Source organism: Pongo pygmaeus, chromosome 5 (assembly GCF_028885625.2).
Source record: "Pongo pygmaeus isolate AG05252 chromosome 5, NHGRI_mPonPyg2-v2.0_pri, whole genome shotgun sequence".
In the NCBI taxonomy this organism is placed as follows: domain Eukaryota; kingdom Metazoa; phylum Chordata; class Mammalia; order Primates; family Hominidae; genus Pongo; species Pongo pygmaeus.
This window is the reverse complement of record NC_072378.2, coordinates 90,038,684-90,182,862: the sequence shown is the minus strand read 5'-3', so window position 1 is coordinate 90,182,862 and position 144,179 is coordinate 90,038,684. Positions and strand designations below refer to the sequence as shown.

General features: G+C 36.5%; 1 protein-coding gene across 4 annotated transcripts; it reads left to right on the top strand.

Moving 5' to 3' along the window:
* The first annotated feature begins 63,415 nt into the window (after positions 1–63,415).
* MAP3K7 (mitogen-activated protein kinase kinase kinase 7) lies at positions 63,416–134,470 on the top strand. 4 transcript variants are annotated; one of them, XM_054491643.2, is made up of 17 exons: positions 63,507–63,973; positions 78,572–78,682; positions 81,761–81,826; positions 88,791–88,836; positions 90,243–90,381; positions 93,831–93,955; positions 96,855–96,983; positions 98,262–98,392; positions 99,891–99,972; positions 102,264–102,394; positions 103,055–103,184; positions 105,835–105,915; positions 114,055–114,119; positions 126,399–126,504; positions 130,852–130,913; positions 131,613–131,728; positions 133,485–134,470. In XM_054491643.2, the coding sequence occupies exons 1-17, from the start codon at positions 63,854–63,856 to the stop codon at positions 133,663–133,665; spliced, it is 1,821 nt and encodes a 606-aa protein (XP_054347618.1). In that variant the 5' UTR covers positions 63,507–63,853; the 3' UTR covers positions 133,666–134,470. The 4 variants fall into 4 exon arrangements, with proteins under 4 accessions (XP_054347619.1, XP_054347618.1, XP_063522505.1 ...); XM_054491644.2 differs by lacking the exon at positions 105,835–105,915 and having other exon boundaries at positions 63,416–63,973; XM_063666435.1 differs by lacking the exons at positions 114,055–114,119; positions 126,399–126,504; positions 130,852–130,913; positions 131,613–131,728; positions 133,485–134,470 and adding exons at positions 107,934–108,003; positions 108,151–108,213; positions 110,911–112,817 and having other exon boundaries at positions 63,552–63,973.
* Positions 134,471–144,179: the final 9,709 nt, after the last annotated feature.

Below are 144,179 nucleotides of genomic sequence, written 5' to 3'. Positions count from 1 at the left end.
TTGTTACAGTTACCAGGCAAACCCCTAGAATAAAAAGCAAAAGGAGTCAGTATGCTCTCCCAGAATCATTGACATAACCTTAGCTGTAATGGTCCAAGTATATGGTTTCTATTCACAATTACTGACTCTCAGAGACATCCATGTACTCCACATCTATGTTTCTGGAAGAAAAAACCTCTTCTTAAATTGATTTGCCCTTTGTCACTGTCACAGATATGTTTTTCCTGTTTTGACAGGTAGTTGTAATTCTATTAGCAGCCCATCGACTTCCCTGTGAAATCGATCTGTGTTGGGCTGGCTGGGTCTTCCTAAACTGGCTGATTTATTGCTTCTGCATGATTTTAGAAAGAGAGGGCACGTGCATACTCCCAAGTGAGCTAAAGAGTCAAGGGGTGGGAGAGGATGAGGGAGAGGAAATCAGACACTCTTCTGTCACCAAACAGTATGAAGTATCTAAACAATGTTTTAAAACAAATTATTTGTAGCCTCACTGTTAGCTGTCTCCATGGCAGGTGAGCTGCGACCTTTCGTCAGCAGCCTAGCTGAGATGGCTGCTGATGCCTGCAGGTATAAGTGACTGTCAATTTTCCTTATTCATTTATCTTGCTGTCTCATGTTTAAACTAGAAGAAGTTGTTCATCCCAAGTGTCCTCAATGTCAATCTATCATGTTTGCCTAATTTTGCTCTTGTACATCACATCTCACAGTCACCAGAACATGAGTAGCTGTCTCCAGCTGCCTCTGTCTCTGTTATCTTGCCCACTGAAGGGAGAGCACTTAAGCCAATTTGCAGGAGACCACAGTTTGCCAGAGGTCAGAGACAGAAATCACCACTGCATTTTGTTTAAAGAATCACATCAGAAAAGAAAATAAAGGACAGGGAGGGAAGAGAAGAGAAACCTAATAAACACGCCGGTCCTAAAGTTTGATTCCAAGATTTATGACAGAATCAGGCAAAACTAAATTAAAATAATATATGTGAAAACTGGACACCCTGAAAATAAGTTGATTTTTCCAGAGACCAAAGAACAAATCATTGCACAAACACATACCTTTTCAAACTGAAAATGATTCCAGAGTTAACTTCATGGACCTAAATATGAATATTAACATCTCACAAATACTATTTGTAATTTTATCCTTGAGCAGTACAGTGGAGAGGTGACTTCTAAGCAAAATTATTAGTAGGAAGTAAGGTTAAGTGGGCATATTCCACTTTTACATCCTTTCTTCTCCATTTATTTACTCCCTATATGTTTAGTGGCTTCCACCATTCTTATCCTCTGAAGTAACACTAGAGCTTTTGCCATTTTCTCTACCCAAAGCTTCTCAGATGTTGGACCAGCAAGGCGATCGAGTTTGTTTTTTGTTTGTTTGTTTGTTTGTTTGTTTGAGACTGGGTCTCACTCTGTCACCCAGGTTGGAGTAGAGTGGTGCAAGCTCAGCTCACCAAAGCCTCCACCACCCAGATTCAAACTATCCTCCTGTCTCAGTCTCCTGAGTAGGCCTCCTCAGCTGGGATTACAGGTGTGTGCCACCACGCCGGCTAATTTTTGTATTTTTAGTAGAGATGGGGTTTCACCATGTTGGCCAAGCTGGTCTCAAACTCCTGACCTCAGGTGATCCACCTGCCTCGGCCTCCCAAAGTGCTGGGAATACAGGCATGAGCCATCATGCCTGGGTGGTGATCAAGTATTTTAATATATCATGAAGTAATAAGTTTCATGTATTAACTCTCTCAGTAAGATTTTTCATTTTTACTGGGAATTTTTATGAGCATAATACCCTAACCCAAAATAGAGACCCATGGTGAGAACTGTGGGCACCAGTGAAGACAGTTCAGAAGATATTTTTTAGCAAGTGTACCACAGGGCAGAGGATATTTGTTAGCAGGCATACCTTTCAATGGCCCTCAAATGATAGCCCTAGAATGATGCAGGTTCTACACCACAAGCATCATCTCCTCTGTCTACAGAACCCTGTAGAAACTGATAGTCTTGTGCTAGGCTGTGCTGTACTACATCAACTTGGTTAAGCTGAGAACCCTGAAGCTTCCAGGTTAAAGTTGGCCAAAAGAGGAACTTGTGTGAGATTTGGAAGACAGAGGTAAAGCAACAGGCTTGACTCCTGGAAAGTAGTCACACACTTCTTCCTGGTCCTACTGAGGCAGCTGCATGTGCTTGCCTTCTCAGATTAGGCAACATAGATTTCCCTGCCAGCTCGCCCTTATCCATCATGGCCCGTACTTCAGACATATTGGCTAGTGACTCCTTCTCTGATCCTCCAACTCCTCCTCTGGACATTACTTCCCCAGTTCCTCCCACATTTGTGTCATATCTAATTCCTATAAGAAATCTCCTATTTCCGTGATACTCATAGGGCCTTTGCTTGCTGGCTGAACCCTGACTGATACAGTCCCCTGCAGAGAGCTTCAGAGAGGGCATATCTTAGAAGGCTGTGCACAGGTGCATGAATCATAGCCAAAAGTTATCTCGTGTTACAAGTACTAGAATCAAACTTAAACCTACATTATTTGTCTGAGCCTCTGATTTGTGTTGTGCATGTGAAATGTAATTTACAATTTATATTTTCAAATTGTTTATTTTAGCATTTTTAAAGCTGAACTTGATTTTCAATATGTGCTCTCTATATACCAGCTAAATTAATGAGGTTACAGACTCAAGTTTCAAAAAACCAATCACTAATAGAGTAATCATCAACAATCACCTTGAAACCCCAAGCTAGATAGATCATGTTATATCATATATCCTCTTAAGTAAGGATACTAGGTCACGAATATTTACAGTTTCTGATCAAAATCAATATTATTCCTAAGTCAGAGATTGAAATGCTCTGCATCTCAGGACAGAGTGGTCAGGACAAACGCAGACCCCAAAGTGTGTCCTACATGAGATTTTGAACCAGTAGTTTTTTTCTAAGACGGAGTCTCGCCCTGTCACCCAGGCTGGAGTCCAGTGGTGCCATCTCAGCTCACTGCAAGCTCTGCCTCCCGGGTTCACGCCATTCTCCTGCCTCAGCCTCCCGAGTAGCTGGGACTACAGGTGCCTGCCACCATGCCCAGCTAATTTTTTTGTATTTTTAGTAGAGACGGGATTTCACCGTGTTAGCCAGGATGGTCTCAATCTCCTGACCTCGTGATCCACCCGCCTCGGCCTCCCAAAGTGCTGGGATTACAGGCGTGAGCCACTGCGCCCAGCCTTGAACAAGTATTTTTAACTTAATTACCTAGCATATATGAACAATGAGCCAAAGGTCTAATCACATTCCTACTAAAATCAGTGTTTAACTTACAGCCCCCAGGTGTCATGATAACAGGATTGAATCAATTATGTATCAACAATGATGCTGATCAGAATTAAGTACATCGTTTTGAGTTGTTCAAGTCTAATTCCACTAAAATCATGTTTTGAAACTCAAGCCTTATCTAAGTGTATTAGTCTGCTAAGACTGCCATACAAATACCACAGACTAGTGGCTTAAATAAATAAAATTTATTTTATCACAGATCTGGAAGATGAAAGTCCAATATGCCAGCAGGGTAGGTTTCTGGCGAGTCCTCTCTTCCTGGCTTACAGATGATGTCCTCCCACTGTGTCCTCACATAGACTTTTCTCTGTGCATGCGTGCTCCTGATGTCTCTTCTTCTTATGACACCAGTCCTTTTAGATTAGGGCCCCACCCTTATTACCTCATTTAACCTTCATTACCTCCTTGAAGTCACCATCCCAAATATAGTTACATTGGGAGTTAGCGCTTCCTCATATGAATTTGGAGAGGATACAATTCAATCCATAACTGCAGGAGATACTGACAAAAAGAAAATTGATTTGAATACATGCTTTATATGTCCATGACTCAAGGTTGAGTGATATCTAATGCTCATGTGCCAAGCAGAGATGCTATCCACTCACAACTGCTGTTAAACTTTGAAATGACATGCACAGATACCAATTTCTACTTTTTTTTTTAATTTGGAAATGCGTGTCATGGGTGAAAGGAGGGGCTGAGAAAAGGGGGAAAGAGTGCACAATGCCATAGGAAGCAAATTTGCAAAGAAAAGTAGAAAGTCAGGCACTGGCTAGTAAGTGGATGGCATAGGGTTACAAATAGATAATAATGAGGACCTGGAGATGTAGAAAAAGTAATCGTGTACATGTACATATGTGCACGCATGCTGCTTATAAAATATTAGGGTAGAGGAATTGAGAGGTAAACATCAAAAGATATAGACTGATCTGCCTATAGATGCTGCCTTTTGGCCAGATGCTCACAACAAGTCCATTCAGATTTGGTTGGGGGCAGGGTCACAAGTTACAATGGCAAGGTAACCACTCATAAGAAAGGTGTGAAGACTACAATTGCTCTTAAGGGGATACCTGTTTCTGGTATTTACCATGGCATGATAACAAACTGGAACTTCAGGAGGGAAGAAAAAAAAAACTGTTTCCATGAATTTTACCCCATTTACTGTTAAGACTGAAAAAAAACAATATTGGCTGGGTGTGGTGGCTCACGCCTGTGATCTCAGCACTTTGGGAGGCCGAGTGGGGGTGGATCACCTGAGGTCAGAAGTTCAAGACCAGCCTGACTAACAAGATGAAACCCCATCTCTACTAAAAAATACAAAAATTAGCTGGTCGTGGTGGCAGATGCCTGTAGTCCTAGCTACCAGGGAGGCTGAGACAGGAGAATTGCTTGAACCTGGGAGGCGGAGGTTGCAGTGAGCCCAGTTTGTACCACAGCACTCCAGCCTGGGCAACAAGTGAGACACTGTATCAAAAAAAAAAAAAAAAAAATCAAAGAAATGCATCAGTGTGTACCACAATGAGAGAATTCCAGCTGCAATTTTTTCTTCAGAGTAAACTGATTTTTTTAAATCCTACCTTTAAACTCTTTGAAGCTAGAAAAATAACTGTAATATTCAGAGCATTTCTTGTTTGCTGTTAATATCAAGTGGTGATAGAGTGCTCAAAATTGCACATGCCATACAAAGAACAATTTCCACCTTCGTAAAGCAAAAACATTTTTAAGAACATAATTCAATAGCACAAATAAAGGAAGCAAACTTATCTCAAGTTGCTCAGGAGTCAGATTACATCTACAAAATCAAAATTATATTACAATTTCCTTGTCTGATTTTTAATTTGCTCTAAGCCAAATAAACATGAATAATGAGAAAGAAATCTCAGCCTAGGAGCTGATGACATCGTAAACCATACAAAGGACACTTGGTTGGTTTCTGTCATAAAATTCCATCATAAAATCACACCTGCATGAAAAAAGTTTTCTTGCCAGTTTCTGTCTTTTCCCCTCAAAATAGCCATTCCTGCTAAGAGACATTCAGTTCAGTGCCTAGGACTATCTGTTGTTAGGGCTTGTCAGCAGTCAGAAATCATTCAAATATATTTCCTGTACCTTTCCAAAGCTATAAATAAAAATTTTACACTAGCTTCTACTGAACAAAAGGATTTGGGCTCAAATGACAGCAGTCAGGATTCGGGTTAGATAGAAATGAGTATTTGGTGATAAAGGAACATAAGACCAGAAAGGGTTATATTGAGAGAAACTAGAGCCCCCTCTCTGAAACTATTTGGAAACAATATATATTTTTCTCCAGGGTCTCCTAAATCAAGAGCTCAGGTAAGTGTAGGGCTTTAAATATTAAAAAATCATACCTACCCATTGGTTTATTAATTATCAAATCCTACAATTCTATGATTAAATCAGAAAAGGACCACAGGGGGATTCTCAGTCTTCATTCCTATTCTTCCATGAATGGGAGTCCTTTCACATCTTTATTGCTATTTTTCCATTAATCAAAGTCACCCATAAATGTCATCATTAGCAAGTTGGTAATAGAACTTAAAGAATAATAGAAAGATTTTAGGTTTCAGTTCCAACATAATTCTATAAGCTCTGTGATCTTGGACACAATAAATCAAGTACTCTGAGCTTAAAATTATTTGTGAGTAACATAATGTCTTTCCTACCTACATCATAGGCTTACCATAAGGGTCACATGCAATAACATCTGTAAAAGTGCTTTGCCAACTGTAAAACATTAATCAATGATGGTGTTATTATCATATATGACAAGTGGGCTGTAGAATCACATTCAAATCACAGAAAAGAAGATTTCTCTCAGTTAATAGGAATATAGAATGCAGATGCAGAGAATGGTATACAAACATTTGTTTGTATACCAAATGTTTACTCAAGTTTTTCTTGAACAGATGGAAACCACAAGGTCTCTGCCATACTTCATCTTCTCTGGGTCTCCTGTGTTTTAGGAGACAGCTTTTTCCCCCTCAGTTTTTCAGTCCTTGAGGCGGCTTTCTACCACTTTTGCTACACTGAGAATCACTGTGTTAAAGCCTGCTGACATCCAGCTCTCAGGAGTCTAGACACTTGTTCCACCTTAGAGAACATAGAATATGAATCATGATTCTCTTTAGTATCCTGTCTTAGGCCCATGCGAGTTTAAATTTAAATTCTGAATGTAGGCTGGCCTGTCTTTGCTCTGTGGTGCATTGTTAACGTAGAAGACTTTAAACTTTTTGAAGGCAGTGACATGCCCTAAACTTTCTTTTAAGTAGGCGATAACGACAAACTCAAAGATATCAAAGAAAGTCATATAGAAATTCATATAGAATCATAGACTATTTATGCTACATGTTTGTCATAACAATTAAAATTACTTCAAGGTGGCTGACAAAATACAAAAACCCTAAATAATAATTGCAAAAACAGATAAGTGTTTGATGACAGATATGGAGAAAAGATAAAGTGTAGTGAATAAGTTCTCTTTTCTTTTGAATCCTAATGTAACAGAAATAAACTGTGAAGTCCAAAGAGGCATTCACATTTCAAAACTCAGCCAAATTTTACCCAGGGACCTAACCAAGTATGTTATGGTTTACTTTGTGGCTGCCTTCTTCACAAATTCATGGAATCTATTTTTATACTTTGACCTGTAAAACAATATAAAGTTTGAAATTGCACTTAATTTCTCCAGTAACTAAAAGTGGCATTCTTAAAACTGATCTGATATTGCAGTAGCATAAATGATTCAGTTCTTAGATGTACAATTTGTAATGAGGATATTTGAACCCCGAGTGCTCAATTTGTCAATTGCATGTAAATAAACCAAAAAGAATTCAAGAGTTAATTTTATATTTGAGAGACAAATTCAGCTCTTCAATTTCCCATGTCTGTTCTAGTATATAATTTTTTTTATCATCTTACAAGTCATCCCTCCAACAGAGGTCTGGCTTTGTTATTTCGTTTTGGTTTTTCAAACATTGAGGTTATGGCCTGTCCCTTATTGTAACATGTGTGTTCCTGAAAGCCAGTAAACCAACCTGTACTTATGGTGTGTTGGGCTTCACATTCTGGTAGGCTGTGGCAGACACAGAAGATGGTACCCACAGAGAAATCAGTCAAAACCAAGCCTATAGATAAATTTAAGTGGTAAATCACGCCACAGAATACAAATGCTCTTGGAAACAGAGGCAAGAACACTGATGTTTGGAGTGGTTCAGGGTAATCCCCCTGGAAGACAGGACTTGAGTTGGTATTTGAAACATGACTTAGGATTCAGAGGGAAGGGTATTAGATTTTCAAGGGGGGTAAAGATCATGATTAAATTCTGAGGATAAATCAGTCAGAAGTCTACTGACTACATATCATGGATGATGTTAAAAAGTAATGATGGATTCATTTGGCTAGGTAGAAATCATTTTGTAGAATCTTGGTAACCTGACAAACAAGTCAGACTTGATAGGCAAAAGGAAGCCATTAGGTTAGTTCTTGAAAGATGTGCATTTAAGGAAGCTTCAGGTGGTAATTATAAGCATAAGATTGAGTGGGAATGACACCAAAAGCCAGGACATCCATTTGGAGACACACGAATCACAAAGAATCCCTTCAGAATAATGAAGGAACATATATGACTCAATATCTGGAAGGGAATCTGCTAATTCAAAGTCCTTCTTTTTTTCAGAGGTAGAAGCTAGAACTTAGAATTTCTGGACACCTAGAAATTTTCATTGGAGAAATTTTGAAGAAAGACATTACAGAACGTGATAATAGGCAAGTTTACCAATAACAATAAAGAGGAAAAGTCTAAGCTTACCTCTACTGCTTAGAGACTAGAGGTGGGTGTCTTAGTGCCACAATTAATTATGAGAGAGTTAAGAAAATTATCTTGGGTGAAAAACTGATGAGTTAGAATTAGATTAAGTTGGATTTCAGGTGATGGTAGAATATCTAGGTAGACATATCCTACAACAACTGGAAATAAGGACATGCTCAAGGCTGAGAGCACAGTTCTATAATTTCTGCCCAGAACTCTCTCCGGAATTCCAGTATCTGCATATATCAAACCACTCATCTGACGCTGGCACCTCCGATTTAGATTGGCCAAAACTAAATTCATTATCTTTATTTTCTATCTTGGTTAGAATCATGATCCATGCCATTCATCTTCACTGAACAAATATTTGTTATCACTGAAGTCAGAAACCTGGAACTCATCTTTACCTCTTTTTTTACTTCATTGACTGCAGCCAATCAGTGACCAAATCCTAGTTGATTTTTCCTCCTTAATATTTATGACAATAGTCTCTTATCTGGCTCCACTGTCTCTGGCCTGGATCCCATTTTAGCTTTCTTTCATATAACTGTTATAATGATCTTCTGAAATGCAAATCACATTATCATGTTATACCTGTACTTGTAATTCTTTAATTACTATTTTCATAGTCTATATAGAGCTTAAGCCCCTCTCCCCCATAATCGTACCCTTATTTCCTTCTCAAGAGTTCCAACCAAGAAGAATATATGGAATTCTCTGAATAGTTTATCTTGTTTGCATCTCAGTATCTTTGACTGGGTAACTCTCTCTACTTGAAATCCCCTCTCTCCACCTCTCCCCTATTATACACTACATTCCTTCTAGCTAGTGAACAACTGTCTATATTTCAATACTGAAACCAAATATGACCATCTCATATTTGACTTAACCTTTCCTGATCATCCCTCACTCAGTAGAATTAACCAACCTCTTCTTTGTGTCTTCCTTGTACAAAACCCATATCATTGTATTGCAAGAGTACTTGAATGTCTATAATGTCTTGAATGCCTCTTCTAGACTGGATAGTCTGTGAGGACAGAAACCATACTCAATTCACCACTGTATCTCCTGAAAGAGATCCTGATCCACAGTATGTATTTCATAAGGGCCTGCATTTATGCATTGTGAGAATTATCTGAATAAAAGCAACACTTGAATGAGACCAGAAATGTAACATTTCCAAGTGGGTTGATTCAGAGACCTGGATGACAGTTAAGGTCCAAGGACAGCTAAAGAAACCATAAAAAAGGACAATAAATGATAAATTTTGGCTGGGTGTGGTGGTTCCTGCCTATAATCCTAGCACTTTGGGAGGCCAAGGCAAGAAGATAGCTTGAGGCCAGATATGAAGAACAGCCTGAGCAACATATCGAGACCCCCATCTCTACAAAAATAAAAATAAAAGAATTAGCCTAGCATAATGGCACATGCCTGTAGTCCCAGCTACTTAGAAGGCTGAGGCAGAAGGATCCCTTGAGCCCAAGTATTCAAGGTTACAGTGGCTATGATTGCAGAAGAAAAAAGTTTTTAAGAAGGAATGGGAGAAAATCAAGGAAACTTCTTTTAATTATCAAAAGACATTTGTATTACTGTTACTACACCATTGAAAAACTGAAGACAATATAAGCCTCCAAAATAAGGCACAGTAACACATTGTTTTGAGAGAATATTATGATGCCAATAAGTAGTTTAAATGAAATATAGGCAGATAAATGCTTATATAAAACAATGCTAAATGAAAAAGTGGAAAGCAATGTTATACAACTCATTGATCACAACTATATAAAGATATATGAGCCCAAATTAAAAAGCAGAAGATGGAATAAGCACAGTTGCTGTATTAAAACAAAAGAATTCAACAGATTTTTCTGAAATACTTATATGTTTCATTTAAATGCTTAATATTTAAAATAATGAGTGTTAGTATTGAATTCAATTAAAAAATTCCAACAGTTATTTGTAAGTAAAATTATACCTTAGATGGGCTTGGTAATTACTACTCAAAAGTTCATAGCACTAGTTCCTTTTATAAAAAGAACTGAAACATGTGTAACAAAAATTATCAAGCTATAACATCTTTGCTTCATATGTTCAAATTTTTATGTTTTGTGCTTTGTTGTTTTTAATATGATGTACCTGCACTGACTAACATAGTGTTATTTTATGCTTGTAATGGTCCTGTCTTTAAAACACAGATCACTGGGACTTGACTTTCTAGTTCCTTTTCTGGACTAAAATTTCCTAATGTCCTTTATAAGTCACATGCATGCTAAGTCAGCCAATCAACATATATGGAAGCTCTAACTATTAGGAGTAAATGTGTTCAGTACACCAAGTCCATTTATTTCTAATCAGACACCTACCCAGAGTCATCATTACTTCCTTAGGATATCAAGGATAATAGAGTGAGGTTTGGGTATAGATAACAGGTTTAAATGAGGGCCCAAATTATAACGCTCCAGGCAGGAAATGTAAATTGATGAATCAAATTAAGCTTGAGAGCACATGCCTATCAATAAGAGAGCAGTAGTTACTTAATTTTGTGACAAGCTGCTTTGAAGAAATACCAACCTAATATTGCTGGAGCTTCATATTAAGCAAGAGAGTTTAAAATCTAGATTTGTTTGTGAAATCTCCTCATTTTAAATGACTGCTGAGTGAACTATGAGACTAGAGAGTGATTGAGGCCCATAGCCCTAGCTAAGCCTAATTACAGTAGTGGTCAAACATTGAAGGTCACAGTTTGAAGACAGATTTTATTTCACGTATGCAGTGTTTTTAATAATGTTGAGCTTCTGCTCCCTTTCAGGCACTGAGTGAGGCAAAAGATTAGTGTCGGTTATTAAGAATGCAGTGATCATATAGAATGTCCCTCTGGTCACTCCCCTAAAGAAAGTTCACAGAGAAAAACCAGGAAGGCCCAGTCAGAAAACTGTAAGGACTGGTTTGTGCAATGTCATAGAAGCCAGAGACCACAGAATTCTAGTGATAGAATTGAACACTGTTGTTAGAATTGGATCTTGGAAGTTATGGGTGACATTAAAGGGAGGCATTTTGATGAGTCCTAGGGCACAGGTAGAAGAACGTAGAGGAGAGAAATAAATGGGAGAAGAGGAATTAAATGCAGCAAATATGGACTACTCTTGTGAGAATTTTAAATAAGAAGGCGAACAGATAGATTAGATGATAGCTATAGGGTAACATACGGGAAGAATTTATTTTAAAGATTTTTAAGGATGATAAAAATTTAAGCAGGTTTGTAGGGCAAGAAGAAACCATTAAAGGGCAAGTGGTTGATATAGAATGAATGTTGAAGATTCAGGAGACAGAATGGAAGAAACTGGCAGATGCAGGAGCAGCTATCTCAGGGCCCAGATGGAAACAATTGGTCTTGAACAGGATGAAACAATCATTATCTTATGAGAACAGAGAAAATTGTATAAAAGTTGAATAGATATGGGAGGCAAGTGTCTACATGGGGTGGGGGCAAGAAAATGGTGTCAATTTTTTCTCAATACTTTTCTCTATAGAGTTGTGATGGACCATATATGAACCTCAAAAACTTATCTTTCCGTCCAACTAAAGTCCATGCATTCAGGTTCACACTAGCTTTCTCTTAAGCCCACACCCTGAGATTGACACCATAGATCTTACCATTTCTATGGAAAGAGAAGAAAGCAAAATGCATAAATTTTCATTTTCTCTGACACTAAAGTAGAATTGACATAAAACACCTAGCCTGGGTTTTCTTTTCTAATTGGCCATCCAAGAGTACCAGTGTTGGTACAAGTCACTCCCAAACCTCATCTGCTGAGCATGATAAAGAAAAGAGAGCACTTTCAGAAGAAAGTTTTCAAAGAGATCCAAGAGAAGAAGAAATATTGTCCAGTTCCAGAACTTTCAACATCCTCTATACTGCTTCTACTAAATAAAGCTCAAGCTTTTAGTGGGAGAATCTTCGTGGGATTTTAGTTTTCCCATAATTAATAAGAAAACCTTTTCCCTGGAAAGGAACAAGGAGCATAACATATTGAACTACTTGACATATTCACTCTTTGAAATAGTTAATTTAAAAGTATCTTTTCAGATGAAGATTTCCAGGTCTGGAAATAATGACATTCACCTGAATCCAAATCTCTCCACAAATGCTCTTTTAAACAAAATAAGTAAAATTAACAAGGAATATAAACAAAACTGCACATGGCCCATCTACATTGCTCAGAGAAAGAGAATGCCATGAACTTAAAATTGCCATAAATAAAGAAATAAACACCACATTTCAACAAAGCATTGCAAGCTTATGAATTTGAAGAGTGAACAAGGGGAAGCATAAGAGACTCAGTGAAAAAGAGGAGGGGAGAAGAGAGGACTGAAACTAAGCACAGACAAAATTAGAAAGAGAAAGTCCAAAACCAAGTCATAAAATACTGAAAAACAAGACTTGGTAATTCATAGCACCAGCTGCAGGGAAGGGGCTTAGAGGTAAGTAGGATAGAGCATGAAAATATCCAAGAAGCATGCTTCTATGGGAGAATCACATAAATAGAGAAAAGATGGTGCCTCTGAGAGGCATGGCCCCTTATTTCTTGAAGAAAAATAAAGAAGGAAGAAGAAAATATTAAAAATTCTGCAGAAAAGAAGAGAAAAAGTAAACACCAGTACTTCCACTGCCAACATCATTGATTAAAGAGATGGCACATTACTATACCTCAGGAAAGGGCACTTTTGAATTTGGAACCCTATCCAAAATATGCCTCAGAATAGAAAAGTTAAGGCTAACTCCATACAAAGCTACTGTACAAGGAAAAGAGAAAATGCATTTCAGCTGATGAAAATTCCTCCCCTCCTCTCAAAAAGAAAAGCCATGAGATAGAAGAGTATAATACAATACTCCCAGCTGAATTAAATAGCATTAAATGAGTATTTTGAAATTTTTTTAGAAACTAAATGTAAAAATTCAGAAACTAGAAACCTTTTTTAATAAAATGAAACTTGCAGGGAAAATACGCATAGGAGGTGAATAACAGTGATTAAACACAGAAAGAAGTTGAAGTAAAAGGCAAACCATCTCAGAAAAGAAGAATAAATTACATGATGCCCAAAGAGAATGCATTTACATAAATATTTAATTAGAGATGTCAAAAGGGAAGAATGACAACCAAGAGAATGAAAATAAGATTTTTTAAAAAAGGAGTAAAAGAGAAAAATGCTTAAAAGAGAAAATAGAGAGGAAGGGGGTCCAACATACATGTAATAGGAGTGCCTGAAGAAGAAACACAAAACAATAAAACAGAACCAAAATTTGTAAATATAATCAAGAAAAACTTTCTAGAAATAAGAGATAACTTAAATGTCACAGTTAGGAATAGTGACCCCTACTTGTAAACCCAACACTTCAGGAGGCCAAGGACAAAGGGTCACTTGAGGCTAGCGGTTTGAGACCTGGGCAACATAGCAAGGCGACTCTATCTCTAAAAAATTTTTTTTTTTTTTTTTTATTCTATTTTATTTATTTATTTATTTATTTTTTTTTCTTTTATTGTAATTATTATTATTATTATTATTATTATTATACTTTAGGTTTTATGGTACATGTGCCCAATGTGCAGTAAGTTACATATGTATACATGTGCCATGCTGGTGCACTGCACCCACCAACTCGTCATCTAGCATTAGGTATATCTCCCATTGTTATCCCTCCCCCCTCCCCCCAACCCACAACAGTCCCTGAAGTGTGATGTTCCCCTTCCTGTGTCCATGTGTTCTCATTGTTCAATTCCCACCTATGAGTGAGAATATGCGGTGTTTGGTTTTTTGTTCTTGCGATAGTTTACTGAGAATGATGATTTCCAATTTCATCCATGTTTTTTAAATATTAGCTGGGTGTGGTTGTGCATGCCTGTAGTCCCAGCTACTTGGGAGGCTGAACCACGAGGATCACTTGAACCCAGGAGTTTGAGGCTGCAGTGATTTATGGTCATGCCACAGCACTCTACCCTAGGCAACAGAGCAAGACCCTATTTCAAGCCCCTCCAATGCCCCCGAAAAAGAATATCCCACTGTATACATGGAAAAACTGAATAAAATAGTCCTTCTAAAACGACTGGGCTTTATAAATAAAGAAAAAGTAAACATGCAAGAACACTTGGAAAGTATTGAAAGAAAAAAGCTATGAGAGGGTACGAGCCCTACTAGATGTTATAAATATACTATGGAACAGTGTAGTACTGGTGACTGAATAGATAGGCAGACCAATGGACTAGAATAAAAAGTCAAGGAACAAACTCAATTATATATAAATATTTTTCTTTGTTAAAGAAATGTGATAAAGTATTTGATAAAATATTTTATAAAGGTGGTTTCTCAAATTACTGGGGTAAAGATAAATTGAATGTTTTAATAAATTGCTTTGGAAAAATTAATAGCCATTGAAAAAAGATAAAATTTAATTCATTCTTCACACATACAACAAAACAAAATGAAACAACATAAATACTAGAAGAAAACACATTAACTTCTATAACCTGGCTGTAGGGAAAGACTTAATAGCCATGACTCAAAATCTGGACGCAATTCAAAAAAATTGACATATTTAACTACATAAAAATAAAGATATTTTCTTGACATAAAACACCACAAGCAAAATCAAAAGACAAATGACAAATTGGGAGAAAATTCTGTGAGATATAGTGCAGAGAAAGAATTAGTATTTCTGATATAAAAAGAAATAATGAACAAAAATCCTATAGAAAGGTGAACAAAAGTCATGAACAGTCAACTCACCAAAAAAGAAAGACTTAACAATGACTCTAACCATATGAAAAAAATGTTCAACTTTACTCATAGTAGATGATAAAAAACAAAATTATACTGAGATACCATGTTTCACCCTTCCAATTGGCAAAAATTTAGAAGCTTGACAATATACTCTGTTGATGAGGTTTGGGAAGAAAATCACTCTCATACAACACCAACAGGAATGCAAAATGATATAACCCTTATAGAGAGGACTTTGACAATATCTAACAAAACTGCATACATATTTGCCTTTTAATCCAACAATCTCATTTCTAGGATTTTACCCAGAAGTTACACCTCTAACAATATGAGGTTATTTATTGCCACATTATTTGCAACTAAAAAATATTGGAAAGTACCTAAAAGCCCTAATGTAAGAGATTGAATGAATTAACTATGGCATAAACACACAGTGAAATATGACATAACAGTGAAAAGAATGAAAAGAATACGTATGAACTGATACGGAGTAATTTTTATGTCCGTACAAAAATGTATATATAATATGCTACCTTTGTATAAAAAGGAGGGAAAGCAGGAAACATATAAGAATATGCTTGGCGAGGCTTGGTGGCCCACGCCTGTACTCCCAGCACTTAGGGAGGCCAAGGCGGGTGGATCACCTGAGATCAGGAGTTCAAGACCACCCTAGCCAACATGATGAAACCCCATCTCTACTAAAAATACAAAAATTAGCCCAGAGTGGTGACGCATGCCTGTAATCCCAGCTGCTCGGGAGGCTGAGGCAGGAGAATCGCTTGAACCCAGGAGACGGAGGTTGCAGTGAGCCAAGATCATGCCATTGCACTCCAGCCTGGGCAATAGAGTGAGACTCCATCTCAAAAAAAGAAAAAAAAAAAAAAAAAGAACTACGTATTGCACATACTCCTTCAAACATATTCCTTAACTTTTCCTCACAAAAAATAAAATATTGTCCCCCAATCCCCTAGAAGGCCAAAATGGAAGAGAAAGTAGACGGAACAGAGGGAGCCAAACTATGAGGGTTAACGAGAGAGGAGTCAAATTCCCTCTGTTGTGGCATAAACCATTCGGTTGCAATAGTGAAGGGCACCAGAAGAGAAAATCATGATCCTCTTCCGCAGAGAAATTAATTACTTTCTTAGATTTGAAACCTTTCCAGTGAAAATTTTCCTGTTGCCCAGAAAAACCTTTCTAATTAATGATCTTTAGTTTCTCAGGTAAGCTCATGCTACACAAATCCCCTCTCAGCTCTTTAAGAGGAAGAGGCATTTAAGGCACGAACTGCAAGCTAATAGGAGAGCTCCATGGAGGAAATGAACTGGCAGTTGGAGTTCATGCATGCTACTCTCATGCATGGAGCCTTAGGATGAGGAGCCACAAGAATCTTTGCCCCCTGGCTTGGTGGACAGGAGTATGTGCTGACTCAAGGCTCCAGTGCATTCTTGAAAAATCACTGCACAGTTAACTTCTACATTAGTGAAAACAATTGTAAAGATCAATAGAAAACACCAAGCTCTAAAGACATTTCCTACAGCATGATTTGAAGAAGTAGAATACATGAAGCAGTGAGCCACAGAAAATCAGGTCTTAGCACTAATTAGAAAATTTTCTAAGCTTTTTCTCTCAAGAAAATCAGTTCATTGGTTAAGGGGCCAATCTGAAACATGGTTGGTTTACAGATTTTCATCGGACTGAAAAAAATTACAGCCAGATATTTAAACCAATATTCTAAATAAAATTGTGAAACTGATTAATTACTTACTGTTAATAAAATTGTAATGAAAAATTGATTATTCACTAGTAGTTAAAAGCTGTTTTCCACATGTCAGAATGAAGATAACCTATAAAGCAGAAAAAAATAAAACACCCACTAGAGTTTCCTGTTTAATCAGAAAAGGGAGAAAGAAGCTTAATACTGTGTCCCCAGAAACATAACTTCCTCCCTTAAGCCCTCATTTTATAACATTTACTTTCAACAATGTACTAAACGTTTACCTCATGCTTAACTATGAATACTAACTAGCAAGGCAATCTTCTTCTCTTATAGCTTAATCCCATCTGACCCAGAATAGAGATGCCCCGAAGAGCTATTCGATGTTTATCTATATGCGTGTATGGCTTTTTTCAAGTAAGTAGTTTAGGAGTCATTTTTGCTCCCCCTATCAATGGAAAATCCTGCTGAACTTCATCCAAATTCACCCATCTCATTTGATTTTTGTATGTTTGGTTCAACTGTTCACACTGATGTGATGTCTCAGGCATCACATCAGTGTGAACAGTTGAACCAAACATACAAAATGCCTTGAGAATCCATTTGCCAAAAACTATTCTTTTAAATAGAAATAAGAAAATAATCTCTCCTTGAGCAGATCAGTTGGGCCAATATTTCTCCTCACTAAAAGGAATACACCTTGTAGAAATAGACCACTGGGGTGTTAGCTGACTCACCATCTTTCTCAAAGGATTGTCACTAACTATTGTGACAGTCACTCCCAATAGTTCTATCTTCCTCCTGCCCATGTACAGATTCAAAAGGTGGTCTAATGTGGACTTCTTTCATCTCAGCCTTCTTCTATGCCCAGGTCACATCCTATACATATTATCTTAAATTTTCACTTCTATATTTGCAAAGCTAAAATTCAACTTTATTTTTCAATTGTCTTTTTTTTTTTTACTGTTTCCGAATTCATTGCATCCTCTCATTTGTTTAAGACAAAGTAGGTATTATCTGCGTTTTATTTTGCCGAATTTTTAATAAATGTTACAAGAAAATATATAAATATAAAAACAGAGAACACATAAATAAATAGGAGTTTAAATATATGTTAGGACTAACTAAATATCAGCAATATCACTAAATATTCTAAAGTCATATGAAAAATTTCCTGCTACATGTTGGGCAGACTGGATACTAATACATTCTTTCTATTATATAATTGAGTGTATTTGTTACAGAAAAATTAGAAAGATACATATAAGCCTAAAGAAAATGAACACCTCCCTAATCCCACTGCTTAAGATGACCACTGTTAACATTTGGGATATGTCCTTTCTGATTTTTCACATTCTTATACATGTCATATTTTTCTTACAACAGTGGGATTCACTGTATCATCTTTTTTGCATTGTGCTTTCTATGTCAACAAACATACATTTGAAACATTATTCTTTATGGCTGCATTTTATGAATTTTATGAATGCCATAATTTTGTTATCCAAATCTTCAAAGATTTTTAGATACTAAACCTGGATCCATTTGTTGCATGGAATTTTGACTTCATGATTGTTTTACAATAAATGCACACTGACCAGGTTCCACCTAAAGCCCAAGGATGTATCAGAATATCAGCAATGATGTTGAGTTCTTAGAAAAACCACACATAGTAATGTGAAATCCAGCTAAATGCATTTTGTATCGAACTACAGCATTTAGTTCCACGGGCTCATCTATCAATTAGGGTGATAAGCAGGCACTCAAAAGCTAGCTTTTCAATTATGTTTTCTACCTTCAACTGAAATGTTCCTGTCATTGCATATCGTGTAGTAATTTTGAAAAGGCTTCATCTTAGCAACCAAGTGATAACTTTAAAATCAAGAATCTGAACCAATTAATTCCTAACATTAATTACTTCTTTTAAAACAAAAGGCTCTTTAAAGTAAGTGACTGCAAATATACTTTTTATCCCACTAACGGTCCTTATCTCTTTTTCCCTCAGCTCACAATTCTGTTGACAACTCATGCTCAGTCTCAAATCATCATTCAAATCATAATTAAAGCATAATTCTGAGCTCTCTTTGTACATGCTAATTCCAAAACCACCAGATGTAAAAGCCACACAGAAATTCCTATAGAGTATTATTAGCTTGCAAGGAGCAGAATTAAGATGCATAAAAGTATCTTCTATAGCAAGTAAATATTTTGGTTTTAATTACATTATTACCTTGTTTTATGCTACTAATTACTAAAATTTATTGCATAATTGACTCTCAGAGAAAAATACTAACAGAGCAGTTCTGCAGTCTTAAACTGAAGATAGTATATACTAATGATTTTGCCTAACTACTCACCTCCCTTAAAAAAAATGCAAAGTATTTTTTGTAATAAGTTTGATAAATCTCTTTCCTAATTTTGCACTAACATATGAAGTTAGGTACTACAGTTATTTGCTGATTTATTTCTCTATAAATAACAGGGCAATAAAAAATTATGTTATTGAGCTGGGGACAATATATTATCTGTCTTTATTCCCTAGCACCCAGCTCAGAACTTGAAACTTAATAGGTGCTCAATAAATTTTACTAAATAAAGGAACGAGTTAATTATTTCAAGTGATCTTTTAACTTGACATCATAAAAGTAGTATTACTTAATACTAGCTAGTGTCTATTTTAGCCTTTACAGATTAAAAACCTGCAGCCTTTAGAGCAAAAGACTGATTAGAAATAATAACAGTTTGCTGTAGATTGAAAACAAATGAGCTCATTCTGAGACTGGACAGTCATTCATAAGCCACTTGAGCTGCCTGTCCTCTTGCAGTTTATGACCTCAGTCAAGCCTTTCCAGTGAAATAAAGCCTTGTGTTCACTCCAGGGCCATCTATTGTTCTCTCTGTAATTTGTACCAAATTTTAAAGGTTATAAATATCTGCAGTGAAGCCTAGTTGCTGAGCTGCGTTCATTCACACTTAGGTGCCTTTTATTATTATTATTAATTACAAGACCAGGGACTGGCATTTGCTTACTTCATACTTATTTCATAATAACTTGATCATACGTACCTTTGAACTCAGGATGTTCTTCAAATGCCATGATTTATTAGGTCCTCCTTGGTCATATAGCAGTCAACCTCGTCAAATGCAACTAGGCCAACCTCATTCTCCAAGGAGTAGTAGCTAGCAGTAAAAAGTGAAGAGTTATTTCTTATATGAAACTATATATATTTGAATTCTTTTTCAGATTGAAAAAAATTTCTGGATAAATTATACTGCAAATCACAATGAAATGAATGAAAATAAGCATAGTTAAATATATAAATTTTTCTGCACCCCACTTCAAAGCCTATTTTCATCTTATTGCTGTGCTTTTTCATTAATTTCCCTTGAACTAATGTGCCCTCTAATGGTTAAAATAAAAATATAATCAGAACCATAAAATAAGTGCCAACTTATTAATTGCAGGAAATATTCCTACTTAAAAGATACTTCTTTAACTCAAAACTATGCCTTCAAGATCAAAATGTATGTCTTTTAATAAATAACAAGAAGAATAAGCATTTTATTTGTTCTATGCAATAGACCATGCAAACGAGATATAGCAAACTAACTTTCATCAATAAATTCAAATGCTAGTTCCTATAAACAAGGATCAAGTATTAAGGCTTGCGTATACTGATAATGAAATATAGATTGGAGCTATGCCTATTTTACTATCCTAATTTAAGCATTTAAGAAATGTTACTCCAAAAATATATTTTTTTGGTTCTTTCTTCATTTTTATTTCTCTAACCTGAAATGAACGTTTGTCCTCACAACCTTCAAAAAAGTAAACGTGTACACACAAAAATGTTAAATAGCTGTGCATTTTTGTTCACAATTTACCCTCAGTGTTCATGCTCTCTCATTTTTTGTCGCATTGTAATATCACAAAATAATGCATATTAAGTAATTACTTAATATGAGCAACATCAATTGTCAATCCAGATAAGACAGGGTTTTAGGAAGAAATTACTTAAATGGTTTACCTTGGCTGATTAAGTTCAGGAAAGGTATTGTAGTTTTATAACAGAATTTATTTCCAACAATAATTTGGTCAAGACAGAAAAATATAAGTAGAGAAAACATTTAATTCTGTCTGGAAGGGTAGAGTTGAAATCAAAGACAGAAACAAAATATCATGCTAATAGACCTTCTGCCTTGTTTAACCATTATTGTTAGTAGTTGAGATAATTTGCTTCTTATCAAAACGTTACAATATGTACTTAACATGGAATTTTCAAGTCCCTTCCAATTGGTAATAGTTAAAAAAAAATAACCCTGCCTTTTTTTTTCTGTCTCAAAGTAAAGACATTATTTTTTTCTGTTGTATATATGGGGTACATGTCATTGAGGTAAACTGAACTATCAAAGACTGCGCTGAGTTAGTGATGGAAGTCATATTCAAATTTAGAATTATTGATGTGATTTGCTGATTTTGCTGGTGCTTTGTGTGCATCACAAGAATGTTTTATTTTGTTAGAGAAAAAAAGTTACATTTACCTGAATTAAATTTCTGCCTTTATCTTCCGGCACTCATTGGTGGAAGATAAAGATGTACAGATGTACAAACTATATTGCATGCATGATATTAATATTTTAAGTTAATACAAAAACAAAGAAAGAGCTGCAGGCTGAGGAACAGGAAACCTGGATTTTAGTTCTGTTTGTGCTACCAAATGACCCTGAGCAAGTTATGAAAGATTCTAATCCTTGGTTGTTCACTGTCTGAAGAGGAAAATTGAATTAGATAAAGTGGGAACTCCCTTCTAATTTAAAACCTCCAGTTTTTAAAATAATACATATTGAAAATATATATACACATTTTGTATGTATAATCTAAAATTACAAGATGTTGTTTAGGTTTTTGTATTTTTTTATTATACTTTAAGTTCTGGGATACATGTGCAAAAAGTGTAGGTTTGTTACATAGTTATACAAGTACCATGGTGGTTTGCTGTGCCCATCAACCCGTCATCTACATTACGTATTTCTCCCAATGCTATCCCTCCCCTAGCCCGCATCCCCTAAGAAACCCTGGTGGGTGATGTTCCCCTCCCTGTGTCCATGTGTTCTCATTGTTCAAGATGCAGTGTTTGGTTTTATGTTCCTGTGTTAGTTTGCTGAGAATTATGGTTTCCAGTTTTATCCATGTCCCTGCAAAGAACACGAACTCATTCTTTTTTATGACTGCATAGTATTCCATGGTGTATATGTGCCATATTTTCTTTATCCAGTCTATCATTGATGGGCATTTGGGTTGGTTCCAAGTCTTTGCTATTGTGAATAATATTGTGAATACTGCAATAAACATATGTGTGCATGTGTCTTTATAGTAGAATGATTTATAATCCTTTGGGTATACACTCAGTAATAGGATTGCTGGGTCAAATGGTATTTCTGCTTCAAGATCTTTGAGGAATCACCACACTGTCTTCCACGATGGTTGAACTAATTTACACTCCCACCAACAGTGTAAAAGTGTTCCTATTTCTCCACACTACCTACTTCCAGCATAGGTTGTTTCTGACTTTTTAATGATCGCCATTCTAACTGGCGTGAGATGGTATCTTATTGTGGTTTTGATTTGCATTTCTCTAATGACGAGTGATGATGAGCTTTTTTTCATATGTATGTTGGCCGCATAAATGCCTTCTTTTGAGAAGTGTCTGTTCATATCCTTTGCCCACTTTTTGATGGGGTTGTTTGTTTTTTCCTTGTAAATTTATTTAAGTTCCTTGTAGATTCTGGATATTAACCCTTTGTCAGATGGATAGGGTAAAAAAATTTTCTCCCATTCTGTAGGTTGCCTGTTCACTCTGAAGATAGTTTCTTTTGCTGTGGAGAAGTTCTTTAGTTTAATTAGATCCCATTTGTCAATTTTGGCTTTTGTTGCCATTGCTTTTGGTGTTTTAGTCTTGAAGTCTTTGCCCATGCCTATGTCCTAAACAGTATTGCCTAGGTTTTCTTCTAGGGTTTTTATGGTTTTAGGTCTTACATTTAAGTCTTTAATCCATCTTGAGTTAATTTTTCTATAAAGTGTAAGGAAGGGGTCCAGTTTCAGTTTTCTGCACGTGGCAGGCTAGTTTTCCCAAAACCATTTATTAAATAGGGAATCCTTTCCCTATTGCTTCTTTTTGTCAGGTTTGTCAAGGATCTGATGGTTGTAGATGTGTGGCGTTATTTCTGAGACCTCTGTTCTGTTCCATTGGTCTATATATCTGTTTTGGTACCAGTACCATGTTGTTTTGGTTACTGTAGACTTCTAGTATAGTTCAAAGTCAGGTAGTGTGATGCCTCCAGCTTTGTTCTTTTTGTCTAGGATTGTCTTGGCTATACGGTCTCTTTTTTGGTTCCATATGAAATTTAAAGTAGTTTTTTCTAGTTCTGTGAAGAAATCCAATGGTAGCTTGACAGGTATAGCATTTAATCTATAAATTACTTTGGGTAATATGGCTATTTTCACAATATTGATTCTTTCTATCCATGAGCATGGAATGTTTTTCCATTTGTTTATTTCCTCTCTTATTTCCTTGAGCAGTGGTTTGTAGTTGTCCTTGAAGAGGTCCTTGACATTCTCTGTAAGTTGTATTCCTAGGTATTTTATACTCTTTGTAGCAATTGTGAATGGGAGTTCACTCATGATTTGGCTCTCTGTTTGTCTATTATTGGTGTATAGTAATGCTTGTGATTTTGCACATTGATTTCGTATCCTGAGATGTGCTGAAGTTGCATATCAGCTTAAGGAAATTGTGGGCTGAGATGATGGAGATTTCTAAATATACAATTATGTCATCTACAAATAGAGACAATTTGACTTCCTCTCTTCCTATTTGAATACCGTTTATTTCTTTCTCTTTCCTGATTGCCCTGGCCAGAACTTCCAACACTATGTTGAATAGGAGTGGTTAGAGAGGGCATCCTTGTCTTGTTCCTGTTTTCAAAGGGAATGCTTCCAGTTTTTGCCCATTCAGTATGATATTGGCTGTGGGTTTGTCATAAATAGCTCTTATTATTTTGAGATACATTCCATCAATATCTAGTTTATTGAGAGTTTTTAAAATGAAGGGATGTTGAATTTTATTGAAGGCCTTTTCTGCATCTATTGAGATAATCATGTGGTTTTTGTCATTGGTTCTGTTTATGTGATGGATTACATTTATTGATTTACATATGTTGAAACAGCCTTGCATGCCAGGGATGAAGCTGACTTGATCGTGGTGGATAAGCTTTTTGATGTGCTGCTGGATTCGGCTTGCCAGTATTTTATTGAGGAGTTTTGTATCGATATTCATCAGGGATATTGGCCTGAAATTTTCTTTTTTTGTTGTGTCTCTGCCAGGTTTTAGTGTCAGGATGATGCTGGCCTCATAAAATGAGTTAGGGAGGAGTCCCTCTTTTTCTTTTGTTTGGAATAGTTTCAGAAGGAATGGTACCATCTCCTCTTTGTACCTCTGGTAGAATTCAGCTGTGAATCTGTCTGGTCCTGGGCTTTTTTTGGTTGATAGGCTATTAATTACTGCCTCAATTTCAGAACTTCTTATTGGTCTATTCAGGGATTCGGCTTCTTCCTGGTTTAGTCTTGGGGAGTGTATGTGTCCAGGAATTTATCCATTACTTCTGGATTTTCTAGTTTATTTTCATAGAGGTATTTATAGTATTCTCTGACGGTAGCGTGCATTTCTGTGGGATCAGTGGTGATATCCCCTTTATCATTTTTTATTGTGTCTATTTGATTCTTTTCTCTTTTCTTCTTTATTAGTCTAGCTAGCAGTCTATCTATTTTGTTAATCTTTTCAAAAAAACAGCTCCTGGATTCATTGATTTTTTAAGGATTTTTTGTGTCTCTCTCTCCTTCAGTTCTGCTCTGATCTTAGTTATTTCTTGTCTTGTACTAGCTTTTGAATTTGTCTGCTGTCATTTCTCTAGTTCTTATCATTGTGATGTTAGGGGATCAATTTTAGATCTTTCCTGATTTCTCCTGAGGGCACTTCGTGCTATAAATTTCCCTTTAAACACTGCTTTAGCTGTTTCCCAAAGATTCTGGTACACTGTGTCTTTGTTCTCACTGGTTTCAAATAACTTATTTATTTCTGCCATAAATTCATTGTTTACCCAGTAGTCATTCAGGAGCAGGTTGTTCAGTTTCCATGTAGTTTTGCAGTTTTGAGTGAGCTTCTTAATCCTGAGTTCTAATTTGATTGCACTGTGATCTGAGAGACTGTTATTATTTACATTATTTTGCATTTGCTAATAAGTGTTTTACTTCTAATTATGTGGTCAACTTTAGAATAAGTGCAATGTGGTACTGAGAAGAATATATATTCTGTTGATTTCGGGTGGAGAGTTCTGTAGATGTCTATTAGGTATGCTTGGTCCAGAGCTGAGTTCAAGTCCTGAATATCATTGTTAATCTTCTGTCTCATTGATCTGTCTAATATTGATGGTGGGGTGTTAAAGTCTCCCACTATTATTGTGTGGGAGTCTAAGTCTCTTTGTAGGTCTCTAAGAACCTGCTTTATGAATCTAGGTGCTCCTTTATTGGATGCATACATATTTAGGATAGTTAGCTCTTCTTGTTGCATTGATCCCTTTACCATTATGTAATGGCCTTCTTTGTCTCTTTTGATTTTTGTTGGTTTAAAGTCTGTTTTATCAGAGACTAGGATTGCAACTCCTGCTTTTTTTGCTTTCCCTTTGCTTGGTAAATATTCCTCCATCCCTTTATTTTGAGCCTATTAGTGTCTTTGCAGGTGAGATGAGTCTCCTCAATGCAGCACACCAATGGGTCTTAACTCTGTCCAATTTGCCAGTCTGTATGTTTTAATTGGGGCATTTAGCCCATTTACATTTAAGATGAATAATGTTATGTGTGAATTTGAGCCTGTCATTATGATGCTAGCTGGTTATTTTGCCTGTTAGTTGAGTTTCTTCATAATGTCGATGGTCTTTACAATTTGGTATGTTTTTGCAGTAGCTGGTACTGGTTTTTTCCTTTCCATACTTATTGCTTCCTTCAGGAGCTCTTGTAGGGCTGGCCTGGTGGTGACAAAAATCTCTCAGCATTTGCTTGTGTGTAAAGGATTTTATTTCTCCTTCGCTTCTGAAGCTTAGTTTTGCGCGATATGAAATTCTGGGTTGAAAATTCTTTTCTTTAAGAATGTTGAATATTGGCCCCCACTCTCTTCTAGCTTGTAGGGTTTCTGCAGAGAGATCCGCTGTTAGTCTGATGGGCTTCCTTTGTGGGTAACCAGACCTTTCTCTCTGGCTGCCCTTAACATTATTTCCTTCATTTCAACTTTGGTGAATCTGACAATTATGTATCTTGGGGTTGCTCTTCTTGAGGAGTACCTTTGTGGTATTCTCTGTATTTCCTGAACTTGAATGTTGTCCTTTCTTGCTAGGTTGGGTAAGTTCTATTGGATATTATCCTGAAGAGTGTTTTCCAACTTAGTTCCCTTCTCCCCGTCACTTTCAGGTACATCAATCAAACGTAGGTTTGGTCTTTTCATATAGCTCCATATTTCTTGGAGGCTTTATTCATTCTTTTTCATTCTTTTTTCTCTAATCTTGTCTTCATGCTTTATTTCATTAAGTTGATCTTCAATCTCTGATATCCTTCATTCCATTTGATCAGTTTGGTTATTGATACTTGCATATGCTTCACAAAGTTCTCTCACAAAGCTGTGTTTTTCAGCTCCATTAGGTCATTTGTGTTCTCTAAACTGGTTATTCTAGTTAGCAATTCATCTAACCTTTTTTCAAGGTTCTTATCTTCCTTGAATTGGGTTAGAACATACTCTTTTAGCTCGGAGGAGTTTGTTATTACCCACCTTCTGAAGCCTACTTCTGTCCTTTTGTCAAATTCATTCTCCATCTAGTTTTGTTCCCTTGCTGGCAAGGAGTTGTGATCCTTTGGAGGAGAAGAGGCATTCTGGTTTTTGGAATTTTCAGCCTTTTTGCACTGGTTTTTCCTCATCTTCATGGATTTATCTACCTTTGGTCTTTGATGTTGGTGACCTTCACATGGAGTTTTTGTGTGGAGGTCCTTGTTGTTGATATTGATGCTATTCCTTTCTGTTTGTTAGTTTTCCTTTTAACAGTCAGACCCCTTTGCTGCAGGTCTGCTGGAGTTTGTTGGAGGTCCATTCCAGACCCTGTTTGCCTGGGTATCACCAGCGAAGGCTGCAGAACAGCAAAGATTGCTGCCTGTTCCGTCCTCTGGAAGCTTCGTCCCAGAGGGGCACCCACCAGATGCAGCTGGAGCTCTCCTGTATGAGGTGTCTGTTGACCCCTGCTGGGAGATGTCTCCTAGTCAGGAGGCCAGGCAGTCAGGGACCTACTTCAGAAGGCAGTCTGTCCTTTAGCAGAGCTCGAGTGCTGTGCTGGGAGATCCACTGCTCTCTTCAGAGCTGGCAAGCAGAAATGTTTAAGTCGCTGAAGCTGCACCCACAGCCATCCCTTCACCGAGATGCTCTTTCCCAGGGAGATGGGAGTTTTATCTATAAGCCCCTCACTGGGACTGTTGCCTTTCTTTCAGAAATGCTCTACCCAGAGAGGAGGAATCTAGAGAGGCAGTCTGGCTACAGTGGCTTTGCCAAGCTGTGGTGGGCTCCACCCAGTCTGAATGCCTGGCAGCTTTGTTTATACTGTGAGGAGAAAACCGCCTACTCAAGCCTCAGTAATGGCGGATGTGCCTCCCACAACCAAGCTCAAGCATCCCAGGTCGACTTCAGACTGCTGTGCTGGCAGCAAGAATTTCAAGCCAGTGGATCTTAGCTTGCTGGGCTCCATGGGGGTGGGATCCAATGAGCTACACCACTTGGCTCCCTGGCTTCAGCTCCCTTTCCAGGGAAGTGAACAGTTCTGTATCACTGGCATGCCAGGTGCCACTGGGGTATGAAAAAAACTCCTGCAGCTAGCTCAGTGTCTGCCCAAACAGCTGCCCAGTTTTGTGCTTGAAACCCAGGGCCCTGGTGGTATAGGCACCTGAGGGAATCTCCTGGTCTGCAGGTTGCAAAGACAATGGGAAAAGTGTAGTATCTGGGCCGGAATGCACTGTTCCTCACTGCACAGTCCCTCATGGCTTCCCTCAGCTAGGGGAGGGAGTTCCCATCCCCTTGTGCTTCCCAGATGAGGTGACATCCCACCCTGCTATGGCTCGCCCTCCATGGGCTGCACCCACTGTCTAACCAGTCCCAATGAGATGAGCTGGGTACGTCAGTTGCAAATGCAAAAATCACCCACCTTTTGCATTGATTTCACTGGGAGCTGCAGACTGGAGCTGTTCCTATTCAGCCATCTTGTCAGATCTTAGCTTTTTTAAATACTATAATTTTTATTTTTAATTTCATCATTGTATTTAATCATTTTGCAAACAATTCATAATATTCAAATTGTGATAAGATAAAATATCTTGTGAAAGTACTTTTCAACTATAATCACTGAGAATTAATGTAAGTAATCCCACTATCATTTGCCCTTGTTTACATTGATTTTGATTAAGTTGTTTAGCTTTTGTTTTGTTTTGTTTTCTGGTATATGTTCCTACCTCTATACTTTGGAGACAGGAATTATTTTCTTTATATCAGCTCCCCATGGTACCACTATTCAATAAATGGGTCCTCAATAACATTGACCAACATAATCATGATTGACTATGCCAGTTTAATGAATAGAATACAACTGGGATCAGGTGAGTGAGTTATCAGTAAAAGAGGTGAATGAGTATGTTCTCATATTCTTTACGGAGAACTTAGGCACAATATATCAATGAGTTTAAAAGTATATGTAGTAAATGTATGTTTGCACCAAAATCTATATCATGGTAAATGATTGGAGATAGAGATGTTTTGGTGATAAAGGTGAAAATACCTAAAAAATCAACACAACTCACATTATGCAGACTTAGAACTGGCAACATATTGAATCTAGTTCTTGAATCTCATAATGTCTCACTATGAAGAGATTTGGGAATAAAGGAATAATCAGTCCAGTGGTTCCTCTGTGATTTCTCAGCACAGTATCAGCCAGGTGCAACCTCTGTTAAGATCACCAGCTGTTTGGAGGCAGCCAGGATTGGCGGGTAGGCCAAGAAACCTTGGTGCCTTCACTAGAAAACCTTCCCTTGTCCTTGTTCTCCCCAGCTGTCTTTCATACTTTTATTCCCTGGAAGCAAGAGGAAGTCTTTCCCTTCTATCAAGAAAAACTGAAGCCTAGGTTGTGTGTATAGTCCAGGTGTAGATCAAATTGATGGTCAGGAGCCTGCATTCCCTACCTTTACTGCTCACTCCAATCAGATGCTCCTTTTCTTTGCCTCTGCCTGCTCACCTGGCTCACTGCATGGTTATTACTTCTGCTTGCTTAACACCATATGTCACACCCACATGTGAGAAAGCACACTGAAGGTCATCCATAACTGTAGCCTAATTCTCTAATTTCTGATCTCAGATACCAGATGTTTTAGCCTGGTCTCTAATTATTTACTTCATGACCTCCTACCCTGGCCCCTAGAATTGCAAACCCCTGATGTCTGCTCTGCCCTTCAAACATTACTGCGACTGGAGACCTCCCTCTAGAATCATCAGTGCTAGAGGCATGACAGGCAGAATAAGGTGGCTGTTAAGACATGGACTCTGTGGCCAAAATACCTGGGTTTTAATCCCAGATCTTTTACTTACTAGCTTTGTGACCACAGGCAGTTCACTTAACCTCCCTAGGTATCAGTTTCCTCTTCTATAAAATAGGGACAACTATAGCAACTTCACAGAGTCATCATGAGGATTAATCTTGTTTCTAAAATAAAATGTACAGAATAATGTCTGGCATGTAATAAGTGGTCAAAAATGTTTGCTGTTATTAGAGTGGCCAATTTCACTTTTTATCTCAGTCATAATGGCAGAACACTAAAAAGGCAATTAAATTAATTTTAATGACAATCATCTGGCAATCTTAGTTTCTATTTTTTTATAATCAAGGTGCTCATAAATTCTAGTTTTCCAATTTATACCTGTTGTCCTGGGCTAATTATTAATAGCAACTTCTTTTATTCTCAGAAGTGTCCAGATTTGGACAATAACATGTGTAATCACCCTAATTATAATATAGAGTACTCAGTCGTTTTCCTGTACAATTAGAAGAATGAATTAGATGGCCTCTGAGATCATGTAAAACATGAGGGTTTTGTGAAAATATGTGTTATATATATGGTAAGAAATATTTGGGTGTTTTATAAATAAATTTTAAAATCCGATAAAGGGCCATTAGCTTCAGTGAAGATGACATAATTTGATGGCTTTTTAAATTTTTAAAATAAATAAAGAGTATGTGGAGTGTGGCTCCACATACATGTATGTGGAGTGCTGATTTTATTTTGCATGTTCAAAATGCATAAGAACGTCTCTGGAACTGTTCCCTCACTCTCCTTTAGTTCTTCCTCTCCTCTTCCCTACTTGCTTTTACTCTCTCTTCTCTTCATTAGATTTGAGGTGGAGTAGGGAGTAGGCAAGAAGAGAGAGAGCTTTTTCCCTCTCCTAAAACTCAACCTATACTCTGTTAAATCAGGGTTCCCAAAAAAGCTTCATTTAGTTCATTACTTAACATTTCAAAGCACTTAAAGCCAGAAATAGCTTCTGGAGGATGACACAATTTTTTAAGGTTAAATTAAATACACTACATGAGAATTGTTTTTGTTTCTTATCTCTTTTCCATCATACAGATTAAGTTTTCCCATTCAAATATTGTACTATTTATGTCCATCTTAAAATTACTTTTAATCACTCTGCTTTATGTCATTGATTAAGCTTGTAAAATTTAAGCTAAATAAATAACACTTATAGAGCATATATTGCAATTAATACTACTTACTTTAAAAGTTGATTGATATATAAATATAGTTCACAGTTATGAAAATAGAGATTTTATATACTTCAGTAGACATGCAAAATTTAATCTTAAATATGAATCACACTATAATTGTGTGATTGTTGCAATGAGCTGAAAGAAAAAAAAAAAAAAAAACAAGGATCCTGCAGAGAACAAGAAATTGTGAAAGCAATCATTGTGGGAAATAATTGTTACATTTATGATTCTTTCAATTATGGATTATGGAGACAATTGCAAGGCAACCTCTTCAGTTTCAAGACAGCATGGTGTTTTATATAATAAGCCTCTGAATAAAGCAACTGTTATCAATAGTGTTTGCAACTTAATTGGCTACCTTTGAAGCTAAGGAGCTCTTTTTGCCCTCCAGCTTTGATTCCCAGCTATATCTTAAAACATTGGTATTCTGTCCAGCTGTTTAACCTCCATCCATGTTCACAAATTCTCTGGAGGATAGTGCACATACATTTTACTAGAGCTGAGCAACATTTTCACAAGGGAGAAATAAACCTTACAATAAGCCCAGAATCTGTTAAGCATTCATAAGTGTATGTGTTTATACAACAACATGCCCACACTGCACCTCTGCCCTATTATAATTACATTTAACATAAAAGGAACATCACCTCAAACCACAAGTAGAATTGATTAAGTTCTTAAACAAAGCTAGCCTCTAACGCTTAGCCCATTTACCAGAAATAGTATTAACAAGGAATGCATTCCTGTTTCAAGGTTTGTCTAGAAGAAGCTTTGCCTCAAACAGGCTTTGGTCCCTCAAAGGCCAATGTTCTCAAAGGCATCTGCCCCAGCAGGAATGTCAGCCAGTGAGGATAGCAGCTTGAGAAGTGACAGTTTCATGGCCCTGGTTTGGTGTAACCAGGAAGAGAAGAGGGAGGCTTAGTAATACCAGAAAGTGGGGGGGAAAGAAAGTACAAATGTACAGCTTGTGATTAAAAAGGGGAGATCAAGAATTCTAATGACCCAAATATCTTGGAAGGTAAAATCTGGGGGAGGCAAACACTCATCTCAAGTTCATTTCAATGATCCATCCCATTTGCTTTTCCTATAGTGAGGTCTCAGCTATAATATAACAATATCCCCTTTAATTTATGTCATAGAAAAAAAAACGTTCATTTGATGTCTCTTGGCATTCAATCAGTAATACCAAAATAGAAAGTATGTAAGAGTGGATTATTAGAGACACCAATATTTTAAAAGCAATACACTGATTCGGAGTGAAGTTTCCCACAGTGATATTATCTCAAATAACTCAGCATTTGATTGGTTTTACCAAGACTATTTCTGGTTTTCCTGGATAATCAGTGCTTCTCTAAAACTATTTGGAATGAAGTAAATGCAGTTCTGGGCAGTGAGGTCCCAGTCATGGTTTTCACTCAATCAGCTCCTGCAGAGGAGTCCTTCTGTCCCTCGGACAGTTCCTTCTGTTGCTGCCCCTACACCCTGCTGTCCTTAAACAAAGATACGTAATCATTTCAGAGATGTTGAAAGACTCCCAAAATGCCTCCCCACGAAATTCAATACTGACAAATCCCTACTTTTATGGCTTTTCCTGTACCTCAAAGGATTTGTTCCAGACAGCCCTTATTAAAATACAGGTATGTTACTGGAAGTCCTAACACTTTGTCATCCACTATGATAGTAAAACCAAACTTGCGATTTCATAAGCTCTTTGTTAGGACATTAAAAAAATAGGATTCATTTTCATTCATCCAAACATATATTGTCAACCAACCACAGCTGGACTAATTGCTGAGAATCTCAAGATAAATTTTATAAAATGTCTCTACCCTCAAATGGTCTACTGTCTGTTAAGGAAGATAGAGTACTACATACAAATCATTTAATTGCATGTAATAGATGAGTCTTAAAAAGGAATTATCTGATTAAAAAAAATTCACTTTGGTCAGTTAAATAAAGGAGATCGTAGCATAAAGAGTTAAGGGTATCTAATAAGAAATTGCAGTCTCAAGAGGAACTCAAACAGGAATTGATAAGCCAACAGGAACCAAAACGGTATTCCACTCATTCTCCCCTTCTTAGACTCCCAAATATCTCTCATATATGCTTTTTCTTGCAATCTGCTTCATTTTCCTACTCTTTTCCACAGATCAGCTCTCTTGGCTTGCATGTGTGACTATGACACCTTTAAGACCATGAGACCTTATTCATCCAATACCCATAGCCAACGAATTTACTTGCTCTATATCTCCATATCAATTCCTTAGAAAGAGAATCTGACTTAAGGTACACCAGGCCTAAGGACACATTCTCTTAAAAGAAAGTGTGGTGATGAGAAGTAGACACTTGTCCTCTCCAGGACAGTAAGATAATTTCAAGGTGAGCCTTGAAGGAAAAGTAGGCGTCTTTCAGAGAAACAAAGGGGAAAAAGCAGTCTAAGACAGATGGAATGACATGTTAAAAGGTATGGATAGAGCAAAGCAGCCCATAAATAGCCCATAAAGACCCATGTATAAAGATGCATGGCCAAGAGGCAATTTATGAAGCTGGGAAGATAGCCAGGGACCAGATGAGGAAGCACTTTTTATGCTGTGCTAAGGAGTATGATTTTTACCCTACAGCTGATGAAGGCAGGGTGTCAAAATATTTACGCAGAGGAGAGACAAAAGCAGACCTGTGTTTTAGAAAGAAAACTCTAACAGCAGGGTGAAGGATGGACTGGACACACCACTCAAGAAGCTATTTCAGTAATTCAAACAAAAGGTGGTGCAGACTGAAAATAAGACCATGGCAAAGAGGAATAGAGAAGAGGAAGGTTTCAAAAATATTAAGAAAGTAGAACCTAAATGGAATGGGGTCAGTTCAGAAAAGCAAAGATTCATAAGCTTTGATATGGAGAAGAGAAGAAAGTTTAAACCTAACCCAAGGCAGGTGGTAAGGGGTGTACCAGACATGAGAAAAAAGAACACACTGAAAGAAATGATGGGCATATGAGAAACGTTGTACCTTCTTTCTAATCATTTTGTGGGCTAGTCTATTCCATGGTCTCTGAGTATGTTAACCCAAATAAATAAAGGAAGACCCCAACTTTCCAGGGTGTGAGCATAACAGGCTGAAAAATAATTGGTAATTAAGCCTTAAAATCAAAGGCATACTCCATTTATCCTGTTATTTTATTAAAATGTCTTTCAATTCAACCCACCACACAAAAGGACAAGAATTCACTTCTAGTGAAGTCTTAACTTGTGAACGCTGGGCCTTGTTTTATTATGTATTTAATTAGAAGTTTTCGTGGTGTTGTTTTCCTTTCAATTCCATGAAGAAAAAGTAAAAAATGAGGAATGTGAACTTCTCAGATGATCCTATGACTTTGAAGCCACGTATCTAAATATATGATCTCTTGCTTTTGCATTTAGAAGCCCTGGGGAGCTACATTATCTGACTGATTATGAATGCATATATTTTCATAAGAATATGCAATCTTAACCAGCTCAGCACAGGACACTGAAGTGACTAAGTATCAAATTAAAGATTATTCTTTTTTGTGTAGAATTCGCTCCCGCAAGAAATTGAACAAGGGGATTTGAAATCCAAAAACAGTGGGACCACCTCCCGAGACATTATTCATTATTAGTTGGTCCCAGTCTTCCAGTTTCTTATCTCCCTGTACACCCAATGCTCCCATTGCTTTAAATTATTATCATTATTTGCTAAATGCCTTTGGTATGCTCGGTACCCTGTCAAGCACAGAAAAAAGGTACCATACCTGCCCAGGGGCTTTCTACCTAAATTACACAGATATAATTTAAGTTTGAAAATGAGTTGTAGTTGTCAGTTACAGTCTTTTCAATGAGCTTAGAAGCAATATGACAAAACTAAAAGAATATAGATTCATATATTGAATCTTTCCCCCCTCCTTGGATCTTTCTATCCCACAGCCCAGTTCACTAACCCAGACAAGAGCATCACAGAAATATGCCACAGATCAATAGTGAGAGGACATTGATAGCTCAGAGAAAATAATTAGCACTTTGAAACAATCCTGTGTATGTGCCCCACTTCTTACCTGCCCCCCAGAGAGAGGGGAGCCTGTATTCGAAAGCAGCAGCAAGTGAGGAAAGCTGAGTGAAAGGTGAACAAGAGCCTCCCTCTTCCCTGAGCCTACGCCACCCAGTCCAAGGCTCTATATTGCTGCCAACACTCACATCCCTGTCCAGATCTTCCCCATCTTCAGAGGCCTTGTTCATCCCAGACCTCTCCTCCAACTCCTGTGACAAATGTCTAGAGAAGTAAGGACTGAAACTTCAGTACCTCTGATTTCAGTCCTTTACATACCCTGAGAAACACATCTCATCAATATATACTGTATTTATGTTTACATGCAAGTCCAAGCGTATAAAAGAAAGAGAAAATGGGGGTACTCTTTCACCTATATTTCTTCCCTTCACTCCCATTATTTCTAACAAAAACAATCCTTTTTAAAAATAAAAAAATGCTGTGTTTTCCTCAAGGTCAGATCGGTGATAAGGCAAAGGCAGTGAATCTGGGCTCTATTCCACAAGATGGAGAAAACCCCAGACAAAAACCATAGGAGGCAGATGTGGAAAAGGAAAGCAGGATGATCATCCCTTGAGCCAGTGAAGCAAAGAACAGTAGGGGGCTTGGTGCAAGGGATGGGATATAAGGAAATGGCCTGAGACTTCAGAGAATAGCTGCAGGTTTACTTATACTAGAAAGTTCTTCCACACCCCCAACCCTACTGTTATCGCAGCCACCACTAAACCGACCTCATCCCAAACCCTAGACCCTGCCAGTGGTTTGCCTGCCAGTGGTGTCTCCACCACCTATGGTTTGTCCTTAGGGCATTCCTTGTTTCCTCTGCCTAACAGGAAGGAGAAGAGGAATAATCAGTCCTTCCAGGATGCATAAAGGGGAACCATGCAGTACACTCAGGAGTTCAATCACTGAAAGTCATTTCCTGGCACAACATCATTCCACAGTGACACAAGTTGCACTGCCTTTGAGGGCTAAGCCAAGAACCTCTATGGGAGGATGTTTGAGTTACCTAAATTTGAACACGTTTCTCCTTTGAAATATAAGTTCCTTGAAGGCAAAGCTCATGTCTGACCATGAATATAGTGAACAGTGCATATGAATACTTTTCTAAAAAATAAGTACTTACATACCCACTGCATTACTGCCTGCTGGCTTTACCCTCTACCTTATTCACAGAGCCAGCTCCTCAGTCATTTCAATCCAGCCAAGTACCACCAGCTACACCCACTTCTACAATGCACAAGGCCAACTCTGCCACCTGCTCTGGCCATCTCTTTTGCTTCCTATCTGGATCATTCCACCATGCATTTCCTCCCTGATGCAAGCTTAACACACACATTCATTATTGATTTAAGGGTTATTTACTGAATGCCTATTATGTACAATACATTGTGCCAAGTACAGGGAATTGTTAAGTTCAGAGTTTTTTGAGTTTTAACATTCCATTCATGTCTGCTCTAACCTAATAATTTCTAAAATGTCAAACAGGTTTTAGTCCACTGACGCAATATGAATCTAACTTCTTATTCCTCATACTCCTGGCATTTGTCTGGAGGGTCTTGAATGTATGCATACTTCATTTCTCACTGATCCTTTATAGTCTTGTTGTTTGGACCACCAAAACCTTAGTCTATTTTCATTCAGGTAAATAAAATAGCGTTCAATAGATAGCACAATGAAACTGTTTTGCAGACTGTATAAAAGTAATTTCAAAAGTAGTTATGTTCTTATGGGGCTTAAGATATGCTACCCCAAAATATGGAACCTTGGCATATGTTGAGCTGAAGGAATAATTTAAGCTAAAATAATTTGAGAAAATGGCAAAAGCAGAAAAGTCTCCCTGACCTGTTCCCATCCTTCTCCCCTGGAGCAGATCATAAACCTAGGAAGGATTTTCTGACCTGCCCTCAAAGGAGGTCATAAGAGCCTCAAGTGAGAAGCATCCTCCTTATACTCGGAGAAAAGAACATCTTTATCTCTGTAGAAAGAGAGAAATCGGAATCAAAAGACCTTGCTAAATTTCCCTGAGTTTATCATATTTAGCTCATACCCTATTTGTCCTATCATATTTCTCCACAAATGTCCACTCTTCACCAAACCTACCAGAAAAAAACAGTCAGGTTTCATTGTTCTTCAGGTCTTCATTTCCTTATGAAATGACATTTTCCCATGTCACATAAAACTTATATTTAATAAATTTGCATGTTTATCTCTTGTTAATCTGTCTTTTGTTATATGGGCTTCAGCCATGAACCTAGGATGGGTAGAAGAAAATATATTTTTCCCCAAAATATGTACACCTATTCTGTATCAGCTAAAAAAAAAAGATAAAAAGAAAATCTTCCACCCCTACAGAGCAGAGATGATGCTCAGGAGACAAAGAAAGCAAAAGGAAAAATATATATATATAACAAATGTAAAACAAAATTGTAATTAAAATTGAAATAGCAAAAATCCTGCGAGTAAAAACTACTGCTACACCGTGTTTGCTTGAAAATACAGATTTTCAGGGCAAAACAATGAGGCAAAGGTGAGTTTTTGCTTGGCAAAAAGACTTACAGTATCACTTTGCAATATGAATAAAGCATGGTTCAATCATGCTTTAGAATATACATATACATACCTCTTTTCTGGTATGCATGAATATCGCAAATCTGTTGTATTTGTACAATAATTACTCAATACAAGCTTGTTCAATAATGGATCATCATTTATCAATTTTTAGCTCCCATTCTGTCTTCTAAACCTTGCCAAATATCTATAAAAATAAGAATAATCAGGTGGGAAGTATATTTTAAGAACAGGTCAAATGATTTAAGATTGGATCAGTCCTCTCCTTTCTCTTCACTGCCCAGACAAAGGCTAATATATGATTGTCACATCTGGAATCCATAAATGTCATAAGCACAAAGCTAGATAATCCACATCATTGGGGGGAGGGGTGCAGAGGTAAAAAAGAGGAGAGAAACAGACCACATTTAAAGAAAACATTTTATTATCATACTTTGTAAATGTTGGTTAAAGAAATGTTTTAATCTTATTGTAATATATTTTTCCTAGTTTCCTTGCTGCCTAAATTTTTCCTATCTAAATTACTACGTGGATTTGCCAGTAAATTTCTTTTTTCTTTACATTTTCTATAGATCTTTTAATCTTATCTGTCTCCAGGTTCTCTCATCCCTGCCTCTCCCCGAACCCTTCTTTCATTAGTCTATATAATATAATCTATTTTCCTCTCAATAATTTTATTTTTTTCTTTTTTAATCTTAAATCTGGTTTGTACACAATCAGGTATATAGATAACAGTAGTGACTAATACAGGATGCTAAAAAATAGGTATAAAAATGGCAACATCATTTTATTTTTAATTTTTTAATCAGGTTTTTTCTTTCCTCGGGGAGGAGTCTACCTTACTTTTTATTGTCATAAGCACCTTTATTCCGTTAAAGGCATAAATGTGAATCAACATTTCCAACAAGAGCTCAAATCCTAAACTAGAAGTCCAGAGAATTCACGATATGTAAAAACTTGTGGGTGCCTTGACTTTTTAATGGGAGTAGATTTGGGTCTGGATGAAGTCACCGATGTTTCTCAGAAGAAACAAATGTCAGCGCGACCTATTAAAGTCAACCCTGAGCTAGGTAGCAACAATGAGCTAGGGATTAGCATTGACAGCTCCCTTAATGTGATTCTTTTGGACAGGGATTAATTTAATGTGTTGCTGTCAAATGAAACAAAAAACGAGATGGATTTACTAATGACTCTATTCTATACCACACACTTTTCCACTCCTGATCTATGTCAGAATGAATCTGACAGCAAGAGAAAATAATTTTTTAAATGAAAAGGAAGAAGACATTGCCTTCTTGACAAACTCAAGAAAGGAGTTTTCACTGGGCTCCCAAGAGGAAGGATGAGCGTGGGGTGCACGCCCACGTGGAGGGAAGCACTGGGAACCGCTGCTCCAACGAACGCGCACAGCACCAGGCTCGGACCCAGTGTCAGGTCCCAGCTTTGGCACAAACTGGCAAGACAGCCTTAACTTCTGCAGGCCTCAGTTGCCTCCGATGTGAATGTTAACGGCTCTATTACGCGGCTTCTAAATTTCCCCTTAGCTCTAAATTGCTCACCTCTAGAAGAGGGAGCCCCCAAACCCACCAGGAGCTCTAGCCTTGTTTCAAAGACAACTCGGCTGTGAGGCTGTGACAGAGAGGGGGCGAACCACAGAGCGAAGGGTTGATCTTTAGCAAAACGGTTTGCCAAGTCAAATGCTAAAGCCTCCTTAAAATAATTTGGATTCTTCTTTGTTCTCCCTAACAAAGCAACTTTAATTCGCAGTTCTCTGCGAAGAAAGACAATGCAGACAAGCCATTTTCAGGTGAAAGGTGTCTCGTCAATTGATACTCATTGAATAATCACTGAGGACTGGCAGGAGCTATTCTTCGAATGGGGTGCTCATAATCTGCAACTGCATCGATTTACAATATAGACTGGGCATGATTCGTCCTTGTGATTGTTTTGATTTGCCCCCTGAGGTACAAACGTTGCTAGTCTTGTGTATTTGTGTATATTCCTGTAAGTTACCGTGAGGTTTGTAATAGCCCAGGCCCCCTCGTGTCTGTGAGTCTGGTCTCACCGACAGGGATGCCCCCTAGCAGCGTCTGAGCCCAGGCGGAGGACACTTTGTCCCCGCCCGGCGCCTGAGCCCGGGGACGTGTGGTTGACTGGGCTTCAACCTGCAGCCCCCGCCTGCAACCCTCGGGGCTCGCCCGTGCGGCTGGAGAGGAAAGAGGTCTGGGCCGGGACGGGGACGCCCCGCGATGGCGAGGCTGGGAGACCTGCCCGTGGCGCAGGAAGAGCTTGAGCGAGACGGAGAGCGGAGGGATGGGGGATGCTTCTCCCCTCGCCACAGCCTAGACGCCTCCCGGCCCTCGCTCCCCTGCCCAGACTGCGGCTGGGGAAGGGACGCCAAGAGAGGCTTCCCGGTCGCGCCCCTGAAAAGCGCAGTTGCTTAGGGAGGAAATGGCTCCCCGCTCGGCCGGCTCCTTCCCGGCACCCGGCCGCGCTCTGCCCGCCCCGCGCGTCCTCTCCCCCGGCGGCCAGCGCGGTCTGGCCGGAGCCCCGATCTGGGGTGAGGAGCGGTGAGAATCCTGGCTCTGGCACTTAGCTCGGTGGCCTTGAGCAGTCACCTAACCTCTCAAGGTCGCTCCTTTCCCACCCGTAAAGCGAGACTGAAGCCGCCGTCTCTGCGGGCTCCCGAGAGGATGAAAGGAAGGATGGAGACCCAGCCTCAAGCTCCCAGTGCCCGGCCCCGTCTCCGTCCGGCTCGTTTCTTCCTCTTCTCTATTTTCTGCCTACTCTTCTCTAGTGTTTGCTGTCGTTTTTGATCTTGTGTTTTTCCTCTTGGTTTTGTCTCCCCAGTCTCTCGCAGAATCCGTTTCCTTTCAATTCTCCTTTTTCTCCCGTGTTCGTTATTGTGACCAAATTCATCAAAGATTGGTTTCCACTCCCTAGACCCAGGCCTCCCCAAGAAACTGCTCCCCCCCCCATAATCTCCAGCGCCCCCTCGCCGGGCTATCCCAGATAAACAGACAGTCAAGAAAGAACTCGGCTTATTACACAAATACGGTCTTAAGACACACGTCCCCTTCGCACCATTTCCAACCATTAAATTTCTGCTACGTGGGACCTCTGAGACCACGGCTTCCCTGAGGGCAGGAGCCACCGTGGCTTCTTTGTCACCATGTCCCCAAAACCAGGCCCAGAAATCCATGCGAGGGCTGGAGGAACTCGGCCCACGACCGACGAGCCGAGTGGGGAGCTGAGACTGGAGCCTAGACTTCCAAATACTCCTCTTGGTCCTTGGTACAGAGAAAAACGAATTCCTATATGATGTTCCATAGTCAAATATGAACATATTATTTAAAAGCACAATGTTGACTTGTGTTTTTTTAAAAACCATGTTCCGTAACTTTTACCTGTAGAAACGAGGTTTGGATCAAGTTCTTAATTACGAAATTTGGTTAAGAGAGAAAATTAAAACACCACCAAGTTGAATTGCCTAAAGATGAGCTGCATTTATACTCATTTATTGAAACATTTTAAAGATGCTTAAAAATACACGTTATTTCTTTACAACCAAAAACCACACTGTATACACTATCATAGTATATATAATACAAAGATTATAAAATGTCATAAACTATAACCAAAGTATGTACAAGAACTTTTTTAAAAGAAGAAAAAAGCTAAGGAAAAAAAAAACTCTTGTAAAGAAGGCTAAGAAGATAATTTTTAGTTGCTTGCAAGTTACTTCAAACCTAAAAGTAACAGGTTTCCTTTGAAATTATTTCTCATTTTTATTGGAATCTAATTGAAGATCACCTGTAAAAGGTGGGGGAAGGAAGACAAGTGGGGAAAGAGCAGTTCTATGTAAAGATTTTTGAAAAGGTAAAAGAACCACAGTACCACCTTGTGGGGAAAAGAGATTTTTTTCTCCTTCAATATTATGGTTGTTTTATTTCCCTATACTACAGTCACACACACACACACGCACACAAATTAAAAATAAAAACAAAGTCATTTGGGGCTCAAAGCAAAAATTTAGTTGTGATAATATGCTTTCTCTAATATTTTTAACACACTGGCATATTTATATTAAAACTTTTAAGATTATACTAGAAAGTTAAACATAACAATATGTGATATTAAGAAATTTTACTCTTAATGCTGCAAATAATCCCATAAATCAAATGTCAAATGTTAGGCATGAAATAGTAAATATAAAACTGTGAGCACATTCTAACAGAATAATAATTCTTTTAAAATTGGCTTCGATTTCAGTATTAAATACAATTTATGCATTTTAAAAATATATTTCTTTTTTCAATTGCTTGGACTTGGAAAAAACATATTTTTAGATAAATACAAAGCAATTTTTATATATTAAAGTTGTTTGTCTCATTATATCTAAGAAGGGTGGAGCAGCCAGGCATTTATAGAACTCACAATTGTTACCTTACCAAAACTGTTCTAGCCACTTTCAGGATATAAAGAGGGCACAGATCATAAAGCTTGAATTTTAAAAAGTAAAATTGTAAGACTCCAGAGCCAAGAAATGCAAAACAAAAACTGTTCCTCATCTATTGTACATCTGGAAATATCTTAAATGACATGAATGTTTCCTGCTCTAAACGTGTTTTCTGTGAGGCAAGAGGGAATTCAGGGGTTACCTGTGGGCATTCTTTATTCTTTGTGCTTTAGAATCACAGGACTGGTATATCCCTCTGACCTTTAGGAAGGACTAAATCAAAAGCATCCCAGGAAGAGACCAGTGTATTTCCAACTGTGTTCAGCAGAGCCCTAGGGGCTGTCAAAAGATTATGAGGGGAGGGAAACACTGAGAGAGGCCCCTCACTCGCAGCTTCCACCAAGCAAGTCTGCTTTCATCGTTTTCACATATAGGAATTCTGCCTACAATTCAATGTAAACAACAGGCTCTGTGGCTTTAAAAATCCAACTAATTTTGTATAAGTCTAATAAATAAATGTCGTAAGAAATGTCCTGATGCTTCCTGCAAGTTTATTAACAAATGCACTTCAAGAGCAGCCCACCATGCTTCCACATACTACATTCTTTTCTTCTTTAAAAAGATTCATTCATTACAAAATGTACATAGGTTGGAAAAACTTTTCCAATTAAAATGGAAGTACATTAAACTAAAAATCTCCTTCTCATAACCCCAACCCATTCACTCCCCAGGAGTAACACAGTTAACGTTCTGATTTGTATCTTCCTAGACAGTTTCTCTGTGTGCACAGGCACACGCCTGTATGGGTGCATACACATGCCCATCCCCAACAGTGTTTGATTGTTTGTTTGTTGGTTTGTTTCAAGAAAACAGGATTATATACCTGTGTTTTTTCTTCTCAATAACATAATAACATCTTTCTGTGTCAGTAGCTACAGAACCACCTCATTCCTTGCAATGACTCCATGGTATTCAAGGTATGGATGTGTATAATTTATTTAATCTCATCCTTATTGTTGAATATTTGGATTTTTCCTCTATTTAAAAAAATATTTCCTACACTTTCACCCGGCCAACATCTATACATACAATTTTCGAGTTTTTTTAAATGTTTCTTCCTCAGAGTAAACCACACCATCAACGTATAAGAAGTAACAACTGCAAATTTTTAAAACATAATTTCTCAATACAATATACTTTTCCTGAAAGAGCATTTTAAATACAATAGAATAGGATTTTTGTAAGCATAGTTTCATATTAATTTCTTTACTGGGAAACAAATAAACCTTTATCTTTTTAAGATTTTTTTTCCAATACCACACAAATGAGATTTATGCTTTTTTGGAGAGCTATTTGGCTGCATCTATCAATATTTAAAATATTCATGTCTTTCAACCTAACGTCAAGGTAGCTTTTCTATAGGAATATTCACACAAGTTCATTAATTCATTGAACACATTTATTGAATCGATCCAAGTGCTAGTCATTTTGCTAATTTCTCATGGAAGAGTGTTTAAAAGAAAAAAAATACTCAGGGGGATTATGGTATAGTGAGAGAAATCTATACTGGATAATCACGTGGTACATATGCCATTATAAATTATGAAAAATAGTAATAGGAAAAGTAAATTATAATAAGTGATTTTAACAGTGGGTTTTCTTCCCAAAGAGCTACAAAATGTTACACCATCTTCTCTCTCATTATACTTCACCTTTTAAGCCCAATCTTTTACGATATATTTCTAAAGCATCCCACATATATTTTTCTTTTTTTTAAATATACCTCAACACACGGACAAACCACTTAAGTCTAATGAACCTTCAAGATTGACAAGTCACTGCTTTCAGCTCATTTTAGTCTTTGTCCCAAATTTATTATTAAGATATTATTAAGATACTTAGGCATTCGTATTTTACCAGCCCTTTCACTTGTCTATTGTGAATTCATTTTTCAAATAATGAGAAATAAGGAGAAAATATAATAGAATATTCAAATATATAAATAAATATAGTTGTTTGGATAAAGCCAAGAACATAAGTGCAGCTAACTTTTTGACTGGCAAGCAACACCAACCTACTACACTTTCAAAATCATTGCCGATAAGATGGTTTAGAAGAGTCCAAATTAACACACAGAAGGTAGTTCAGGCATGCCAATCTCAAAGTCTGTACAGACTTTAATACGTGAAAAGATATGTATGAAAGCTAAAAGCTAACATAAAGTGTTTTTTATTGTAGTGGAGGAATAAGAGCTAGAAAAAAGGTTTGGCAATGGTTTAGTTTTCAAGGATGTCAGTTGTGATAGTAGTAGGAGACACCAAGACTAAAATGAGCTGTGAACCCACAGAAAATTTCGACAAGTCTGAGCATATTTAGAGGACATGTTAGATTTGGCTACCAGGCAGGGCGCGGTGGCTCACGCCTGTAATCCCGGCACTTTGGGAAGGCGAGGTGGGCGGATCACGAGGTCAGGAGATGGAGACCATCCTGGCTAACACGGTGAAACCCCGTCTCTATTAAAAATACAAAAAAAATTAGCTGGGCATGGTGGTGGGCGCCTGTAGTCCCAGCTACTCGGGAGGCTGAGGCGGGAGAATGGCCTGAACCCGGGAGGCGGAGCTTGCAGTGAGCCGAGATTGCGCTGCTGCACTCCAGCCTGGACGACGAGCGAGACTGAGTCTCAAAAAATAAAAAAATAAAAAAGATTTGGCTACCAAAGGTCTATTTGTAAAAGGTGCTTCTGGAAAATAACTCATCTTTAGGTTAACAGAGATTTTAGACTACAGGTTTGACCCAACAAAGGATAATGAGCCAGTCTCATTAGAGGAATGATTTTGGCTGTGTTAGCAAGCTATGGAGACTTCCTGAAAGCACTGGTAAAAATTTAAGAGGCCAGAATAACTTCAGGGTAGATGGAGGATGGGGAGGTGATAATCAGAGAAGTACTGTTTTGTTTTTGTTAGTGTGAAACTGTGACCCTATGACCTGATTTTTATCCTGTATCTAGTGCAACCTAAGGAAATGTGAGTTAGATAACCTAACAGTAGGCCCAACTGGAGAAAGTCACTATGAAGCTGACACTGGCTTTGTTGTGCTAAGTTCTTTCTTTCAAGCTTTGGCTGAGTTTGAATTTTGGAAGCAGAGTTCTTTCTATCTGAATCATGAGAAGAACAGATCACTATCAAAGAAAGATTATTTGAGAACTCATTAATGACTCCAACTGGTATAAAACAATGTCTTGAAACTATAATAGAATAAACTCCCACTCTCCTCCCCCCTCCCCACTACCAAAAAAAAAAAAAAGACAGAACAGCCCTGGTCCCTAGCATTTAGGGCAGGGATTGACTGGGAAGGGGTGTGAGGGAACTTTCTGGGATGATGGATAATGTTTTATAATATAATAGGCTTTCATTTATACAGGTATATTCATTTGTTGAGACTCAGTGAATGTATACTAAAGATATGTGCCTTTATTATATGTAAAATTTTCCGCAGAAGAAAAATATGTTTAAAATACTGAATTCTTGTTAATGTTATCAGTGCTGAACTATTTAGGGGAAAAGGTACCAATGACTGCAATCTACTTTCATTAGTAAATACATCAAAAATTAAGATGTAGTAATGGGTGGATAAAGGCCAAAAAGATGGACGGAGATGCATAAAACAAGCAGAGTAAAATTTTAATGATAGACTCTAGGTGGCAGACATTTGGGTATTCACTGTAAACTTACTTCAAGTTTGATGTATGTTTGAAATGTTTAATAATAAAATATCGGGGGGAAAATTAATTCCTTGAATCCAAAAAGGTTTGAAGTCTAAAAGGGACAAAAGTAGACTAAGAACCTGTTTACACGCCATCTAAAACAACAAAGAACCAGAATAATGGGAATAGGCAAGATCAGAATGTCAGCTCTTCTAATTTTCCCTGCCTCTGACTCCCCTAGATCCCCACAATTGGTTATACTTGTTTCCCACCTTGAGGTCAGTTTTTTCCTGGTTATCCAGCCATTCTGAGTGTTAGGTAGTCAGTATGTAAGCAGATACAGCTGTTCACTACACAGCTACCCCTCACTTACACACAAACATCACACTCGAAACAAACAAGCTTAGAAGCAGACACTTGCCCATTTCTCAGTCTCATCACTGGCTTCCATGTTGATGCCTGAGCCTCTTCTACCCACAGTCAGGCCTGGGGTTCAGTGCCCCAGGGATGATAAGTAGAATTCTGGAATTATCCTGTCCCTTTCAATCCCAGCTCTGGGAAGCTCTAGTTGTAAGGGTGGAGTTTCTGTTTTGGTTCCTGTTATCTCATCATGTCTCTGTGGTCACTCTCCCACTTTGGAGCCTGAGACCCAGCCTATCACGTAAATAGATGATGACTGCTATACCAGAATGACCCCTAGGATAAAGAAGAGAGCTGGAAAGAGTCCTAGACTTGGAAGCATGAGAATCAAATAAGGGTTGAGAGAGTTGAGGCTACCACTAAAGAGCTTGAGGTCAAGCCACATAATTATTTAACAAATATATTTAAGTTTCTGCATTGTACTAGGCACTATGCCAGGCACTGACCAATTGGTGGCAAACAAAACAGATATAGCCTCTGACCTCACAGAGCTGACAATGGTGGCAGAGTTAGTAAACACCAAAATATATATACATATAAATAGATATATATGAATATATAACAATTTATTATAAATACTATGAAAAAAACAGAGTTCTCTGAGATTATATTAAGGCAACTCACTTTAGATGGATTAGGTAAAGAAGAGCTCTCCAAAGAAATGCCATTTAAGCTGGGACCATGTGAAGTGAAGTACAGGGTAGAGAGGGGAAGATAGTCAAGACTGGCTGAAGAAAATATGAAAGTGAAAAAAAAAAAAGAAAATATGGAAGTGTCTGAGACAGATTAATGTTAGAGGAAAGGGAAGAAATCTGGTGTGACTGGTGTAAACTGGTGTAAACCAGGGAAGGTATAAGTCCTTGGATAAGGTTTCGGACAAGTGAGCATGAACCAGATTTTATCACGCAGGCCTGAAAAGTATGTTAAGGCCTTTGGGTTTTTATTTAAGCACAATGGAAAATAATTTAAGAGTTTTGGACAGAGAAATGAAGTCTTCCTGAGTGCCACTTGACCCAGAAATAGCTCCAGTTCTAGGTACCAAGGCTTCTGAAATAATACAACAAGAATGTCAGCTTCAAGAAGTCAAGGGATTTTTATTTGTGTCACTCACTACTCTTTCCCTAATGTCTGAAATAGCAGGAGCTCAGTAAACAGTACATTTTGTTTACAATTATAGATTTAGGTCATACTCAGTTTAATGGCTCTGCATTTAACTATGAATTCAACACCATAGGGCACTTCTTTTGGCTCCACAGCAAAGAAAACCCTAACTCTGCCACACATAGGACAAGGGCCAATTTGATATTTTGATCACAAAACTCCTGTGGAGGGAAGGAGAACAATGGATACATATAGATTTACATAGTAAGTATTGGGAAAAAAGTGAGAGAAAAACACAATCTGCGAAAGGATGGTGGGAGAGCGTTGGTGGAGCAGTTGTAAATCAATGGTTCAAGTAAGAGTGGAGAGGTGGATCTCCAGGCACTACTGGATCCAGATGCTCAGGCTTTGTCAGTAGGTTTCCATTTCTCTGCTTATATCCTCCAATTCCTTTTACAGGCTTTGTTTTCAAAGCAAGCTCTTCCCAAATGGTCACAAAGATAGCGGCTATTAGCACCAGGCTTACAGACTATCAGCCTAGCAACCCTGGAAGAAAGAGAATGCCTCTTTCCTATAGTTGTAGCCAAAGTTTACTGGTTCTGATTGGTCTGACTTTGTTTACATACCTACCCCTGAACCAATCACCAAAGACATGTTGCAAGGGAGGTACTACTCTCATCATTCACAGATGGTGTTCCCACCACCGAAGAGAGGAGCAGTCAACCTCACCTAAAACCCAAGTACTAGGAGAGGTCATTCTCCAAGGGAAAACCGAGATGTTAACGCCAAAACAAACATCAACGACAGACTTAGAAAGCATCATTTCTATGTGCAAAGAATCTTAATGGCAAAGAATGACTAATAAACCATTGTTTTCTTCAAATAAAATGCATATATTAATCCAAAGCTTTAAATAATATACTGTATTGTACATAAGCTTTCTGCTATGTTTTCTTAAGGTCTGGCTAGTTGCAAATTTCAGGTGAACACTATAGTCAATGAATGCACAGGAATACAGTGACCATGAGAAAACCATAGTTCTTAGTTTATAAATGTTTACACTGACATATGACTGTAAAAAATAACCATTTTTAAGATTTTTATGTATTTCTAAGGAAGTATTAACTTAATATTTTTTAATAAGCTGAAAAAATTGCTGCAATGTATAAAGCTAAATATGGCACTTATTTCAAACTTCTGCATAGTATTAAGAATTATTTGTGCTTCAGACCACTTAATAAAAAAATGTATTCAGTTTTGAGCATTTTTATACTTAATCAAAAGCTTAAACATTTTTTAGCAAATATACCCTAAATAAACACAAAAACTTTGAGAAATGCTAATCTCAGTGAGACATTAGTGGAGTAATAAAATAAACCCTGAAACAAATAAAATTCGACAATAATGGAAACTCATTCTCAAAAGAATGACCAATATAAAGAGCAAAAAAAGAGAACTAGTTAGGTTGATGTACAAGATACACAAAATCAGTAGGCTGCAATCAATATAGAAGAGCATAGCATAGAAAAATGTATTTCCACTCTGAGTATTGCAATGCAAGTACTAGGGAAAATAATCAGACACATTGAGTAAAACCAATAAACTCTTATTAACAGCCATTAAGATTTGCAAGAGCAGCATATAAATATAGCTGTAAACAACAAAATAAGCTCAACTTTAATCTTCCATGAAAGCAGACAGTTAAGACTAAGCAATCATTAGTCTTAGTCATTGTTATGTATCTACTTAGTGTAGTACCTAGCACATAATAGATGCTCAGTGAGGTTTGTTCAATTAAAAAATTACATGCATAATCACTCCACCCAGTGATTTCTATTATTTAAAGCTATAATTTGGTAGGTCATTTGATGATCTCAAAGTGAAACCAGTTAATGCAAAATTTTTGTGTACATAAATTATGTGAACATGAATTTATATATACCAGCATTTATGTGACTGTTAATCTGCAGTCAAATATACCTAGTAAGATTCTGCCAGTCATATGTTAATGTATATGTTTTCAGGCCTGAAAAAGAAATAAAAAGTCTAACCACTATCTGTATTTAGTAGACCTGCACTGCTACAACCAAGGTTCCACCTGAATTGTTTGGACAATACCAAGTTTTTAGTTCAGTTTCCTCTAGAAGCAAAATCTGAGAAAGCAATTATTGAGTGTACATGGGACAGTGTACTCAACGGACTTACAGAAAAGTCCATGGAACAGTGATCCTTACAGAAAAAGGGGAAGATGATGGAGAAAAGGAAAAGCGGGCAGTAAAGGGTGTATTATTAAGCCAACTGCCCAAGTAGACACCACAAGGAAGCTCTGGAATTAGTCCATAAAAACAGGTGAAGAACCTGGGTATTTATACCTCTACACCACAGATCACTGGGTTAAGGGCCATCACCTGAAAGAAATTAATTTCCATCCCCTTCCAGCTGGCCCATGTATGTGGGCAAAGTGGGTTTTGGCAACTCAAAGGTAGCCACCCAAGAAAGACGTAGTTGCTGCCCGTGGGAAGTCAAGCTCACATGTATGGAAACAGTAAGAGAATTTGAGGGGATATGGGTGGGACACTCAGAATATCTGCTATACCTGGCAATTATTGGCAATTCTTACATAAGCAAAAGAGACCCTAGAGTAAAGAAGAGGATATGAAAACAAAACATAACTGTAACTTCTTTTTAACTCCAGGATAAACAGGCTTTACAGTATAGTGGCTACTACCGTCTACACTCAGTAAACCACTGTGCTTGATAAAGGAATCAGTGAATGATTTAGAAATAAACTATCCACATATAGATACACCACAATACAGCCATTCACACCCCACGTGTAATGAGCTCTGAGTTTTAATTTACTTTTAAAACTTCACTTTTATGTAAGAAGGGACAGCTTTGATGCAGGACTTTTTCTTCCCTAAGAGATGGTCGCATACTCCATTTTTGGCCATAAAGAACCAAGAATAAAAATAATAGATTTAACTCTAACAATTTCTCCTAATATAAACACAGTTATGTAGCCAATTAAAAACCTAAAGTAAAAGAGCATCTTGAATGTAAGAAGCAAATTCATCTTACTTTTTGTTCTCTACATATTCTGAATCTCTCACATTCTTTCTCAGGATCCAATGGCAACTCAAGGCTAAATTTGTAATGCAGATTTTACATCTTATCATAGTCCTTCAGCTAATTTTGTTGCTTTCAGAAATCATTTTTATGCTAGTTCAATATGCTTCAATCATATGTAAATTATCAATTCTGATAATACGTATTTTTCTAATAAATTAAGCTAGAGACAGGGTATAATGTATTCTTTGTTTTCCAATGGAGATCCATCCCAGGCTTATTAAAATTAATAATGAGTGAGGGGCTGGAGACTGGTTAGGCTGAAGAAAAAAGTAGAAATCAATTCTGAGCAGGGGAGTTAAGGTAAGCAATACATGAAATTAAAACCAAAGACAATTCCATTTTTGTTAGTTTAATAAATACCATATGTCAATTAGAATATGCTATTGTTTTTCTTTTAATGAAGATGGCTTATATTGATTAATAAACTTTTGAATTGTCTGAATGTGTGAGCAGGTATAGAACTTACTCTCATTTAGATTGATCAAGAATTGCTTAATTTGATCTCACAATGAAATTTCCCTTTCATTGAGTTTGGATCAAGATAATGACATAGTAACCTTAAACAATTGTCATTTATCAAGGAAACCAGAAGTATTTATTAGAAAAGTTTAAGAAATTTAGAGGTTTAAAACCCGAACATAAACTGAATGATAATATTTGCTATTTTTCATCCTCTCAAAGTTACCTATTTATATACTTAATGTCATGCAGTATAACACTACATTTGATGCACTCATTATAGTACAGACTGCATTCCTAAACATCCCGGAGGATTCATTTCTAGGGATTAATTGACCTTGCATTCTTTAAAACATTTTACTCTGCATAAATTTCAACTTTAATTTCTTCTCCCTAAAATCAAAGAATCTTTCTACCCTACTCAAGTTTTAAGAATAGTTGGCATCAGATAAGAAAAGAGAATACTATTAAGAAAACCATAGTGATGCAACACTAAAGTATAATTATCTCATCAAATAAGCTAACAGGAAAACTTCTTATTTTCCCAGGAAGGTCTATATTCAAAAAACATTCTGTAGACAAGGAAGATTATAATTAATCATTTGTCTTAAGGAACTCCGATATGCCCCCCAAAGGAATGTGATCATCTGATAGCTTCTGTAGAGGCCTAGAATTGGAAATCCAGCTCTAAGCTTTCAGACAAGTAGGCTTTGGTGACTTTACATACAAGGAACCTTTAGAGATAATTAAAATGAAATGTCTTCCTGTGGTTACAAAGCTAGCTGTTTTCTTTTCAATGATAACCTGACCAAGTTGGTAACACAATTTTCTAGGACATTAAGAAGCTCACCGACAACTACACCAATATCTTTTGTCAGTAGACTGCCCTTATCCAAGGGGAAAACGTTCCAAGACCTCTAGTGGATGCCTGAAACCATGCATAGTACCAAACTCTATATACTGTTTTTTCAACCTGATAACCAATATGGCTGCTAAGTGACTAATGGGTGGGTAGTTTCTACAGCATGGATACCCCAGACAAAGGGACAGGACAGAATGTGACAGCACAAGATTTCATCATGCTATTTAGAACAGTGCACAACTTTAAATGTATGAATTGTTTATTTCTGGCATTTTCATTGAATATTTGCAGACTGAATATGGTCACTGAAACTGCAGAAAGTGAAACCATGGATAAAGGAGAACTACTGTATATACCACTCTTTTCAAGTCTCCTTTTATTCATAAGCCTATTATAATTCTCTTCAGCTTAACCAGTCTCCAGCCCCTCACTCAGGACTAGTATACTATATTGGCTCTTTAGTTCATATGGTCACTAGTGGTTCTGGCAAGCAGGAATCAAAAGCCTAATCATCCTTTGAATGAACTGATAAAATGGAGTTATTAAACTTACAAAACCAAAGATTACAGCCACGATCAAGGTATCCCCACCAATGTGTAACTGCCCCATGAATCCTACTGGAAATAGTCTTCAACTTCAGTGAAAAGAAATGTATTATAAATCAAAACAGCTAACACCAACTTGATTGATTGATTGAAGCAAGCTGTCACTCTGTTACACAGGCAAGAGTGCAGTGGCATGATCACATTTCATTGCAGCCTCAACCTCCTGGGATCAAGCGATCCTCCTGCCTCAATTTTTTTACTTTTTTGTAGAGACAAGGTCTCACTGTGTTGCCCAGGCGGCAACTTTCTTCATTTAAACAATAGGAAAATGTGCTGAAGATTAAAATACAATCACTAATTTTTAGTTCTTCAAAATGAATAATTCAAATTATTTATTAAAATAAATGCTGCTGTCTATATGTGACCTCAAGGGCTCTCAACTCTGATTGGCCTGTGACATAGAAACTAATACTGCCATATCAGAGACTTACTGATCAGAATCTATAGAATGGTGACTAACTATTGTTGTTGCATCATGTTGTTTATTTCTGTTCCTCTATATAGTATTTCATTCATGTTAACATTTTTGAAAACCACATATTTTCTAGGCTCTGTACTACATACTTTCACATACTGTTTCATACACACTAAAATATTTAGAAATGGATTGACATTTTAATATTTAACAAAACTGATATGATTCAAATTCCTATTAACAACTAAAACAAAATATTTTAATATTGATAGGAGTATAGCGTAGCTCACTTAGCTCAATACTTAGAGTTAGCATGGTTAGTCAGGCTTCAAATATTAAAAGTTTATCAGATTATTTATTCATTTAACAATTCAAGCTAAAGCATGAGTTTAATAATCTGTGCTTAGATTGTCTTCTGCACTTCAGATAGAAAATTCCATTAAGAAATAGTTGTCATAATTCCACTTCCTGAATTTCTTCTAATACTTCTAATATTTCTTCGGATATCTAAGCACTAAATATTGATTTCCCAAACTTGTCAAGTGTAATAGAACAAGTGACTATTTTAGATTCAACTAAAACACCATTTGGGGACACTTTTCCCATTAGACGATTTCCCTTAACTTTCTGAATGCCTCTGGGCATAATTAAAAGACCCTGTTACTTTTCCTGTATCATGTGTTAAAGTTTAAGTGTGTTACATAATTGAATTGATTAACAATTTTTAGAAGATTAATTAGCATCCCAACAGAAATTTAACAGAACTTTTCATTAATACCTTAATCTTGATAGTACCGACTTCCCTCTCAGAGCACTTTGAATTCCCAGAGATGGCTTCTAAATATGGAGACTCTATTTACGTAATGGAGCTTTGCGCCACTGAGAGTAGCTCTGTGGGGTGCTGGGGAACTCGGAGGAAGATGTGAAATGGGTTGCTAACGAACAAGAATGCAAAGCAGACCCTCTCAGCCTCACAGGTTTAAAGCACTACAATATCCCTTACCCTGATTATAGCTTCAGCAGAGTGGAGTGGTTTGTTTGTTGAAATAATGAATAGTAGATGGCATCCATTTTAGTGGAAAGTTTTAATTTGTGATTCCCTGAGGCTGTGTGAAATGAAATACCCTTATTTATTCCCATAAATGAAACCAAATTTCTTCTGCAGTTTCTTCTGAGAAAGATCATCTAAGAACATTGATGTGACATATTAGTCTATGATATAAAACATTCAGTGAATGCACTTTTGTAGTGAAGAGCACTATTTCCATGAAGATTATTTTTTTCTGACTCATGTTCTTATCTGATTAAGTTTCTGCCATGAAAAACCGATGCTGAAGTATATCATGATGATAAAGCTTAGCTCAGAAGCTCAGAAAATAAAAATCTGTCTGTTCTATTTTTACATATTTTTTGGTTAAAATATTAGTTATTTCTGAAAGTAATCATTAGTGCCATAATAACACCTTATTAACTTTCAACAAGCAAACTATTCAAATGAATTAAATAGGTATTTGGAAAGAACTAAAGTTTACCCTTGGAAAATCCAGGGGAAAAAAGTATCCTAAAACTTAGTAACATCAAGATTGGAGAGATATTTAAACTGACAGGAGAATGAAGAATTTTCAAAACCCTCAAATACTCGAGAAATCTTCATTTCAAATAGTTGGTATGCCAATTGTATATCAATTTATTTATTAAATCTTCCCCCAGTTATAGAAAATATTTGGTTAACCCAATCCTTACACCTGAAATAAAGTAAACAGCATTTATTTAGAAATGTAGACACTCATTTACTTTCTAAAAAGTTATTAAGTGTCTGCTAAACACTTAAAATTCTCACCCCAGTTCAGCTAACATCCAATGGGCAGGGTCTGGTAAGGGGTAGGAGGACAGAAAATAAACAAGAGAGAAAATAATTAAATAAGATGATGTTGATAGGTAAAGGGCTAGAAATAAAACTTAGTAATAGATAGAAGAAGTGAAAGGACAGGGAGCCAAAGGGAGGACAATATCACTATCTCTGAGGTGCTGTTTGAGCTGAGACCTACGTGATAAGGTAGAGACATCTGTGGAAAATTTAGGAAATAGCAAATCCAAGCTGGGAACATCTTACCTATAAATCACGAGTAGTACAAAGGAACAGAAATCTAGCACTTACAAAAGCAGACATTCTCCTAACATCTGTGGGGCTCAGGGTAAGAGTACAAATGGAGGATCACATATTATATGCCTAAATATTTAAAAGCAGTAAATCAAGGTAAACTGGTAAATAAAATATATTCCATCCTCCTACCTTGACAATATTCCCTTTCACCAGAATGTAGTGGTATAAGCAAAGCTAGCCTCCAACTCCTGATTTATACCCCTGTCCTCCTACTCTGGGCTCAATCTACACTGCAAGGGGCCTTTACACACCCACATGTGAGCTCCCAAACCTGCCCATCTGAGCCCATTCACACACACATACGCATACACAGATACTCTTTGGCTAGCCCTCCGGAGGACAGACCCAGAGAAGCAACTTGTACACGTAGCTTTGGAGCTGTTTGGGGGCTATTTCAGGGTCCTGAGTACCTAGAGCTCTCATCTCATGAGAAACATGCTATAAAAGGACATTTTAAAGTGTGTGGCTCAGAGCAGAGACCCCTCTTACTGGGGCTAGTGGAAAGAGTATACATAAAAAAAATCACCAGCACACTTTTTTCCCCTCAACAAATCTCCCCAATCCAGCCTCTCTTTTCTTTCCAATTTTATACCAGTTAGCAACTAAGCTATGATGGGACAATAGTCTCCTAGTATCTGTGATGGAGAACTGTTTTGCCCATTATCACCACACCAAGAAGGAAAAAAGGAAAACTAACAATTACTAGTTTACCACCCCTCTCTAAAGCAAAAGCAAACTTGAAGCATTTTAAGATTACCAAAGAAATAGAATAGCTTTTGCATGAAGATACTCTAAAAACACTAAATTTAAATACAAGGATGTTCATCTCAGTGATATTTAAAGGAGGGAGGGGGGAGTGTTAAAAACAACCTCAATGTCCAACAGCAGACAGTTAGATGAATGACTCACAGACATCCTGACGTCTCAGTTCCTGCCCTTCTCAGTTTCCTCCTTTTCTCCCAATCATATCTCAGATCGAATGTTGCCTTTACCTGAAACTGCACCACCTTTGAAATCACAAACTCAAAAGTCTCACTCTCTAAACACAACCCCAGATCCACCCAGTTTGCCCAGGAAACCTTCACCACACCTGTTCTTCAATCACATGGCAAACCTCCACCCTATTGACCCTTCTACCTTCTCCCAAACTATCATACCCTCCCATTATCTCTTTATCCTCTCTTCAGGTTAGCTCCCATGGCCCATCATTCAGCTATACTCTTGCCAAAGCCCTAAACTCCCTCGCCGCAATGTGGGTTTAATTTATACTGTTCTATATTTTGCCTTCCCTTAATAATCAAATTTCTCAAAAAGTTGTCCACATTACTGTCCTCATTTCTCTCACCTCTCACTCAGTCCAACTCATCTAGTTTCTGTTCCCATCTTGGAAACTGCCCTAGTCAAGGTTATGGGTGACCTCTGAGTTCCTAGACCCAATAGACCCTTTTCAAGATTTTCTCATGTTTAACTTCTTTTTTTTTTTTTTTTTTTTTTTGAGACGGAGTCTCGCTCTGCTGCCCAGGCTGGAGTGCAGCAGCGCAATCTCGGCTCACTGCAAGCTCCGCCTCCTGGGTTCCCGCCATTCTCCTGCATCAGCCTCCGGAGTAGCTGGGACTACAGACGCCCGCCACCACGCCCAGCTAATTTTCTGTGTTTTTAGTAGAGACGGGGTTTCACCGTGTTAGCCAGGATGGTCTCGCTCTCCTGACCTCGTGATCTGCCCGCCTCGGCCTCCCAGAGTGCTGGGATTACAGGCGTGAGCCACCACGCCCGGCCATGTTTAACTTCTTATAAGTATTCAACACAAACATCCTTTTCATCTTGGTTTCTACAATATCATAGGTTTTTTAAATTATTTTCCACAAATTTCTTTGATAGTTACTCCAGCTCCACCCACTCCTTAACCATTTTATTCCTTACAGCTCTTTCTTAAGTCCTAGTCTCACTTTACACATCTTTCAATTTCCATGAATTTAATTATTAATATCATCAGTAGGTCAGCATCTGTTTCTCTAGCTTTGTCTTTTCCTGAAAGATCAACTGCCTACTTGATCATAATACTCTCTGCTACCTCTAGCTCAACATGCTTAAAACTTATTTCTTCATTCTCCTCTTCCCTAACCTTGTTCCTGCTCTTCTTGCCTCCTGTAAAAGGCACCCTTTCTACAATGAATTGCACAAATGAAAAATCTGGAAATCCTCCTCTATATTGCCCTTTCCTTTACCTCCTTCCCCACTTCCAGTGTCAGTCACTAACTCCCACCAATCACTAATTCTACCAATTCTATTTCCTCAATGCCTCCCATTTATCCATTTATCTATAACCCCTATGGCCACTATCCATGTTGTTTAAACCACTATTATGTCTTGCCTTGAATACTGCAACAGCCTCCTAACTCGGTGCTTCCCAAACTTTTTCATGTCATGGCACACATAGAAAATGATATATGGGCCAGACGTGGTGGGTCACGCTTCTAATCCCAGCACTTTGGGAGGCCGAGGCGGGCAGATGACCTGAGGTCAGGAGTTCGAGACCAGCCTGGCCAGCATGGTGAAACCCTGTCTCTACTAAAAATACAAAAATTAGCCAAGTGTGGTGGCAGACGCCTGTAATCTCAGCTAATCAGGAGGCTGAGGCAGGAGAATCGCTTAAACCCAGGAGGCAGAGGTGGCAGTGAGCCGAGATCACACCACTGCACTCCAGCTTGGGTGACAGAACAAGACTCCGTCTCAAAAAAAAGAAAAAGAAAGAAAGAAAAAAAAGTTAATATTGTAAGATACTCTGGGATAAACGAGAAGGGATTGAAGTCATCTATTCATGGCTTAGTTTTAAAAACCATCGCTTTTTACATTATATAATTTTGAAAAATAAAATACAATATATTAGAGACAATGTTAAACACTAAATTTGTGTAAAACATCAAATAGACTCTGAAATTTTAGTAAGAATTTTTAATAAGCTTTCCTTCGTGAATATAATTTTTAACATAAAATATTATATTTGAAATGACTACCATCAATTCCTGATCCAGACTTTTTAAGGATGATCTCTTCAAATTCTTGATAGTCATCATCAAAGAAAAACTTTCTTCATAAAAGTAAATGAAAAAAGCATTTTTATAACCATTCTAAAATTTACAACAGTTGAAATTAAACAGCTCTCCTTTAGTTGTCAAATATAATGTTCAAATGTCTTGTGGTAATCTAAGCAAATTTTGAGATAAGTTGTACTTTCTTATATCAAGTGTTTAGAAAATAATGGACATTTTTATCGGCAGAACACACAGACATCATCAAAACAGTCACCTATTACTAGCTTGGATGGGGATGGGGTTAAAGGAGAGAATGTTACCTGCAAACAGAAATGTCAGCTAACTGTGATGTCAGAGAATGTCTTGGAGCTGCGCCTGCCAGAAGCCTCTACTCCACCTTTGCAATGCTCACCCTTAAAAGCTACATTGTGGGTAACTGGAACACCAACCCTTCCTGCAGCTCCATGAGTTGGCTAAGTTCCAGCTTAGTTTCTCCTGGGATGCCAAAGACCTAGGATGAAGATACAGAGGGTAGAAAATATAGAACAAATGCATATATTAAAGAAATGCTGCTCTCTAGCAGTGTCACTAAAATGCTAAGGGACTGGCTATCCTCTGCATACTCCAGTTCTGAATACAGTGCAGCAGAAACTATTTCTGAACTTCCTGGAAATAATAATATTTAATTGGGTTGGGTGGGTTTGGGTCTCAGGCAGTAAAAATAGCACTTTCTAGGTATAGAGCTTGTGTTAGGGCTTTCCGGAGAATCAAAACCAATAAGATATATATGAGGAGATCTATTATGCAAATTGGCTCATGTAATTACGGAGGCCATGAAGTTACACCATCTGCTTTCTGCAAGCTAGAGAACCAGGAAAGCCAGTGGTGTAATCCAGTCCAAGGCCTGAGAACCAGGGGAGCCAAGAGTGCAACTCTCAGACCGGCTCTAAAGGCCTCAGGGGAGGACTGGTGTAAGTCCTGAAGTCCAGAGGCCAAGACACAGGATCTCTGATGTCTGAGTACAGAGGAAATAGATGTCCCAGCTCAAGAAGAGAGAGTGAATCATCCTTCCTTTACCTTTTTGTCCTGTTGGGCTCTCAACAATAGGATGATGACTCCCTACATTGGTGAGGTCAGATCTTCTTTACTCAGCCTACTTAATCAAATGCTAATCTCTTCCAAATACACCCTCACCGACACACCCAGATATAATGTTTTGCCAGCTAGCTGGGTATACCTTAGCCAAATCAAGTTGACAAAAAATTAACCATCACAGAGCTCAATCTGAATAAACGTATGAATAATGAGCATTTGCTGGTTGCATACTCACCACTCACCAACCATTCCCTGCTTTGCTGTTCCTAAGAGTATTAAGATTTTCCTTCGGGTTAGCATCTCCTCCTTCTCCTTAGAGCCCATGTTTCCAGGAGCCCTCAATCTAAGTTAAACAACGTACAGTCATGCATTGCTTAACTACAAGGATAAGTTTTGAAAAGTATGTTGATCGGCAATTCCATCATTATGTGAACATCATAGAGTGTACTTATACAAACATTACATACTTATATCATTACAAGATGATATAGCCTACTATACACCTAGGCTATATGGTATACCTAGGTATAAAACAGGTATACCTGTTCCTAGGCTACAAGCCTGTATAAACTATGCTACTATACTGAATACTGCAGGCAAATGTAACACAATGGTATTTGTGTATCTAAACATAGAAAAGGTACAGTAATGATACAATATAAAAGATAAAAAAAAAGGTACACCTATATAGGGCACTCACCATAAATGGAGTTTGCAAGACTGGAAGTTACTCTGGGTGAGCCAGTGAGTGACTGGTGAGTGAATGTGAAGGCCTAGAACATTACTGTACACTACTGTAGACTTTATAAACACTGTACTCTTGGGTTACACTAAATTTATTTTTTAAAAGTTTTCTTCAACAATAAATTAACCTTAGCTTATTATAACTCTTTTACTTCATAAACTTTTAAATTTTTTAAAACTTTTCGACTCTTTTGTAATAACACTTAGCTTTAAAACACAAACACTGAACAGCTGTACAAAAGTATTTTATTTGGATCCTTATTCTATACATTTTTTTCTGTTTAATTTTTTTATTTTAATTTTTTAAACGTTTTGGCTAAAAACTAAGACAAACACATGTTGGCCTAGGTCTACCTACACAGGGTCAGGATCATCAACATCATTATCTTCCACCTCCACATCTTGTCCCACCAGAAAGTCTTCAGGGGCAATAACACACAGAGAGCAGTCATCTCTTATGATAACAATGCCTTCTTCTGGAATACCTCCTGAAGGACCTGCCTGAGGCTCTTTTATAGTTTTTTTATGGAAGAAGGAGTACACTGTAAAATAACAATTTAAATAGTATAGTAATTATATAAATCAGTAACATAGTTGTTTACCATTATCAATATTATGCACTGCACATAATTGTATTATACTTTTGTATGACTAGCAGCATGTTTGTTTACACCAGTATGACCACAAACACAGGTAATGCACTATAAGTAATGTGTCATGCTATGACATTACTATGGCTACAATGTCACTAGCCAATAGGATTTTTTCAGCTTCATTATAATCATATAGGACCATTGTCACATATGAGGTCCATTGACCAAAAAATCGTTATGCAGCGCATGACTGTGTGTATCCTCAAGCATCCTGTTCCCCATCCCTCAAGGGGACACTTACCCTTGAAAAAGAATGTTTAACTTAATGCACACTTAATCTTGAAAAAGAATGTTTAACTGCTCTTCTGAGATGGCTACCAAGAGATGCTCTCTGTTGTACTTTGCGATGTGTCATGTGAAAAATGAAACTGCTAGTACATGCATTCTCAATGGAGGCAATAACACCTCCAAAGGGGGCAAAAACTTGGGAGAGAAAAAATCTTACTATTTTTACATATAAAGCACAAATATACGTACAATACATAAATAGATATACAGTGTATCTGAGGTATTAAAACTTTGAGGAGGGGCATTAAGATGTCTAAAAAGGCTCCTTAAAAGAACAATAATGAAAAAAAAAGATTGAAAAACACTATTGTAGAATATAGCAAATACCCCAAAAGGCAGAAGAGAATAATGGAAACTCAATTATTGATGTTATCATCAAGCCTATGATGGAAATATGGAACACTTGTCTGACAGATATATGACCCAGAACATTAAAGTGGTGCTACTTTAGTCCCAGTTTCTGCTAAGCCTCCATGAAAATAGGTCCCAGATATCCCTACACCCAAAATGAGCCAAATAAGATCAGAATCTCATTTAGAACAAGCAAAGAGGTGGTGGGAAATGGATTTTGAAACCCTTGTCTTCTCATCCCCTGGAGAGTATAAAAGGGCCAAAATTGAAGACAGAGTTGGAAGTTAGAGAGTAGTTATTAGGGTGCTGACATGAGGGAGAATGGTGGAGGGTGCTCAAACTCAAGAGGGACTTCAAGGAATTTACCTAAATAGTTTTGATATGTATCTGGAAACTTGTGGAGACACACAGACTGGTGACTGAAGTTGACATGAAATTGTGAGGTCACGTTTCTATCCTTAATTCATGAAAGTTAAAGGAAATGCAAAGTCAAAATTGAAGTGAACTGAGAGAGGTTCAGCTCCCCTCCATCATTCCTCTGCATTTAAACTTTATTATTTAGGATTATTTGGTTACAAGTGACAAAAATACAACTTGGACCAGCTTAAATGAAATGGTAATTTACTAGCTCACATAACCAAATCACAGAATGTAAGAGATGGATTGGACCTTGGGAATGACTGAACCCAGAGACATAAACACTGATGAAACTTTCCATCTATTACTAGAAGCTAGGGAAAAGGCGCAGGCAGACAAAAAAGAAAAAAAGTAATCTGCAAGCAAGTTGGACAAAAATTGATTTTAGACTGGCATCAATATCAGAAGTCCAAATCAGTGGATAAAACATAGAAATGTTGGGATAGAAGATATTCAAAATCATGTAATCAATTCACTTTGAAATGCATCTAGCAAAATGGTAGATGGATGTAAATATGGATGGAGAGATGCACATATGTATATTATGATAAAGCAAGTATAGTAAAATGTTAAAGGTAGAATCTTGGTGGTGGGCATATAGGTGTTCACCATAACATTCTTTCAACCTTTCTCTATATTTGACATTTTTGTAACGAAATTTTGGGGGAAAAAATCAAGCAGGAGAACTGCATCATGGCTGTAGTAATTAGCCCTTTGTCAAGATTCCAGTCCTAAACTGAAGGTACAGGAAACATATCTTACACTCCAGGGAAAGGGAGGACTGACAAAAGCTATTCATTTGTACAAAATATGTAAGTATTTATTGAGTTCCCACCTGGCAGCAAGATCAAGGTGTTACAGGGAAATCAGATATAGACCTGCAGAGTTATAGCACAAGGTAAGAAGTGACCATATTTGTTTGGAAATCCAAGGGGAATGACAGGTGAAAATGACTGTCCCACTGATTAAATCAGCTTCTCTTGGGTATCAGTGCACCACGCATCATTTCACATGCCCTGATTTCTCACTTGGACAACCAACTGGATGATGGCATCCTTAAGTGACACAGGAAAATAACATAGGAATATATTTGTGGTGGGTGACAACTTTTGAATTTGCTGTGGTATCTTGAAGTTTAGGTGTTTGTCTAAGTAGAGATGACCAATAGGTCCAGAATTCAGGAAAAATCTTGAGTATTTGGAGATTAGGAGTCATCATTATAAAAATAGTATGAGAAACAGAGACCTTGGGTAAGAGCATGCAAAGTGAGAGTGTACAGTGAAAAGAAATTATCGCTTCTTTCATTTTTTTATCCACTCATCAAACTGTCACTGCGTGTCACTAGAACTATGATAAAAAGTGACAGAATGTTTCCCAGGAGTTTGTAACTTCTTGATGGTCAAATCCAATGATTTATTTGCAATCCCAAATGTGTTTAACATAATTCTATACAGCATATACTTGGTTGGCTACTTCTTCATTGGAAAGCTCTCCTCTGGTGACATTCCAATTACTATTTTCCTCACTTCCCCCTTTCAGTCTCTTACTGAAACTTAGAATTTGACATTCGCAGGAATCCATTCTTGGTCTTTAAATCTTCATCTCTAACTCCAATTTTCCGCAGTTAGGCTTTATGTCAAACGGACTATATAAAGTTCAACAGTTAGTTTAAAACTAAAACTTGTGCTGGTAGTACAACATGAGCAATACTGACCATCTTGGGGACAGATTGATCTAGTTTGTGAGGACCATAACTGCTTTAAACTCTCAGCGTATTTTCTCATGTCCTGAAAATGGGGACGAAAATATTTGATTTTCAAAGCGACTGTTGATGATTCATTTACTAAAGCACTAGTGCCCCGCACTCGTAATCCATAACTTGAGATGAACACACCAAATTATAAATATCTTATTCACCTAATCTGTGGAAAGTTTGTAACACCAAAACATTAACTTCTGTTCTTGATCACTCAGCCTCCATAGTTATTCATGTTGCATGATCTGATTCGCTCTTTTAGAATTTCTCATAGCGTCAGGTACTAGCTCAAAGTAACAGGAGCAACTGCTTCTTTCCATATCCCACATTGAGGAAAACACATTTTGCAAGCCGTCTTAAAGAAACAGGTCAACTTAGTTTAGGGATGAAACTTAAAAGAAAGCTTCGTCACAAAAAACACAGTTCAACACCACCTCGCCCGTCTGCAGGTAGCTCAGAGGAGAGGAAGTGAGGCCAAGACATATTTCACGCAGCACAGACGAAACCCCAGCTTTTATCTTTCCCGCTGGTCCTTAAGGGACCAACCGTACTGATTTTCCGTCATGTTCCGCGCCACTTCCGTTCGCGCACTTTAATTACGTCAGGCGTCCTCTCTCGCGGTATCATCCGGTTGCTGAGGCCCTGTAATAAAGGTCTCGCGAAATTTGTTCTAGAGGTCCAAGCTTGCTTCTTAGCTTACTCCACCCCATCCCCAACCTGTCCCTCCTTTTCTTTCCAAGTCACAAAATTCTCCCCTCCCCTACCCCGGAGTTTACGGCCCTCCTCCTGTTTCCGATTTCAGCCCGGAACCGGAAGTGTAGTGGGCGGGGCCCGTCGGCGGAAAACGCAGCAGAGCCAGAGCCGGACACGGCTGTGGCCGCTGCGTCTGCCCCCGCCACGGATCGCCGGGTAGTAGGACTGCGCGGCTCCAGGCTGAGGGTCGGTCCGGAGGCGGGTGGGCGCGGGTCTCACCCGGATTGTCCGGGCGGCACCGTTCCCGGCCCCACCGGGCGCCGCGAGGGATCATGTCTACAGCCTCTGCCGCCTCCTCCTCCTCCTCGTCTTCGGCCGGTGAGATGATCGAAGCCCCTTCTCAGGTCCTCAACTTTGAAGAGATCGACTACAAGGAGATCGAGGTGGAAGAGGTGAGCGAGGCCCGGCATGGAGACGCCGGTCCCGGCCCGCCCTGTCCCCGCCTCTGCCTGGTCCCGGCTCTGAAGGTGGCTCCCGGGGCCCCTCTAATTCGCGGGACCCTGCGGGGTCCACCCGGGAGACCCCACAGCCCTCAGTAACGTGGGAGTGGGGGTTACTGTCTGAGCTCAACTGCTCGGGAGTAGCTGCCTTTTTTCCTCTCTTGGGTACTCTTGATTTTGGATTTGATATTCCGGTGATAAACAGGAGAATGAACTGGTGAGACAGTGTAGTCCACCAGTTCTCGTATCTGTAAGTAGTAGTTTCAGCGAAGATCGTAGCCGTTCTGGAGTTTCAGTCCGCTGGACGTGATGTTCTTAATGGCCAAAGATTGTATTATGTTCGACTTCTACTTCAGTACCTGGCATGTAGGGGATGCTCAATAAATGCTTGTTAAATTAGTAGATCATCAAGTCTAATAAAGTGTTTCCCTTAGCACCGAATGGTTCTCAATTTCTCCGATACCGCACAGCAATACTCGTAATGTTTAAACGCTCGGCTTTCAGTTGGGCTAATGTAGGTGAATTTCACCATAAGTAACATAGACTGGTCTACGATCGAAAGATGTTTCAAGTAGCATATTCTGAAGAGATAACGAATGATTTCGGTGACAATCAGAATATAACATTAGACTAGAAATCGCTATCAGAAAACCCATATCCTTTCTTTATTCTGCAGTAATTTATTTTAGAACAAGATATTTCAAAGTGACTTTAAAGCGTCGTTTTTCAAATTAACAGGTAAATTGGGTTCTAATGACTATAAAATTTAGAAAAGTAAAAACTGCATATATATTTTTTAAAGACACTTCAGAACTTGTTAAAAACTTTGGTTGAAAATACTATCTCTTACCATGTATTTGCCATTTTTTAAATTTATTAAGCACTTTGCCTTATATATCCCATGAAAACCCTAATGAAATATTATAGATTATCAACGAGTTATGTCTACTTTAAAATTCTAAAATTATTTTTAAGTGTCAGCAAGTTCAAAGTAGTGAGATAACGTTCAACAAATGAATTTTTTTTCCTGTGCATGTTTTGGAAGAGTAATGGATTACTGAATTATATATTTTTTATCACATAAAGTAACTTTAGAGATCATTGAGAATATCCTCATTTTACAAGATAATATGGTGGGAAGAGCAAGGTCTTTGGAGTTAGAGGAAAGTTCAGTGTATCAGATATGCCATTTATTAGCTGTGTGATTTGGGGCAAGTTTCTTAACCCCTTTGAATTTTAGTTTACTCTAAGAAAGGGCTAATAAATTGTTTCATTTTATCTGCATAACAGATCTTAGTAGACATTATATGCAAAACACCTACCACAGGGCCTGACACATATTAGGAAACATAGTTCCAGAGAGGAAATGTGACCTGCTTTAAGGTCACATGGCTAAAAGAAGACCAGTATTTTGAAAAGAGGGGGAAATGTTTTGCGTTTATTTTTTTTTACATTGAGGCTATGATAAATTCCTTTTCCAGAAGTGGATAGTTGATCCAGCTTTCATGGCTAATATTCTTTTTTAAGAATAAAAATTCAGTGAGTCAGTATACAAGAATTGCAGTTTTTAAATAAGTGTTTACGTCTGCTCTGTGATGAATTGCTATGCTTGTAGACTACAAATTGTTATATAATAATAACTTGTGCTTTATGGTCTACTAAATGCTTTCACAAACTTACTTCATTTGGTTCTAACAACCTTAGTTTTTGAATGCTGCTTTCTAAAGCTTTTTACATTCTTGATTCAGGGAAAAACGAATTACTAAGGAGGTAGTTATCATTTTGATGTTCTTCCCCTAAAGCTATTTCGCTTCTGGTTAGGTTTCTGTGTTTCCAAGACCCTTCTCTCAGTTTAGATAGTGTTTCAATCTTTGTGTGTATGTGGGTGTGTGTGTGTTTAGGACATTTCTGGGAATAGGTTTTTGTTTTTTAGATGAAAATTTGTTTCTAATATTAGGCAGTCATTTGGGTTGTTTGTTTTATTCCCTTTCATGTTTAATACTTAGTTCATTTTTGCATTAAAGATTGAATTTGGACCTTTCTGATATTGAAAGCATTACATAATTTCCATCATCTTCTTCGTTTGCGTACATTAAACCAGTGTTACATAATCCAGGGTGAACCATGAACACTTATTAGCTATTTGTCAACTTAGATTACACTTCCAGTTCAATTGTAAGGTAACAGAGGAAGATGACCAGAAACAAAAACTATTTTATGTTGCTTCCAATATTTTATATTGTATGAGAATATTACCTTCTAAATTAAGAAAGTCATGTATTTCTCGATATAATTGAATTGTATTATATCAATATAATTAGAAACTGTAAAAAAAATAATAATTCAACCACAGGCCAAATATGCAGCCATTTAGTAGATACATATTTCTAAGACATTAGCTGATCTTGCATTTCTACTATTGTAACTCAGTAGTATTAGTTTGGCACATCTTAAATTCATTTCAATTCAATCAAATTAGGTAAGGTCTCAGCCTCAGAAATCTGCCTAGGTACTTTTTAAAAGTCATTTAGTGTTTACCATCTAGATCTGGCTGTAGAGAATGTTGGAATAAAAGAGGGGATGGGTTGCAAGGAGTGTTACACAGGGTGGTATAGTGGAAAGTGTTCTGGACTGAAAAAGAAAATTTAGATGCTGTACTGATTCTGCCATAATATATTTTTGTAACTTTGAGGAAGTCACCACATTTTTCTGGGCCTGTGGTTACTCATGTAAACTGATTGAACAAGATCATGTAAGGTCTTTTCCAGTTCTAAAATGAAAACACATTCATTTTTTCCAGTATTTAACTGTTTTCTACAGTAAGCTTAGGAATTCTTTAAAGACAGTGATCATGGTCTCCTATGGAATTTAGTTGGTGACCAACTAATCCTGGGTTGACAGGGCAAATGATATCCCATTTTACAGTTATTGACAAGCAGTCATAGAGTTTGACTTGCCAGAAGCCGCATGCCTAAGTAAATGGTAAAGCTGGGAATTGAATATGAGATTTCTCACTTGTGAGTCAGTTGCCCTTTCCACTGGATTTACAGTGTCACTCAGTACTTTCTGAAGTACTCTATAACCAAACCTAATATGGGAAAGGGGAAATAAAATACTGATTTCCTTTTTAGTGTAGTTGGTCCTGAGCATTTAATGAACATTCTCATCTGTGCGTAATACTCTGAGGTACGCTAAAAGATGAATAGGGCTTGGTGCGGTGGCTCACACCTGTAATCCCAGCACTTTGGAGGGCCAATGTGGGCAGATCACTTGAAGCCAGGAGTTCAAGACCACCCTGGCCAACACGGAGAAACCCCGTCACTACTAAAAGTATAAAAATTAGCTGGGTGTGGTGGCACAGGCCTGTAATCCTAGCTACTTGAGTGGCTGAGGCATGAGAATCGTTTGAACCCAGGAGGCAGAGTTTGCAGTGAGCTGACATCATGCCACCGCACCCTAGCCTGGACAGCAGAGAGAACTCTGTCTCAAAAGAAAAAAAAGATGATAGAAGAATCCTAGGATTACCTCCTTAAAATGCCTGACTTAGTATGATGTGAGACTGGAGTAAACACGGAACAGTTAACTATAGACCACAAATTTAAAACTGTGAATATAGTGTAAATTAGACACTTAAGCCATAATTTGAAAACAGTTAATCACAGAAGGTTCCATTGAGTAGGGACAAGTTTAAAACTAGGTTTTGAATAAAGTGACCATCATGGGTTGGGAAAGTCACTAAGATGAATTTTCTTTGCAGTTGTTCCTCTGCCTAAAGTGCTGTTCCCCCAGAACTTAAGATGACTGACTCCTCACCAGTCAAGTCCCACCTCGAATGTTATTAATACTTCCTTAGAGAAGCATTCCCTGAGCAACCTAGATCTTTGTCATTTCTATTACCTTTCATGGTACTTACCAGTAACTGAAATTGTGTCTCCTTCAGCAAAATGTAAGGTGCCTTATTCACTTTTGTAACCCCAATGCCTAGAACCTAGAAGGTTCCCTATACATATTTGTTCAATGAGTACATGAAAGTATCACAGCATAATAATAAGAATTAAATGCCCATCTTGTTCTCTTATATTACATGTGATAAAATAGAAGCTAATTTATGCGATTTGGCTAAGGCAACACTTACATTAGAAATGAGATCCGAGTCTTGTTTTAATGTCAACTCTATTATAGTTAGCAGATACTTTTGTTTAGCAGAGATAAAAAATGCTGTAAAGGGCCAGATGCTATGAGTAGGCCACGTATGGTAGGTCTTTACTACAGAGTGCTAAAAAGACACTATTTACAATGGTTGCTTTTGAAAAGGGAGACCCATAATGCTGACCTCAACTATAGTGTAGGAACAAAGCTACAGTATTGGACACATAAAATTACTGCACCATTTGTATATATTCTTCAGCTTCGTTAAGGAGACACACAAAGGTTTTGCTTTAAAAGCTAAAATATGCTACAAAGAGGAGATATAGATAGAACTTAAACAGTTACATATACTTTGTAAGTTTAAGTTATAAATATATGGGGAATTGGTATTAGAGAAAAACCTAATTTATAGTGGTCTAAACAAACTGAGTACATAGATTTGTTAGTCACTATTTAATTATGGATACCTAAAATAATCAATACATTCTTTCATGTGAAAGTGACCACTGATTTCAGTAGAAATCTGGAATTACTGTAGTTAAGAGGTAGCTACAGAGATAATTTTTGCATTGTACATCTGTAGCTTAAAAGATAGCATGAGCATATTATTTGAAATAAAAGCCTAGAAAACGGGTGAGACGTATTGTGGCAGGTATTAAAAGACTGTGTGAAAAATTCAGAAGAAAGTTTGAATAATCAAAGCTTACTTTCATGTTATCAAATCCATCTTGTTAGCAGATGGCAGTTCCACTCTGCCACAGTTTATTAATAGATATTGAAGTTCTAACATAGTTGGAGGCTCCAAGTCCTAACTAATAAATGTATGATCTATGCTTGTTCTGTCATGTTCCTCATTTCTAGCCAGAACAATGTCAGCATCACCAGGGGTCCATTCAGATAGTTCATAGAACAGGGCCAAATGAAACTGACAGCTATAGTCACTGAACTAAAAATAACATGAATTCGGAACAATTAAAAGAATTATTTAATAATAAATTAAGAGCACAAAGGCATAGATCCTTTTCCATTTAGGTTAGGTGTGTGTTTGGTTGTTTAACATGACTTGTCTGAAGGAATGGAGTCATCTTACATCATAAATTAATTTTTAAAGGAATTTCTTTAAAAATAACACATACACACAAAACCTGATTTTTGTTTTTGTGCCTTTCAATAGTAGTTGCATGGAAATATTCTATATACCATCTCATATTCTTCTATATTTTTTATTAAGAAATTAAATTTAAATCTACTTAATTGTATGAGACTAAAGTTGTAGACCCAAAACAAAGAGGATTCAACCATATGGGGAGAAATGCTTATCATAAAGTAATTAATCAAAAACATTTTGATTTAGAAAACAAAATTTAGATTCATAAATTTAGAAGGAAATATTTCCAAATTGACCTCCCTTTTAAAACCAAAGTCCTTTTTGCATTCCTGTTTTTTACAAATGAAGGATTATGAATAATATCTGAAATATTTATTTGTAGGTCACCATTTTAGTTGGATGTGTGTGATAGGGGAAATACTTGTAACTTGATATGTTCTCTTTTTTACTCTTTTGATGGAAATTCATCTTTGGGGAAAAAATGGTCATTTAAAATAATGTTGGGCTAGGTACGGTGGCCCACACCTGTAATCCCAACACTTGGGGAGGCCAAGGTGGGAGATTGTATGAGGCCAGGAGTTTGAGACAAGTCTGGGCAACATAGTGAGACCCTGTCTCTATAAAAAATTTTAAAAAACAAAAAACCTAATTGTTAATTACAGTGTGTCAAACAAACTATATTATTCAGAAAAGAATTCGGTTCAGAAAGCAGGTTTGATTTGTGAACTTGAATTGGAAATTTGGTAGTAAATAAAAAGTGGCCTTCTTTCAGTGGTTTACAACTTGAATATTAAGTTTTTTCATTGTTTACCTCAGTTGCCAGTATGTCTCAAGAGTGGCCATCTATGCCACTTTTTTCTATTGATCTACCATATGTCAAGAAAAACATCAAATTTGCTTTCTGTAGTTTGTAACATTGGCTCATTCCTTATCTAATAATGTACATAATCTCCTTATGTGTTTTTAGGCTTGGCCTTTGTAGTCCAGACATATTATTATTCTACATCTGATCTTCTCCACAATTTTATGTTCTTGATTAATACAATAAGGAAATTTGTTACCAAGATATTTGCATTTGAAACATTTTCTTAGAAATATATATTTTTTAAAAATCTATACACATGTAAGATTTTCCCCAGTCAGTGGAGTGCTGTTTTACCTAGCCTGAGAGAGGTGGAGTGCAGACAGTAATGAACTTTCTTAACCAGCATTTCCTGTTGGAGCAGTGATATCCACAATTTTTTGTTTGTCTGTCTCCCACCGGTAAAACAAAACACTTTCTATTTTGTATACTCAGTTTTCAGTGTGTATGTGTGAAATACATATTTTTAAACAATGGGAGATGAAAGGTTTCCTACTATCATTTGACCGTGGCTCAAGTTGCAATAAATACTTTCTAAATAAAACCTTTCTAAAATGTGAGAATTGACTTAATTGAGATAATATCTGTAAATCTACTTAACTAAGGTCAAGTAAACCACAATATACACAAGTGAGGGACTGATAATGGAGTTAGTATTTGACATATTGAACTTAATAAGCCTCTAGGACCCCTGAGTCTCAAAGGCAGTTTTAAATATATCTTGAGCTTGAGCAAAAGACCTGGATGGGAGAGATCTGAGAGTATGAAGCCATGAGATTAGAGAACACATTTAGAAACAAAAGGGCCAAGGACAGAACCCTGGAAAGTAGCAACATCTGAGGTTTGGACAGAGGAAGGAAGAATCAGTGAAGGAGGCTAAAATAGAATTCTTAAGCAGAGACAGGCAGAGAAGGGATTGTTGACAGCCATCTTTGGAGACTGCCATAAGCCCTTTATACACAAGCCTTCTATTAACCCAACTTCACTCTTTTTTCTTAAAGGAGATTAGGGCTTTTTAAAACCCCCCCTCTAAACAGCTAAAATGTGATTCGAATATAATCTTTTGAAAAGTTGATTGTTGTTAGTTATCATACTTGTTGCCTTTGAGTAGCATTTTTCTCTGTACCAGGCACTGGGCTAAATCCTGGCAGGCCTCTGTTTTGTTGGCACCATGAAACATACCTGAAAGCTGACTCTGATTTACTAATTCCATGATCCTTGAATAGGTAACTTCAGTTCTTGGAGCCTTGGTTTTCTTCTCTCTAAGGTAGGAATAAAAAATCCTATATATTCATGGGTTTATGGTGACACTCAAACTCCATCATATTTGTAATAAAGAGCTTTACAAGTTATAATATATTGTTAAATATAAGGTTGCATTATCGTTACACAGATAATAAAATTGCATTTCTTTAAAATGTTATTTCTTGAAGAAAGGAATGAGAAGTATATTGGAATGCCCTGGGAAGCTTCTTTTATGCTACATAGCACCTTCTGCCACCTCTAATTCCCATTCAGACTTCTCCCTTAGAGAGCTAATATCAGAATGGGGGGAAGGAGAGCAAAGTATACCAGGAAACAACTTTATCTGTTGTATATATCATCTGATTATTCTATCTTCTACTCTTATGGATATATGCTTATACTGTTTTTTGTTTAAAGCACAAAACTCCTGTCTCTGGCCAGGTGCAGTGGTTCACACCTGTAATCCCAGCACTTTGGAAGGCCAACCCAGGCAGATCGCTTGAGCTCAGGAGTTCAAGACCAGCCTGGACAACATGGCAAAACCCCGACTCTACTAAAAATACAAAAATTAGCCAGGTGTGGTGGCACAAGCCTGTAATCCCAGCTACTTTTGGGTGGCTGAGGCAGGAGAATCACTTCAGCCAGAGAGGCAGAGGCTGCAGTGAGCTGAGATCGGGCCACTGCACTCCAGCGTGGGCAACAGAGTGAGACACTGTCTCAAAAAAACAAACACAACAAAACAAACTCCTGTCCTCCTGCCGGTATTTCTTACTTGTTTTTAAAAGTTCAGAAATGTAACTATTTTTCTATAACTACTATTTAATTATGAGTCATTCCTCTTTTCAACTCAGTAGAGAAAAGCATTTAATCTTGCCACAACAAGGATAATTTCCATGTAATACTTTTTAAGTATCTTTGTACTCAAAAATTTCAAGATTAATTCGGTTATTTCAAAATTCAGTCTTCCCTCATAAGTATTTTCCTTTTCCCTTTCTCCTGCCCAAGATGACATATGGGTGCTGTGGAAAGCTTCCACAAATAGTATAAACAGCAAGGGAGAGCTCTCTGGTCTGTGTAATGGCTTCCACTGAAATACCTTGCCTTATTATGTGTTGTTAATGGATTAGCCTTGAATGCAGTGGTTTTCAAACATTGAAACTACCTAGAGGGCTTGGTACAACATGGATTGCTTGGCCTTACCATCAGACTCAATAATTCTGGGTTGCACCCTGAGAATTTATATTTCTAATAAATATCCAGGTGATGTTGATACTGCTGAACCGGAGACCACACTTTTAGAGCCACTGGCATATGCTTTCACTGTCCTTACATCTGCTTTCCCCCTGGAACGTCTTTTTCTTTTGGCTTCTCTGACGCTCTCCTAGTTTGCCTGCTACCATATTGACTGTTCCTTCCTGTTCCTTGCCCATTCCTTCTCCTCTCTTGTGATCTAAATGTTGAACTGCTTCAAAGCTCAGTTCCTGGACTCCAGTATCTCCATATTATTTTTGGTTACCTCTTCCAACTGATTGACTAGAAAAACTGACTACATGCTAATGACTCCCAAGTTTGTATCTCTTTGTCTGACTTCTCCATAGATCCTCTCACTCACGTTTCTACCTTCTTACTTGATATCTCCTCTTGGATATCCAGTAGGCATCTTAAACTTCATATGACTAAAACCAAACTCTGAGTTATTAAAAAAAAAAAAAATCTGCATCATTCTTATCCCTCAGTAAACTGTTTTCCAGTCTAGGTGTTTTCCTTGATTCATCTCTTTTTCTCTACACCTGTCCTGCCTGGATGCAGAGCATCAGCAAACCCTATTGACTCTACCTCTAAAACATGTCCCAGATCTGCCCAGTTTATACACTACCATTGACCTTGCCCTCGCAGCTATTGTTGCTTGTTTGGACTGCTGTAATGTCTTCCTAATGGGTCTCTATTTACATATCCTAGCTTCCCTACAATCCTTTCTTTAAGAGCTATAATGATTTTTTTTAATGTAAGTCACATACCATCCTTACTTCCTTGAATTTTTTCAGTTCCTTCACATTGCACTTAGACTGAAATTCAAACTCCTTTTCATGGTAGGTAGAGCCATTCAGGATCCAACCTCTGCCTGTGCCTCCAGCCTTACCTTACAATCACTCTTCCCTTCCTCCACTATACACCAGCCACACCAAACATTCCTAAGTATTTCTGTAAATCATCACTAAAATGTCACCTTTCTCAGTGAGGCCTTGAGTGATTACCTTGTCTAAAATTGGAGTGAGGCAGAGTGCATACATGTGTGTATACACACACAATTATACTCCTTTTCTTCTTAGCACACAACTCCCTTCCTTTTTATTTGTCTTTTTCCACAAGAATATAAACAGTGAGAACAAGGATTTTGATTTGGTTTGTTCACTCTTGTATCTTCAGTGCCTAGAATAGTGCATAGCCCTTAGATTGGGCTCACATATTGGAGTGAATAAGGTTGTGAGGTTTTTCTTTTCCCTTAGGGCAAAGCTTTGTATTAGTTGTTTCTTCTTCTTTTTTTTTTTTTTTTTTTTTTTTTGTGAGACGGAGTCTAGCTCTGTTGCCCAGGCTGGAGTGCAGTGGCACGATCTCGGCTCACTGCAACCTCCGCCTCCCAGGTTCACGTGATTCTCCTGCTTCAGCCTCCCCAGTAGCTGGGATTACAGGTGCCCGCCACCACGCCCCGCTAATTTTTTGTATTTTTAGTAGAGATGGGGTTTCACCATGTTAGCCTGGAAGGTCTCGATCTCCTGACCTCGTGATCCGCCCGCCTCAGCCTCCCAAAGTGCTGGGATTGGTGCCTTGTGTCATCCAAATGTCAGATTAGTAACCTCTTTATATGGCCTTTTCAAACTGCCCAGCCTGGAGCTGCCACTAGTCTCTTGGTCATAGCATCCTTTTTGTTGTTGTTGTCATTGTTGTTCTACACGGCATTTTTTTAAAGTCTGATTTTTTTTCTTACTCATCTTTTGTTTGTATATCGATTGTCTTTTCTCCTTCTCCCCTCCCTCCACATACACTAGAAAGTATATTTGTGTAGATCAGAGCCTTTGTCTTATTTCTTTCTGTATTTCTGATATCCCAAGCAGGAGCTGGATGTAGTACGCACTAAAGAAATATTGGTTTAAGGAGTAAACAAATGAAGTTCATCATTCTTTCAACATCAAGCCTCACTTGCATCTTTTGAAGGCAGAAGGCCTAACCCATTTCTCCCTGCATGCTAACCAGGCCGTCCCCTTGGCTTTCATTAATCCTCTGAAACCCAGCTGTGTTCTTCATTAAGTATTTGAGCTAGCTACTATCCCACAGACCTCTAATGTAGGTCCCAACACTCTGCCCTACCGTAGCCTCCTTCCTGCGATCAGAAGACTCCTTAATTCTCAGTTACCTTGCTTTTTGCTTCACAAGAGTTTTTCTTTATCCCTTACCTGTTCTACTGGGGCTGAGGGAACCCGGGTTAGGGCCTCCCTTGGTCTGTCTTCCTTGCCACAATCCTTACTCCTTTGAAGCTTCTGGTGTTTGCAGAGCACATGCTGTGAGGATGCCTGCTCTTGGGGATCTAAGTGAGAAGAGAGGGGTATGAGTCTTTTTTGCTGTTGAATCCCTACCCTAACCCTATCCTGAAAAGGGGGAGGGAGGAGTTTATTAGCCTTCATCATGGACCCTTACCTTTGGCTCTCTTCAGCTGGTAAGTGTTTAAAAGTTTTTAAGTACTATTATTTAGTCTTAAATTTCTTCTCTACCACACTTTCATTCCATGAAGGCAGGGGTCCATTCTTTAAATATATTTTTTCTTCTCATCCCCAGTGTATCTACCTTTATGCTATTTTTGAAAATGGGAAGTCATTTTTGATACACAGAAACTTAATTCTTTAAGTATTGACTGTGCTTATAATGTCACTCCTTTTAATTCACAGCAGTTATTATTTCTATCCTGTATTTCAGGTCAGTACAACCTTGGACATCTTCACCTTTCTTTATTATAACTTTAGATCCTGTCATTTCACTATGCATGTGAAATATCTTGTGGCCCTAATAAGAATGGAGGCTTCTTGAGCCCATGGGCTCATCTTACAGGAATGTGCCTGTTTTGTATTTCAGGGTGTTCTAGAAAATTGCTTTCTTGAGCAAAAAGGAGAAAGTTTATCATGTCCTCATTTGGCCACATTTTGTTCCCATGGCTTTAAGTTGAAAGCTCAGAAGCAGCTCTGCTCTCATCACTAGGTGGCACTTGTGAATTACAAATAGTCAAATGAATTTTTATGACAAACGTGTGATTCACAAATATAGATAATGTTTGGAATCCCTGCATGGACGTTCCTCAAAATGGAGAAAATGAAAGAAGGGGATTCCTAGTAAGTACAGTTGCTGTGATGTATTTATAAATACATGGTTGAAGAATAAATTACTTCATAATCATTTCATATTTAATAGTAATATCAATAGGTATAGTCTGGTCTCCATGCCTGTGTTCTTAAACTAATGTTGCCACGAAATTGAAATTTTTTTAGGACCTGCTTGCTATTCATCTTAGTTTATTGCAAGAGAAATGAGTTCTACAGGTCAGGCGCAGTGGCTCACGCCTGTAATCCCAGCACTTTGGGAGGCTGAGGCAGGGGGATTACTTGAGTTCAGGGATTCAGGACCAGCCTGGGCAACATAGTGGGATCCCATCTCTACCCAAAAGAAAAAAGAAGAAAAAGAAAAGAAATGAGTACTACAGCCCTTTACACTGACTCATACCCAATTCCAAGCACTTACTGTTCTTTGTAGTATTTGAGGAAATACCTGGTTTTAACTTACAAATCCTGTAGATATTCATGAAGGAAAATGTCAGCACTTCTATTTTACTGTTGCGAAAACGGAAACTCAAATTTGTCCACCATTAAGAGCTAATAGGTAGACAGAGCCCTACATTCAAACTCAAGTCTATTGGATTTCAGAGCCTGGGTGTGCTCTTTCATTTATTCTAATGGTACCAGGTAGCCAGTATCCTCTATTCACAATAAAGTAACTGACTGGCAAGTACAAATGTCTGATGAGAATTGTGAAGGAGAACAAGAACCTAAACCACAGAACACTGAGTGCCCAGGGCTAGGACGAGTGAAATGGAAAGTCAACAAAACAAAGACTAGCTACCAGAGATGTTGGCCTACTTTGAAATTTTGCATAGAGGCAGCCCCATTTCCTTTAAGCCACTGATGAACAGAAGCTGAATATAGAGTATGTTCATCATTACATGCTCTAGGCTTCAAATCCTGGCTTCTCTGAATATTTTCTGACCATCCAATCTTGGGCAAGTTACAACCACGTGACTCCATTTGCCTCCCTTTTAAATGGAAGAGGATTAAATGTGTTAACGCATGAGAAGCACATAGAATAGTACCTTGCACATAGTAAACATTCAATATATGTTATCCATATGAGTGGCTTTAGACATTGAACAATATGGTGAATGTTCATTCTGCCTTATTGATACATGAAGTGGAATTTAAGCTATGGCTAGAGTGACCATACACATCGCAGTTTACAACTAATGTCCTAATATTATTATTATTAATGCCCCTTTTTTAATCTCCAAAGTACCCTCAGTTAGATAATAACTCATTTGATCAACCTAGCTATAGTCAGCTTTGTTATAAAAGAGTTTTGTGCCAGGAATTTGTTCATGTAAGTCTAAAGTGAAAGTTCCTCCGAGGGAAGATACTAACTTCTACTTCCCGACATGGGGCTTTATGTATGTTACAAATTAGGATTGGTAACATTCCCGTGTTAGACTACCTGGCATCAGACTGCACTTTAACACTTGCTAGCTATATAGCCTAGGGCAAGTTAGTTTACTTCTTTAAAGCTAGGCACTTCAACTGTAAAATGAGAATCGCATTAGTACCTTCCTCTAGGCCTGTGTAAATGAGGTAATGTATATAAAGCATTAGTTAAGTGCCTGCTGCATAGAAAGTACGTATAAATATGGTTAAGAGATGCAGATGTTTTGCTAAAGAAAAAGGCCTTGATACAAAGTGCTTAGGTTCATTGGAAGCTGGGAGATTGGAGTAGGTGGTGCTTAACTAAGGTCCTTTCACAATGATGAAATCTAATGATTTTATTCTAATAAGTATCAAAAGCTATTTTTGTTTTCTTCATTTTTTTATATTATGAAAAATGTCAAATATTTGTAAAAATAGGACTCCATGAGAGAGCAATGAACCCATGCAGTACTCATCAGTTGACTTCAACAATAGTATGATACATGGCTGATCTTTATTTTTATGACTTTTGAAAAATAACTGTAATGAGATCTATTTTACACATCATAAAATTCACCCATTTGAAGTGTACAATTTGGTGGGTTTTGCAAATTTACCAGGTTGTCAGCCACCACCATAAATTAGGTTTTTGGTTTTTTTTTTAATAATTTCATCACTTTGTCAGGATACCAGCTACTCATTTACTGTTAATTCTAATTTTCACCCTTGGACCCAGGTATCTGTCTATAGATTTACCTTTTCTGAACATTTTTTATAAATGGAATCATACAATATGTGGTCTCTGGTGTCTGACTTCTTTGACTTAGCATAATGTTTTTGGAGTTCATATTGTAAGTAACATATATCAATAGTTTTTCTTGTGGAATAAAATTCCATGGAATAAATAATACTATATTTTGTCTGTCCTTCATAGCCAGTCTTTTAACATCTATATTTATATCCTTTCTCCTCCATTCCCTATCCCTATTGAATTATTCAAAGGCTATTTTTAATTTCTTAAATATGATAGCTGAAAATATTTATTATATGTTCCTGCTTTTTGTTTTTCCATATCATCTTCTGTATTCTCATTCGTCTTGCCTGTTTTAATTTTTTTTTTTCTCCGTTTAACAAATCACTTTACTTTGTTCCTCCGTGTGTCTTTTTTGGTTTTACTTGAGAATGAATGGGTGTACAGATCATAAACTTTCAAAGATAGAGACAAGCGTGCGTTTAATTATCTTCTCACTTTAACAAAAAATCATACTTGTTCAGTGGCAAATCCAGGTACTGTTGATTTCCATGTTTTTTTGTTTAAAGTCTTAAAGATTGGCTTTAGTTTTTTATATTGGGCTGATCTATTTGATTCCGATTCTTGTGGTGTTTTTTGTTTTTTTTTTGTTTGTTTAACTCAGGTTGTTGGAAGAGGAGCCTTTGGAGTTGTTTGCAAAGCTAAGTGGAGAGCAAAAGATGTTGCTATTAAACAAATAGAAAGTGAATCTGAGAGGAAAGCGTTTATTGTAGAGGTAAGTTGAGATGTCATTTCTTTTGTGTAGTTCTGCACTTAAGATACTCTGTGAATTTAATATTATGAAAAAGATTGGTTTCTCTGATGTCATTTCTTTGTATACATGAACATCAGCAATTAGGTTTAATCAAAGGTACTGCCATAGGAATAGTTTCTTGTTCATACTCTTAATTCTGATTAAAAATTAGGGAAAAGAGACTTAACTACATAAGTGAATTCACCCCTGAATTAAAACAGTTTCATCCATGGAATTCAGATCTATTTCAAGGCATAGTATTTTAATTTTAAAATAGAAAAGAAATGGTACGCTTTCCCATTATCTAAAATTAAGAAATTTTATACACTTATTTTAAATGGAATGTTTTTAGAAACTCAAATTAGATTATTTTAAAGAAAAATTATTTCAAATTTGATTTTTCTCATTTAGCATGAAAATTTGCAACTGTTCTTTTAGAAATAGATTAGATTGAATGATGAAAGGAAATCCAATAATCATGAGATTAGCATATTATCAAATTTATCCTTTACTAACTTTGTTATTTTGTATTTTGGATCATATTATTTAGTTAAATCAATGTTTTTATCACTATTAAAGCTCATTGGCCAATGGATAAGTGGCCTGTACCTTATAAGCCTTCTGAATTTATATCTCTGTTTTTTCATTTAATCATAATTTCAAAATATGCTTCATATTTTTAATGTATAACATGGAAAAATGAGGACTTAATTGTGATATGAGAAAGTGATTTGTAAGTGGCTGAATGAGTTGAGAAATGCTGATAAGTGATTTGATGTCAGCATGAAGAAAGATGATTTCTAGTAATATGTTCTAGGAGTCTAGCCTCAGCTTTGTCTTATGCAGTATTTTTATTACAGTTTAGATAAAGCTGTTGATCATTTCCTGTTACATTAGCAGTTTCACAAAGCTGGATAAAATAGCATATGTGTTAAACATTAGGAATCACAAGTCAAAAAGATCGTAATAGCGTGAAGAAAATGTTTTAAATCCAGATGAGATGTGCATGTAATATAAAAAATCAAATGGTTCTCCAAAAATTCTTAGTAAAAAAGACTTCAGTCTCCTATACCTCCTCCAATCTAATTTTCTGCTTCCCAGAGACAACTACTTTGAGCTCATTCCTTCATGTTTGGTGTCCCCAGTCCAGATGCTGTTTATTACCCCTTCTCTAAAGAATCAACCTCTAGTCTTCTGCTGGGATGATAAGAGATAGTCATTGAGCTGTTTGAAGTCAAGGAAGGAATCTTTGAGTCTTTTACGCTGTCCCCTGCCCTATCCTTTGATGAGCTCATTTGCATAGGTACCTCATTCTGCCGCCACTCCCCCAACTTTTTGGAAGCTTTGTGAGATAAATCTGGTTGCTTCTCCATTTTTCTCATCGCCAGTTTATGATGCAGCTCTTCTAGGCCTGCTGTATCAGTTATTGCTAGTCATTTGCTTTCCAGCTTCCAAAAATGTATGCTGTTGGTGCACTTTACATTCTCTTCATCCTTCTGAGGTTATGCCTTAAAATTTTTCAAATCTTTACCATCTTAGTGGGAATTAGGGAGAGAGGAGGAAAAAATGCTTGTATAATCTGCTGTCTGAATCTCAGTGCTGAACCTTAGCAAGATGAAATATAGTAAATATATTTTCATATAGTAAATAAGTATGATAAATAGTGATACTGATTCTTCTATTAGGACGAAAAATCCACACAGGTTGGCTCTAGATAGATAGAGCTTTTTATTAGCGTACAGTATGAAGGTTTAGAGACATTAGTGGACTGAATATGAGCCAGCAGCAGAATGTATGTAATAGAGAAGAGGAAGAAGAGTGGAAAAAGGGCAGAAAAGAGAGGAGAAGGGAAAAAAGAATGAGAGCAAGAAGCAGTTTGCTGTGGAGCGGGATGCATTAATAGAAAGAAGTTTGAAGACAGGCATGATGGTTCACATCTGTAATCCCAGAACTTTGGGAATGGCAGATGGGTTGCTTGAGCCCGGGAGTTTGAGATCAGTCTGGACAACATGGCAAAACCCCATCTCTACAAAAAATACAAAAATTAGCTAGGCATGGTGGCTGTGCACCTGTAATCCCAGCTACTCCAGAGGCTGAGGTAGGAGGATTGCATGAGTCCAGGAGGCAGAGGTTGCAGTGACCCAAGATTGTACCACTGGACTGCAGCATGGGCAACAGAGCAAAACCTGTCTCAAAAGAAAGAAAGAAGTTTGAGATCTAGAATAAGAGAAGTGAGTATAGCCAAAGCCCTCATTGGCCTCAGTATGGATCATTGGATCAGGGATGATTAAAACTGAGAGAGGGAAACCAGTTAGTAGGCCATAATGATCACTGCAGCAGTTCAGGTTGGGATTACTAAGGCAATGGCAGTGGGAATGGAGAGGAGAGAATTGATTCAAGAAATGAGAAATGGAATGGAGGCAAGTATACAGAGGGAGTGCACATTTTAAGTCAGATAAACTAAAGTTCACACCCCACTTCTTGGCTACAGAACAGGTCATTTAACCCTCTCTGAGACTTAAGGTTAAAATCTCATCTTTAAGATGGAAATGATAATACCTACCTTGGGGCGTTGTGATAATTACACAGTATCTATAAAGTGCACATTAGGGCCCCACGCAGAGTAGCTAGACTGTTCAACTATAGCTATGAAGATGATAACAATGATAGCATGACTTCTGGTTTGGATAATGCAGCTCAGTACCATCTCTGGGATCATATCCTAACATTTCTTGGCAGAGTTCATCTCTTCTTATTCTATATACTCATCATGCCTTGTTCACAACTCCTGTTATAGCACTTTGCCATTGATTTACTTATTTGTTTAGATGTCTATCTCTCCAGCTAAACTGTATGAGCTGGAGAACAGGGATTCTGTGCCATTCTGGGCAGTCACTTGGTATTTTCAGTGACTACGATTACAATGCCTATTACATAGTAAATAGTGATTGTTGAATGATTTAAATAAATGTTTTGTACAACAGTAAGATTTTAATGATACTGTGAAATCAGTACTTCAAAAGTTATCACTTTTTAACAGAAACTTTAATTTCTTAACAGCTTCGGCAGTTATCCCGTGTGAACCATCCTAATATTGTAAAGCTTTATGGAGCCTGCTTGAATCCAGTAAGTTTGTTACTTTTTCATGGTCACCTGTGAGAAATGACATGGCAGATGTGTGTGTGTAGTTTATGTAGCTATTTTGGGGTTTTTTTTTGTTTTTTATTTTAAGTTTTTCAAAAATATTATATTTTTTCAAGATAAAAAGGTACCTCCAATACTTTAAAATATCAGCAGTGATCCCAATAGTTCAAGTACTATATGAGTACATGTGGCTATTATACACGCACAATATGTCACCAACACACTCTAAACAGTGAGAATACAGCACTGTGGCATTGCTCCCATATTATTATTTTTTTCTTTCTCTTTATGTATTTATTGAGTTACTTATTTGTTTTTGATATCTTTTTTTATTATGCTTTAAGTTCTAGGGTACATGTGCACAATGTGCAGGTTTGTTACATATGTATACATTTGCCATGTTGGTGTGCTGCACCCATTAACTTGTCATTTACGTTAGGTATTTCTCCTAATGCTATCCCTCCCCCCTCCCCCCAGCCCATGACAGGACCCAGTGTGAGATGTTACCCAACCTGTGTCCAAGTGTTCTCATTGTTCAGTTCCCACCTATGAGTGAGAACATGCGGTGTTTGGTTTTCTGTCCTTGCAATAGTTTGCTCAGAATAATGCTTTCCAGCTTCATCCATGTCCCTACAAAGGACATGAACTCATCCTTTTTTATGGCTGCATAGTATTCCATGGTGTATATGTGCCACAATTTCTTAATCCAGTCTATCATTGATGGACATTTGAGTTGGTTCCAAGTCTTTGCTATTGTGAATAGTGCCACAGTAAACATACATGTCCATGTGTCTTTATAGCAGCATGATTTATAATCCTTTGGGTATATACCCAGGAATGGGATGGCTGGGTCAAATGGTATTTCTACTCTAGATCCTTGAGGAATTGCCACACTGTCTTCCACAATGGCTGAACTAGTTTACAGTCCCACCAACAGTGTAAAAGTGTTCCTATTTCTCCACATCCTCTCCAGCACCTGTTGTTCCCTGACTTTTTAATGATCACCATTCTAACTGGTGTGAGATGATATCTCATTGTGGTTTTGATTTGCATTTCTCTGATGGCCAGTGATGATGAGCATTTTTTCATGTGTCTTTTGGCTGCATAAACATCTTCTTTTGAGAAGTGTCTGTTCATATCCTTCACCCACTTTTTGATGGGGTTGTTTGATTTTTTATTGTAAATTTGTTTAAGTTCTTTGTAGATTCTGGATATTAGCCCTTTGTCAGATGGGTAGATTGTAAAAATTTCCTCCCATTCTGTAGGTTGCCTGTTCACTCTGATGATAGTTTCTTTTGCTGTGCAGAAGCTCGTTAGTTTAATTAGATCCCATTTGTCAGTTTTGGCTTTTGTTGCCATTGCTTTTGGTGTTTTAGTCATGAAGTCCTTGCCCACGCCTATGTCCTGAATGGTATTGCCTGGGTTTTCTTCTAGGGCTTTTATGGTTTTAGGTCTAACATTTAAGTCTTTAATCCATCTTGAATTAATTTTTGTATAAGGTATAAGGAAGGGATCCAGCTTCAGCTTTCTACATAAGGCTAGCCAGTTTTCCCAGCACCATTTATTAAATAGGGAATCCTTTCCCCATTTCTTGTGTTTGTCAGGTTTGTCAAAGATCAGATGGTTGTAGATGTATGGTATTATTTCTGAGGGCTCTGTCCTGTTCCATTGGTCTATCTCTCTGTTTTGGTACCAGTACCATGCTGTTTTGGTTACTGTAGCCTTGTAGTATAGTTTGAAGTCAGGTGGCGTGATGCCTCCAGCTTTGTTCTTTTGGCTTAGGATTGTCTTGGCAATGTGGGCTCTTTTTTGGTTCCATATGAACTTTAAAGTAATTTTTTCCAATTCTGTGAAGAAAGTCATTGGTAGCTTGATGGGGATGGCATTGAATCTATAAATTACCTTGGGCAGTATGACCATTTTCACGATATTGATTCTTCCTATCCATGAGCATGGAATGTTCTTCCATTTGTTTGTGTCTTCTTTTATTCCATTGAGCAATGGTTTGTAGTTCTCCTTGAAGAGGTCCTTCACATCCCTTGTAAGTTGGATTCCTAAGTATTTTATTCTCTTTGAAGCAGTTGTGAATGGGAGTTCACTCATGATTTGGCTCTCTGTTTGTCTGTTATTGGTGTATAAGAATGCTTGTGATTTTTGCACATTGATTTTGTATCCTGAGACTTTGCTGAAGTTGCTTATCAGCATAAGGAGATTTTGGGCTGAGACTATGGGGTTTTCTAAATATACAATGATGTCATCTGCAAACGGCCAATTTGACTTCCTCTTTTCCTAATTGAATACCCTTGATTTCTTTCTCCTGCCTGATTGCCCTGGCCAGAACTTCCAACACTATGTTGAATAGGAGTGGTGAGCGAGGGCATCCTTGTCTTGTGCCAGTTTTCAAAGAGAATGCTTCCAGTTTTTGCCCATTCAGGATGATATTGGCTGTGGGTTTGTCATAAATAGCTCTTATTATTTTGAAATACATCCCATCAGTACCTAGTTTATTGAGAGTTTTTAGCATGAAGGGCTGTTGAATTTTGTCAAAGCCCTTTTCTGCATCTATTGAGATAATCATCTGGTTTTTGTCATTGATTCTGTTTATATGATGGATTATGTTTATTGATTTGTGTAGGTTGAACCAGCCTTGCATCCCAGGGATGAAGCCAACTTGATCGTGGTAGATAAGCTTTTTGATGGGCTGCTGGATTCAGTTTGCCAGTATTTTATTGAGGATTTTTGCATCAATGTTCATCAGGGATATTAGTCTAAAATTCTCTTTTTTTGTTGTATCTCTGCCAGGCTTTGGTATCAGAATGATGCTGGCCTCATAAAATGTGTTAGGGAGGATTCCTTCTTTTTCTATTGATTGGAATAGTTTCAGAAGGAATGGTACCAGCTCCTCTTTGTACCTCTGGTAGAATTCGGCTGTGAATCCGTCTGGTCGAATTCGGCTGTGAATCCGTTTGGTCCTGGACTTTTTTTGTTTGGTAGGCTATTCATTATTGCCTCAATTTCAGAGCCTGTTATTGGTCTATTCAGGAATTCAACTTCTTCCTGGTTTAGTCTTGAGAGGGTGTATGTGTCCAGTAATTTATCCATTTCTTCTAGATTTTCTAGTTTATTTTCATAGAGGTGTTTATAGTATTCTCTGATGGTAGTTTGTATTTCTGTGAGATTGGTGGTGATATCCCCATTATCATTTTTTATTGTGTCTATTTGATTCTTCTCTCTTTTCTTCTTTGTTAGTCTTGCTAGTGGTCTATCAATTTTGTTGATCTTTTCAAAAAACCAGCTCCTGGATTCATTGATTTTTTTTGAAGGGTTTTTTGTGTCCCTGTCTGCTTCAGTTCTGCTCCGATCTTAGTTATTTCTTGCCTTCTGCCAACTTTTGAATGTGTTTGCTCTTGCTTTTCTAGTTATTTTAATTGTGATGTTAGGGTGTCAATTTTAGATCTTTCCTGCTTTCTCTTGTGGGCATTTAGTGCTATAAGTTTCCCTCTACACACTGCTTTAAATGTGTCCCAGAGATTCTGGTATGTTGTGTCTTTCTTCTCATTGGTTTCAAAGAACATCTTTATTTCTGCCTTCATTTCGTTACGTACCCAGTAGTCATTCAAGAACGAATTGTTCAGTTTCCATGTAGTTGAGTGAGTTTCTTAATCCTGAGTCTAGTTTGATTCCACTGTGGTCTGAGAGACAGTTTGTTATAATTTCTGTTCTTTTACATTTGCTGAGGAGTGCTTTACTTCCAACTATGTGGTCAATTTTGGAATAAGTGCAATGTGGTGCTGAGAAGAATGTATATTCTGTTGATTTGGGATGAAGAGTTCTATAGATGTCTATTAGGTCCACTTGGTGCAGAGCTGAGTTCAATTCCTGGATATCTTTGTTAACTTTCTGTCTCGTTGATTTGTCTAACGTTGACAGTGGGGTGTTAAAGCCTCCCATTATTATTGTATGGGAGTCTCAGTCTCTTTGTAGGTGTCTAAGGACTTGCTTTATGAATCTGGGTGCTCCTGTATTGGGTGCATATATATTTAGGATAGTTAGCTCTTCTTGTTGAATTGATCCCTTTACCATTATGTAATGGCCTTCTTTGTCTCCTTTGATCTTTGTTGGTTTAAAGTCTGTTTTATCAGAGACTAGGATTGCAAACCCTGCCTTTTTTTTGTTTTCTATGTGCTTGGTAGATCTTCCTCCATCCCTTTATTTTGAGCCTATGTGTGTCTCTGCACGTGAGATGGGTCTCCTGAATACAGCACACTTATTGGTCTTGACTCTGTCCAATTTGCCAGTCTGTGTCTTTTATTTGGAGCATTTAGCCCATTTACATTTAAGGTGAATATTGTTATGTGTGAATTTGATCCTGTCATTATGATGTTAGCTAGTTATTTTGCTTGTTAGTTGATGCAGTTTCTTCCTGGCATCAATGGTCTTTACAATTTGGCATGTTTTTGCAATGGCTGGTACCGGTTGTTCCTTTCCATGTTTAGTGCTTCCTTCAGAAGCTCTTTTAGGGCAGGCCCGGTGGTGACAAAATCTCTCAGCATTTATTTGTCTGTAAAGGATTTTATTTCTCCTTCACCTGTGAAGCTTAGTTTGGCTGGATATGAAATTCTGGGTTGAAAATTCTTTTCTTTAAGAATGTTGAATATTGGCCCCCACTCTCTTCTGGCTTACAGAGTTTCTGCTGAGAGATCCACTGTTAGTCTGATGGGCTTCCCTTTGTGGGTAACCCGACCTTTCTCTCTGGCTGCCCTTAATATTTTTTCCTTCATTTCAGCTTTGGTGAATCTGACAATTATGTGTCTTGGAGTTTCTCTTCTCGAGGAATATCTTTGTGGCGTTCTCTGTATTTCCTGAATTTGAATGTTGGCCTGCGTTGCTAGGTTGGGGAAGTTCTCCTGGATTATCCTGAAGAGGGTTTTCCAACTTGGTTCCATTCTCTCCATCACTTTCAGGTACACTAATGAGATGTAGATTTGGTCTTTTCACATAGTCCCATATTTCTTGGAGTCTTTGTTTGTTTCTTTTTACTCTTTTTTCTCTAAACTTCTCTTCTTGCTTCATTTCATTCATTTGATCTTCAATCACTGATACCCTTTCTTCCACTTGATCAAATCAGCTACTGAAGCTTGTGCATGTGTCACATAGTTCTCGTGCCATGGTTTTCAGCTCCATCAGGTCATTTAAGATCTTCTCTATGCTGTTTATTCTAGTTAGCCATTCAGCTAATCTTTTTTCAAGGTATTTAGCTTGTTTGTGATGGGTTCAAACATCCTCCTTTAGCCCGGAGAAGTTTGTTATTACCAATTGTCTAAAGCCTTCTTCTCTCAACTCATCAAAGTCATTCTCCATCCAGCTTTGTTCTATTGCTGGCAAGGAGCTTTGGAGGAGAAGAGGCACTCTGATTTTTAGAATTTTCAGCTTTTCTGCTCTGGTTTCTCCCCATTTTTGTGGTTTTATCTACCTTTGGTCTTTGATGATGGTGACGTACAGATAGGGTTTTGATGTGGATGTCCTTTCTGTTTATTAGTTTTCCTTCTAACAGTCAGGACCCTCAGCTGCAGGTCTGTTGGAGTTTGCAGGAGGTCCATTCCAGACCGTATTTGTCTGGGTATCACCAGCGGAGGCTGCAGAACAGCAAATATTGCAGAACGGCAAATGTTGCTGCCTGATCCTTCCTCTGGAAGCTTCGTCTCAGAGGGGCATCTGGCTGTATGAGGTGTCAGTCTGCCCCTGCTGGAAGGTGTCTCCCAGTTAGGCTACTCGAGGGTCAGGGACCCACTTGAGGAGGCAGTCTGTCCGTTCTCAGATCTCAGACTCCATGCTGGGAGAACCACTGCTCTCTTCAAAGCTGTCAGACAGGGACATTTAAGTCTGTAGAAGTTTCTGCTACCTTTTGTTCAGCTATGCCGTGCCCCCAGAGGTGGAGTCTACAGAGGTGGGCAGGCCTCCTTGAGCTGGTGGGCTCCGCCCAGTTCGAGCTTCTTGGCTGCTTTGTTTACCTACTCAAGCCTCAGCAATGGCAAACACCCCTCTCCCAGCCTCGCTGCTGCCTTGCAGTTGGATCTCAGACTGCTGTGCTAGCAGTGAGTGAGGCTCCGTGGGCATGGGACCCTCCGAGCCAGGCGCAGGATATAATCTCCTGGTGTGCTGTTTGCTAAGACCATTGGAAAAGCACAGTATTAGGGTGGGAGTGTCCTGATTTTCCAGGTACCATCTGTCACGGCTTCCCTTGTCTAGGAAAGGGAATTCCCCACCCCCTTGTGCTTCCCAGGTGAGGCGATGCCCTGCCCTGCTTCGACTCACACTCCATGGGCTGCACCCACTGTCTGACAAGCCCCAGTGAGATGAACCCTATACCTCAGTTGGAAATGCAGAAATCACCTGTCTTCTGCATCGCTTACGCTGGTAGCTGTAGACTGGAGCTTTTCCTATTTGGCCACCTTGGAACCTCCTATGTACTATTTTAATCTACTATCTTAGATGTATTTCTGAAAGAACAGTTATAGTTTGTTCATTTGATCTACTATCTTAGATGTATTTCTGAAAGAACAGTTATAGTTTGTTCATTTGACTTGTTTCTAGTCTTTTAGCAAAACAGTATATCAGAAGAGTTGTTTTAGGTGATTTTGTCCAATAACCTCATCTTCTTATGAGGCTTTTGATATCCTGTGGCAGCACCTACTTACTGGCACTGGAGAAAGTCCCCAAAATATCTTGTGATTGTATTTTACATACATCTTCACTCTTAGTGGACTCCTAGAAGACAGTCTTAGGTCATAGATACCTTTTCCTTCCCCAGTACTATTCACATAGAAGGGGCAAAAAGAATGATTTTTAATATACCTATAAAATCGGGAGTGAATTAAATTATCTCTCAAAGGCCCTAAGATGATGGAGCTTCTTGGTTAATGCTTCTGGTATATGTTTCCTTTAGGTGTGTCTTGTGATGGAATATGCTGAAGGGGGCTCTTTATATAATGGTGAGTGTCATTAGACCTGTCTTTATCTAGTAGATTAAAATAATTTGAAAACTTGTAATATAAACCCTAAGTTGTTTAACATTCTTCACAATTTGCCATCAGAGTCTCAAAAGGACATAATTTTTAAACATCTGCTGAAGAATAAAAATGGAAAGATAAGATTCTATAACATTAGTATGTGAAATTTAGAGGTCTGTCAATTTTTTAAGTAGATGGTACTTTGCATTTCATTAAAAGCATTTAAGTAAAAGTTTACTTTTTAAATAGATTTTAAAATATCTTCAGATTTTTTTTCTTTTTGCCCTCTCACAACTTTGAGCCTCCTCATTTTAGAATTCTTTAACCATATTTCCATTTCACTCTGCTTTATTTTTTCTTTTTTTCAAAAAAAATTGTGAAAACTCACTTCACACAACCTTTTATTTGTAACAATGAAAAAAACTTTGTGTAGTTACCTTTGTAGAACAGAGTTCTTTTACCCTAAAAATACCAACCATATGCAGAAATGTATTGTCTCTTGTAGCACGAGTTCTACAAAACAAATTGTTTCATTTTATTTTTTAATTAATATTATTTTATATAAACTTTTACTTATATTTACTGTCCATGTGTTCATCATTGTTGATGGATATCTAATACCCCATTGTCTTATTTGATTGAACTACTTCTGGTTTTTAGCCATTACAGAAAATACAGGTGCAAACATCTTGATATACATTATTTTGTTTCTTTCTGTACTGTTCTCTGCCTCTCTCGTAGTAGTGTGCCATAAGACTGCTCATAATTTATATTACTTTTTAAAAGTCTTTATCTGTTTGAAAAAGTGTGGTAATGTATGTTGATTTTACTTGAGTGTAGGAATAACATTTAATAGATGTACTATTAAATGTTAATATTATGGCAATTATCCACTCAAAATTATTAGATATTTTCTTCCTTTTTATTTGGAAAAAAAATTAAAAGGCCGGGCATGGTGGCTCATGCCTGTAATCCCACCACTTTGGGAGGCCAAGGCAGGCGGATCATGAGGTCAAGAGATCAAGACCATCCTGGCCAACATGGTGATACCCTGTCTCTACTAAAAACACAAAAATTAGCTGGGTGTGGTGGCACACGCCTGTAGTCCCAGCTACTCGGGAGGCTGAGCCAGGAGAATCACTTGAACCCAGGAGGTGGAGTTTGCAGTGAGCCAAAATCCACCACTGCACTCCAGCCTGGTGACAAAGTGAGACTCCATCTCAAAAAACAAAAAGAAAAAAGAAAGTAAAAAATTAAAAGCAGGACTGATGGAGCATATGTATATGTAGAAAAATACCCAGTCATGTGTTCTGATAGTGCTTGCATTCACATTGTGTCTTTTGTTATATGCAATAAAGTTCTTTTTAGTTTGTGCCTTTCTTTCGCAGTGCTGCATGGTGCTGAACCATTGCCATATTATACTGCTGCCCACGCAATGAGTTGGTGTTTACAGTGTTCCCAAGGAGTGGCTTATCTTCACAGCATGCAACCCAAAGCGCTAATTCACAGGGACCTGAAACCACCAAAGTAAGTTATAATAATGTGACACCCCTCAGCCCCTTCCTCCTTCTCTCTCACTCTCACCACCCCCAACCCACTCTCTAATTCAAGCTCATTATTGTACAGGAGTTTCTCTTTTCTCTATTTGGCTTACTCAATGTTTACTTTTAACTCACCTTCATCATTTAGTCATTTATCTAAGCTTGTATTTTAGATGTTGTCTTTAGTGGGATTTTTATTTTTGGTAACCTCTACCTTAGATTAGCATACTTCTGGAATCTGTTAGCCTATAAAAATCTCATTTTGTGCCTGCAGTATATAATGTTGCTGTTAGACAATTCCTTGGGGGCAGAGATAGGTCTGACGTTTTTCTTGCTGTGTCCCTAACACCTAGCACATAAACATTCTACAAAAATTTGCAGAGTTGTTGTTACTTGCTCTTTCAGAGGAAAGTAAAAGGGCATTTCCTGGCATCTGGGTAGGAATTGAAAATATTCTGGATTCTTCATAATGTGAATACTTGGGACTTTAAAAAACTTATGAATTCCTTAGATAAGTATTTTGAAAGACTAAAACTTTGGGGGTTTTGTTTGTATAGGTATTCAGTTAAAGAAAACATACACATAAAACATATTCCTTCTCTCTCTTTTTTTTTCTTTTATGCACCTGTAACAGAGTAAAAATAGTCTCCACGTATCTTCTTTACCCTCCCCCAAGCCCCCACTCCAGCACATTAGTCTTTACAGAAGAGATTTCCCTTAGGAAATCAGTATAGTCTTCAGTTATTTCATTCTCTTGATACTGGTTAAAGCATTAAAACATCCCTTCTGGGTGTAACTTGTCACTCTCAGGTCTAATCTGATATACTCTACGTAGATTCCAACTCTTAGAATCACTGTTCTTGCTAGTGTATCTTATCTCTACTCCCAAACTTAAACTGATTGCTGTTTCCCCAGGTCACTGATAAAATAATATTTAAGCTTTTATTTTTCCTGAGGCTATTATCTTAGTTACCTGCCTTAACTAATGAAGAAATCACTAAGCCTTTTTTTCTTGGTTGTGAATATTCAGTCACCCTTTTTCCACTATATTAACAGAGTTGAATTATTAAAGCAAACTCATGAGAATCACAGCTCTTAACCAGCAACAAATTGACAAATGATCCAAAGGATATAGGCAAGCATCAGATACAGCCAAAGCATTCTTTTCCTAAAAGAGTCTGAACACATCTGATGCAACACCCAAAAGTATCCCTTTTCTCCTCATTACAGTGTGTTTTGGCTTTGGAATAAATGATTAGTTATTGAACAATATATGGAGAAATATCTTACAAAAGGAAGTCATTTCCATTTTCTAACATCTTTTACATTGCACTAATTACACAGTTTAAATGACTATCCCTAATCTTCATCCAACTACACCCCATAAATTTTAGGTTTATTTAATCAACCTAGTTAGACCAGATATATCCTTCTAAAATCATTTGTAGATAGAGATTCTCCTTTTGCTAGTAAATACCATTAACATATTTACAGAAGGTCTGGTCTAGGTCATTTATTCCAGGCCTCTCCATGATTGGATTCATCTTGCAAATCATCTTTGGAGCCCCTGGTATACAAGTTGGACTTTAGAATCAGAATTGATTCTAATTCAGAAAGTACTGGGTAAAAGAAATTCTTTGGAATGGCTATGCTTTTATATACAATTGGATATACATGAATACCTGCTATATCTTTATTTTTTATTATTTTTATTATTTTATTATTATTATTATTTTTGAGACAGAGTGTCGCTCTGTCACCCAGGCTGGAGTGCAGTGGCACAATCTCAGCTCACTGCAACCTCCACCTCCCAGGTTCAAGCAATTCTCCTGCCTCAGCCTCCCAAGTAGCTGGGACTACTGGCATGTGCCACCACGCCTGGCTAATTTTTTGTATTTTTAGTAGAGACAGGGTTTCACCGTGTTAGCCAGGATGGTCTCGATCTCCTGACCTCGTGATCCACCCACCTCGGCCTCCCAAAGTGCTGGGATTACAGGCCTGAGCCACTGCACCCGGCCAATACCTGCTATATCTTATGTCAGTGGAAAACCTACAGATTCTGTGGTCAGGAAGAGTTCCTCAAAATGGTATCTAAAGAAGGTACCTGATGATCTAGGGAGGTGTTTTATACACTATCAAGTTGTGCTTGTGCTTGTAATTTATCTTTTGCAAGTTTATTCACATGTACATTAGAAATTAAAATGTATTTTTAATCTTAACAGTGTGAAAGTAAGCCTACAAAGATAATTTAAGTTCAGATTTCAGTGAGCCTTGAATTTCCTGTTCAAGGCTGGTGAACTTTTGAAGTCGAGTAAAGGAGTACTAACATAAAACTCATTCAGGAAAATTATCTTGAATCATCAGAAGTTATCTTGATATCTTGAATATACCAGTATGAAACAAGGAAACTAGTTACAGAGTTCTTATAATTTTCTTGGGTAAAAAGTGTAAGAGTTTGAACAAGAACATTGAGATGTGGGGAAAAAGTTTTGTTGAAGTACATGTAGAGGTATACTGGATTTAGCATTCTTTTCACTGGAATGATTATGAGAGTCTTTTTGGTATTATGGAACTGTGAATAGTAGTTTATCTGACTTATTTTAGTCACATTGGACTAAAAGAGAAGAAATTTCCAAATAATCTCTCCAAATGTAAAAAGTTTATAAAACTTGTAATTAAAATGAATTCCTATGTACTGCTATTGGATATTACTACAATGTGATGGTGCAAATTATATTACCCATTTCTATTTCTGTTTGTCATGAAAAGCAAAACCTTGTAAGTAAGAGTATGCTACTTGGTGACTGTAGTTAGGTAATAGTACACCTAGGAAAGTCCAAATCTTAAGTTCAGAAAATTTTCCAGAAACCTCTCATTAGGTCATTTTAGCTATAATAGATTTGTATTCCTCCCACACATACATAGTCTAAGCACAAAAGTGGTTTTGGGATTGAACATATTTAGAAGTATCTTCAAAATAAAGACATTAAACTACAGACCATTTTTTTCTTCCTATATTGGCTTATTTTCTTTAAATTATATAGTGTTACTATTTTTTAAGTAATACATATTTATGATTAAACTCCCATTTCAGGATACCATAATGTTGACCTAATAGAGGTTTTTTAAACCCCACATTTTATTTTGGCCAGAGAGAAGTATGATCAGGAAAGATTTTGGAGCTAGAGATGAAGACGTCAGAATGTGAGTCTAGCAGGCTTCCAAAGAGAGCTAGGTTACGGTCAGTTAATTTTTGCTTATATTTCTCTGAACTATTAGGCTTTTATAGTGACCAAAAAATTAGTCATTTCACAGAAGTTGAATGATAACATTCATTTTGCTTAACCTTTTCTATTTCCACAAATGTCTCTTCTTTTATTGTAGAATAAAATGTTGGCCTCGTAACTTTTGATGTTTTTTGTTTTTTTTAAACAGCTTACTGCTGGTTGCAGGGGGGACAGTTCTAAAAATTTGTGATTTTGGTACAGCCTGTGACATTCAGACACACATGACCAATAACAAGGGGAGTGCTGCTTGGATGGCACCTGAAGTTTTTGAAGGTAAAATGGCAAAAGTATGGTATGTTTGATAATCTCTCTCACTCCTTGTGAATTCAATATGTTTTTATAGATTTTTCCCATTTCCATGGTTTTATTTCTGCATAATACATAAAGTATACAATGAATTCTAAGGGGATATTAAATATAGTGTTATATCCTAAATTTTATAGTAAGATTTAAATCTTCTGTGCAGGTTCAAGCATATGCACAGTTGATCCTCATTGTTCACCAATTTCTTAATTGCAAAATTGCCTATTTGCTAACCTTTATTTGTAACCCCAAAATTAATATTCATGGTGCTTTCATGTTTATTTGTAGACAGTGCTTTCATGTATTCGCAGACAGTGTGCATGCGCTGAGCAGTGTAAATTTTGAGTCATCTAACGCATGTTCCCAGCTGAGGTTGAACAAGACAACGCTCTTCCGTCTTGTTTCAGCTCTCATGCTGTAAGCAGGTGTCCTTTTTGTACTGTTCAGAGCCCTTTTTCATTTTTGTGATTTTTGTTGGTAATTTTGCTACTTAAAATGGCCCTCAAGCATAGTACTGCCTAAGTACAAGAAGGCTATGATGTATCTTAACAGACAATATACATGTGTTAAATTATCTTCATTCAGGCATGAGTTACAGAAATGTTGGCTATGAGTTCAATGGTAATAAATCAACAGTATATATGAATAAGGTGTCTTTAAGCAGAAACACACATGAAACAAGGCTATATATCGATCAGTTGACAAAAACGTGGTGACCAGAGGCACACAGGAACCTACCCCTGTATTTTCCCTAGGAGCGATGATTCAGTGTTCACTAATTCAGTGTCCTCAGAAACTTTATAGATCGTAAATACCAGGAATAATGAGAATTAACTGTGCTTTTGTATTGGTTTCCTAGCAATTAAAAATTGAGAGCCCTAAAGTTTAAATGAGGGTGCCTTAAAAAGAATGCAAGTGGCTGGGTGCGGTGGCTCAGGCCTGTAATCCCAGCACTTTGGGAGGCCGAGGTGGGCGGATCATGAGGACAGGAGATCAAGACCATCCTGGCTAACACGGTGAAACCCCATCTCTACTAAAACTACAAAAAATTAGCTGGGCGTGGTGGCGGGCACCCGTAGTCCCAGCTACTCGGGAGGCTGAGGCAGGAGAATGGCATGAACCCGGGAGGTGGAGCATGCAGTGAGCCAAGGTCGTGCCACTGCACTCCAACCTGGGCGACAGAGCAAGACTCCATATCAGAAAAAAAAAAAAAGAATGCAAGTAATTGGACAGAAATAAGATACTAAGAATTACAAATAAATGTCAAGCTTATATGTTTACCTTCTTTTATACCTCCATATGTCACTGAAGTTCTAAAAGAGTTGTCTGTAAATTATATGCTAGGTTTCTGTATAAAAACATCAGATTATCTTTTAAATGAAAGAAGTTGAACTGAAGGTGTGTGATTTGTATGTTAGGAAGTATGAATGCCCATAAAATTCAGATACATTCAGTTAATCAGACTCTGGTTATAGCTTATTTCTTTTAGTTTTGATGACTTTAAAAGGTTTTCTGTTTGTTTTTAGCCACCCGAGAGGAAGAGAAATTGCAATGCAACTAGTCACCTGAGTGGAGCTCTTTTGCCCTAAAATTCAATTTAATAATAAATGAATAATCAGGTGTTATATTACACAAGATTAAATAATGCCTTCTGTTTCATATACAGAATGTATACATTTGACATTGTTTTAAAATTATTTACTTATTTAGTATACCTTTATGTGAGTTAAAATGACCCAATGTTACTGTATGTGGAGAGCAAAAAGATTTGTTTATACAAAAGATTAATTTTATTGCTCTAGACAACCCTTAATTGTCTAGAGCAACAAAATGCAGACTGTTAGGCTGTGTAAGTTTCTTCATTTCTGAAAGATGTCAGTCAACCTGTAGCCCAAATTAGATTGTAGCATGGTTGCAGTGCTATATTACAGTGTACTGCTTAGCATGTAAAGCTATAGCTATAATAATTGTTCATTCTTACAGTGGGTTGAGTTTTTGTTTGTTTTTGGGAGATTATGATGGGTGCTTACTGTGCTGATTCAACCACCTACTTAGTTTGTAAATTTTGCTGTATAACTCGGGTTATCCATAATTTTCGTTTCTTACAACTTACGTTTAAGTTAACAAATTAAGAATTTCCCTTCACCATATATTGAGGAAGAAACTGTAACACTAAATTAGAAAGTTCTTCTGCTTTGATAGCAGAGTAGTGCTGTCCATCAGAGAATGGGAAGAAAATTTAAGATTAAAATGTAACAGAAAGGAGGCCAGGCACAATGGCTCATGCCTGTGATCCCAGTGCTTCGGGAGGCCAGAGCAGGAGGATCAGTTGAGCCCAGGAGTTTGAGACCAGCCTGGGCAACATGGCAACACCCCATCTGTACAAAAAATTTTAAAAATTAACCAGTTGTGCCAGCGCATGCCTGTAGCCCCAGCTACTCAGGAGGATCACTTGAGCCCAAGAGTTTGAGGCTACACTGAGCTCCAGCCTGGATGAGAGCGTGAGATCCTGTCTCAGAATAAAATAATAATAAACAACATAAAGGAATGTACAGATGTTTCATACTCTGCCCCAGAGAAAGTTATCAGTCTAAATACATAAAAGTCAAGTCCTATGCCTCTTGATGAAAAGATAGAAAATAACTGCGTTTCTGAAGTAGATTTTTTTAGTGTATTGTTGATAGTTAATTCATTTAAAAGTGTACTTGTTGAAAAGACAAAGTACTTCAGAAAGAGTAGTTTCTTAGTTCTACATGTGACAGCCTCATTTTTATCCATGATACCCATTCTCAAAATTCAAGCCATTGTTTCTGTAAGTCATGTGGAAAAATAGTCTTTAGGTTATATACTACCCTTTTTTTTTTTCTAGGTAGTAATTACAGTGAAAAATGTGACGTCTTCAGCTGGGGTATTATTCTTTGGGAAGTGATAACACGTCGGAAACCCTTTGATGAGATTGGTGGCCCAGCTTTCCGAATCATGTGGGCTGTTCATAATGGTTCGTAAAAAGAAATTTTTCTTAAATGTACTTTTTGTGTTTTCTACTTGGAAGACTACTCCTGTCCCCTTCCCTAAAGAATATCATTTATCTCTAACATTAAAATGTACAATTCTTTGTTAAGAGACTACTTTACTATTATCAGACTCTGCCCTGTCCCTGACCCTGAGTCCAGCAGAGCAGGATTGAGAGTAGTCCTGGTCTACACATGCAGCTGAGGATGTTCACTGGCTCCGCTGATTAGGGAAAGGCCATCAGTACACAACCTAGACAGTTGGCTCTCTCTTAGGGAGAAGCATCAGGCTGGATCCTGGAAAAAATAAAAAAATACATACATAAAATCTCTGACATGGTTAATATAACTGGAGAGTTATAGCTTTTTTCTCCTGAAGAAGCAAGGGCCTCATCAAGGAGAAAAAGCAAAGAATAATAATGCTTCACGTATTTTTCCTGTTTATATTCTCTCCCACCCTTAGAAGCTGAGTACTATTGCCTCATTTTACAGATTAGGAAACTGAGGCCTAGAGAGGTTAAATAACTTGCTTAAGGTCACAAGATTAGTAAGTGGTAGAGCTGGGATTCAAATCCAGATGCTTCTGACTTGAATGCTCATATCTTAAGTCATATTGACTTATGGACTCAATGTCCTTGCATCCGTCCTGTTTCTTTTATAGTTCTGGTAATGTTGTTTTTAACCACATATGATGTTAGAATGCATCCTCTTCGTTAGTAAAGTTACTTTACATTTGCTTGGGAAAATAGCGTTTCATGAAGGAAAATTACTTACCTTCTTAACTTTAGCACCACTCTTAGTTATTTCATTTCTATGCCTTGTTTATAATCATGTGACTAATGGCCATTTTTTACATTATTCCACAAGTATAAAAACAAATGTCTGCCTAATTATTTAGGTCATTCATAGATTTATCAAACAGTACCATCATCTGAGTAATCTTAGCTGTTTTTACCAGTTTCCTATACTGCCTTTAATATTACTACCGTTAGTATCATTGTGGAGACTGTTCAGCATTGACCAGGACAGCTTGCTTGCTTGCTTTCTATCAGTCGTCAGTAAATAATTGAACGTCCGTGAAGTAAAGAATAAAAGAACTAACTTGTTAATTGATAAAATTACAAAGCACTTTTATTACTCCAAATTATAGATCTTAAACTACAAGATCTATAAAATAAATACCACTTTGGAAATATGTACAAAGAGTTTGCATCATTCTTTGGGTAAATACATTCTTCCCCCCTTCCTCTAATTTTCAATTGTAGGTACTCGACCACCACTGATCAAAAATTTACCTAAGCCCATTGAGAGCCTGATGACTCGTTGTTGGTCTAAAGATCCTTCCCAGCGCCCTTCAATGGAGGAAATTGTGAAAATAATGACTCACTTGATGCGGGTATAATCCTTCTTTTGAGGGGCTTTGGATTTAGGGGGATTTAATATGTGCTGAGTTTTAGTGGAATTTTAAAAGGGATGTTATTACTATATTCTGCTTTATATATTACTATGTTTTCTAAGTGAGAGTGGGCATTTATTACTCATAGTCAGAAGAGGAAACATTATTTTGAGAGGGAAAATCTAGTTCTTTATCACTGGAAAGATGGCTAGACTAGGTTTCTAGACTTGCTTTTTTCTTTTTGCTTACATTAGTGGACAAGTATGTTTGTCTCTGGGCCGGTTGCCTCATTTGTAATGTGGGAGAAACTGAAATAGATAGTCTCTAAAGCCGTCACAGGACCTGGATATATTAATATTATGACTTCAATACATGATAAACTAAATTTTACATTTTTCCGATACCAATTTTCATCAAGCTTTTAGTCATTTATGCAAGGCAATAGGTTGCATTCTCAGACACATTTATTTGAGTGACTTCTACTATTTGTCCTATTTTCAGGTTTTTATATCCCAGTAAAAAGTTAAACTTTCTTCTGTTTAGAAGAACCCTTTTAAATGATTATCAAATTTTCCTAGTCTGTGAATCAACTGCCTTTAGAATTATTTGGAATATTTTATGCCTCTGGTTTTTGGTACATTAAAAACCGTGAAGTGATATCTTGGCTTTAAAAAGGTCACATATCTATAAAAGTGCCTGAATTTTGGAACAGTTTGTTCAGTAGAAGAATCTTACAGTCTCCTTAAATATAGTCTAAGTGATTTCCTAAATGGTAAAACGTTGTTTATTCAATCTATTGAAAATTTCTTAGGCAAAGCAGCTTGAACTAATCTACTAAAAGTTTACCATCATATTTGGATACCAGTCATATATAGAACCCTAGGCCCTAAAGGTGTGTACATAAGAAAACAACTTAGTCTCTGTAGTCAAATTACTTAAAACTTTGGGATATATAAGTTATTGAAGTTGTAATTTTGCTTCTCTGTGCTTTGTCTAATTTGAGGAGAATACGTTTCCATTTTTTCTCTAAATTCTAACATTTTTGTCCAGAATATACTTTGAGTATTATGCCTCCAGTTTGTAGAAAGACATTCATAATCTATCCTCTTAATATTTAAAATGTTCTAATAATTATTCTATGGTATACTAGTCTCAGTCATCAGACTAATAATCACCAGAAGTTTACATCACTACTGTAAGAACATGAGTATGTTTTATATAATTATGAGAAATGATACTATTTTATTTCATATGTTTCTCTAGAGAAATATTTGCTGTTTTCTTCAAGACTATCTAGACTCCAATGTAAGCTAGATTCTTAGGTAGGTGCATGGCATTGATCAAAGTTGAAATCCAAGAGTACATTATTGTAATCTTTGTAAAATAAAAAACGTAGGCACCTACAAATTTAGTATATACCTTAGGGAAAATAAAACATTAACAGGATTTAATTTGTATTAAGGAAATTTTAAGCTGTGGTTTACTTTTTTATATATAGTACTTTCCAGGAGCAGATGAGCCATTACAGTATCCTTGTCAGTATTCAGATGAAGGACAGAGCAACTCTGCCACCAGTACAGGTAAATGGATAGATTGGAAGAATATTGACTTGATTTTTCTTTCGGCTCTATTCCCATGAAATTATAATCAAGAAGTAATGAATAATGTCCCCATTTGCATTTTAATTCCTTCATTTCATATGATTGACTGCAATTTGAGTTTACAGGTGCGTCATTCTTCATGTAGGTACCCTGATTAAAGAGTTATTGAAGACCTTCTTCCAAGTCTTGGAATTCCTACATAATTATGACTAAAAAGATGGCATATTGTATTACAGTGAATGTCATTCTTAATTTGAAAAATAACTTTTACATGGATACTACTAGATCAAGTAGTATTAGAAATTATTGTAAATGTATTTAACACATTTCTTCATCATGAACACCCTAATTTTTGTTCTCTTCTACAGAGACTCTGATTTAAGAAGCTATGTTAAAAGTTCCTTAGTTTTCCGAAATGTGAAGTAGTAGTGGTACATGTAATTTGTGGTCATCAAAAAGATAGTAGAAATAATACTGTAACTTAGAAATATTGTACTTCTCAAAATATAGTGGCATTATAAGCATTTCATTATTAATTAAAACTAAAAGATATGTGTGTGTCTATATGCACATGTATTTACCCTGCATTTACTGACAAATACTTTTACTGATCTATTTCTCCCACCTCAAGAATAGTTTTATTTATTTTAAGATGGTTTATTGTTTGGCTAGTTATTCTCAAATTCCAGTTTTACTGAAAATATTTTGAGTTGCTCTGAATTCTAAAATGTACTTCTCTAAAATTCTATCATTTGTGTCTCCCACGTCCTCCAAACCCTCTCTTCATCTCCTTACTGTGACCTTGAATTTTTTGAGCCTCCCACGTTTCACTGGTCCTCAGTCCTCTTAGGTCCTTTTTTCTTTCTCCCTCCACTTAATTCCAATCAACTATTATAATTCCTTTGGGAATAATTTTCATCTTTCTAGCCTCTCTCTCAAGCTTGCTTGGCTAAACCACAAGCCTAGTAAAAGCTGACACTTGGCTTACTCCTTGCCTGTACCAGTGCAGCTGAGTGTGGCTGGAGATAGCACAGGTTTACTATCCTCACATGCATGTTTAGTGCTATTGGACAGTTGTACTATATTGTAGTTCATCTCTTTCCTCCTGTATGTCTTAATTTTATATTGTAGCCTCTCCTCAGACTTCAGACACCTCCTCGCCACTCCTCACTCTCAGCTGATCTTGTTTGCTCTTTCTCTGAGAAAATTGGAGTAATCGGAAGACAGCTTCCACAACATTTGTGCCCATCTACTCTGCTTTCTTCTGTTACTCTGGCTAAACTATCCATACTTCTGGCCAAAGGTGTACCTTTCTGCCTATGCATTATATCCCATCTGCTCCTCTGAGCAATTCTCCCGTCTCTCTGGCATCATCAGTTTTAGCTTTCTACTGGATCATTCCTAGAACATACGTAGTCTGTATTTGCATTCACTAGCTTCTCTTTTCCCCTTCTTTCTTGAGCTGACTCCATTCAGACATATTATGCCAGTACTTCAGAATTGTTCTTGTCAAGGTCACTAGTTATCTCTACATCACTACATTTAAGGAATCATTTTCATTTCTCATCTTGACTCTCAGTAGCACTTGACCTAATTCATTACTTTCTCCTTCTTACAGACAGCACTTTCTTCAATTGGCCTCCGAGATACCATACTAGCCTAGATTCCATTTTACATCTCTGGCCATCTGTTCTCAGTTTTCTTTGCTGGTTATTCCTCATCTCCCCAACCTAGAAATGTTGGAGTGCCCAAGGCCTGGTCATTTGGCTTCTTCACTTATCTGTCTGCACTTATTTCCTTGGTAACCTCATCCAATATTATGGCCTTATATACCATCTGTTGGCTCATAATGTTTTCCATCTTATACCTGAACTCTATACTCATATATCCAACTATTTCCTTTACATCTACTAGAAACTCAAACTTAATATTTTCCAAAATGAGTTCCTGATACTTCCTTCAAACTCACTCTTCCTGTAGTCTTTCCCCATCTCAATTAATAGCCCTCAGTTCTTCTACTAGCTCGGGTTAAAAACCTTAAGTTATTCTTGACTATTAGAAGACTATTTAGGCATCTTGGTTCCTTTTTTGTGCTATCCTTAAGTTTCACTTAAAATGGGTTTGTTTGGATATCTTCATTAGCTTGAAAAGTCTTATTTTATTTCTGTTCCTGCCTGGCTAGTTTATAAAAGAATGTAAGTTACATAATACTAACTGAAGCATTTGTATTATTTCCAACCATTAGTCATAAACGTTTCTGCTTTTCCTAGGCTCATTCATGGACATTGCTTCTACAAATACGAGTAACAAAAGTGACACTAATATGGAGCAAGTTCCTGCCACAAATGATACTATTAAGCGCTTAGAATCAAAATTGTTGAAAAATCAGGCAAAGCAACAGGTTTGTTAATGTTATTACAAGTAAAACTGGTAACCTTACCAGTAGTCACAATATTATACTAACTGAAATTAATTATTTACCATCTTCTATTTTATAAATCCTGAATTTTCTTCCTGAGACATACAAAAGAGCTTACAAATAGAGACATGTAATGAGATTCTCCCACCATTTATTACCAAATGGTTTTTCCTTCTAATGATTGCTACCTTTGCCAACTCTAAATCCGTATCTATAATAGTCCCTAAATGTAATGGTTGATGGTTAAAAATGTAAAATGGGTATATTTTGGCTGCGCTGCCCAGTTAGAGAAGTTGTCCTAAGTCTATCATTTCATGCTGTTCAGATTTATTATATTTTTGCCATTGTTGATTTTTTAAAATATTTCAAGGAGTGAGTTTATTCATTTTGCCTGAGGCATTTAGGTTAACGAATAATTGGGGCTTTTAGCTCCCAGTTCTAATGACTGCCCTTTAATAAAGACAGTATCTGCAGCTTGCTTTCCCTTACCCCTGTAGCTCCCTCTCGTGCAAACTTCCCTCTCCTTTCAGAGCAGAACAGGATCTATCAGAATCCCACTTGCCATCTTCCTCCTTTTAGGTTGCCTAAGATTGCTAAATCTAGAGAACTTCAGTAATTCAGATTGACCTGTAATTTTAACAGAGTGAATCTGGACGTTTAAGCTTGGGAGCCTCCCGTGGGAGCAGTGTGGAGAGCTTGCCCCCAGCCTCTGAGGGCAAGAGGATGAGTGCTGACATGTCTGAAATAGAAGCTAGGATCGCTGCAACCACAGGTAAAAAGGAACCACAAGTCTGAAGAGTGAAAATGTATATAAGCCTTTTTGCCCATGGTAGTTTCAGTTATCAGAGGTTTTTTGTGTGTGTCTTATATTTTTTTTAAAATAGGAAGTAGGTTTACAATTTATTTTTCTAAGTTACTAGCAATAATTTATGCATTTATCTCAAATTCCAAATAAGGAAGGTATGACTTGTAAAATTATTTGGATGAGAAAGTATGCCTTCCTTATTTACAGATTTTATCAAATGTAATTCTTTCTGCTCAAACATGAGTTGAAAGTCTAAGTGAGAAATTGAAATTCTGCCAAAACCAGAATATTTTGGGGATTTTGAGTGATACTACTAGATTTTTGTGCTGAACTCAAATAATAGCATATATTTTGTTTCAAATTTAACAGAAAAATGTATTCCAGATCCATGTATGATTTGACCTTCTATCTGCTTCTTCATTCCAGTGACAAAATAATAGCTAAGCTGGTTGTGGTTAATTTTTTTAATTGTAAAATAAAATATCATAATTTTATTGGATCTTGAAAAAGTTAGCATTTAAATTCCATTGTTCAGTTCTTAAAATTATTAATCATGGAAGAACTGGTCAGCACAAAAACAATTACATGTTTTGTTACTTAAGTAAACTGACAACCTAATTTTCTGACCAGGTTTCATTTTAGTAATGCTGGTTTAATTTGGACTTTGTTGGTTTTTTGCTGATTCTTTCCAGGGAGCAGGGGGAGCTGATTTTAAAAGTAAACACATTTCTGTTGTGGAAAATGTGGAAATGTAAACAAGACAAAAAAACTTACATAATTACCCCACTCAGAGATAAACACTTAACATTTTTGTGTATTTACCCCATCTTTTAACTATATATGTGTATAAATGTATATTGTCATGTGTATTTGCATCTTTTTTAACTTAGCTAACCAATTTTTTAGGTCTTTTTTTCACTTATTTGGTTTTTTTCTAAATAGAATATTCTTATTGTGTGTGGAGCTCTTTTCAGAAAGAAGTTGTCAAGATGGACCATCATACTATACTTGTCTTCAACTAATCATGATCATTGATTTTATCAGCTAGTATTAGAATCCGTTAGATATAACAGAATATCCAAAATAACAGTGTCTATAACACATAAGCATTATTTTTCACACATAAACAAGTCTGGAGGTAGTGGGCTCTGTGATCTTGAGGTAACTGGTCTCCTATTTCTGTGCTGTAATCCCTATTGTATAGCTTCCATTCTCAAAGTTATCCTGCGCTCCAGAATGGCTGTTAAAGTTCCATTTCATCACTTCTACATTCCAGGCAATTGGAAGGAAGACATGGGGGCAGGGCAAATAGGCATCCAAGTTCTTTGAAGGAACATTCCCAGATGCCTCTCCTAACAATATCCACACGTCATTGGTCAAAGTAACATGGTCGAATGGCTACACGTAGCTCCAAGGGAAGAGGAGATCTGCCCTCTTTTATCTGGTGACTTTTCTGTCCTAAATAAAATCAGAGTACTATTGCTAAAACAGAAGGGAAGAGTAGAGACTGGCAGAAGATAGCTGTGTCTGCCATAGATGGATCTTCAGAAACTATCAAGTTGAGTAGAAGTCACCAGCCACTGACAAGCCCATGAGTCTCCATGAGTCTCCATGAGTCACAAGTATTTCTTTGGAGCAGGGTTGTCTCACTGTAGTGTCAGATGAACCCTACTCACCGGGACATACCCTCATGCTTTGAGGAACCCTTTTCACTTCAGGGATGTTATTCAGGATAGATCTGCCACATACTAATTGCTGTCTCAAAACTGAAAATTGTTATAATAATGGTTTCATGTCTTTGCTAGTATCATATTTCTAGTCAAGCACTGGTTTTTTATTATTATTTACAGAAATGACTTTGCTAGAAGGATAACCACACACATTAAAATTACCCTATCTTTTTTTGCCTAAATGTAGAACAAATGCTATTGTACATCCTTTGAGTTTTACACAATTTAAATTTTTTCATGAATTGTCTTACTTGGAAAGAGTCATACATTCCAGCCTTTTGACAGACTTTGTGTTTACTGTGAATGTACCCTAAACTTTGGAAAACATAGTAAATATTTGGTTTACTAGAAATATGTATAAGTATGATTACAAAAGCATATACATTTCACACTTTGATTGAATAATTATTATTTAATCATTGAATTTTACTTTATAGCACACTTCAAGAAACACCTAACTTGAACATATATTCCTGTGTTTGTGTAATTAAAACAAATACGACAACTTAGTTTTTAACGCCTTTCTTCCTGTCCTCCTTCGTTCCCCCACCCCCATCACATATCAGTGATTTCACTTAGGTAGACTGTTTCCATGAATATATTTGAAATTTTGCTTCCTCATTACCCTGCAGCTATGTCTCTGTTCTTTTTATTTTTTTCTGCTAATTAAAACCAGTGTGTAAAACATCTTGTGTTTGGTAGTTGTTTGCTCTTTAATCTCGCCTTTTCTGAGCATGGATGAAAAGTTAGGTAGTTCTGCATGCCATTCTGCATGAAATGTTATTAACATGAACTATTTGAAAACGAGTCTATTTTTGTAGTTAATCATTTTCCGTGTTACTGTTTGTGGTTGTTTGCATGTATACTGTATATATGTGTTTTTGCAGCCTATTCCAAGCCTAAACGGGGCCACCGTAAAACCGCTTCATTTGGCAACATTCTGGATGTCCCTGAGATCGTCATATCAGGTATCATAGACCACCTGAGTTGGTCTCATAGCTGTGGAACCGGAATAATGATCCCTGGTACTTGTAAAATGCTTCTTGCTCCAATTTTTACAAGACATGAAAATGGATACCTTGCATGCAGTAATTAGGGAAACAGATTGAAAAACTATATTTATTCTGAAGCAGTCTTGAAAAGATACCTCTGATCTACAATAAATGAGGATAAAATAGAAGAGAAAGTAAACCTTTTTGGAGAGGGGAGAACACCAACCCAGAATTCTACCAACTTCCTCTCTACTTTTAAGTGAGCACATGAGCTAAACCCAGACCTTTTTTGCACCCAACAGAAAGAGGAAACAACTAATTAAAATTTGTTATTTTCCTTGGCTGCTTTCCTTCCTCAGTTACTGCTTTTTGGGTCCTCTCTAGACTTTCTATCCTAACCTCTTTCTGTTGGTAGCAAGTGAATATGAAGTTGAGAGAAGAGAGTTGCTAAATAGCATTTTGCCTTAACCTAGAAAACAAAAAGTAAAGCTAAATGAGATGTGCTGTTTTGCAGGGTATCTTGCCAAAGAATCATGTAAAATAATTGGTCAATTCTGATTTTTGTGTATTATCAGGAGAATCTCATAAATTACATGTTTTTATACCTAACTTACACATGGTACTTTAGTGTCAAATTGGTAAACTGCTTTCTTATGGTGATCATTTCATAGAGGAATATGTTACCATTTTTAATAAAAACTTAAATGGCATATTGACCTTTGGTATTGATTAATGTATTATCAAAATTATCATTTATTTATCCCTTTAGGTTTTTCTCTACCTCTTTACCCAAAATCTTGATAAGGAAATACATATTTTCGACACACATTCGTGAGTGTGAGTTGGATGAATTCTTCCGCACACTGTCCTTTGCCTGTGATTGTGTTTTTAGCAGTGTTGATATTCTAGTTGAATACTTAATGGTTATTTTCTCCTCTACTAAACTGAAAACTATGTGAGGATAGAATCCATATCTTTGTGCATTATTTTGTTGTTGTTGTTGGTTATTATTGATTGTATCAGCAGTTGCTGGCTCAGTGCTTCACATATTAAGCATATTAACATAGTGCTTAATAAATATGTTTATGAAATAAATGAACAGACCTATTGAGCATTTCCACTGCTGAGGAACTAGCATACAAAAATATGAATTATATAATTCTTAGGTGCTATTTTGTATGTATAAAACTATTTTATATTAATTTTTCCCTGGTTATCAAAGTGGTTTCTTATTTTACAACATCATTACTATTGCTATTCAAAGAGTAGAGTTAACCCATTTTTCACATGGTAATTTTTATTTATTGAATCTGGACTGCTTTCGAAATTAACAAAGAGATCATTTTACATGGAGATCAGTTTACCTCCATGCTGAAAGGTACTGTGTATAAGGGACGTACTTTAAAGAGGTGGAAGCATTTAAACTTACATACTGCTGAACTGTGCTTCCCTTAAATGTTTGAGGGAATCAGGAAAATTTAGACAGATGGCAGTACAATCTTATGACTAAGCATTAAGAATAAATTTATATATGGCAGTATAGCCCATACTATATAAGATAATGGGGGAGGGAAAAATAAGGAAAGAATAATAGTTTACAACTATCAGGTACTACTGGCATCTAGTGGGCAGAGACCAGGGATGCTGCTAAACATCCTGATGTGTACCAGGCAGTCTTCTCCAACAAAGAATGATCCAGCCCAAAATGTCAGCAGTGCTGAGGCTGAAAACCCCTGATTAGATGTTCTTTGTGCCCTACAAAGTAGCTTAAAGTACATCTTATTTTACCTTTATACAATCTTATAACTAGGTTATCAGATGAAATTATAGCTGTTTAACAGATGAAGAACTTAGATATGATGATGTTTAGTGGTTTTTCCAGAATCGTATAGCCAGGACCCCAACCTAGATCTTCTGACTCCAAATCACATCCATTTTTTGTTCTTTTGTTTAAGTTAGAGAAGCTAGAGTAATTTCTTCTTGCTTTCTCTTAGTGTTCACATTAAGGAGAGCTCTTCAGCCAGGGAGATCCTCTTTTATGACATTGGGCCTTTATGGAATCAGGTAACCTTAATTCTCTTAATTGCCAGAGCAGCAGTGCTATTCATATGAAAATATTATTCAGTAATACCTTTTATTAAATATTCTTTTTAGGCTTTTCCCCCCTCAGATATCAGACATTAACTTACTCAGGTGCACTTTCTTTAACAGAAGAATTCAAGCTGTAGAATTGACACTAGTGGACATAAAAGCCAATCATGAATGTGCTCATAGGTAATGTTTTTAAATTAAATATAAAAATGCCGCCCACCCTTTGGGAATATCTCAAATTTCCTACATGACATTTTAATTGTAAAGAAGAGTGATACTTAATTTCCAAAATTTCTTAATACTTTCTAGAAATTGTTTTGTTCTAAGTGGATTTCCCACAAGCTTTATGGTATTAGCAAATACTTCTTGATATATTCAAACTGTTTAATTAGCATTGAAACCCAATTGCAAGCATTCTTTTTAAATATAGCTTTTTTAAAATCTTATTTATATGGATAAGAGTTTCATTAATACTTCCCTTTGGCCAAGTGCAATATACTGAGTCTAATGTACTTCTTGGAATGAGCTACCTCTCTTAATAAGAGCAATCCTCCAAGCATCACAAAAAGGTTTTGTATATATATCTTTATAGTCACTAAAATGTCTAACCTAGTCATAGATGAAGAAATGCAAAGACCCTAATCTTGTAATCTTGTTTTTTGCTTGCTCTTCAAAATGTGTATACTATGTCATCAGTCAAATGTGGAAGAAAAAGCAACTTAGCAAGACAGCAGTATTTATCAATTTAGTAGTCTCTCAGATCATACAGAAATTAACCTTTAATACCTTAGGACTCCCTATGGGTCAGACTGTATAATTTTTTATACCTCTTCTACCATATTACTGGCTCTGAAGAAGAACTGGCAAACTTTCGTATGGTAACCCTTCCTTCTTTCCACTGTCCATCTGCCCTTTAAAGAGTGAGATTTATAGATTAGCCTGGCTCCTTTTTACCAGGGAAGACACGCAGCTAAGAGCAAATTACCAATAGAATGTGTTAACATTTTGCTGACTCTTCCTTTGTAGAGAAGGTCCTGCCAAGTAGCAGTGTGCTACCTAAGCAAAGTAAATGTAAATGTGCAAGTTTCTTGCCCAGTATTTAGACCATTTGAACTACAGTTTTCTAATGCATTTGCTTGCTGGTAAGTTGAAAGGGACTTTGAGAAAAGAAATAGATTTTCTTAAATGTTTTTTATTAAAACTTGAGTTTTAAAAACCATATCCTTTCTCCTTTCAGCCAGTATATCTAATTTGTTACACTTATATTTGAAGAAAAGGGAATGAGTGGCAGATTATTGGATTCCTTGAAGTTTTTCTAGATTTTTTTTTTCTAGGACTTTAATAAGGGCAGTAAGAACACAGATCTTTGTTTTGCATGGATTTTCTTTACTTTTTCCCATATTTTCTTTTTGTCACTATCTAAGCTTCCAAGAATCTATTTTTCACCCAACTTCATCTCAAATACACAAATGAAATAGATTATTGTGATTGTGAAACTATATAAGACATTCTAATGCAGTTCATCTGATGTTAGAAGAATGCCTAAATTTTACATTTCTTTTAAAAATCCAAATGTCAAAGAGGAACAGGTAGAATGCCTAAATATTACAAAAAAAGAGGAACAACCTTTTTCAGTTTAATATGTAGAGTAAGAGAATAAGTAGTTAAGAAAGCGAATTTTTTTTCATGCTTGTAGTATCAATAATGGAAGATGGGCGGTTCTGCTCTGGAGCCTTTGTGTGAGTAGTTATAGCATTTAAGGAAATAAACTAATTATAATGCATTCTAAAATGTACTGGAAAAAAATACTGTCATATGCATATATACTTACCACCTATAAAAGATTTAATTAAACATTAGTCTTCTGCACTTCTACTCTGACATAAAATTTGTTGTACATGGTTCATACCGGCTTGATTGCTTTTATAAAGTGAAATGAGTTTCCCAAATGTGATATGCAAAAGTAAAATTTTCTAAATTACAGACATTTTTAATGCTATTATATCATCATAGATAATTCTAAATTTATTTCTTAGTTCAGATTAGATTATAATGCTTGATTTCAAGTACTTGAAAACCATCCATTCTATAGATGAACATTGCCTTGAAGTACTTCAATTTGAGAACCTTGAACAGTGTTGCTTTAGTGTACCTTTTGTTATTTCTAAGCCTAAAATAATATGGCATAACATTCGAGAGCAATAAAATGCCTTGACCAAAGAGGATTTTCTGTCTCACATACTGTTCTTAAGGATATGCAAAAGAAGATTGAATATACAAATGTTTTTGAGTCAGGTCTTACTGAAATAGATAAGATTTTTGCCTAGTTTCCTGAAGAGCCTGAACTTAATTGATATTTATTGTTTGTAATATCATTCTTAAAGCTAAAAAGAAACCTTAGGTGTCCTTATGATTTCAGCCGCATTTAGATCTCTTAACTGAATAAAAAACATGTATTCACTTTTAATTTCAGTCAAGGACATTTAGCTCTATTGTATATTGGTTTTTTACTAAGAGTATGATAAGTAGTAAATTGGAGTAAGTAGAATGTAGAGAGGCCCAAACATTTTAACAGAAAAATAGATGGGTAGTTAGGCTTCTAATACTTGTATCTTGTTGCCCTCCTTCAGAAGTTTCAAATGTCAGGTATTGGCAAATAAATTATCTAGGTGGGGAGGGCTTTATAGAATGCTTAAACAACTGGAAGCAGAGATACTTTTCAAGGACACCTGAGCACTATTTTGCTTTCTCCACCAGGATGAAAATATCACTTTTTTAATATTATATTTGGTTCAAGAGCTGGTCGATAACTAATGTTTGTAAACCTTTCTTTAACTGGAAGCATGTAAATTATTAAATATTTCCTCCAAACTACTGCAGCATCAATATGAAGAGGCAAAGAGAGAAAGAATTGAGTTTTTCTAGATCTGGTAAGTTCTTACCTAGCACAGATAGTGTCATTAGCAGATGTAAGCCTTTGATAGGGATCCTAGGGCTAAGGGGTGCTATACTAAGATGTGCTGTACTAGTTTCTGTGTATAGCCACCTCACTTTCAATAAAATTCTCTACTTGTGGCAAATTAAATAGGGAAGTTAATCTAACTTTATAATGAATATTTAGGTGGCCTTTCTGCCGTATTGTATACTCTACCAAGATCACTTTTTGTAATCTAAAAAATTCAACTCTAACCTAATAAAGCTGGTTTACTGGAAAGCAAATAAACCAGCTGACAGACCTTTCCAGTGAAAAGCCAGAATTTGTTGAAATTAGTAAAGAAATATGAAACTTTGGCAGCCTAAATTAGAACATATATTTTAAAATTACATGTTCAGTTTACCATGAAGCAGTAATGTAATGCTACTGTATCATGCTATGCATTTTTTTAAATGTGTATTTTACACATGAAGAGAATGGTGTCCCATAATTTGTAATATTCAAAACTTGTGATCTCAAAATTTCTAACATTTAGGTTAAGAGAATTCTCCAGGAAAATGTAGTGTTGATTCTTACATGAAGACAGTCTTTGGGAAGTTTTAAAGTAGAAAATAAGAGTAGTGTAAGTCAGGGAAAACTATGAGCTTAACTGATAAGAAAAATTACAGGAGTGTCTGTCTGGGACCTAAGCCAGCAGTCTCTGGAAGAACCCCGGGATAACTTTTAAATACCAGCTCAGGAAATCAGTTGTACTTAAAAGAGCAGCTTTTTTGAAGAGGGGCTCTGTCTTAATGACATTACTGTAAAAAGAATGGAACTGACCCCTAAGTTGCTTTCTATTTGCAGAGGGCAGGAGTGCAGATTTAGTATGCACTGGCAATGTGATGTATTCTTAGAAGTCATTCTAAAAAGTGAAATTTGTTCTCTATTATAAGACATGAACGTTCCAGAATTCATTACAGAATGAAATACTCAGGATAGCATATGCAGGCTTCAGATTCCTTGATCAGGCATCTGTTTACATCATGCTGTCCTCATTTCTACTACTTTTTCCATTTACACTACCATGTATAATATAGGTATGTACATATCAAAGGACCAAAAAAGGTAAAATGAGTGAATGTCTAAATTAGTATTCAGCTGCAAAAAACTTCAGAGTCAATTCAAATTTACTGAGAACACACCCAGTAATTTTCATTTGAAGTAATAGGAGGTTGATTTTTCTTACATTCATATTTCTAAATTATGACTTAAAATTTAATATTGGAGCAACAAGTATTTGTTGATTGCAATCCTGTTTTGCTTTGTCTGAACTATCTGCCAGATGGTTTCTGCCATGGTTGTGCTAATTAAAATGCATTGCCTAATACTGCTTGCTTTGATTCATGCAGTAGCTTAAAGATTTCTCATTTTATGGCATTTGTTAACTGTCAGCTCTTCTTTACTTCCTTAAAAGTTTTTACTTCCCTTTTCTCCTATCCTTCCACCTAAATTTAAGTTCAGTTTTTGTTGTTATTGCAATGGTGATGTAATGGTTTATAGACACATTTGTTGGGTGGTTCCTCAGATTCACAAATGTTGCTGTGTTGCTAATCTGAAAAGAGAATTCCAGACACTTTTACAAGCCTGTCTCATCACCGCTAATTTTAGAATGAGTGTGTTGAATGAAATGTGCCTAAAATTGCTTATTAGTCATGGTTGTGGGGATCCTTTTTGTCCTCGGGAAACAGGGGTAGTTGAAAGTATTCATAAAAGTAATCTAGTGGGTCTAATTCAATAAATGCACAGTTTTGTTGTTTTAGTTTGTAATGAAAAGTTGAAATTTTTGGAATAAAATGAAATTTGAAGTAAATGTGAATTCAGATTATGCAAAGAATTATAAAACATAGCTTAAAATGGAAAAAACTGATGATGTCTTACATTTGCAACAGGAGTTACAAATTTGAGTTTTTATATTCACTACACATATTATTCTATTAAACATTCTTATTCCATTGTAAGGTCCTTTTAGTTTATCTGCAGCATAATAATGGGGTCATGTGGGTTAAGGTGCTAAATGATATTGCTGATTGGTTTTAAAAGGATGTCTCTATGAAAGATTCTGGAAGTCTAAAATTTTAAGAATGAATTCTGTCTACTAATCGGCAAACTACAATTAGAGTGAGTACATGTTCTAAGTGTTGCCCACTAGTTGAGAAATTGCATAATACAGATTTCAGAGTCAAAAGAATTTTGAGTATTTTATCAGCTGTTACTCAGTATTTTGGTGTTTCCTTTTAGACAGCTGATCTCTCATGTTAGAAGATACTGCATAAACAGCCTTATTCCCGAATAAAAGTGCTGAGTGAAGCTATTGCTCAATTCATTGTTTTGCTGAGGGCTTATATGTGTAGAATTCTTTCATAAATTGATTTTTAATTAAATTAATTATAAGCATAGAAGTTTCTAAAGCAGAATTAACACAATAGCCCATTTCAACAAGCTGTATATTTGAGAACAGAGTGACAGTTATTAACATCCAGTAGGAAATTAAGAGTTATTGTTCACAAATAATAAATTACTAGATTCTGACAAAGACTAATGGGGATTAAGCGTGACTCAATATAACAAATTTAAGCCTAAGCATCTTTTAGGCCCTGAAATGAACAAGGTATTGCTGCCAGTTAAAGTCAGTTGTGTCTTACAACCTGCTAGCTGTCTTGCTGTAAAAACTGTAACGTAAGTCCCTTGAAATAGATGCCATCATCAGCCCCAGCCCCCAAGCATTCATCTATTTAAACACATGACAGAAGATGGTGGAAGAGAGTTCAGCAGCTATTCATGTGGTAGAAGTGGTTATTGTATTAGGACATACTCTGTTGTAGGCCAGCAACTTTTGAGTTAAAACACTGCAGCTGTTTCTCTTCCTTTCTTTACATCTCTCTTCTTTTTTTTTTTTTTTTCTTAGCAATAAACTCACTTTTTTTCCCCCACAAACATTTTGTGTAGATCCAAGGAGCAACAAATTCCAACTTTCTGCTGTAGCAATTACACCCTTTTTGTCTGTTTGACTAGATTTTAGTATTTTACTTTCTTTCTTCTTTTTAAAGGCAACGGACAGCCAAGACGTAGATCCATCCAAGACTTGACTGTAACTGGAACAGAACCTGGTCAGGTAAGACAACATTCAAATTTTCTATCTTGGAAGAATACTAGGCAGAAATCAAGAATTAACTGTAATCTACTCTGCAAAATTAGTTTTATGAGTTGACCTAAAGTTGTGATAGAGAAATTCATTGCACCTGAACTTAAACACTTAGTGGGGGAAAAAAACATAGGTGCCATTGTTAATTTAACTTGAAAGATAGTTTATTAAAGTAGGTTTATTAAACTCCATGGAAAAGTAAATTGTTCATTAGCACTGTATATATGTTATATGGTTTTATGTATGTTTTAATAAGTATTCAATTTTATAATTTAACAATTTATCATTAAAATGTCCTTTAAAGTGAATCATTAGTATGTCTCCTTTTTACTAATAAGGGTAGTAAACATTTCCGCAATAAGTTGCTACTCCTCTAGGGCCACGTAGGGCATTGGCATGTTTAGAGAACTCTAACATCTTTTAACTTGGCATATCCACTGGATTAATATTTTTTTCAAATATCCTTAAGATAACATTTACTAAGCAAATGTGTAAACTCTCGAAAGGCTTCTATTCCAGTGGTTAAGATTTCATTGTTTATATTTCTGGATCCTCCTCTAAACTCTCCTTGTCTCTTTATCACTGCTGCTTTGCAGATGATGCAGACAGTGTTATAATTTAAGCCATTACTGATTAGTGCAGAGTTTTAACCCACCAGGTATATAAAAGTAGCTCAGTCATTGTTTTTTCTGTGTTACTGAGATTAATACACTTGACATATATAATTTATTATATACTATATTCTGTAAAATGAATGAAGATTAATTATAAGGTGTTTGTTTCCAGCTGTACAAGAATAAGTTTTATGAGAGCAGCATAAAAGTAATGAAATTAATAAAGTAATGAAATTATTACATATTAAGAAGTATTAAGTATTAAATTATTATTAAGTAATGAAATCATTACATCATGATCCATATTTTTGTAAAATTTTAGCATTTTTGTATTATAAACAATCTGATGTAGTTTATGATAATATGTATTAGTACTTGTCATCCTATAAAGGTATTTTATTATTATATCATTTTTATAATATACTTAAAATTTGGGAGATTATTTGTAGTCATTAATAAAAAAGCCTTTTATACCCATCAACTCAACCAACTTACCAAAAACCACTTCAAATATTTAAGTGGTGAATATCCTTGATCTTCATTTATATCTGGAAATATGTTTATTTCACAAGATGCTTATAAACACATATATAAATAAAATCTATATAGACACATTAATTTATTATGTTTTGTGATACTAGTGACTCTAAATCTTGATTTCATTATTTAATGATAGTTTTTTTTTCAGTGTATCTGTTTTTGTAAGACCCCAGAACTTTTGGCTGAAGTTTCCCATTTTCTCCCCCTCAGATACTTAAAAGTTTTAATCAGCCCATTTAGTAACAGATAGTTTGACGTCTGCTATTTGCTTTGATTCTTTGGAGGTTTGATGAGCTCAGCCTTTTAAACTCTGTTTACTATTGCCACTGATATTCCAGTTATGAGAACTTCTAGCCAAGTGTTTGACTAGGAATGAGAAGCTTGTCCTAAGACATGTCAGGAGCAGCTACTAGTTTGAAAGCTTTTCTGTAGACTCTAGAATAAAAGTGTTGCCATAATTCAGGACTGATCTTCCTACACCAAGTCTTGCTTATTTCTTCACAAGTTCCACATTATTTGAGGTTTTGGTTGTTACCCTTTTAATTCACAATACCTTCAGGTAGTAAAACGCTGGAACTGAGGCCAACTATGGGTGTGGGACAGTCATTTGTGGAATTGTCATAGACCACTCTGAAAGATTTGGGGTGAGAGAGAGTTTGATATGGCAGTAAAACCTGTTCTGAAACAGATGATATATGACCATTGTGTAGCCACATTTTAAAACTGATCCACTCTTTCAAAATTATTTGTGTTGTAACCTTAAAATGCCTAATGTTCAGCTTGGCATGAGAGTGGCAAATACTAATCCTCCTAATGTACTATGAAAACATTTCTCCCAAAAAATGTAAGATAAGTGACCATTAAATCTTTTAAATTACTCACAAAGATGATATTCATTTGAGGAAGAAAAGTATTCACAATATGTGTTTTCAAAATTGGAAGGTGCCATCCTTTTTGAAATCTGGCTAAGCGTGATTCCATCTTGTAGAGGAAAGTAAACTTGTACTGTGGCTCTTGACTCAAAACATAATCTTAGTAAAACCACTTAGAATTTCCATCTGTAAACTAAAATTAAATTGGTTGTTTTTCTGCTGCCATCCATTTGAGAGGAAGAGTAAATGAAGCAAGCTTCTTAATTAAAAGTAATGATACAAGTATAGGTGTAAAAGGTTGCATTCTTACAACATACAACTCACTTTTAAACATGGTTTTTTCATTAATTCAGGAAGCTTTTTAAACACTCAATAGATGTGACTTCCTAGAAGCTTTGAAAAGATACTGAGAAAGAAAAAAGCAGTCCCTGACATCCAGGAACTGGTTTGACACTGTGGCCTCACTGTTGTTAGTAGCTAGCCTTATTCTCAACGGCTGGCTGTCACAGCTAGACCATGTTACTGTCTTATTGGATATAATCTCTCAGAATACCAACATCAGACAAGATAATGCTGAGACCGTGATAAAAGGAAACAAAACAAGACTACTTCAGAATGTTTTCTAAGCACAGACAAAAACAAGGTCACTGTGCCACCCACAAAATACCTAACATTGTCCTCTCCTAGCTATTAAGAGTGACTGCTGCTTCTTTACCAATTACAGCTTGGTCCTCACTCTGGACTGCCCTCCCTGTGGAACTGCCCTTGCTTTCTGACAGCAGCAATCTGGAACGAACCCCTCCTTCCTTAGAGTTTCCCCAAAATCACTCAACCAAAGCCTAAATCCTATAATACATTCTTTTTCTAAAACCCTCTTACTGAGACACCCCATGCTGCCCCATGGTAAGCATTCTCCTTCACTGCAATAAATATTAAACCCAACTCTTTCCACTATTGTTGTGTTCCTGGTGGTCTTTGGCTAGAGGGCTTTGACAATACCAATAAAGCCTAGTCTGCAAGGACCTCATTTGGAGAGATCAGACGTATGCCCAAATCAATTAGAAAACGAGAGTAATAACAGCTTCCATTTGTTGTGCACTGACTTTGTGCCAGATAGGCTCTTAGTATACATTATCAGAATGTTAATCCTGTTATCAGGATCTTAGTCCTGTGAAGTTGGTACTTTTTTACCTCATTTGCAGCCAGGTAAAGTGAGGATGAGAGAAACTGACCTAAGTCTCTTACTTCCTTATACTGCCAGTAATTCCTATAACCAGGTTTTGAATCCAGACCTGATTGCAAAGCACACAAACTCCATACTCTAATCATTCTAACTTGGATGTGAAACTAGATGTGATGCATGCCATTATAGCCATAGATCTCTTACATTTAGGTATTTTGGCTTCTAATAGTCTGCATTGTCATTAATTATTTAAATAGTTGTTAAGTGATGATGAATTGTAGCTGTACCATATCATTGAACAAGGTTAACCTATCTTGATAATAAATTTCTACCAATGACTGCAGAAATTTATGTTTTATACACCTGGATGAGCCATTCTGTGTTTCACTAAAACAATATACATTCTTATAAATGCCTGAATACCCCTTTTGGAATTGTATTCAGTATAGATCTATATTCAAGAATTCTCTTAGAGGGGCCTGCAGTCAGTGAAAATTATGACTGCAAGATGATACAGTTAGATTATTTAGAGAAGTGGGCATATTACATTTCCATATGGACTTTATAATCTACTTTTACTAGTCAAATATGTGACTTTGGGCAAGTTCCTTAATTTCCCTGAGCTTCTGCACCCTTTTCTGCAAATAGGGACCATAACACCCACCTCCCAGAGTTCTTAACAGATGTGAAAGTACCAGGGCACACAGTAGATACTAATCCATGTTGTATGCCGGCCTCTCCACAGTGTGCCTCACCGGGCCCTTGATACCGCTTCCTTGCTCTCATGATAGTGAGAAATAAAAAGAAAATAGCACTTGGAAAGGGAAAGAAGTAAAATCCACCAGATTTCTTTCTGTATCATAAGGAAACCTTGTGTCAAGGATCATGGAAAGTATTTGCTTTAAAGGTCTCTTACTGCATATTGAGTGATATTAATATACATTGTTATTATTTATTTAAGGGATGTGATTTATTATACTACTTTTGTCCGTCTTCATTTTGCACCTCCTTTTGTGTAAACGAATGTTCTGATAAACTCTAAATGAGAAACTTACATAATAGTTTTGAATAATTCCTTCTTCATAGTATACCTTTCTATTGGAGAATAGACACGCTTCTTCTTTTTTTTTTCCAAGACACAGTCCCCACTGTCAGCCAGGCTGGAGTGCAGTAGTGTGATCTCGGCTCATTGCAACCTCTGCCTCCTGAGTTAAGTGATTCTTCCACCTCAGCCTCCCGAGTAGCTGGGATTACAGGCGTGTGCCACCACACCTGGCTAATTTTTGTTCTATTTTTAGTAGAGACAGGGTTTCACCATGTTGCCCAGGCTGGTCTCGAACTTCTGGCCTCAAGCAATCTGCCCGCCTCAGCCTCCCAAAGTGCTAGGATTACAGTCGTGAGCCACTACGCCTGGCCTCTGTTGGAGAATAGACACCTTTCTATTGTAGAAGACCATGTAAGAATAATAAAATTCTGAAATTTCCTTACGAAAAACTGTAGTGAAGCCAAAATTAGATCAAGCCTACAGACCTTTAGATTAGAAAGAATATTTTCAGTACAACCTTCATGTATAGATTTAATTATCTGTGACTACCATAATAAGTACCCATGTAAATCCACATTACCAACTTATACCCATTTTAAAAATATTTATATTATTGAGATGTTACTTTAGCAAGAATATCATATAAGTCATCATTTAATCTCTGTGTTTTGTGCTTGTATAATTTTAGCTACTAAGATTTCTGAGGGTATTAAATAGCTTTTAAATGTCAGTCTAAATAATAACACTGGGCTTAAATTCCTGACTTATGAAAATATTTTCCCAGTCTTTCAGGTAAGATATTAAAAGCTGAGCTTTATTTTTGTCTGTAAAATAACTTCCAATTCCCTTTTATAAATATAGGGATAAATTTCTGGTCAAAGGCCAATTCTGGTTCATGTCTACTGATGGTATCTGCCCCTGCAGTTTAAATTTGGCTTAGTATTCTTTTGCTGCCTTAAATTGCTGTGTCACCTTTCTATACTCTTGTAACTTTCATATCCAATTCTTTTGGTAAGTCAAGTTTGCCTATATCTCTTAAACTTTGCAATTAATGTGGGGATAGAATAAGTAATTATAAATGTCTTAAAGGAAGGAGCAACTTAAATGAGTTTTAATAGTTTGAGAGCATTTGTGACCCTCAGAATTTTACCAGTGATTTTAAAAAATAACTACTGTAAAAACTTCTTCAGTAGTTGGTTACAAGCAGTAAGATAAATTCAGCCACAGACTAGTTTGAGTTTTTTCGTTAATTGTCAGATGTTATGTGTTCCTCTTATTTATATTCCTTGTATTATTCACATATTCAAAAACTACAGTTATGCCTTGTTTTTAAATATTTCCTTAGTTTTTTTATACAAACATATTAGCATATTGTTATTTATTGAGATACACATTTCTTAAAATATAAGGATTTATTTATTAGTTTATGGATTTAAATCTAACTCTGTGCTGGTCTAAAGACAGTTTTGAAACTTGGGCTGAAAGTGCAAGCCTTGTATTTCTTAGTTTCATAGCTGTTGGAAATTACAAGTGGGACAAACAAGCATGCACAGAAGGTGCTAAGAGTTTCTTGGAAAGTAGAAGGTGAAAAGAAAGGTGTAGCAAAGAATCATTTTGCAAAAGATTTAAGCTTAAGGAGTACTATAAAATTCCTATTAGATCCAACTTATTTGTTTTAATATTGCAAATGTTCAGTGACCTCTTTTTTAAATATACTAAATCCATTCTCATTTTAAAAACCTAATTATTACTTCTACTGTATCTTGTTGATTTCTCACAACTGATACTGATTCTCATATGTCACAAACATGTGTTTCTCTTTTTAAAATGTGTGTTAGCATTACACTGACTCTGAAACCCTGGTCTGCCACCACTTTGAAGGAAAAATGCTTTTGATTTATAATAGCAGTTGTAACTATGGGCAAATTCATGTACTTGTTTTCAGTCAAAGAAAGTTAAAAAGACTCAGGAATAATTTCATAATGTCTATACTTGCTTTATCAAGGGTAAAAGTATCCTAAAATTAAGAGTTAAACATTTCATCACTGGTTTTCTTTGGTGTATGTCGTTGTTATTCTTATATACTAAAGCTAAATAAGCTTAAGCACCAATCTTGTATCTGAGTGCCAATAGCTTGTGTTCTCATTTTATTCAAGGAGTATCTATTATGTGTTTATTATATATTCAGCAATTTCCCAGATCCTGGGAAGTACAATATAAAAAGTACACATGGCCTCTGCCCTTAAGAGGTTATAATACTTTTGAAGAGGAGTAAAACTTTGAGAGTACTATAATTTCAGGCACAAGTTGAAGTAGGAACTGACTATACAGCCAAAATTCAAAGAAGAAAAAAATCTCGTGTGAAGACATTTCATGTACATCATTTCATTTAATTTTTATAACCTTATAGATAGATAATACTGTCCTTATTTTCCTATTGAGTCTTAGAGGTTAAATAAGTTACCCAAAGCTGTACTAGTTAGAAATGGCAGAGCACAGTCAAACTCTGGGCTGTCTTGTCTCCAACACCCAACTTCTTACTGCTACTACTTTTTCTCATTCACACTTCATCGATGAGAAACCCAAGTCTCAGAGAGGCTGAGTTACTTACACAAGTTCACACAGCTATAAGTGGCAGAATGGAGACATAACCCCAGGTCTCCAAAGTATTAGACTGAAACATATGAAGTTGCTGAGTTTTCAACTACAAAAACACCACTTTTATCTGGTTCAGTTTTGTACATGCCCTGGGCACTACACCGTATTATCTTTAGGTGAATATGAGGTCAGGATTAAAAACTGCAAGGGAAACAGGGGCATGAGGAATTTCAAGAGGAGAGAAAATCCAGATGGGCAAGGTAAACCTGCTGATGGAGAGTCATGAATGCCAGAGTGAGAATTTCAGAACTGATTCAGTAACAATCAGTAAACGAACATTTTGCCTGCAGTACACTGTTAGGCACTCCATGTCCTCAAACACAAGATCTGGCCTTGTACACAACCAACCAGAGAAGTGGCAAGAATCACCACATAATGTAGAAGAAAACCTGAGCTGGGCCTTACAGGGTGGGGAAGGATTAACAAGGAGAAGAAAAGAACAGAATGAGCAATCTTATATGGAGTTAAAAATTGGTTATGGTGTAGAAAAGCTTTTTGGAATTTCTGAAGCAATTTCAGTGGGTACCCAAAATGAAAGTCATATTTCATCAGTTTTTCTTCAAAGTTAATTTATGATTTTTTTCTCTGAAATTGTTAGGAAAGTACCTTTCACTAAAAGTATAATTAGATTGTTTGTAACACAAAGGATAAATGCTTGAGGGAATGGGTACCCCATTTTTCATGATGTGATTATTATGCATTGCATGCCTGTGTCAAAACATCTCGTGTAGCCCATAAATATGTACCTACTGTGTACCCACAAAAATTAAAAATTATTTAAAAAAAGAAAAAAGAAATGAGAGGAAAACAAAGTACCTCTCACTGTTTATTATCCTGAATCCACTGTGGCTTTTCAAGACCTAAAATCATAGAATTTTAGCACTATATGGAACACTTCTCATCACATTCTTAACCCAGCTCCAACCCCTCTCCAGATAAAGAGAGGTTGAAGTGATCTAAAGCAGACATTACAGCATAATTAGAACTCATATACGATGGATTCTACTCAAAGGTACTTTTGTATTGCATTTCATTTTACTTGTTGCAGTCTTGAATTTGAGTGTTTGTGTATATGTTGAAGCTAGATATAAGATTCTTCATGAAATTATTTTATGTTTTATTTTCTATAACTCCATGTTCTTTTTTAAGTCTCTTCTTTGGTACTCAGTAACACATCAAGAAAAAAAGGGTGCTTTTTAAAAAATCCTTATGAAACCCATTTTAGTTTCTGTGTCCTATGAAAGGCTTTAATATATGAAATATTAATATGTAGACAAGAATGTATATAATGTATAAGTTATGAAAATAATAAAATGAACACTTGTGAACCCACCACCCAGCTTAAGGAATGGAACATTAGCAATCCCAGTGGAGGTTGTTCCCTGTGTGTTCCTCGCCTGTGGCCTTCCCTGTCATTTCCCCACCAACCCTCAGTGCCACATTCTGTCATATATCCTGTTTCCAGATATCATAAATACCTTTTATCTGATTAAGAAATCCTCTTCCCACTGGGCACAGGGGCTCACACCTGTAATCCCGGCATGTTAGGAGGCTGAGGCAGGAGGATCACTTGAGCCCAGGAGTTCAAGACCAGCATGCACAACATGGGCAAGACCCCGTCTCTACACAAATATTTTTTTAAAATTAGCCATGCATGGTGCTGTGAGCATGTGGTTCCAGCTACTCAGGAGGCTGAGGTGGGAGGATTACTTGAGTCCAGGAGGTCAAGGCTGCAGTGAGCTGTGTTGGTGCCATTGCACACCAGCCTGGGCAACAGAACAAGACCCTGTCTCAAAAAAAAAAAAAAGAAAGAGAGAGAGAGAGAAAGAAAGAAAGAAAATTCTCTTCTCATACATGAAATTTAAGTTTGTTAAATGTATTTTTTATAAGTAGATGTTAAATGTTGTCAAATGCTTTTTCTGCATCTGTTGAGGTTTTGTCCTTTAATCTGTTGATGTGATTAATTTTATTAATGGAATTTCCTAATGTCAGATGAGTGGCCTTTGCAGTCATTTGCAAAGTTGGATAAACTAAACTTTTTAAATGGTTTTTATTGCTTCTACACTGCCACATTATATTTGCTAATATAATTTTTAGAAATTTTGACTTTTGTGTCTATTTTTATTTTTATTTTTTTTTTTGTTTTTATTTTTTTGGAAGTGAGATTCAGTTGTAACTTTCTTTCTCACACTGTCCTTACATATTGATTTTTACTGCCTTCACAGAATGGGTCAGAAGGTTTCTTGTTTCTTTGTTTAGGATAATTTAAGATTGGAAAAATCCTTATCTTGAATGTTTGGTAGAACTTACCTGTAAAACCCTCCTCTGTGCTTGGTATTTTCTATAATGTATAGGAATTTTTGAAACTTTTTTTTAAAGAATGTGTTCATTTTTATAGTATTGTCTCCGATTTCAAAATACTATCTTTTACTATTTTTCATTTTGGGAGGCAAATTCTTTTTTTTAACTAAGTTAGATCTCTAGCTTATAAATTGTCAGTGTTTCTGGTTTTTTCATATATATATTTAGAATTAAATATTTTCCTCTAAATGCTCTTTTAGTCACATCCCCAAGTATTAGCATGATTCACATTAAAAGTCAGTTCAAGTATTTTCTAAAGTCCCTTTTGTTTTCTTCTTTGACCAATGAGTTATTTAGAAGTGTTTTTCAAAACAAAAGATTTTTAAAGGTTTTGAAATCAGTATAAAAAGTAATTAAATTATGATACTGAAATTTTTTTTAACTTTGAGATTTGCTTTATAGCTTAGTACATAATCAGTTTTCATCAGTGTCCCATGAATGCTTAAAAAGAATGTGTATTCTTCATTTGCTAGGCGTAAAGTCACTTATGTTTAGATTAAGCTTGTTTTTTATGGAGTTCAAGTTTTACTCTGTGTGTGTTTTGTTTTGTTTTTTGGTCTCCTTTTACATAATTTACAGAAGAATATTAAAATATATTACTGTGGGGCTGGGCACAGTTGCTCACACCTGTAATCCCAGCACTCTGGGAGGCCAAGGTGGGGGGATTTCCTGAAGCCATTAGGTTAGCCTGGGCAACATAACAAGATCCCATCTCTACAAAAAGTTTAAAAATTAGCCAAGTGCAATATCATGTAACTGTAGTCCCAGCTACTCAGGAGGCTAAGGCAAGAGGATCACTTGAGCCCAGGAGTTTGAGGATACATCCTTGAGCTTTTTTACTTTATCCGTTTATATGTACAGCATATAAATTTTGAATTGTTGGCCAGGCACAGTAGCTTATACCTGCAATCCCAGAGCTTTGGGAAACTGTGGAGGGAGGATCACTTGAGGCCAAGAGGTTGGGACTAGCCTGGGAACGTAGCAAGACCCTGGCTCTACAAAATATTTTAAAATTAGCTGGGCATAGTTGTGTGTGCCTGTAGTCCCAGCTAGTCAGGAGGCTGAGATGGGAGGATTGCTTGAGCCCAGGAGTTTGAGGGTACAGTGAGCTATGATGGTACCACTGCACTCCGGCCTGGGCAACAGAGCAAGACCCTGTCTTTAAAAACAAATCTCACTGTGATGGTGGATATGTCCTTTTTCCTTGCAGTTTTTTTGATTTATCTATTTGTATGTACAGCATATAAATTTTGAATCGTTGGCCAGGCACAGTGGCTCATGCCTGTAATCCCAGCACTTTGGGAGACTGAGGCAAGAGGGTCACTTGGGGCCAGGAGGTTGAGAGAAGCCTGGTCAACATAGTAAGACCCATTTCTACAAAAAAAAATTAGTTTTTAAAAAATAAATTTTGAATTGTTGTATTCTGAATTGAACCACTTATATTATCTCCTTCTCTAGTAATTTTTTGGACCCTAAAATATATTCTCTCTGATATTATTATAGGTACCTTATTTGGGGTAGGTTTTGCCTGGTTTTCTTTTTTTATCCTTTAACTTTCTGTTTTCTTTGTCTCTGTAAATTAGATATGTCTCTTATAAATAGCATTTAATTCATCCTGACAATCTGATTTTTTTTTAAATATCTTAACTGGAGAGTAATTCATTTACATTTATTGTGGTTACTGATAAGTTTGCTCTCTTATTTTATGTTTTCTCTTATTTCTCTTTCTTTTCTTCCAAGTTTTGAGTTGAATAAATTTATTTTTCATTTTATTATTTTCTTTCTGGTTTGGGAGTTATATATTAATTACTACTTTTAGTAAATACCTTTGAAATTTTAACGTTCATGCCCAACCTAGTAAAGATCTGTACCCTCATCCTGAACAATATTTAAAACAAGGAGTTTTAAATCAGTGCTCTTCGTGCTTATGCTATTGTTATTATAATTTTAGTGCCATCTTGCTTGTTTGATAATTCTATAAATTCACTGTTTCTGTCACTGAATGTTTTCAGTGTGTAGATTTATTTCCCTGTTTATCACTATTCCTTATTGCATCTTGATCCTTCTATCAAGTAAAATTTTTCTTCTTCCAAAAATACAAGCTTGATAAACTTATGTGGTAAGAATGTATGGAAGGTAAACTCAGTTTTTGCCCATCTAAGAATGTTATTTTGGCCTCTATCTTCAAATTTTGTTGGCTAGACAATTCTAGACTGGCAGTTATTCTTCAGTACTTTGAAGATATTGTTCTACTTTCTTCTGGCTGCTTTTTCTGTCTCCTGTTGATTGTTTCCTAGAATTTGAATGTATACGTTCCATGTTGAACTCAATTTGTGAGCTTCCTCCTATTTCTTATGCTGGGGATTTGTTGTGGTTGGAATTTCTTGTAACCTGCATCCAATCTGGAAATTTTTTGTGGATTCACAGTTAATACATTTCTCCCTTCCACCCAGAGCCACTAACCCAAGAGAGACAAATTTGTTTCCTGTCTGCTTTTGTAGGACAGATTTTTTTTTTTCCTAGTTGGGTGACCTTCTCTCCGAGAGTGAAGCCTTTGCTGAGTTTTAGCTTTAAGCAGAGGTTTCTCCAGTCTTACTTCCATCCTACAAAGGCCCAAGGCTTTATGGTCCATTCCTCTGAGTGCAGCAGCCTGTGAAAACAGTAGCTCTAGGCCATTGGTGTTTAGTTGAAATTCCCAGGGCTGTCAGCTTAAGCACTTGCTAGTTTCCTGATCTTGTTTTGTTTCTAATCTCAGAGTATTTCTTAGTTTCTTGCAAGCTCATCAGTTTTTAATAGGTATCATGCGTGAGTGAATATAAATTTTTACATATATATAAGAGAGGATTTATTTTGTTGTTTACAAGAGTTTTTTGGGGATCTCTAAGTCTCTTCTTGCCTTTTAATGGAAACGTTTTCTTGTCATTTTTTTTAAATCAAAAAATCACATTTTGTTTCTCCTGTGACTTCTTCCTGTAGGTGAGCAGTAGGTCATCCAGTCCCAGTGTCAGAATGATTACTACCTCAGGACCAACCTCAGAAAAGCCAACTCGAAGTCATCCGTGGACCCCTGATGATTCCACAGGTGACCAATCTGTTTCTTCATACTTATGAAGTTGAATCAGTCATGTTTATGTTCATTTGGCCATATCATTACTCTAATGTTTACAAAGGCAGGCATTATACTGTTGTTTAGATTTTTATATTAAATAAACTATTTAGCAATACATGTTAAAATACCATTTTGAATACAGAGACAGAGACTGCCGTGCCTTCTGTATTTTTTTAAATCCAGATACTAAACATGTATTTTAAAGATCATCTGTTTGGGGTTTTTTTCCAGTTGCAAGGCATATTGAATTCTTGATACTTCAGCCTGTGGTTTTCCTACTAGATTCATCCTACTAGATGATAGTAGTAAAGTCATTATTTTTTCAGTAACCAAAATCGGAGAATGGTAAAAATCATCCTCATCATCTTCATCTCAATCTTTTAAGGACACAAGATGTCATGTACCTTAAGTTGAAAAAAATTCTGACCATTGACCTTTTGAATTGTTTTTAACTGATAAGAGACACCATTTTCAGTTATACAAATATTCTGTTAGACCTTTAGAAACCTGTGAAGAGTTATTAAAGCTCCCCAACATGAATAACTAACTGATCACAATATTGGTATTAATGTCTACCTGCCTAAAGGTAGTGATGGCATCGTTTCATTATGGGCAAACAGGAAATGATGTGCCATAGTAGAATTAACTTTTCCCTAACTTTAAGAGAATACCTTGATACATGCTTTTAAGTGTACTTATGAATTTTTTATTTATATTATATTAAGTCATGAAGGGAAAGATGATCTCTTAGCCCTTGGAAAATTAAAGCATTTGATATTTTATATAAGATCGACTATGTTATTAATAGTAACAATTAGATTGAAGTTTAAAAGCCAGCTTTCTGTCTTTACAAACTAAAATACAACTCAAGTATTTATAGTTATCTGATGTGGTTTGGTCAAGTTTATAATTTAATTTAAAAAATTAACTGGGTGGTTTTTCTCTGTGTCATGTAAGATAGAACTATGTTTAGCCAGGGTGTACTCTCTAGTTTTAGTAAGTTTAAATTTAGTGGTGGCAAAAACTCCTGTTTCACCCCTAGCACAGCCCAACCTAGGACTGTCCAGAGCATTCACCACTATGCAACACATGTATAGAATTCCTTATAGACTTGCTCCTCCCAGTGGTAGACAGGGAAATGCTCTTGCCCAATTTTATCATTAACATTCAGGTGATAGCAGCTCTTTTTGATTTCTGAACCCCCTGGCAAGGGAGTACGCTCTCTGACATTACAGCATTTGCCCGAGTCTGGTACTCAACTCAGCAGAGCCTCCTGTCTTCAGTCTACACTAATCTGTATATGCCAGTCAATAGTGTGGCAGATTGTGACTTCATGGGGGTAAAATAAAAAATGTTTAAGGCTCTCTCTCACATAACTGCTACATTTCGGCTTCATATGTTGCTTCTACCTTCCAACTCCCGTCCCATTGTTTTCTTTTTCTGTACCTAGAAACACTACAAAATACCAATTGCTAGAAATAATTTGCAATATCAGCTGAATTTTGTCTTTGCCTTGAAATATATTGCAAATGTGTGGCTATAATTTTGAATACATTTTAAAAATGGATGCTCTGGTTTAAGTTTATAATTAATTCAGCTTTGCAGTATTTGTAAGAAAAATATTGATAACCAAGCTAATAGAATAAATTAGGGAACAGATAGGTAAAGTCTTTTTCTTTGAAGGCCCACTGACCAAGGAAAAAATTAAAGAGTGTAAACGTAAATTAAAGCGACCTAATTAAATTTTTTTAATTTGAGAGGTTTTTGTATATTTTCAGAGAAAGCTAAAGAGCATAACAATTTAATAATCATAGCCGATAATAAGCGCTCTTCAGTTCCTATTTATAATATAATGGGTATTTAGAAAGACACACATACTGAGAGGATCTAGTGAGAGAGAGATCTAGACGCAGTAGAGGGAGCCGCAGAGGGGGAACTCACTAAAGAATTTTCACCTGTGCTTAGTACTTTGCAAAGATGTATTAATATAAAGTTTAAGACATGGCCCATTCCTTGCAGTCTGGTTAGAGTCATAATACTGACACATTAAAAATAAACTTATACTATATAATAACTTACTAAATTTATAGTACAAGCTGAGTGTTTTGATAGTTCTAAGAGAAATCAATTAAACAAGACCTGGCATAGTCTCTGACCTTTTCATAAAATGATGAGACTTTTCTTTAGTCATAAAGCAGAAAGGAGAAGGCAACATTCCACTGAAGGGAATGCATACTCAAAGAATATGAGATAGTAACAAGTGTTGTGTTTGAGGGGTCAGAAAAGAAAGTTTGCCTAATTTAACCAAACCGACACGAGCCTTGACATTCAGGAGAAGCAATTAGATTTGATTAGCAATTGAAACATACACACACACACGCAAAAAACTTTCATTAAATAATCTTCCGATCTTTGACCAACTATTGCCAGTAGAGACTGGAAGTTCAATTTCAATTTAGTTTAAAAGTGAGAAAGTGAAATCCCACTTCTTTGTTTTAGAGAGAATATGAAATTCAGTGAAGGACCTTAAGTTCCCTACCATAGAAGGGCTTTAATTATTTGAATAACACAATCCTTGGACTTTTTTTCCACTCCCAGAATACCATGCAACATTGATGTATTATACTTAATTCTAAAATACATATCAGATACAGGGTGCTGATATAATGAGATATATAATGTATCAGTGATTTAAGAAAGAATAATAGGAATGGAAATCTTAAATTGAAACTTTTTCAAGACACTGAAGTTTTTCTAGTAAATCAGGAGGAAATCAGTCATTTTTAATCAGTTTTAGTTTTGTGGAAAGCAGTGTTTATGTGGGAGCGCAGTTTGAAACTACTGTTGGGGTGGGAGGAGAGTTGGTCAGAGAAATAACAAATTAAGTATATTTCTTGTTTAGCCACTTCAGAAAAACACACATTTATGTTAGTACTGTGTATGAGCCTTAAGGGTAAGCACCTTAAGTCTCTACTGTTTTTCTGTATTGCCCTCCAATATTTAATAAACATTACTTTTTCAATATGAAATTCATACTATACTATTTTAAATTGTTCTTTCTAATTCTCCATTTAGTATGAATAATAACGATAACTACCGTCATGTGTTGAGTGCTTAATATACACCAGCATTTGCATGGTGTTCCTCACATGCATTGTCTTATTTGGTCTGATTTCACTAATTAGCTTTTGGAGTTTCTTGCGAGCACGTTCTCAGTGGCTTTAAAAAAACAAAAACAAAAACAAAAGCAAAAAAAAAAAACACCTGGAATGTCAGTTGACAATAAATTAGAAGATTACTGAGCCAGCAACCCTTCTTGAGTTTTTTTGGATTGCATACAGTGCATCTGCTGTCTTCCTGACTTGCCTTTATCCACACCACTCCTTCAAGGAGTTATTCGTCAGAAAAAGGCTGAACAGCTCACTCATTTAGCTCATTTTTTCTCTACTAACAGTGGGAAAGCAACTACTTCTGAAATAGAAAAGTCTGTATTGCTTCAGAGTTATTCTGCTTACTTCTGGAACTGTTCTACATAACCATTAATATTGAGAAGAGACTGTCCCCCGCATCTCAGTCAAGTTGTATGGCAGTTTTACCTCTTTTGAAATATAAACAAAAGCATTCTATTCAAATAATTTTATAAAATTGACTGGTTGTTTGAATTAATCAACTTAACTGTTTTCGGCATGACATTGAGCCACAGCTTTCAACCTCATTTTGGTTCCTTACTGTTCGTATTTGTAATATACTCTCATCACCAACATCTCGTTTTCTGCAGTGATTCTTACTGGGAAGGGCAGGATGAGTGGTAGAGGTCACATTATAATCTATGTAAATTGAAAATGATCCTCTGGAAGAGAATGTGTCTCTGCTTTCTCCCTTTCCCTGTTAAGGAACATTGGTTAGCAGAGTTGACATAGCCTTCTATAAAATAAACTTAACATGATAAAGAAAAGAGATGGGGAGTTTGATTAAATAGGGTCAATTAAGACTGAATTTAAAATATAAAGGTCTCATATCACTGTTTTTGTTTTTAATTAACTAAGAGCTTAGAAGCTCTAATATATTGTGTTCTATTCAGTTTATAGCCAACTTAAATTATAGGTATGAGAATATGATTGCATTCTAATATCTGGTAATTGAATATCCTTTTTTTAACCTTTAGAGTTCAGAAATAGACTCTTCAATTACCAATAGCCATAACTTTTAATTTACATATTATTTACTTTAGGGTAAAAAAGCATTTCATTCTTGCTTTCTTGCTGTTCGTTTATAATTATTTGTGACAGAAAATCAATAAAATACATGCTTGAATTCCAGATACCAATGGATCAGATAACTCCATCCCAATGGCTTATCTTACACTGGATCACCAACTACAGGTAAAGGAGTACTTTCTTATTGAAAGTTGACTTTTTTCTTCTTAGAGAGTTTAAGCTGACAATTGTGTTGCTACCTGTCATTGTATAGTCACTCCTTAATTTATCCTTTCAGTTGGCCCCCTTAAACTTTTTAGAATCAAATCAAAATAAACAATTCTTTTGGTTAAGTTAATCAAACTTTAAATTGGCAGAATCATACTCTTATCTTTTCAGTCATCTTAAAATGCTCCAGTATCTTTCTTTAGTACTGCTAAGCATTACATTTTCACTCTTTAATTTTAGTGTATTAAAACAAAACTCATAAGCTTATTTCTATTTAATACATTTGTAATACATTCTCATGTTCATAGTGACTGAAAATGTAAATAATATACTTCAGTGCCCCCTCATGAGTATGAGGGCTATAAACATCATTTAGTTTGATCCTGTCTGCAACCTGAAATGTCATACCAGAGACTACAACTCCAACAATCATGATTCTCTGTAACAGACTGTTAAAACAGCAAGAGTAAATTTAAATGCTGAGTTAACTCTGACAAAAGGACACTGAGATTTTCTAGGGCATGGTTTAACACTTATTTTTAAAAGATCATTGCTTTAGTGCTATAAAAATATATCACAGTCTCTGTCTTAACTCTCATCTTAGCTAGATATTGAAATTTGATTTAATTATGTTTTAACATTCCTGATTATTTTCAGCCTCTAGCACCGTGCCCAAACTCCAAAGAATCTATGGCAGTGTTTGAACAGCATTGTAAAATGGCACAAGAATATATGAAAGTTCAAACAGAAATTGCATTGTTATTACAGAGAAAGTAAGTTATTTTTTATGAATAAAAATAAAAATACATTAGTATTTTGAGTTTAAAATATAAGGTTCAATGAAAATGTAGTTTTTAGAATTAGTCATTAAGTATACTTTCAACTTGTTTAAGCTTTAAGCACCCTTTTACTAAAAATTTTTTATGCGAAACTCAATCCTTTTGACTATCATATTAGTGCTATGGAAAATAAACTGGTGCTTTATACCCATTGTTTTATGTTCTCAGAGCTGTTTTGATTTACTATTATAAAGATTTATTGTTTTCTTGTAAATAGATAAAATAATTTGATTTACTAACATTCAGTTGTGCCTTATCTTAGAAACATTTTTGTAGATACATTTTTTCCAGGTGTATGTTTAGAATTGGATTACTTATTAAAAGACTGTATTTCATAACTGTTTTTCTGAGGAGTTATAGAAACTGCCTTACTCCCTTTTTAAAGAAACCCAGTCTAATTTCCTTACTACTACATTCACAGTTCTTAAATATGTATGTATCTTCAGTTTTCTTAAGCATGACCTTCATGAAATTTTATACATAGGAAACTGAATTATTGGTGGTAACTAAAATGAAGTGTTAAGGAAAAAATTTTGGCAACTTTATATATGTATGATAATAGGATTCCCTTCATTAATTTTAATCTAAATAAATGAAAGGTTTTTTTTCTGAATTTGTGAAAAGCTTTCTGTATGTACCTCAAAAAAAAGAGAGAAAAAATTGTTTTATCACAATTTATTGATACAGTGATTTAAATGGAACCAACCTGGTATTTGAAAGGTAAGCCTAAATAGGAAATTAAATACTACAGTCTGGAAATCATAGAAGTAATTATCAAACTGCTGGCACTTCATGTTGAAAAAGCTTGATTTCTTATTTCACATATTTAACCTATACTTTTGCCATACTTTAATCATTTGAAAGAAGAATTCTATGCTGGAAAAAACAAATGGTGGATTAGGGTGTTGGCTGTGAAAACTATGACAGTTTTAATCAATTTTAAATACTTTCAGAAGTAGTATTAGGTAGTTATTTTGCTTGAGGACTTTCTATTAATTATTCATTTATATCCAGTAACCTCACTTTAGGAAATGCCTAAAGATGCATCTTTTTTGGGAATACTTAATAGTTCCCAAATAAAAGGGACTTAAATAAGTTTATCAGACTATAAAAGAATGAAGGTCTTTCCTGAACATGCTTGCAAATGTAAGTGTTTTAAAAGAAGTGGTACTTTGTCATTTTTCTCACTGCTTTAAAATGGGGAAAAGCTTTAAATTGGATAGCATTTATTTTAATTAGATTGCAAATTTTCTATTAGCTTACCACTCTCTGCTATAGTTAAGTAGGATTGTGACTTCAGAATGTGAATGAGTATAAAAGTAGAATGTGAAGGATAAAAACTTCATGATATTTTCCCATAGCCAGATAGAACCCTTCCCAGACTTTTTTCATCCTTCCTACACAAAAAAAGGATAGAAAATGAAATTTTCTGAAACTTTTATTTTACCATTTTATCTGCTTCACTTATTATCCAAGTACAGTTACTTAATAAAAGGATTATGATATTTGTATGATTACACTAGAAGTAGATGAGAGTTCCACCCCGGCCCATAATTATATTTGATTAGTGTACCTAAGATGCAAAATGATAAACCAAGAATAAAAATTCTCATTAATTGAGCTTCCATCATCAGCTAGTAAGGTATGAATTTTTCCATCATGTGTAATATTATGTGGTGTTTGTTTGTAGGCAAGAACTAGTTGCAGAACTGGACCAGGATGAAAAGGACCAGCAAAATACATCTCGCCTGGTACAGGAACATAAAAAGCTTTTAGATGAAAACAAAAGCCTTTCTACCTACTACCAGCAATGCAAAAAACAACTAGAGGTCATCAGAAGTCAGCAGCAGAAACGACAAGGCACTTCATGATTCTCTGGGACCGTTACATTTTGAAATATGCAAAGAAAGACTTTTTTTTTAAGGAAAGGAAAACCTTATAATGACGATTCATGAGTGTTAGCTTTTTGGCGTGTTCTGAATGCCAACTGCCTATATTTGCTGCATTTGTTTCATTGTTTATTTTCCTTTTCTCATGGTGGACATACAATTTTACTGTTTCATTGCATAACATGGTAGCATCTGTGACTTGAATGAGCAGCATTTTGCAACTTCAAAACAGATGCAGTGAACTGTGGCTGTATATGCATGCTTATTGTGTGAAGCCTAGCCTAACAGAACAGGAGGTATCAAACTAGCTGCTATGTGCAAACATCGTCCATTTTTTCATATTAGAGGTGGAACCTCAAGAATGACTTTATTCTTGTATCTCATCTCAAAATATTAACAATTTTTTTCCCAAAAGATGGTATATACCAAGTTAAAGACAGGGTATTATAAATTTAGAGTGATTGGTGGTATATTACGGAAATACGGAACTTTTAGGGATAGTTCAGTGTAAGGGCTTTGATGCCAGCATCCTTGGATCAGTACTGAACTCAGTTCCATCCGTAAAATATGTGAAGGTAAGTGGCAGCTGCTGTATTTAATGAAAGCAGTTTTACCGGATTTTGTTAGACTAAAATTTGATTGTGATACATTGAACAAAATGGAACTCATTTTTTTTTAAGGAGTAAAGATTTTTAATTCTGTGATTGTGTGTATGTGTGTTGAAACTGTAAAGCTTTTATGACTCTAATATTAATCTCTTAAATGAAATTAAAAGGCAAAAGAACATGATTGAGCTTAAATGATCATTTCTTCCTGCAGTGATTCTTGGATTGTTTTCTCATGTATTTGAAAAAAAAAAATGAAGAAAAATAATGGAAAATGGAAGTAATTACTTCAGCTAAAAAAGGCTTGGGCTTAGATTTCTTTTTATGATACCAAATGAGATATAAACCAGGCAAATCAGAAGGAAGTTAAAGGAGTAAATATAAATTCAACAAGTATCCTAATTATCCTGTATATTGGAATATTTGATTTTCCTTACAATCCCGTTCTAGAATGCCTGCCGCCTTTCAACACTTTTAAGAGAATTTCAACACTTATAGAGTATTTATATTGTTAGCAGTAATTTTGCTACCAAAACCTTCAGAATAACTTTAATAATAAAATGACATTGAAATAATAGACTATACAAACTCTGTATTTTTTCAGTTGGTGTTAAAATAAGTCACATTTTGATACCAATACAAGATGTCTTTTAAATAAGGATGTCATCAATCTGATTTTTATAGCATTAATGTTTTATGAAGAAAAAGTTCAAAATGAAAGCATTAATTGCTGTGATTATTAGAATTCTATATGACTGTATTGTAGTTTTTGCTCTATTTCAGATAAGCAAGATCTAAGAAGTTATCAAAACTATTCTTTAAAATGCTAAAGCAGGTAACTTTTTCTTCCATTATTTTTTCCTCCTACCACTGAGTTTTATAATGAATTCCTTGTGTATACAAGCAATACAGGTGAAGGACAGTTTGTACTAAACTGTTATTTTTAGCTTCTTCAAAAGCTATTTTAGAAAGCTTCCTGGAAATAAATGTCTTCTATCATTTAATTTAAATAAAAGGAGTGTTATTGTTCCTGAATTTGATTACCTAGCTGAAACAGATATTGGGTTCGGCATAGTAATAGTAAAATAAAATTGGCAGAGAAAATAACTGTAGACTAGGATAAAGCATGACTCCTCCATAGCATTGTTCCTTGTATGTACATCTGTCACTCCACTGAAAGGGACCTAGTCACTTTAAAGAGGCCTTTTATCTCAGAGCACGAGATATCCAAGCGTGAATGCTAAGGCTTGATGTTTCCATTAGGATTTAGCATTCGAGATTTCAGATTTTATTTATAGTCATTGATGTGTTTTGCTGTATCATAACACATTTAAAAGGAAATTTTATTATGGTTTTTACATGTAGTCATTTCATAAAAATATCCAAATAGGTAAATGGAAGAAAATAGTAGATTTTAGTCATGGTACCAAATTCAAGAGGCTGTTGAACAGTTGCTTGTTTGTTTACAGTAAGTTCCTTGGGATTTTCAGTACTGTAGTTGCCCTGGACATTGAGTACAGTTCAGCCTTACTCTGTTTTTAAGTAGTTGTGTTGTCAATTTCATGCTTTTAAGTCCTGATGATCCCTGGAGAGGGATAATTAAAATCCACAGCCAGTTTCATCAGTTTCCTCATCCATCCTGCAAATAAAAATGTTAACAAGGAGCCAAACTTATTCGTTCTGGTTTTACAATTTATTTTGACCATTTTTTGGGTGGAAATTGCAAACAGCCAAGCAAGTGGCTGGAATGCCCCAGTCTAAGAAATTCAAAAACAATCACTGAGTAAGCCCTAATTACATTTTACTCTTGCCTCCAGGGAAAGAAAGCAAGCTTTTATCTAATCTAGAGGGAAGTATTCGTGAGCAATAAAAATCACTTTTTTGAGTTGAATAATAATCAGTTAAGAATATTTACCGTATAGCAACACAACATATAAAGATTTGTTAAAAGTTGTTTACAAATGTTTGACTATTTTTGCTGAAGTATTTTAGAGTATTGAATGTCTTCTCTCTTCAAGTTTCTTTCATGTTCCTAATTTCAGCTCCTGTAGCCAGAGATCACAGGTCTTCCCTGTGAAACTGGTTTCTTTCTATAAATGTGTGTGGTTTTCAGCCCTCAACTCCTGTCTTCAAATGGTAGTAAGTTCTACTTCTGCTTCTGTCATTCAGAACATTTTATGTCAAATGATGTAATGCAGAAATTCTTGTGCATATTTGTAACTGAAGGAAGCTTTTTAGATTTATTTTTGTTTTTAATAAAATTCAGATTCCTATTCTAAACTGGTACATAAAAGTGGTGAATGACTTGTATCAGCAAATGAGCTGCGAAGTGTTCTGCTTTAGCACCATGTTTACCTTACACAGAACCTAGTAAAAACTGAAATGTCACTTTTGTACGATAATCATGGTTTTTAAGAGGCTGGGTAATTGGCCAGTTAACACATCATCTCTTGCATTTCAAAGTTTTGTGTTAAATGGAGCTCTTCACAATTTCATGAGTCCTAATTTGTATGAAGCACAACACGTCATACATCGCTAAGTGATTCTTCTCATCAGAAAGCTGATTTCTTTTAGAGTATTTCTAAGTTAAATTAGGTATTTCATTCCTTTATCAACCTGCTGGCTTTCCAACCTAAACATATGCACACATTCTTATAAACTCTACCTTCATTTTAGTAAATCCATCCATTCATTTGCTCATTTTTTTAATAAATATTTGTTTATCATATATTATAAACTGCACTGCTATTACCAATACCAAGTTACATGTCCATTTCAGTCACACAGTAGTTAGATGGTATTCCCATCTTACAGATGGGAAAATAGGCTCCTAAAGGTTAAGCCTTCCGTCTGAGTCTGCTTTTCCGTCATCATCTGTTTCAGGCAGAATCTCATGCATGGGGACACTGTGGCCACTATTAGTCCATGATGCAAAGAAGAGCATAGGAAAAATCTTAGATTGAATGGCAAACAAAGGAATAGAACAAGATAACTTATAACTAGAAGATGCAGGGGCTTTGTGACCGCTCTATAGATAGCAACAAAGCCAACATTGAGACCCACCCCCACGTCTTTTAAAACCCAAGTCTATGATCTGAACAACTTTGCCATGCTGTAATTTTAAATGCTCTCCAAATTCTGAGGTGATTTAGCTTTCACATTGACTTATGTAGCAGGTGGGAGATCTGCATTGTTTTAAATTGAGATATAATTAATATATGATAAACTGCACCCAATTTTTTAAAATGCAGATATCCTACCTGCCAAATAAGTCAATGTGAAAGCTAAATCATCTGAGAATTTGGTGAGCATTTAAGTAAAAGTGTGCTGCTTACAGAGTTTTGACTTACATATTCACTTGTGAAACCACCCCAGCAGTCAACATCCTCAGTATGTCTATCCCTCCCAAAAGTACCCTCCTGCCCCTTGCAGTTGAGCCCTTCTCTCACCCCAGTCCCCAGACAACCACTGATCTTCTTTCTAACAATATAGATTAGTTTGCATTTTCTACAATTTTACATAAATCCTAAAATATGTACACTTTACTTCTTAAGCCTTTTCCCCCACTTGAATAGTTTTTATAATTCCTTTGAGAGGAATTTTAAGTTTTCTGTTGTTTTTCTTTTCTTTATTTTTTTAAGTTGCAGCTGCTTTCTGCTTGCTCAAAATCCCAGGAAAGACTAGGTCAGTTGTTATGCCACAGAACAATTTGCAAAACAATATTTTCAGTAACAGTGAAGATAGTCTTTGTAAAAATGTTTGACAGTATCTCATACAAATGCTGTCAGTGGTCCTTCCTGATATGGTGGTGCACGCAGAAATAATATTTGCATTGGCAGATCATGTAACGCTTAACACCAGGCCCTGTGCTCCTTTTCCATCCATGACTAGACACTGGTCTTGGCGGTTCCGACACCCCCTGCCATGCAGTTCCACCAAAACAGAACTTCAGTTTAAATGACCTGTCCATCAGTTACTTTAGGCAGCCTTTAAATCAGTAGCTTCTATGTTATGCATAACTTGAGTCTTCCAAAATACATAAGGCCACTTTTAAATGAAGCTTTTTTGAGAAATGAATAGCTATTTAACTCTATTTGAGTGTCATGGTACTTTCAAATTTCCAAGTCATGAAAGGCATTACTTTTCCTTTAATTTAATGGTTAATGATATCTTATCAGTGCCAATATAGCAGCAGGATCATTGCTTTGAAAGCACCAGAAATTACTGAGTAAATGCTGGATATTTATCTTCTGAAAAGCAAAAGTAACTTACAAAACGCAGTTACTTTTCAGACTTCTTGCGTGTTTCTATTTGTGGATACCTCTTCTTTAGTTATTACTGGAATGATTACACTAATCATTGATTGGCTCATTTACTAAATTCAAATTAGAGACTGAAGAAATCTGAAACTGGGTGTAACTTTGGTTGTAGAATTAATGGTGGTATTCCCTCATCACATGCTCTAGAACCATTTTAGCTTTTAATCAGTTTCCTACAAAGGTCCTTAACTAAATATCCATCTAAAGTGTAATAGACATCTCACTTAGAAAAATTGGCACCACTCTTGTTCCTTTTGCATGTACCATGAAAATATTATCTAAGCTGCATATGAAATGGATGAATTATATGCTTACAAAACAGATCTACTTCTGTACATTGGGGCCGTGATACTATCAGTACATTCTTAGAATTATGTAGTCAGATTTCAGTTTTTACTATCTTCGCATTCATGGTTCCAAGTTTTATGTTTAGGAGGACTGAGGAAGTAGTATAGATTTCCTTGGCCTACACTGAACATTTCTTTCTGTTGTGCTTTCTTTTTTATCCATATCAGAAAATTCCTTAACCTCAGTGCCTCAGACCATGTTCACTATCTCTCTGTATTCACTAGGATGTAAGTTTGGCTGTTGCCCAAAATAATGGCTGAAACAAGTTAGCAGTTCTTTTTTTCTCATATAAAAAACTAAAGTAGTATAATTCTACACATCTGCATTGCCGCCAAAGGGAAGAGGAAAAGGGTAAGAGCTGTGAAGGTGCACATCATTTACACTCATGTTTTGACCAGAACGTAGTCAAATGGCCACTCCTAGCTGCAGAGAGGCTGGGAAACATCTCTATAATGGATAACCACATGCTTCGCTTAGGAAATCAGACAGAGTTAAGTTACAGGTGGAGGACTGGAAGGTTACAGGAGACAAGAATAGCCTCTGCCACACTCCCTTGGGAAGGAAAGTAGGCCACTGCCTTGAACCACTTCCTCCTTCCCCACTCTCCACAATAAAAGGGAAGCAGGAAAACCTGGCCTCTCACTAGAATGCACAAGTAACTTGCATCTTCAGTAATGTAAAACTCTCATCAATATGGTGTACACATACCTGGAGATTTTCGTGTATTTATAAGTGATGCAGCTTGGAAAAATAAAACTTCAAAATGTGTTTTAAGTTGAAACACCTTAGCTAGAAACTAGACTTGAAATAATTTAAATATTCAGTATCAGACAGTGTCCCTTAGAAAAGAAACTTTGGTAGGAAGTCCATTATGAAAAGAAAACAAAATTTAACTTACAAGCATGAAAAGGTGTTAAACTTAGAGATGTCAACAAAGACAAAGAGAAAGAAACATTTATTAAGCGTGTATTATGTTTCAGGCATTTCTTAAATGTGACTCTTGCTTTAGAGATAAGCTGAAGCACAGAGGAGTCTGAAAGTTTGCCCGGGTAGTAAATTATGGACTCCATCTCAAAACCAGGTCTACTAAGCCTTAAGCCCTACAAAACTCTCATTTTTAATTAGTGTAGAACTTGGAGTGTATTTTCTTGTTAATAAAAGGGAAGACAGCTAGATTCCTAGGCTCACTCACAAAAGTATATTTGGTCCTTAATATAAATGAAATAATAATGACATTGAATGGATAATTACAAAAGACTATGAGAGAAACTTAAAAAGTGAAGTGGTTAATGTCCAGATGCTGGCATTGTGATTTTCCCCTTTTAAAAATTCTTTCCCTTCTTACTGTTTTCTGTGCAATAAAAATAAAAACCAAGAGGTGGGGAAGTTTTAGACAACACTCTGACCAAGTTTTATTGGCATGGGGAACTCCACAGGACAGCTTAATGGGCCAGGTACCCAGGCCCTTTGCCATGGACACAATTAGCGCCTTTGCATTCATCCTACAAGAGCTGGAATTTCTACTCCCACTGTTGGCCCCAACCTGGATCCCTCCAGGTAAGGGTGGATCTGAAAGGAGGGGATTCTAAAGGTATTCCCATGGATTTGGTGAGAGAAATTCTGCTCCCAGAGTTTGATGGGAGAAAGTACACATTCTGGGGAAATTCTGCTTCACAATGACAGTGTAGGACCAGGGATATAACTTTTTTCCCAATTCCCCAAGTGATTCGGTTGCACAAATGTGAGAACCACCAAGACTTCTGGTTCCAAAATGGCAGCACAGAAGAAAGCTTGCTTTACTCCCCACCCCACTAACCCCCACACACAAAAAAAGACAAACATATAGTGCCGAGATTATCACCAGCAATATTCTAGAATTCAAATATAAAGAAGAGATAGTTCCCAGAACCAGAGAGAAGTGAAAAGACTCCAGGTAGTCAGAGAATTGGACCTCCATGTCCACAATGCCCTTCCCCCCAAAATTTTCACCCCTCAGCTCAGAGTTCCTACATTGGAAAAGGAGATTAAGGTTAACAACTACATTCCCCACCATCTTGAGTTCCCTGTCAGGAGACCTGTCCCTCCCTCAACCCATGGGAAGCATCAAGAGTGCCTGAAGGGAAAAATACCCCTGAGGTCATCCAAAGACAAAGGCAGGAGGCAAGCTTGGCAGCTCTGTAACTCAGCCAAAAGAAACACCAAATCAGAGTGGCTTTTCAGCAGCATCAGGGTATATGAGGTTCATTCCACAGGCTCCCTGGGCATGAGCCCCTGGCCAGCCTTCCACACTACCAAGATACCCCTTTGGGTACTTTTCTGTCCCTATTTGGGTGGGTGGCAAACCTGGGCTTAAGGCACCATCTAGTGCCAGAAAAGAGGCAGCGACTTAGTCCAGGGAAAATCAGTAGGTCGATGACAAAAATATCTCTAACAAACATATCCAAAAAAAAAAAGCCATACAGAGAAGATGAGTAAATAACTAATGCTTTGATGCAAAGACATAAATGTATACCCACAGGAAACATAAGCAAACAGGGAACTGTGACTGCCCCCAAACAGACAAAATAAGGAACCAGGACCCAAACAAGACTGTGATATGGGAACTCAACAAGAATGCAAAATAGCAGCTATAAGGAAACTCAGTGATTTTCAAGATAACACAGAAAATCAATTCAGAAATTTATCAGAGAAATTTAACAGAGATTGAAATAATAACATCTTGGAATTGAGAACTATTTGCTGAATTAAAAAATTCACTAGCGGCGTTCAACAGCAACATAGATCAAGCTGAAAAAGGAATTCAGTGAGCGCAAAGATAGCCTGTTTGAAAATAGAGGAGAAAAAAGAATGTAAAAGAATGAAGGTAACATACCAGATACAGAAAATTACCTCAAAAGACCAAATCTAAGAATTATTGGTGTTCAAGAGGGAGTTGAGCAAGAGCAAGGGGTAGAAAGCTTATTCAAAGAAATAATAACAGAAACCTTTCTAAAACTTGAGTAAGAGATAAATAGGCAGATACGGGAAGGTCAGAGAACACCAAACAGGTTCAACCCAAATAAGACTACCCCAAGGTGTATAAGAATCAAACTCTCAAAAGTCAAGGACAAAGTCCAGGCAGGTTGGCTCATGCCTGTAATCCCAGCACTGTGGGAGGCTGAGGCGGGAGGATCACTTGACCCCAGGAGTTCAAGACCAGCCTGGGCAACATGGCCAAACTCCGTCTCTACTTAAAATACAAAAAAAAAAAAAAAAAAAAAAAATTATTAAAATACAAAAAAGTTAGCTGGGCATGGTGGCATGCACCTGTAGTCCCAGCTACCTGGGAGGCTTTGATAGGAAAATCACTTAGTGCAGGAGACGGGGTTGCAGTGAGCCAAGATCACGCCACTGGGGTGATCTTCTAAGTGGGGTTACATCAAGCTAAAAAGCTTCTGCACAACAAATGAAACAATAAAGATACAACCTACAGAATGGGAGAAAATGTTTGCAAACTATTCCTCTAATAAGGGATTAGTAACCAGAGTACACAAGGGGCTCAAACAACTCAATAGGAAAAAAAAATACAATTTTAAAATGGGCAAAAGATCTGAATATACATTTCTCAAAGACACACAGGTGACCAATGGGTATATTAAACAATGCTCAACCTCACTAATCATTAGAGAAATGCAAATCAAAGCCACAAGGTAATATCGTCTCACCCCAGTAAAAATGGCTTTTATCAAAAAGGGAACAATTTGGTGAGGATATAGAAAATGAGGAACCCATGTGCATTTTTGGTAGAAATGCAAATTAGTACAGCCACTATGGAAAACTGTACGGACATTCCTTAAAAAACTGAAAATAAAACTACCATGTGACCCAGCAATTCCACTACTGGGTATATACACAAAAGAAAAGACATCAATATATTGAAGAGATATCTGCACTCACATGTTTATTGCAGCACTATTCAAATAGCCGAAATATGGAATCAACCTGAGTGCTCATCAGCGGATGAATGGATAAAGAAAATGTGGCATACAGAGTAAGTGTGAAACTATAAATTATTAAGTTAATGCCAAAGTAATTGTGGTTTCTGTTGTTACTTTTAATGGCAAAAATCGCAATTACTTTGGCACCAACCTAATTTTAGAGATACACTACTCTATAATTAGGTTTATCACAGCATTGAGTAAAGAGAAAAAGACAACTTAAATACTCATTAATCAGGGTCAAATAAGTTATAGTAGAGCTACACCATGTAATACTATGTAGCCATTAAAAGGCATGATATAGTTCAATTGGTGAAATCTGTCCATATTGAATCCCTTAAAATATTAAAAGATTGACACACCAAGAAGCAGGGTTTATAATACAAATGCAACATTTTCTTTCATTGTGTATTCATTATGTAACATGTTAATTATGTAAACAATTATGTAAGCAATGTAGTCAATTATGTAATCAATTATGTGACAATTAAACAATTTAGAGAAACTACACAGTTATATCAATAGATGACCAAATGACATTTGATAATATTCACAAATAAAACAGGATTAAAATGAAATTTCCCAAACTTGATAAAGAACACTCACCAAAACCAACAGCATATTAATTAGTGAAAATGACTACTATCATTTTAATTAAACGTGAAATAACTAGGGCCTGAAACAAAGCAGAGATTCACTTTCTATCATCATCTAACACTTTTTAAAAGTTTCACCTCAATGAAAAAAGCCCTGAAAAATGAGAATAGTTAGTAGTGTAAAGGATGGAAATTAATTTTTTTTTCTTTGCAGGATATAAAATTGTATAGAGAATTCATGAGACTCTGCTTAAATACTGTTAGAATTAATAAGAGAATTTGATAAAGTGACTATCTGATATATATCAAAATCAGTAGTTTTTCTTTATAATAATCGGAAGTAAAAAATGATATTTTTAAAAACTTAGTGGCAAGAGCAATAAAATTATAAAATATCAAGAAAAACATTTATCAGGAAATAGAAAGCGCTGAAGAAAAGTAAAGAGGCTTCGTGAATAATGTAAAACAAGACCTGAATTTAACATTTTCCTAAATGATAAGACAATATTAAATATTTGGTGTAGATATATGTGCATATAGATTATGGATTTGTTTAATGTAATTTCAATTGGAAATCCAATGGAGTTGAGATTGGGTTTATTTTGAACTGGACAAAATGATTTTAAAGTTCTTAAGAAATAAATGCTCAAA

What these genes read in the sequence shown, in the direction of transcription:
- MAP3K7 (XM_054491643.2), top strand. Translation starts at nt 63,854, where the DNA reads ATGTCTACAGCCTCTGCCGCCTCCTCCTCCTCCTCGTCTTCGGCCGGT. An exon ending in GGCACCTGAAGTTTTTGAAG is followed by an intron (nt 93,956 to 96,854) that starts GTAAAATGGCAA and finishes TTTTTTTTCTAG; the next exon opens with GTAGTAATTACAGTGAAAAA. An exon ending in GACCCCTGATGATTCCACAG is followed by an intron (nt 126,505 to 130,851) that starts GTGACCAATCTG and finishes CTTGAATTCCAG; the next exon opens with ATACCAATGGATCAGATAAC.